The sequence below is a fragment of the Ictidomys tridecemlineatus genome, chromosome 12 (assembly GCF_052094955.1).
Source record: "Ictidomys tridecemlineatus isolate mIctTri1 chromosome 12, mIctTri1.hap1, whole genome shotgun sequence".
Classification (NCBI taxonomy): Eukaryota; Metazoa; Chordata; class Mammalia; order Rodentia; family Sciuridae; genus Ictidomys; species Ictidomys tridecemlineatus.
In genome coordinates this window covers 61099622-61240693 of record NC_135488.1, presented here as the reverse complement: position 1 = coordinate 61240693, position 141072 = coordinate 61099622, and the positions used below count along the sequence as shown (strand labels likewise).

Below are 141072 nucleotides of genomic sequence, written 5' to 3'. Positions count from 1 at the left end.
GCCAGAGTCACAGCTCAAGCAGCTGGGAAAAGGTGACAGTCCTCGGAACATCAGCACTGACTCATGTCCCAACTCTCCCATCTACAGGAGGGAATCATTCCTGAGGCTCAAACCTGGAGTTTGTGAACACCTGGGGACAGAGTCTGGGACCAGGCTGAGTGCTAATCCAGGATAATTTTGGGACACTCACCTGTCCATGTCCTTCTCCAGGACCCACAAGAGGGCTCCACCCACAACCTCCCCTTAGTGAGCCTAGCCCATGAGATTGGGCCCTGGAAGCACCAGGAGGACTGCACCATACCCAGATCTCCCTATCGAACATCCCCCTCCATCCACAGCCACCTTCCCACCCCTCTTCAGGGACAGGGCACTACATTGAGTGCATTGCTGCCCAATTCTTCCCATAAAGCCACTTCGTGCCCCTTTGCCCTGGACTCTGAAGCTCCTCCATTTCTGAGCCAGCTCCATTTCTCCCCGGAGTCTAGATGTTTCCACAACCAATACCTGTGTGGAAATGGAGAAAAGTCTTTGTTCCTGTCCCATTTTTCATTTGCTGCTCTTCAGTGACTTTGAACCCTGCCTGAACTGGCCTGCTGGGACAAGATGACATACATGTCGTGGGCACTGCAGTCAATTCAGGATATCTCCACAGGTATCCTGAGACCCAGAGAGCTGCTCAGCACAGACCAGGAACAACGACTGGCCAACAGACTTATAAGCAATGTGTGTGGGCAGTATTGTTTGGCTTTTTATTAATACAGCATTACTATGGTGCTAGACACCTGAATCACGGTCACCTAGAAGCACTGAATGGAATAGAAGCTACAGAATTGTCAATCAGATCCTGACTGGTACACAAGGCAATAGCTCACAGGCTTCCCTCCTGTGCAGATGGGAAGAAGTAAGTTAAATGAATCATATAAATGCCCAGTAGTCTAAAGACCTTGTCAAAGAAGTACTCTCCTGTCTTCTGGAAGCCTATGCGCAGGTAGAGGGTCAGAGCAGCCTCCTGTACAGTGGTAGTATCAAGGACAACCTCACTGTAGCCCTGAGTCCTTGCAAACTGGAGGACTGTCGTGACCAGGGCTTTCCCTAGTCCTTCACCTCGGTGCTCCAAGGCCACAGAGAGGTGAAACAGCTGCAGTTGCTTCCTCCCTGGGGGGACATCCTCCACTGGCAAAGCACCCACTATGCCTGCTACCTGGCCCCCAGATTCAGCCACCCAGAAGCAGGAATCACGGGCCCTCAGGTAGGATTTGGTGATGTCAGCAAGGTCTGTCTGCAAACACATGACCACGTACTGCCTCCAAGGCTGTCTGGCCAGCAGCCAGAGGAAAACAAGGAGGGTGACATCGGATCCAAGAGCCAGGAGCCAAGAGCCAGAGGCCAGGAGTAGGGTGACAGGCACCCCAAGTAAGAACAGGAATGTTTGTGGCAACTTCAGTATGTGGCGAAAGGTGGCAGGGACATGCTCAATCATCCCTTTGGAAAACAAGTCCAGGACCCTTTTGCAGTCAGTCTCCTGGTATTTGCGGATGTGATGAGGTGCCATGGGGAGACTTCTTGTGTCTGCAGTTTCCACAAGTAACAGATAAACCTTCACACACGCCTTCCCTTCAGCCCTGGAAGCAAGAGCAGAATCCATGTGGGTATCTCTGGCCTCCATAGACCTTAGGAGACAGCTCAAGTGTGTGTCTTTACCTTGGCCCAAAAAGAAGCAGGCCACCACCACTGGGAGGAGTTGTAGGATCAGAAACACCTGCTTGGAACCCAGCCTTCTATGGTTGTTTTGAAATTTAATAGAATGACTTATGATAGAGAGCTGGGGTTGTGGCTCAGCGATTCAGAACTGGTCTAGCACATGTAAGACCCTGGGTTCAATCCTCAGCATCACAAAAATAAATGAATACCATAAAATTGGGTCCAGCTATAACTAAAAAATATATTTTTTAAAAAAGCCTTGATATATACAGTCCTCACCACCCCTCTGTGTGAGTCAGTTTTTCATTTTGTAACAAAAATACCTGACAACAACTAGATAAGAAAAGATTTATTTTGGCTTACGGTTTTAAGGTTCAGTCCTTTGTCAGCTGCCTCCAGGGAGAAACAACAAGGTAGAAGTTTGTGGCAGAGGAATGCTGATGAATTCAAAGCAGTCGGTAAACTGAAAGAGGGTCAGGAAGAGAGACTGGGACCGAAGATTGGCCTGGGCGATTAAAACCCCTTCCCACCACGCCCCCAGTGACCTACTTCCTCCATCTAGGATCCACCTCCCAGTAGTCCATTCAGCTATCAATGGAGCCTTTGGGGGTGAGGGTGTTGGCGGATAGTGAAATTTAAATCTGAAATGTTCCCCAAAAGCTCATGTGTGGAAAGCATACTCCCCAGTACAGCAAGGTTTAGAGTAGGACTTTAGGTTCATGAGGTCTCTGGACTTATCAGTGGACTAAACCATTAATAGCTGAACGAACTTCTGGGAGGTGGGACCTAGTAATAGGAAGTAGGTCACTGAGGGCGTGCCCTAGGGGGGTTTGCCTTTATTCCACCCTTTGGAGTTTAGCATCCAGCTGCCTGGAGCTTAGCACCTTACCTCTGTCATGACCTTTCACCATCTTATTGATAACTTAGAACCAGATGACCACTCTCTGGACCATCTGAAAACATGAGCCAAAATAACTCTTATCTACTCTAAATTGTTCTTGTCAGATATTTTAGTCATAGCAAAAAATTCTGACTTCACAGCCTCCAACCTCATTACAATATTATGGGCTCTCTGAATTTATGGGTACTCGTACATGACACCTCATGAAATCAGAACTCTTCTCCCCAGCACTTTGAGCCCCCATCAAGGTCCAGCTTCATTGAAGGCTACTTTCTCTAGTGCTAAGTATTAATTGGCAGGAAGGCAAAAGGCCAAGCGCACAGGAAAGTGTGCTTTCAGATCCCTAAAATATTGTGGGACTCCATTCAACACTGAGTTCTTCAACCATGCACCTGTCTACTCTCTGGTTTTCCCAAAGCTGAGAGTGTTCAGGGAAGTGTCAGCCCTCAGCTAGCATTCAAGAGAGACTGCCCAGGATCTGCCCACTTTTGGGTAGCCAATATGGGTGGCCACCTCATTGGCAGATTCGTGAGTTTCATAATCAAAAATCCCAAGGGCAAGGTGCTGGACCGTGACCAAGCAGGGAGCCCAAGTCCATGCACCTTCACGAAGACTGGGAAACGAACTTGTGGGGTGGGTGTCAGCAGGATCTGGACCAGCCTCTGGCTCCTACCCTAGGATACTTGGCACCTCAGGTCACAGCATCTCTCACAAGCCCACCCAGGGCTCTCTGGGGTCCACCCCAGTGCTCTCCCACACCTAGGAGTCTGAGCACTGTGCCACTAACCTCGGGCTCTCATCACAGGCAACAGATGAGGTTCCCTGGCCCAGCAACAAGGTGCTTTCCAGCTGGGCTTCTCTCTGCCCAGCTTTACTGGTCTGGATAAGATTCATTCTCGCAGTCCCCACACTCACCTCCTCTGCAGCCTTTCCTCTCCTTCATTCACTCACTGAGCAATGCTCTTGAAACTGCTGTGGGGCTGCAGGGGTCCTTTTCAGCCACCAGCAATGCTGACATCCAGCTGACGGGCACCCAACAGTAGACAGCTGCCTTGTGCAAAAGAGGAGGCCTGGGGACTGCAACACCACAGGGCACAATTTCTGTGTCAAAAGTGTGGGACTGACTGAGGCCTGGAGTTCTCTGAGGAGGCCTGGTGTAGGTATAGTGAATGTGAAGCTGTAGGCAGGACATGGATGCCTCACGGTACCATATGGGGATGGGATGGAGTAGAATGTAGGGGTCCAGGAAGCCATGGCCTGAGGGAGGAGGCCAGCAAAGTGCCTCAAAGCCTTGGGGCAGCTTATGAAATCTAAGTTGTAGTGAAAAAAATACATTTGCTGGGAAGCTACAAAACCTTAGCTTCCATGTCCCTCCCTCCCTTACAGGGCCCCTTCCAAGAATTCATATTTGGATTTGCAACATTGTATTCTGCAGCTAGTCCCCAAAATGGTTATGCTCAGGCTCCCCACTACCAGGTTCGCCCTGAGGGCAGGCCTACCTTTTGGAGGAAATATGAATTTAGGAGTCAAACAGATTTAGGTTCAAATCCTAGTTCTACGTCCAATATGTCTTCTCCTCTGTGACCCTTGTCCGTAACTAGGGATGCTGGAGTAAAAGTGGCAGTGCCCACTGGCTCTATGCATAATGGTTACCTCTTTGAAAACTTCAACATCACTGCTCTCTCTAATCCTTGTTCCTCCTTGTGGATTTAGAGACATTTAAACACTTCTCTCTGCTTCAAATTTTTTAGATGATAACAATATAACATGAAATTAGCTGACTTAAAGTGTAAAACCTGTGGCAATGGTATATTCACCATGTTGTGCCACCACCACTCACATCAAATCTCAAAACATCCTCTTCAGCTGAATAGAGGCCTTGGACTACAGTGGCCTATTGTCCTCATTAATCCCTCTCTGAGATTCTAGCAACACCCCACGTTGTCTGCCTAAGCACCTTTGGATATGCACAGTTTCTACCAGAATTTTTGGCAAATTCCTTGTTGATCTTGTAGAGTTCTGCAGTCTGAGAGTCTACTTCATCTCCCTTCTCCTCTTAGCTCACCCCTTGACCCAGCCATGCCCTCCCCACTGCACAAACACAGGTGTTGGGTACATAATTGTCTGTGTCCACCCTTGTTTTCAACAGACATTCAGGGAATGCAGCAGCAGTTTTGGGAACCCCACTATGAGGAACAACAGAGTAAATACCAGGGAGAACACAAGGCAAGCAAGTTGAGGGCTTCCTCCCTGGTCAGAAGTGAACTTTACAACAGAGTCATCCCTCACCTGAAAGCAGTGGTACCTGGTGAACCAAGGTATGGATGGTGAGAAAAACAGCAAATGTTCCAGGCCAAGGGAATATGGTACCCAAAGGCCTCCAGCAGAATGGGAGCTTCCTTACTGAGTGATCTAGAGCAGTTGACTAGGTTTGGGGAGTGAGGATAGAAGTTAGAGCTCATGGCCAAGCTGAAGTCCTTTCTCTGTGTTTCCAGAGGCAGAGGATCTGGTTCCTGCAGGAAGCCCTCAACCAGTGTTGGGGTTGGCATCTTTGGATGGCCTTCCTCAGAGCCCAGGACTCCCTCATCACTTTACCATGACAACATTTCCATCCTGGGCCTTCCTTGGCCTCCTTGTAGCTCTTGCCTTTGACTATGTCCATCTGGCAGTAGTGAAACTCATTCCCTTCTATTGAATGAACCTCTCAAGTCACTGAAGACTTTCTTCATGTGTGTGCCAGCTCTGTGCCCACTGGGAGTTGTCCAAGAGACACTAGTCTTACTGGGCCAGGAGAGTTTCTGTCAGCAGAGAAGGAGAGAACCTGCATGGCAGCCTCCGCTCCAACTCAAAGGGACTGTCCTGATGGACCCAACATTAAGTATAAGACTAAATTAAAAGTCAGACACATGATGTGAATAGCAGGGGAAGGTTGGAGGAAGGGAACAACCATGTGGATTGTTGAGGTTTTAGAGAAGCAGGAGACAGACCTGAAGGTGTGGTTAGGCTGTCACAGAGTGTTGCAGCTGGCCATCAATGCCAGCAACACTTTCAATGGCATTTAGGGGTCAGAGTTTAGCTTCGGGGTTCTGGATAACGAGTTTCTTATGTTTGGCATGATCCCATGGCTTGGTGAAGGGTCTCCACCTAAGTGAAATAAGCCTGTGATACAGGTCTCTTGGCAGGAAGGGGGAGGGTAAATCCTGCCTGATGTCTCAGTGGAGGTGAGCTATGAATAGGAGTCACTGCCAAGGGGGAAATGACCTCCAAACTTCTAGTCACCAGAACCTGACTAAGGGGTACCTGAACTCCCTGGAACAACAGGAGCTCTGCCTCTGGGTTCAGAGAAACCAGTGAGAGTTTCAGAGGGACAGCCTTGCTTACCTAATGAGCACTGACCCACCACCCAACTCACCCTTGTGTCAGAAGCTTCTAGGATGACATAATCAGGCCTGAGGCATCTATGGAATTCTAAACTCCCTGGGCATTTGAGAGAGAGGCTGGTCCTGACTGATTCCCAGGGATAGCAGATCTGGTGTACTTGCTAGTCCCATGGCATCTTCTGGACAAACAGGAATATTCATGCCTGACCTACTTCCCCTCAGTCGCATGGGTCCCTGTGACTGGGTTCAGCCAGAGCCTCAATCGAGGGTTGTACCATATCCATGTCCTCCCATGAACACGTGCCTCCCTCCATCCTCACCCAACTTCTTGCCATGAGCCAGGGACCAAGAAGGAGAGAAGGTAGAGCAAGTCACTGTCCCAATTCTTTCCACAGGGCTGCATCCTGCCCTATTCTCTGTGTCTCTGCAATCCCCTACTATGGGACCAAATACATTTTTCCTTCTCAGCCTCGATGTTTCCACAGGCACTCAGAAAAGCTATTGTTCCTTTCTGCTATTGCCTTTGCTGTTCTCCAATGACCTTGAGCCCTGCTTAAAGTCAAAATGGATGAAGTCCAGTGTCCCTGGTACTTCATTCAACCTAGGACATTAGAAAAGGCAACTTGATACCCTATGCACTGCCCAGCCAAGCCCAGCAGAAACTGCTGGTTCATAGACTCTAAAGTGAAAAAAAAAAAAATATATATATATATATATATATATGATTGTTTTCTGTTGGTTTTATGCAACATTATTGTGTGACTAGATAAGCAAAAAGGGGACAATCCAAAATGACTGAAGCAGAAACTCTGGTGCCCACACCCACCATCCAACCTATTGGAATCATCTGTGAAAGAGCAATGCACTTTTATTTTTTATACCACTGAAATGTTCGGGGTTTCTTTGAAGAGTAGATCAAATCCTGATTTATAGACAGGGACATAGATCACAGTCCCTTTTCCTAAGAGGAAGGGAGATGGTATGTTATGAAAGCAAATGAAAGAGAGTATAGAAAGGAAAAAAAAATGTAGGCAGACCTCAGCAATCAGTGGTACTTTATTAAGCAGCAGGGGGCACATTTTCAATAGGGAAAATGGCAACTTGCTAGTAAAAGGGTTTGAGTTTTGTAGGGTGTAGACAGGCTGAGTCTAAACAGAAAATGTGTTAATTACAGCAGGAGGAAGTCCTTGGACATTCAGGGGAACAGTTGTAGATAAGGAAAATGGCAACAAGTTCTGAGCCAATTATACTTCTTTTCTCATTGAGAGTTATTTTCCATATCCTTCATATAGACTCTGAATAGGGGAATCAATGTCACATATGGCTGCTTCCTGCTGAAAAGGGATAAGGGAACCTATCCATCTTCAAAAATCCAGGATAGGATATGGTGCTTTGGAGTGTCCTGAACCCTTGTAGGATCTGGTGGTTGAGGCTGAAGATGAGTACATGTGGAAGAAGGCTTGAGGTCATCATGGGTATCTTTTCCTTTTTGTGTGGTTTCAGAATCTCATACTGTGAATGCAGGAGAGGAATGTCTTTGATATATTCCTGTGATGCAGTATGAGCTAAATGGGTCACCTTACTAAGATGCTATCTCTGTACAAAATTAAGAATACAGGGAAGAAATTTATTGTGTAAAAGATGAATATTAAGAGGGATGTGAGGGAGAGTACACAGGAAGTCCATCATTTTAGATCCTCCAATGAGGATAACTAGGAAGCAGATCGTTCTCATCTTCACTGTTCCAGGCAGTCCTGGAGCTGTTTAAACTTGTCTCTTCCTAATCCTGATTGGTTTACATACAAACAGCATTCTTCCCTGAGGCAGGGGCAGAGGCTACCTTGTTTTATAGTAAGGATATCAGAAGCCAGAAAATCAATTGATTTTGTAAGGTCAGTATTGCATTGGCAACCTGTTGGATGTCTTCAATAACTTGTTCTGATAATTTTTTATGTAGTGAATAGAGGTTCCTAATCCTGTTGTTCCTGTGTCAATCTTGGCAGATTTCTCTATTCCTATGAGTAAGGGAATACATTGAAAGGCTCTCTATGTCTGGTGTGTGCCATTATCAGAATAGGCAAATTTTAGTTGTTAAGTAAATCATCAATTTGAGGAATAAGTAAGACCAAGGTACAGAGGTCAGTCCAATTTTTGGTAGGCAGGGGTAAATATGAGCCTCACAAAGAAAACATACCTCAGAATTTAGGGAACACCAGGGCTGTGGGGCTAACACAAGTGTACATCTTAAGTTCCATTAAAAGAATGATAGTCTTTTAAATGCTCAGGTATGACTGTACTTTGGTACAGTAACTGTTTTGCTAGGTGTTTAGGACCATGCTGGTTCATATGTATTGCTAAAATTCAGCTGAGTTCCCACAGGGGGTCACTCTTGGGCACTTGTGAGCAGCTTCTTACCCTCTTTAGTGTCATCTAAGATGGATCAGCATCTCCTTCACCATGTGTTTCCCCTGGAAGCATCAGGGATGTCTCCTTCTCCAATGACCTTCCTCATTGCAGCATATGCACTGGTTAGCTTTCTGTTCTCCAGGGTCTCATTGAGCTCCCTGAATGGGAGGTCATGTAGCCCAGAGTCACAAAGCCCTTCGAGAAATCCCCTTGTTCCCTGAGTTCAAGCTGACTCAAAGGGCAACAGCCAATTATTGGTTTTCTCTCTCTCTCTCTCTCTCTCTCTCTCTCTCTCTCTCTCTCTCTCTCTCTCTCTCTCTCTCTCTCTCTCTCTTCTCTTTTATTTCCTTAACATTAGTCTCTAAGCTTTGGTCTCAAATATACAGCAAGTCAGTTTCACCAGTCTTAAAGTAAGAGGACTGGGTTTTAACTTTAATGTCTATAACTTTATAATTATTTACTACTTCTATTTGATTGGGGTCAACATTAGTGCAAGAAGTTAGTCTTAGATCACTCCATCTATCCTTTACATGATGACCTGTTATCTCAAATTAACTTAGATTGTTCTATTAGAATTATACTTCTGTAAGGCACTAACAAATAACAGTTAAGGTTTACAAGGAAAATAAAAAATGAAATGAAGAAGAGTAAAAATATATTTAGTTTGTATAATAGGTATAAACTAAGAAAAAAATTTTTATGATCCCGACCCTTTAAATGTTAGTTTGAAGAACACCAGCTTGGTAAAATGTTCTTTTATATTTTATATTTTACAGACTTGTATACTTAGAAGATATAAATACATTTATTATACAAATAAGCCAGTAACAATAGCACAATGACACTGATATTTTATGTTAACCAAGTTTAGCTTTAAAAGAAAACTTTAGTTCCTGTAATGCAGTGTGCTACTCTAAAATAACAGTTGTTGTTTAACCAAAAGTGTTCAAATCCTAATTTCTTCAAGACTAGTTTCTCTAAATAAGAAAATTTAACAGACATAAGAAATTATCCTATCAAGATAATTTCTTATGTCTGTTAAATTTTCTTATCTATCAAATAAGAGCAAACTAATGTTTTAAGAAAACCTTGTTACTTCAATCCATAGATTATTAAACTTTGGTTCATATAAGTACATTAAATAACTTCAACTGATTGTGCTAATTATAGCCAATTTAATCATACACAAACTTTTTGAGATTCACCCTCCACAAATCTTGTGTAACTTAAATGTTCTACAACTTGTTTACATCCTTAATTTTCTCCTTTTTTAAACCTTGAATTTTAGCACAAGAATATTATTTTATCAGACAAAACAAAATGTTCTCTCATCAAGAACACTTCCTTTACCTTTTAAATTTCTGTACCAAATTTTTTTCTATGCCTATAACTTTCCTTTATCTCTATTAGTTTCAGATCTTCTCTTAAATTTATATTCTGAAACAATTTTTATGAATGTTATCTATGCATTTAATTTAAAAAGCAAATTTCATCCCAGGAGAGGGATCAGAAAATGTAGTATATACAAAAATTGTGCTGTAATTCTTTTCTCCCAGGTTGCAATCAAGGGGTTAGGGCACAAGATATTTTTTTAGCCTGACCTGTCCCCCTTATCTTTATGACAATGTCATCAATTTTAAGTTGAGTTCCCCAACATTAATTGTGCCTAGATTCTCCTTTTGGGCTTTTTTCTTATACTAGGCATATTAATATTTAATGAAGGAGTCCCCAGTGAGGTTATCTTCATTTGAGTGGAGCCAGGCTGAAACACAGTGCTAAAACTGCCAGCACTGGGTTGAAATGATTCTTTTGTAACACTTTCTTTTTTTAGTAGAATTATACAATTTATTGAGTAAATTTTAGCCAAACTTTTTATACACTAAGGATTCTAGGGAAGCAATAATAGCAAGAAAAGAAAATTCAAGATTTCATTTTAAATACTACTATGACAGTAGCACAAGTATATTTGCCAAACTTGATTAAACCCAAGCCTAATAATGAAGAGACACGTGGAGAAATCCAAAATATGGAACAATTGTTCAAAACTCTTTGGGAAAAATTGCATTTTTTTAGTTGTCAATTGACCTTTATTTATGTGGTGCTAAGAATCAAACCTAGGACCTCACACATGCTAGGCAAATGCTCTACCACAGAGCCACAACACCTAGATATATATTGTTAAGGCAGGGAAATTGTTCAAAATTAAGAACTTAAGGTAAATAATAACCAAATGCAAGGTACAAATCTTGATTGGAACCTGGCTTAGAAAAATAAAACCCAGCCATAAGACTTTTTTTTTCAAACAATTGAAGAAACTCAATATAAATTATGTATCAGATGATATTATACAACTAATATTAATTTTCTTAAGCAGGATAATTGGATTGCAATTGGTTATGTAAAATTTAGCCTCAGTCTTTGAAAATTCTTTCTCCCTGTATCCTCTCCTTAGGTGTGTATATGTATGACTGGCCAGCTGAATTCTTTTAGACAAAATACAGAGTAAAGAATTTAATCAACAAAACAAGTGAGGAATATTCCAGATATGTGCATATACATTATAAATATAATTGTATGCATGTATCTATGACTGTGTACATAGGTAGATAAAGAAAATGGAAAATATTTAAAAGTGGTGAATTTGAGTAAAAAATATTGTAACACTTTCTTTTGATGAGCAGCTTCTTAGCTTCTATCCTGGCATGTCAGAGGCAGTGCCTTTTGCTTCTTCAAACTTAGTTCCTGACTGTTCAGACTCCTTATCATATAACTGCATAAATATCTTCACATACAGAATCTTCTATATCTTTTACCACTCACAGACAAATTCTAACTATAAGATTATATAATTATCCAGAAAACCATTTAAAGGCCAGAGAGTGTTATAGTGAAATATTGTTCTCTTGGGCACTTGTGAGCAGCTTCTTAACTTCTTTAGTGCCATCATCCAAGATGGATCAGCATCTCCTTCACCATGTCTATAGGTGGCCCATTCAGCCAAGATTCTTTTAAGATCAATGTAACATGGCCCATGTCTTAAATGGCCAGTAACAGGTACAAAAAATCGTGAAGAGAATCACCAAAACCAGGGCTGATAGGCAGGAACCTTTAAAATTGACAAACTTGTACATACAAATTTTCCTCACCTTGGATAGTGAAGGATATGGGCAGATGATAGAGTGGGAACCACTGCAGCTTACTCAGAGTCTCCTTTCCCCTCCTTGTTGGTATTATTCCTAGAGTCAGAAGTCTGAGAGTGTTAGCCTTGAGGAGGCCTAAAATTTGGATCCAAATAAAACAACAGTGTTTTATCATTATTTGAGGGTTTTTTTCCTTTTTTAATTCCTGTAATCCATGAAAGTAGAATTTTATCCCTCAATCGTCTTCCTTTTAGTGAAGACCCAGAAAGAAAGCAATCTTAAACTCTTTTTCATAGAAGTTGATGTTTTAGCACTTTAACTTTGTAAATTAATCACATATCTCCTCTAACAAACACATTTATGATGAATCCCATTGAAATTGATGTTAAATCTAATGTATTCATAAACGGTAAAAATCAAGATATCAGCCGAGTACAGTTTACAGTAGTAGCTATCTCTTCCTTGTTGAAGAGAAACCCTAGAAACAATCCATATTACATTTTAGATATTTTAAGGAAACCAATACTCTGTTAATTGTCTGACCACCTAGAAAAACATGTGCATTAGTAATTTTAAGGACATCTTTACTCTCATCTGTTTACCTAATTTAAATTGATCTTCTTTTTTCAATCACATACACTAAAAGATATTTGGATCCATTTTTTATTTAAATTTAAATTTTTGAATGCTCATTTATCTATATGCCAATGTTGATACCATGTATATGACAGAGAGACACAAACACATATGTAGACACAACAATATTGTATACATACGTGCACACATACACAAAATAAACAAGAAACAAAGATTTTGTAACTTTTTTGTAAGTGGAGCTCCACAGGTAGGAGGCAATGTTGCAGGTGTTTATTAAAACCTCTATTAGATTTGACCTGTTAGAAATAAAAATAGAGCCTATCAGACTTTTCATTATGACTTAAATATATACCAGGCCTATACAGTTGGAAATGCCAAGTATAAAATCTAACATCCATGTGGGACACTGAAATCAAAGGTTCAGATATCTGGCTATTTGTCCTCAAAATAAGCCTTATGCCCAACATCACCATATCTATGTCCCTTTTAGGATTTAGTAAAGAGATTTTTTCAATGTAATTGAGAGTCAACTCTTGAAAAATTGGCCTCTGAACAAAGACAAAGTGTAAAAACTTCTATAGTTAGGTAAAGTAAAACGGATGAGAAAAATACATTAATTTAGGTGCACAAGATCAAATATGAATTTACCATAAAATTATGAGCTCAAAAATATAGGATTTTTAAAAAACAGGATTTCTAAAAAAATACACAGCTTTAATACATGAGTAAAGAGCATGTAGAACATCTTTATCAGAGTTTACTTTTAGATTTGATTAGTCAGTTCAGATACTGAAAGAATGAGAGAGCACTGAAATCCTTACTAAATATTCTCAAGTAAAAGAAAATTTGTATATATGAAATCATTCCATTTTTCTTCTTGTGCTGTACCATTAGGAGGGAACTTGTTAAGAAAGCAAGCTGGTAGAATGAAAGCAGATAAAATAGCCAGTCAAGCCATAAGTGGTTTGGATTTTTTCCCTTTTTTCTTACTTTTGGTGGGGGTTCATCTTCTATTTGGGGGGCAGTAACTGAAGAGGGCTGGAGATCAGGACCTGAGTCAGGGATTTATGAAGTGAGGAGATATTGAGAATTACTTGTAGAGCAGAGCAAGGTAGGCATAATGAGGTCCTTGAGTGAAGATAAAAGAAAGCTTGGAGGTAAGGAACCTCATGCCATTTGCCATTTCATTGGAATAAATTGTCTATTCCATTTGCCATTTCATTGGAATAAATCCTTGGAGGATTTTTAAAAATATATTTTTAAAGGTCGATGGACCTTTATTTTATTTGTTTGTATGCAGTGCTAAGAATCAAACGCAGGGCCTCACACATGCCAGGTAAGTGCTTCTACCACTGAGCCACATACCCAACTCCCTTGGAGGATTTTTGATCCCAAATTCCAAATTGAGGACATTAACTTAAGTTGTCTAATTTAGATTATGGCCAGATCTGAGTACTAAGCCTAATGAGGTGTTAGTTTGAGGTCAGTTTGGAAGTGGAGGGTCTTAAAATTATTTATAAGACAACCTAAGGGGGAGTCCCATAGAATAGACTGGGTTGCTCCCATGTTGTAGAGGATGGACTGGGGTGGGGAGTCAAGATCAAAGTGAACTTTAATGTCTCCTGTCACTTGAAAGAGTTTCATCAGAGAATGAGGAGGCATCCCCTTATACAACCTTAATATCGGGGGTACCCTGGGGTCCAGATGAGCCAAAAGGTGGAAGGTCTTGGGCAAGGCGCCTCTCTGGCGCCTGGAAGTGATATTACCTTTCTAAAGAATATCACCAGTGTTGCGTGTAGAAGAAAATGGTAGAAAGCAGCCTCCGATCTGGAAGTATTTGAGTAATACATGGAAAGAGGAAGAGAAAAAAAATGGGAAGGAAATATGAAAAAAAAACAGTAGAGGTTCAGTAGGACAAGGAGGAGTAAGGAGCCCTGAAACTCCATCCTGGTTTTGGCACCAAATGAAAAAGAATATAGAACTAAAAAGTAATGGAGGCAGATCTCACTGAAACAGCAATGCATTATTAAGCAGTGAAGGGGCAGATTTTCATGAGTGGCTACAATAATGGTTTGAGTTTTATAGTGTAGAGGACCTGAGTCCTAGCAGGAAATGTGTTTATTATGGTTGGAGGGAGACCTTGGGCAGCCAGGGGGCTGATTGTAGATAAGGAAAATTGCAACAAATTCAGAGCCAATTATACTCCCTTTCTCCTTGGGAGTTGTTATTTTCTATATGCTTCATAGTAAATGAAATTTAAATATAGCTCCTATCTTCTAAACCTTGCCAAAGAAAGACTGGCCTGTTTTCTGGAAGTGCATATTCTGGTAAGGGCCCACAGCACAATATTGAACCATGGCAGCCTCAAGATCAACTTCACTGTATCCCTGAACGAGACAAACTGGAGGAGGGTCCTGACAAGGGCTTTTGCGATCCCCTTACCTTAGTGTTCCATGACCACTGAAGGGCAAAGCAACTGCAATTGCTTCTTCCATAAGGGGTGGGAGTCTGCCACTGGGAGACTCTGGACTGCCACTGGGAGACTCTGGACTGCCACTAGAACTTGCTGTTCCAACCACCTGCCCCTCAGAGTCAGGAACCACACCCGCTGATTTAGGATTGGGTGATGTCAACCAGGTCTGTGCATAAACACATGGTCACATGTGACTTGCAGTGGTCTATAGCAAGGAGCTCCAGGAACGTGAGGAGGATGAAAGTAGACAAGATGGTTAAGAAATTCTGCCCACATCCTGCATGGGGAGGGAGTGGGTAACCATCAGAGGAAATAAAAGCTATGAATGTAATATTAAGAAATAAAGACAGGAGCTGGGACTGTAGCCCAGTGGGAGAGTGCTTGCTTAGCATGAGTAAGACACTGGGTTCGATCTTCAGCACCACATAAAAATGAAACAAATAAAATGAAGTCATGCTTTTTTAATTTAAAAAAATGTTAAAAAACATAAAGACATAAAACAAGAATTATATGTTCAAAAGCAGGGGCATAACGGGTTGGATAGACCTGATGGGTGTAATCCTAACAAAGAAAAAAATCCCACAAATGCTTTATTTGTAGTAGAACACATCAAAGGGTTTCAGTGTGGCAGGGTTCTTCAGGAAACCAGGATAAAAGTGGGGAAACAAGTTGTTTGGGGCTTGATAGGTTATGCCCATCTCTGGTGGCTGCATTTGAACCTAAGGCTCTGAGTTCTGGCTATCTGCCAGGATGATTTGGGCTTTCTCAAAAAACCAAGCAATTTCACCTGGGAGTTCCCAGAAAAGCAGCCTCCCTGCCTTATGATGGCTCAAACAAATCCAGTAGTTCACATAGCTTCTAGGAGAAAAAAAAAAAAAAAAAGCTGCTGACTAGGATTAGGGTGAAGGACAACCCGAATAAGACCAGGAGGATTTGGGGACACACATGTTGTAGCAGAAGGTGGCAGTGAGTGCTCAATCATCCCTCTGGAGAACAGGGTCAGGACACTTTCATTATCATTCTCCTGGTGTTGTGGATGTGATTAGGAGCCATGGGGAGACTTCTGTATCTGCAATCTCAAGGTCCAGGAGACACAGCTAGACCTATCTCAAACCTTCCTGGCAACTCTGGAAACAGACAGGAAGCCACATGAGTGGCCCCCAGGCAACAGGCCTCCCAGGAACCAGGAGACCCTGCTGAAGGGTGTGCCTTGTGACACCCTGGGTTCTCTCTCTCTAGAAGAGAGGCATCGGGTATATCCCTAAAGCTCTCTGAGCCTGTGTGTCTTCCTCAGTAAAACATTGCAAATTAATACCTGCCTTCTAGTGTTGTTCTCAGGATTCAGTAGAATAACATAAATAAAGCCATGATGTATCCAGTCACTTGCTTGCCACCCTCATTGTCCCATTATGGGCTCTCTGAGCGCTTGGTACTTGAGGATGGCTCCCTGTGGCAGTGACACTGCATTTTCCCAGTCTTTTGGATGCTCTTCAGGATCCATAGTGAAGAATCCTGTGTTCCTAAGCACAAGTTTCAGCAAAGCCTCTTGTCTGATTGTAAAGGTTTAGGCTGCTGAGAAGGCAAAGGACTGGCCTTTACATCTTGTCCTAGGGTTGGGACTAGGCCCATGCTGAGAATTCTGACCTTGCACCCATGTTCTCAGAACCACAGGGTCCAGGGGGGCCTCAGCCCTCAGACTGTGACTGGCTTCCAGGGGACACTGTTTAACACCCTTCCTATTTCTGGGGATAGTCCTAGTTAATCATTGTATGGCTTCTGGACACTTGTTGATCATAAACTCCAGGATGTTGGATCTGGCTTGTGATGGAGAAAGTATTCCAATTCTTCTCTCCTTTGTTAGCTCTGTCTAAGAGATCTGCAGGGAAAGAAAGATCTGTAATGGCTGAGTGCTCTGCTTTTGTGGGACACCTGCCACCCACTTCCTATTTGCTTAAAGCCACAGTATCTCTCATCCATCACACTTGATCCCTGCTCACACTTACTAGTAGCCTGACTTCTGTGCCTCTCACCCTGAGCTCCCTTGGGATAGGCAACAGTGAACGTCCGTGGCTAGCAACAAGGTGCTTCACAGCTGGGCTTCTCCATGCTCATGTTTTCCTTGTCCAGGTAAAATAGATCCTTTGCAGTCCCCACACTCACCTCCCTGGCCCCTTTTCTTCTTTCTTCCTTCATTCAGCAAATCTCCTGCTGCAGCTGCTGCTCTACAGGTGTCCCTGCAAAGCAGACAGCAGTACTGACCACATTCAGCTGATAGGCTCTTGGCCAAGGGCACATACTGTGGTGTTTGCTCAGGGCTGGAGTCAGCAGACTTCCTGCATATTTTAGCTCAGGATGTACCTAAGACATGCAAGTGCAAATCCAAAGCATAAACTCCTTTCTCCATGCAACTATCTCTCCTCTTTGGAAGTGAAACATCTGAACTAAGCACAAAAGTTGCCATGAGCCTTAACCTTGCAGACCACTCACATCCCAGGCATTCTCCTCCCAGGGCTTCCTGAGCAGGATGACATTAGAAGCCAGCCTTGGTTAGTGGTATTTCACTCATGTTTATTGTGGGCCAGGGGCCAAAGGGGACCTGGGATGAGCAGAGATGTGGCAACTGTGGGCTCTTATATTGAAGACATACCTCAAGACATGGGTTCTGGGAGACAGGTGTGGCCTCACAGCTGTGACAAGGACTGAGAGGTGGACGCAGATGGGTGGTCTGTGGGACAGAGGATAATGCAGGTTCTCAAGGAAGAATCTTGGATCATAGCTCAAAGCAAGTGGATCTACACAGACCAACACTGGAGGTTCTCAAACTGAGGATACAGAGGTGAGGTCCTGAGGAAAAACAAAGGCAAAGCTCTCAGGGAGACATGGAGACTTGCCTGCCCAGGAGAAAGTGGCTGAGGGCCACAGGGACCTGGGCATGCAGGCCTACAAACAGGTGATGCAGCCTGGACTCTACTTCAGAGGGATCCAGCCATATGTATACTTTTAGCTTGGGAGCAAAATGATCCATCCACATGTGCCATTCATTCTGCAAAGCTCCTGCTGCAGCTGCTGCTCTACAGGTGTCCCTGCAAAGCAGACAGCAGATCGAACCACATTGTTTGTGTGCTGGAGTGTGTTCACTTGGGTTGTATGTGGAGAATATATCCAGAGAGGTAGAAGTAGTAACATATTTTCCCCAAGAATCAAGTGCAGCCTCTGAATTAGAAACAGGCTCCCAGGTACAGGTGTGGAAGTTGCTCACAAAATCCCAAAGCCTTTGATTTTGACTAGTGTGAACTAAATCCAGCATGCCAATATTGCTATGTCCAGAGCCTAGATTTAGAACTGAGTCTGGCCAAGGAGAGGTGCTTGTTTCTAACTTGCTTGAAGGCCTTGCTTTGCCCACTACCCTCCATTGTGGCTTGAATGGGGAAGTTTAGGTGGTGTTAACTAAGGAGCCATCCGCACCCACAGAGGCCCAGGAGATATAGTGGTGGCTTAGACCACATTGATGTGAACAAGACAGTGAGACCTGGGCCACTTGGAGATACATTTGGGGGAGGAGGGAGCAGAAATGACAGGACATGGAATGATTCAAATTGGGATGAGCAGGGGGAAGGGGTGATAAATGACCACCAGGATTATAGCAAGAGGGTCTAAGAGGACACCAGGCAGTAGGCAGACATAGAAAATGATCAGTAGTTGCCTGTGGGAGTTGCCTGCCACATCCTCAAGGAAAAGTAGGTGCTGGGGCTGTCAGCTGGGACCATGGGCCCCCACTGGAAGCTGTTGATTTTCTAGATGTTTGACTTGTGGTCAAAATTTTAGAGCTTTGTAATATTTTGAACAACTAATAATAAAATTTTTTTAAAAAAATTTAGGTGAACAATTTCCATGGGGACAGTGAGTGCATGGCTCCTGGTTACATTCTTTTCAGTACCTTTTAAACACTAAGACTTTAAGTACTTATATGCTACGCCAAAGTTTAAGACTCAGAAGAGCAGAGCAGAAGATTCCAGGGTGCGCTGAATGCTTATAGTGAGAGTCTGTGATATCAACCAGTCAGAAACCTAAGTCAAAGTGAAAGACAAGAGGTTTAGAGACTGTCCATGTTCCCAGTCTCCCCATATGCATGGTCATTTACACTTGACAACACCATCCATAGTAAGATGTGGGGGTCATTAACCTCTGAGAATCAGTTCCTCTACTGATCAGTGTAGAGGGAGGGAGTGTTCAATTTGCCATTGTTAGCATTTTTAGTTTCCCAGTTCAGAGACATTAAGCATGTTTACAATACGGGGCAACGAGAATAGATTGCAGTGTTTGTCCTTCTTAGCTCCTTTCAGTCCAACCCTGAGCCTCAGTGCTCTGGGTGGGAGGTTAAAACCAAAGTCCAAGGGATCCTCCCCTGACTGAATTATAGGATTGGGAGCTTCCTAAGGCCCCCAAAGTGGCGCAAACAGCTTGGCTGACCTTGCTTCCCTGGTGCCATGTATATACATTCCTTTCTCAGCTAGTTGATGGAGACAGGGAGATGAAGACAGGCGCAGGTTTAGGGTGAAGGCGGGGCAGCTATTAGCAGTGTGGGCATTCCCAGTGGGCATTTGCTGCAGGTCATGTCTGCGTGAATCAATAAGGGATGTGTGTGTGTGGCCTACATGCAAACTATTATGATCAAGATCTTGCTTGTGGCAGTGAGTGGCTGTCAATGAAGCCTATGTAAGGGAACAGGGCAAGGGAGCAACCCAGCCCTGGGAGTTATCTAGATAACACTCACTTCCTCAGAATCTTTTTTAAAAAGTGTTTTTAGTGGATTATAGTTACACATAATAGTAGGGTTCATTTTTTAAAAATATTCTTATTTTTGGATGGATACATACTTTAATTTTATTTATTTTCTTTTTATGATACTGAGGATCCAACACAGAGACAAATTTAGAGAGAAACTACTAAGTTTATGTTCAAAATCTCTTCTTCCCTTGCAAAGGCCTTTCCAGGAATTCCTATTTGGAGTTGCAATGTTTTGTCCCACAGGGAGGCTGTAAATGTGTATTCTTTGGGTTCCCCACAACCAGATTGGCTGTAAAGCTAGGGCTGCCTATGGATGGAATTATGGATTTTGGAGTCAAACAGAAAAGGGTTCAAATCCTAGTTCCACATCTAGTCTGTCTTCACCTCTCTGACTCCTTTGCCTAATATGTGAATCTGGAGTCAAAGAGGCAGCACCCACTGACATTATGCACAATAGCCACTCTCTCCCTAAGAAAACCTCTTAACATCATTGCTCCCTCTAACTGTTATCTGCTCCTTGAGAGTCTTGACTCATCCAAACTCTTTTACTATTTTGGATGAAGTCTAATAAAATTAAACCATGTAAGAGTGTAAAAGTTTCCAAGATTTGTTAACATTCATGATTTCTACCACCACCATCTTTATCAAATCCCAAAACATTCCCATGAGTCCAAGAGGGTCCTTATGCTCCAGCAGCCATTGCGTCCCATTGTCCCTTCTCTGTAATGCTAGCCACACCCTAAGCTGACTGCATAACCTCTTTTGGATTTGCACATTTCTCTCAGACCTGTGGCAGTATTTCCTGCTTATCTTGTAGAGTGCCACAATCTTAGGCTCTGCTCTATCTCCCTATTCCCCTCAGCCCACTCCTGACCAGGAAAAGCCTCTCCAAGGCACAATCACAGGTTCTGGGGACATGAGGGACTTTTGTCCACTCTTGTTTTCAACAGGCATCCAGGGAACAGGGAAGCTGGTTTGGGGATACCACCTTTAGGAGCAAGGAGGGCCAGAATGCAAACAGGTAAAGGTCTTCCTTCCTGGTCAGAATTACCTTTCCAAGCCAGTCAACCCTGTCCATTGCCTGAAAGCAACGGTACTGAGCAAACCGAGGTATGGGTGTGTGAAGGGTTAAGAATGTTCCAGGCCAAGGGCACATTGTGCTCAAAGACCTCTAGCAGAATGAGAGCTTCCTTTTGGAGCTAATTAGAGCAGCTGGCTGTTTGGAAACTGAGGTCAGGGGCAGGGAAAGAGGAAGGCAAGCTGACTCTAGGCTCTGAGTCTCTCAGCCCCTAGGGAAGCCTCCATATTGTTGGGACGGCCTTCCCCAGGACTCTGGACTCCTCCATCTCCTTATCATCACAGTACTTCAATCCTGGCACCTTCCTTCAATCCTGGCACCTTCCTTAAAGGCCACCTGTCCCTCTGGCCTTTGAGACCTAGCAGGGTGTGACCATCTCTGCCTGGGATGAGTCCAGAGTTTCCCTGCTATTGAAAGAACTTTCAAAGCACAGGGACCACTGAGGACCTCTTCTTTTGTTTCCTAGTCCTCTTCCACTGGGAACTGCTCCTTTAGGCACTGACTTCGTTGGGCAAGGAGAGCTGATGGCACCAGAGCAGGGAGAGCCTGCAGGGCCTCCTCCCTGTCACACAGGGCCTGCCTTGAGGGACCACTTTAGTGAGAATGTGAGAACACAGCTCAGGAGACAAGAGACACCTGATGTGAATGGCAGAATGACAAAAGTGGGGAGGGTCAGAAGAACAGGTGCATACATTGTTGATTTCATCAAAGCACAAATGAGACAGCCTCAAGGAACGGGATGGGCCAGTCAAGGCTACTAGGTTTGGTCATCAAGGCCAAGGGCAGGATAAAAACCGTGACAGGAGGTTGAGGCCTTTGGTCTCTCAAGTTTGGATAAAGCCCATGAGTGTGGTTAAGGGTTTCTGTGTAGGTGAAATGGGCGAAGGCCAAGGCTGAATCCCAAAACTGGACAGACTATAGCCCAGGTGTCCCCTCAGTGCTGAAGTAGAAACTAAGGTGAGAAAGACCCCCTAACATTGCCTAAGGGGCTGAAATTTATGGATCAGTATCACGTGGACTCTCTGGTCAGGAGCTCTGCCTCTTGGTGAGGGAGACCAAGTATGTGACTCCAGGACCCCAGGAACATGCCAGAGTCACAGCTCAAGCAACTGGGAAAAAGCTAACAGTCCTGGGAACATCAGCACTGACTCATGTCCCAACTCTCCCTTCTATGGGAGGGATGTTTCCTGAGGCTCAAATCTGGAGTTTGTGAACACCTGGGGACAGAGTCTGGAGCCAGGCTGAGTGCTAATCCAGGATAATTTTGGGACACTCACCTGTCCATGTCCTTCTCCAAGACCTACAGGAGGGCTCTACACACGACGTCTCCTCAGTGAGCCTGACCCATGGGATTGAGCCCTGGCAGCACCAGGAGAGAAACATCCCCCTCCATCCACAGCCACCTTCCCACCCCTCTTCAGGGACAGGGCACCACAGTGAGTGCATTGCTGCCCAGTTCTTCCTTAGAGCCACATCATGCCCTTCTGCACTGGACTCAGCAGCTCCTCCACTTCTGAGCCAGCTCCATTTCTCCCTGGAGTCTGGGGGATGTGTCCACAAGTGACCCTTGTGAGGACATGGAGAAGTCTTTGTTCCTTTCTCCTTTACACTGAAGCTGCTCTTCAGTGACTTTGAACCCTGCCTGAGCTGGCCCGCTGGGACAAAATTACATACATGTTAGGGGCACTTCAGTCAACCAGAACATCTCCAAAGGTATCATGAGACCCAGAGAGCTGCCCAGCAGAGACCAGGAACAATGACTGGCCCACAGACTTATAAGTAATGTGTGTATGTATTATTGTTTGGCCTTTTATTAATGCAACATTACTATAGTGAATCTATAGGAACTACATGAATCACTGTCACCTAGAAGCACTGAATGGAAGAAAAGCTCCCATATTCACACCTCGACATCAAACATATTGGACTCAGATGTGCACCAGCAATGAGATTTCATCATTTGTTCCACCAAAATGCCAGGGTTTGCTTGTGCTACAGGATTGTCAATCAGATCCTGACTGATACACAAGACAATAGCTCACCGGCCTGCTTCCTGAGCAGATGGGAAGGAATACATTAAACGAATTGTAGGAACGTCCAGTAGTCTAGAGATTTTATCAGGAAAGTACTCTCTTATCTTCTGGAAGCCCATGCTCTGGTAGAGGGTCAGAGCAGCTGGGTGTAATATGCTAGTATTAAGGACAACCTCACTGTAGCCCTGAGCCCTCGCAAACTGGAGGACAGTCATGACCAGGGCTTTCCCTAGTCCTTCACCTCGGTGCTCCAAGGCCACAGAGAGGTGAAACAGCTGCAGTTGCTTCCTCCCTGGGGGGGCATTCTCCACTGGCAGAGCACCCACTATGCCTGCTACCTGGCCCCAAGACTCAGCCACCCAGAAGCAGGAGCCATGGGCACTCAGGTAGGATTTGGTGATGTCAGCAAGGTCTGTCTGCAAACATATGACCACGTACTTCTTCCAAGGATATCTGGCCAGCAGCCAGAGGAAAACAAGGAGGGTGACATTAGATACAAGAGCCAGGAGCCAAGAGCCAGAGACCAGGAGTAGGGCGATAGGCACCCCAAGTAAGACCAGGATTGTTTGTGGCAACTTCAGTATGTGGCGGAAAGTGGCGGGGATGTGCTCGACCATTCCTTGAGAGTACAAGTCCTGGACTCTTTTGTGGTCAGTCTCCTGGTATTTGCGGATGTGATGAGGTGCCATGGGGAGACTTCTATGTCTGCAGTTTTCGCAAGTGACAGCTAAATCTTCATGTACACTTTCTCTGCAGCCCTGAAGGAAAGAGAGGAAGCCATGTGAGTGTCCCCGGCCTCCACAAAACATAGGAGAGAGCTCAAGACTTTACTGTGGCCATAAGAGAAGCAAGCCACCACCAGTGGGAGGAGGTTGAGGATCAAAAACACCTGACTGGAGCCCTGTTTCCTTCCATTTCTAGCTATACATCTTGGGTATGTCTTTAATTGCTCTTAGTCTGTGTCTTCACCTACATGTTATGGTTTAATAACATTGCCCCTCTAGGGTTGTTTTGAAAGTTAACAGCCTGGTGAATATAATGTACTGATATATATACAGTTCCTTCCTCTTCAGCCTCATTTCCCTTTTAGGGCTCTTTAAACTGATTGGTAAATGCAGATGACACCCTTTAACAATCATTATTTTTGTTCCCAGGCCTTTGGGCCCTCTCAAAGTTCCAAATCTTGCAGGACTCCTGTTTCCAAAGCAGAAGTTTCAGTGAAGCCTCCTTTCCCCAAGCTAAGGATTAGACTGCTAAGAGATAAAGGGCCAAGTGAAGCCTTCAGACCCTTAAAAGTTGTAAGACTCCATTTTCACACAGAGACCCCCAACTTCATACCCGAGTCCACTCACCTGCTTCCCCAGAGCTGGGAGTGTTCAGGGCAGCCTCAGCCCTCAGCTTCCAATGGACGTCCAGGAGAGACTGTCTGGGGCCTGCCCACCTGTGGGTAGCACATCTGGGTGGCCACCTCATTTGCTGAGTCATGAAAGTTGCACAATGAGAAATCCCAAGGGCAAAGTACTGAGGTATAACAAGCAGGGGACCCAAGTTCATTCACCTTCCTGAACACTGAAAAACAAACCTGTGGGGGTCAGCAGGATCTCAACCAGCACAGGCTCCTCACCTTAGGAGGCCTGGCACCCCTCTCCTGTTCCTTCAGGCTACAGCATCTCCCACCCAGCACATCTGGACCTCTCTGAGGTCCACCCAGGTCCTATTCCACACCTGCTAGGAGTCTGGGGACTGTGCTATTCAGCCTGGGCTCTCTCATCACAGGCCATAGCTGAGGTCTCTGGCTCAGCAACAAGGTACTCTAGAGCTGGGCTTCTCCCTCCTCAGCTTTACTGGGCCAGGTAAACTCCATCCTCCTTGGCCCCTCCTTCCTTCCCTTTATTTACTCTGCAAAGCTTTTGCTGCAGCTTCTTCTCTGTAGCTGTGCCTTTCCAGTAGTCAACAGTGCTTCACATCCAGGTGACAGGCTCCCAACCAGGGGGTTTCTGGGTGCTCTGGTGGTTGCTTGGGGTTGAAGCCAGCAGACTCCCTGCATATTTCAGCTGTGATGTGCCAAACTAAGACAGATAGGTGCAAGTCAGAAAAACAAGATCCTCTCCATGGAGCATTATGACCTCTCTCTCGAAGAGATTTTTCCTCCTAAATGATATGGGGCTCCACTGCATGGGAGCTCAATCTCTGCTGTGTGTCTTTACCTCGCAGACCAGTCAAGTTCCTGTCTTTCTATGTCCTCTCATGGATTCTTCAGCAGCGTTAAGCTAGAATCAAGCATTGGCGAGTAGCATTTCATGCATTTCGTTATCAATATGTATATATTTCAGTTATTGGTAGACGTTTATTTTCTTTATTTATATTCAGTGCTGAGAATCAAACCCAGTGCCTCACACATGCTAGACAGTATGCCACCAACTGAGCCAGAGGCCCAGCCCCTATTTTACTCATTTTAAAAAATATATTTTTAGTTATAGATGGACACAATACCTTTATTTATTTTCATGCGGTGCTGAGGATCAAACCTGGTTTCTCACAATTGCCATGTGAACCTTCTACCATTGAGCCACAGCCCAAGCCCCTGTTTCACTCATTTTTATTTTGGGTCCAGGACTAATGGATATTCAGGATGAGCAAGGATGTGGCTGAGGAGGGGTCTTAGATCCCAGGAGTTCCCCAGGAGCATTAGGTGTCTGGGAGACGGCTAGATGCCTTCACAGGGGTGACTGGCTAGGAGGAGGAGGCAGACTCTTGGACTCCTGGGAGAGAAGATTTCATCCCAGGCACACACTTGGTCAGAGACCTAAAGAGATGTTGGCCTCCCCAGGGAGAAAAAGGAGCATCTCAAGCTGAATTGACAGAGGCTTGTCAACACTAACACAAAACAAAGGCACAGCTTTAGGACAAAGAAGACACGATTGCCCAGGGAGGGAGTGGCTGAGGGCAGCATGGGCTTAGCCATGCAGGGTCCACAGCCTTGTTATGTGCATGGATAGTACTGCAGGAGGAAGGGAGACCAGAGATTGGATTGCAGCTTGGGAATGAGATGTGTGTGTGTGGAGAGAGAGAGAGAGAGAGAGAGAGAGAGAGAGAGAGAGAGAGAGAGAGAGAGAGAGAGAGAAGGAGAGAGAGAGAGAGAGAGAAAGAGAGAGAGATTGTGTGTTATTCTCTGCGGCATCCACAGTAAGATGTAGGGGTCATTACCTGGGAGAGTGGTTTGGTTGTGGGGATAGTATATGGAGAGCATGAAATTCACCCTTGTGACTCTCTTTAATTACCCAGGTAGGTAACATAAAGGACTTTCACAATGCTGTACATCAAGAACTGATTTTAGTGTCTGTCCTTTTGTCTCTTAGGTCCAGGCCTGAGCCTCAGGGCCCCAGAGTGGGAGGCTGCAGTCACAATCCAAGGGCAACCCCAGGTCTCAGTCCTATAGTACAAACCTCCCAGGGCCCAAGACCTGCCACAAAGTCATGGCTGAGAAGATGCTGGCTAACCAGGCTGCCCTGCCTCTGGGGAGGAGACAAGTCCTTTCTGGCCTGGGTTGCTGGTGACATGGAGAAGAAGACAGGTGCTGGGGGGCAGGGGCAGGGCGATCATTGCAAGGGAGAGGATTCCTACGGAGGCAGAGGAGGGGCAGAAGGCCTCCACTTGAGCCTGAGGGCAGCCTCACTGTCCTGCCCTCCTGAAGCCTGAAGTTCAGGGTTGATAGTTTCAGGAAGCTGTGTTCAGCCTCCTTCTGTCAAGGTTTTCTTTACTGGTGAAGATGCTGCTGTGGCTGAGCCAAACTTGGGGTGCATTTTCAAATCCTAAAATGATACCAAAATGTTTAGACCTTTGAAACTGGGTCATTTCTGAAATGTCTTCATTTGAAGAGTCAGTGCTTCTAGTTCATAGTTGAATACTAAATGATGGGAGTGATCTCAGAGTCCCTTTGGTACTAGACAACTTGTCTCTTCAATTTGGACAAAACCCATGAGCATGGTTAAGGGTTTCCGTGTAGGTGAAATGAGCATAGCCAAGGTTGAATCCCAAAACTGCACAGGCTGTGGCCCAGGTGTCCCCACAATGCTGAGAAGTAGAAACTAAGGTGAGAAAGACCCCCCAACACTTCCTAAGGGACAGAAGTTTATGGATCAGTATCACGTGGACTCTCTGGTCAGGAGCTCTGCCTCTTGGTGAGGGAGACCAAGTATGTGGCTGCCGGCCCCCAGGAACATGCCAGAGACACAGCTCAAGCAGCTCGGAAAGGGTGACAGTCCTGGGAACATCAGCACTGACTCATGTCCCAACTCTCCCTTCTATGGGAGGGATGTTTCCTGAGGCTCAAATCTGGAGTTTGTGAACACCTGGGGACAGAGTCTGGAGCCAGGCTGAGTGCTAATCCAGGATAATTTTGGGACACTCACCTGTCCATGTCCTTCTCCAAGACCTACAGGAGGGCTCTACACACGACGTCTCCTCAGTGAGCCTGACCCATGGGATTGAGCCCTGGCAGCACCAGGAGAGAAACATCCCCCTCCATCCACAGCCACCTTCCCACCCCTCTTCAGGGACAGGGCACCACAGTGAGTGCATTGCTGCCCAGTTCTTCCTTAGAGCCACATCATGCCCTTCTGCACTGGACTCAGCAGCTCCTCCACTTCTGAGCCAGCTCCATTTCTCCCTGGAGTCTGGGGGATGTGTCCACAAGTGACCCTTGTGAGGACATGGAGAAGTCTTTGTTCCTTTCTCCTTTACACTGAAGCTGCTCTTCAGTGACTTTGAACCCTGCCTGAGCTGGCCCGCTGGGACAAAATTACATACATGTTAGGGGCACTTCAGTCAACCAGAACATCTCCAAAGGTATCATGAGACCCAGAGAGCTGCCCAGCAGAGACCAGGAACAATGACTGGCCCACAGACTTATAAGTAATGTGTGTATGTATTATTGTTTGGCCTTTTATTAATGCAACATTACTATAGTGAATCTATAGGAACTACATGAATCACTGTCACCTAGAAGCACTGAATGGAAGAAAAGCTCCCATATCCACACCTCGACATCAAACATATTGGACTCAGATGTGCACCAGCAATGAGATTTCATCATTTGTTCCACCAAAATGCCAGGGTTTGCTTGTGCTACAGGATTGTCAATCAGATCCTGACTGATACACAAGACAATAGCTCACCGGCCTGCTTCCTGAGCAGATGGGAAGGAATACATTAAACGAATTGTAGGAACGTCCAGTAGTCTAGAGATTTTATCAGGAAAGTACTCTCCTGTCTTCTGGAAGCCCATGCGCAGGTAGAGGGTCAGAGCAGCCTGCTGTACTATGCTAGTATCAAGGACAACCTCACTGTAGCCCTGAGCCCTCGCAAACTGGAGGACAGTCATGACCAGGGCTTTCCCTAGTCCTTCACCTCGGTGCTCCAAGGCCACAGAGAGGTGAAACAGCTGCAGTTGCTTCCTCCCTGGGGGGGCATTCTCCACTGGCAGAGCACCCACTATGCCTGCTACCTGGCCCCCAGACTCAGCCACCCAGAAGCAGGAGCCATGGGCACTCAGGTAGGATTTGGTGATGTCAACAAGATCTGCCTGCAAATACATGATCACGTACTGCCTCCAAAGCTCTCTGGCCAGCAACCATAGGATAACAAGGAGGGTGACATTGGATCCAAGAGCCAGGAGCCAAGAGCCAGAGACCAGGAGTAGGGTGATGGGCACCCCAAGTAAGACCAGGAGTGTTTGTGGTAACTTCAGTCCATGGCAGAAGGTGGCAGGGACATGCTCGACCATTCCTTGGGAGAACAAGTCCAGGACCCTTTTGCAGTCAGTCTCCTGGTATTTGCCGATGTGATGAGGTGCCGTGGGGAGACTATGTGTCTGCAGTTTTCACAAGTGACAGCTAAACCTTCATACACACCTTCCCTGCAGCTCTGGAGGAGAAAAAAATCATGTGAGTGTCCGTGGCTTCCCCAGAACTTAGGAGACAGCTCAAGTGTGTGTCTATATTTGTAATTAAATTTAGTTATTCTAATTATGTATATATGACATCAGAATGCATTTTGATTCATTCTACACAAATGTAGCACAATTTCTTCTTCTTCTGGTTGTACACGATGTAGCTTTGCACCATATGTACCGTCATACATATCCCTAGGTTCATGATGTCCATCGCATTCCACCTTCTTTCTTTTCCCCATATCACCTCTCCCATCTCACTCCTCTTCACCATATCATATTTCCTCCATTGTTCCCATGCACCCCCCTCTATTATGGATCAGCATCCACTTATCATAAAGAACATTCAGGCTTTGGTTTTGAGGGATTGGCTTACGTTGCTTAGCATGATATTCTCCAACTCCATCCATTTACATGCAAAGGCCATAATTTCATTCTCTTTTAATGCTGAGTAATATTCCATCATATATATATATATATATCACAGTTTCTTTATCCATTAATCTATTGAAGGGCATTTAGGTTGGTACCACAGTATAACTATTGTGAATTGAGCTGCTATAAACATTGATGTGGCTGAGTCACTAAAGTAGGCTGATTTTAAGTCCTTTGCATGTAGATCCAGGAGTGGAATACTTGGGTCAAATGGTGGTTCCATTCCAAGTTTTCTAAGGAATCTCCATACTGTTTTGAGATTGGTTCCATCAATTTGCAGTCCCTTCAGCAACATATGAGTGTGCCTTTTCCCCCACATCCTTTCCAAATCAAGTGTGTGTCTTTACTCTGGTCAAAAAAGAAGCAGGCCATCAGCACTGGGAAAAGTGTAGAAGCAGAAACACATGATTAGAACCCTGATTTCCCCCATTTCTAACTGTGTGTCTTGGGTATGTCACATAACTGCTCTTAGTCTGTGTCTTCACCTACATATTAGGGTTTAATAACATTGTCCTCTAGGGTTGTTTTGAAAGTTAACAGCCTGGTGAATATAATGTACTGATATATACAGTTCCTTCCTCTTCAGCCTCATTTCCCTATTAAGACTCTTTAAAATGATTGGTAAATGCAAAGGACACCCTTTAACAATCATTACTCTTGTCACCAGGCCTTTGGGCCCTACCAAAGGTCCACATATTATAGGCTTCCTGTTTCCAAAGCAGAAGTTTCAGTGAAGCCTCCTTTCCCAATGCTAAGGATTAGGCTGCTAAGAAGACAAAGGGCCAAGTGAGGCCTTCAGACCCTTAAAAAGTTGTGAGACTCCATTTCCACACTGAGACAGACCCCCAACTTAACACCCCAGTCCACTCATCTACTTCCCAGGAACTGAGAGCATCCAGGGCAGCCTCAACCCTCAGCCTCCAACGGACGTCCAGGAGAGACTGTCTGGGGCCTGCCCACCTGTGGGTAGCACATCTGGGTGGCCAGCTCATTTACTGAGTCATAAACGTTGCACAATCAGAAATCTCAAGGGCAAAGTACTGAGGTGTAACAAGCAGGGGACCCAAGTTCATTCACCGTCCTGAAGACTGGGAAACAAGCCTGTGGGGGTCAGCAGGATCTCGACCAGCTCAGGCTCCTCACCTTAGGAGGCCTGGCACCCATCTCCTGTTCCCTCCAGGCTATAGCATCTCTCACCAGCACACCTGGACCTCTCTGAGGTCCACCCAGGTCCTATTCCACACCTGCTAGGAGTCTGGGGACTGTGCCATTCAGCCTGGGCTCTCTCATCACAGGCCATAGCTGAGGTCTCTGGCTCAGCAACAAGGTACTTTAGAGCTGGGCTTCTCCCTCCTCAGCTTTACTGGGCCAGGTAAACTCCATCCTCCCTGGCCCCTCCTCCCTTCCCTTCATTCACTCAGCAAAGCTTTTGCTGCAGCTTCTGCTCTGTAGCTGTGCCTTTCCAGTAGTCAACAGTGCTTCACATCCAGGTGACAGGCTCCCAACTAGGGGGATGCTGGGTGCTCTGGTGGTTGCTCGGGGTTGAAGCCAACAGACTTCCTGCATATTTCAGCTGTGATGTGCCAAACTAAGACAGATAGGTGCAAGTCAGAAAAACAAGATCCTTTTCCATGGAACATTAGGACCTCTTTCGAAGAGGTTTCGAAGACATTTCCTTCTAAATGATATGGAGCTCCACTGCACGGGAACTCAATCTCTGCCATGTGTCTTTACCTCGCAGACAAGTCAAGTCCCTGGCTTTCTTCCTCTCTCATCGATTCCTTAGCAGTGTGAGGGTAGAAGCTGGCATTGACTAGTAGTATTTCACTCATTTTATATATATCAAACCCAGTGCCTCACACATGCTAGGCCAGTATGCTACCACTGAGCCACAGGTCCAGGCCCTATTTCAATTTTTATTTTGGGTCCAGGACTAATGGATATTCAGGATGAGCAGGGATGTGGCTGAGGAGGGTCTTAGATCCCAGGAGTTCCCCAGGAGCATTAGGTGTCTGGGAGAAGGCTAGATGCCCTCACAGGGGTGACTGGCTAGGAGGAGGAGGCAGACTCATGGACTGCTGGGAGACAGGATTTCATACCAGGAACACACTTGGTCAGAGACCCAAAGAGATGTTGGCCTCCCCAGGGAGAAAAAGGAGCATCTCAAGCTGAATTGACAGAGGCTTGTCAACACTAACACAAAACAAAGAAGACATGAATGCCCAGGGAGGGAGTGGCATGGGCTTAGCCATACAGGGCCCACAGCCTTGTTATGTAGCATGAACTGTACTATAGGAGGAAGGGAGACCAGAGATAGGATTGTAGCTTGGGAATGAGATGATCCATGTGAGTGTGTGTGTGAGAGAGTGGGGGGTGGGAGAGGGAGGGAGGGAGGGAGGGAGAGAGAGAGAGAGAGAGAGATTGTATGTTATTCTCTGTAGAGGTATGTGGAGAACACATCAGCGGAGACAGATATGATAGCAGATACAGCCAGATCACATGCATTCTCTGACCTAGAGAAGGTTTCCAGATAGAGGTGTGTAGGTTGCTCACAAGACCACCTGGCTAAGGAGGGCTCACGAGAACTAAACCAAGCCTACAGGCATTGCCAAGTCCAGAGCCCTGGCTCAGAACTGGGTCTGGCCAAGGAGAGGCATTCATTTCTCACTGCTCAAAGGCACTGTTTTCCCTGCTTTCCATTATCTGGATGGCTTGAAGAGGGAACCGTGATTCGTGTATATTAAGGAGCCTTCTGGGCCCCAGAGGCCCAGGAAATGTACTGGTGGCTTGAGTTCCATGATGTGAACAAGACAGTGAGACCTGGACCCTAGAGGGCAGATATGGAGGAAAATAGATTGACTCAAATAGGAGTGAACAGGGAGAAGGGGTGAAATATGATGGGCAGGATTGTGGTGAAAAGATCTAGGAGGATGCTAGGGAGAGGCCAGATATGGAAAGATCAGAAAATCCCTGTAGGTGCTGCCTGCAGTGTCCTCATGGAGATGCAGGTTGTGGGGGACCAGCAGCTGTAGTTCAGGGCCCTCATTGGAGGCTGCTGAGATTCCAGATGTCTGACACACAGTCAGAACTCAAGATGAACATTCACCTTTGATTCTGAGAAGTTATGGCTGTTGACCACACGCTTCTCAGCACAGTTACAGACAATAACCTGATCCATCAACACTTGAATGTCAGCAAAACGTGAACTGGGATTCTGAAGGGGGAAGAGAGGTGAATGTTCCTATTGAGAGACAGTAAATATCAACCAAGTCAAGGTGAGGAGGCTTAGGCACTGTCCCTGTCCTCTGTCTACCCATATGCATGGTGTTTTCTGTGTCTTCAATAAAACTATGTGGCCTCAGTGTCTCAGGTGACCTGAAGACGAACCGACTTCTTGATTTATCTGCTACTGTGTGTGAAGCATTAGCTCCTCCTAAGCTTGACCTCATCCATGGCAGATCTCCCCCAGCTAAGTTGGAAGCTGTAGGTATCCTTGCTCACCACCAGAGGAAAGAGGATGGCTTAGGGCCCAGCTCTGCCAATGCGTTTTCAGCTTCCATCACTAAAACAGAACACCTGAGACATTAATTTACATAGAGAAAATGCATATTAAAGCTCAGTTCTAGAGGTTCCATTCCATCCTTGGAATTACTTTTAGGTCTCTCATATAGGAGCTGAAGAACAATGGCAGGGAGGTGATGATGGAGAACATTGCTCCCCAGATGGAGAGAAAGAAGGAGACTAAGAAGAAATAGGCTGGCATTCCACATCAACATCCAAGGGCACCATCCCAGACCCTGAGGTCTCCACTAGGCCTCTCCTCTTAAGGGTCCCACCTCCTCACAGTAGCACCACCATAAACTTCAACGTTATGCGTCCCTGATAGAATGGGAGGACCCCATGAGCCCAAGGAATCAGCACATCAATACAGATTCAGGGACACTGTGAACCCAGGGCCTGAGGGTCACTTCACTGTGACCACTACCTAGAAACACAGGCACCAAGAAGCAGGAGTGGAAGGTCCACCTGGAACTCTGTGCATATGCAACCTGTGAAGAAGAGAAATCCCGTATACAGATTGCTGTGTCACATCAGTTACCCTTCCATTGATTGACATATTGCCTTTCTAGTGTCTGATGTATACGGGGTAAAGTTGGGAGTTCATAACCCGCTTGAATCAAACTGTGAAATATGATGTATTAAGAACTGTGTAAGGTTTTGAACGACCAACAATAAAAAAAAAAAAGAGAAATCCCAATATTCTGATCTGAGCCCACTCTGCACTATCTCTGTTCATGCTGGGTATGGGATAGGCAGGAAGGAGAGGTGGAGAGTGGTGATGAGGGCTAATGGGGAAAGAATGAGGAAGAACTCAAAGAGCATGTCATAAGTTGGAGACCTGTGAACTCTCCATGAATTGCTCATTGATTTCTGAAAAAAGTGACATGATTTGTGTCATGTAGTTTCATTGGTTTTCAGAAGCAAATATATATTCTGAGTTAATGAGCCAAAGTGGCCCTTGATCTCCATACAGTTGACCTGACTTCATGGAGGCCACAGCTCAGTGACAGATCTGGACATGGTGGCCTCTGTCACCTCTTTCCTCTTTCCCCCCCGAGTTGCCACACATTCAGTCCATAAGCACCAACTTCACTTTCTCAGGTCCTTTTTCTTCACAGGCACCGACCCTTTTCAGGGCTTGAACTATTCCAACAGCATCCACCATAAGATGTAGGGGTCATTACCTGGGAGAGTGGTTTGATTGTGGGGATAGTATCTGGAGAGCATGAAATTCACCCTTGTGACTCTCTTTAATCACACAGGTCAGTGACATAAAGGACTTTCACAATGCTGTACATCAAGAACAGATTTTAGGGTCTGTCCTTTTGTCTCTTAGGTCCAGCCCTGAGCCTCAGTGCCCCAGAGTGGGAGGCTGCAGTCACAATCCAAGGGCAACCCCAGGTCTCAGTCCTACAGTACAAATCCTCCCAGGGCCCAAGACCTGCCACAAAGTCATGGCTGGGAAGATGCTGGCTAACCAGGCTGCCCTGCCTCTGGGGATGAGACAAGTCCTTTCTGGCCTGGGTTGCTGGTGACAATGAGAAGAAGACAGGTGTTGGGGGGCAGGGGCAGGGCGATCATTGCAAGGGAGAGGATACATCCTACACTGAGCAGAGGAGGGGCAGAAGGCCTCCACTTGAGCCTGGGGGTAGCCTCAATTTCGTGCCCTCCTGAAGGCTGAAGTTCAGGATGATGTTTTCAGGAAGCTGTGTCCAGCCTCCTTCTGACAAGGTTTTTCTTTCCTGGTAAAGGTGCTGCTTTGGCTGAGACAAACTTAGGGGTGCATATTCAAATCCTCAAGTGATACCAAAAGGTTGAGACCTTTGAAACTGTGTTATTTTTGAAATGTCTTCATTTGAAGAGTCAGTGCTTCTAGTTCATTGTTGATTACTAAATGATGGGAGGGGTCTATAGCATTGTAGGTCCTAGACAACTTGTCTCTCTAGTTTGGACAAAGGCAATAATGGCTAAGCGTTTCCATGTAGGTGAAATGAGCGAAGGCCAAGGCTGAATCCCAAAATTGCACAGGCTGTGGCCCAGGTGTCCCCACAATGCTGAGAAGTAGAAAGTAAGGTGAGAAAGACCCCTCAACACTGCCTAAGGGTCAGAAGTTTATGGATCAGTATCACCTAGAATCTCTGGTCAGGAGCTCTGCCTCTTGGTGAGGGAGATCAAGTATGTGGCTGCAGGCTCCCAAGAACATGCCAGAGACACAGCTCAAGCAGCTGGGAAAGGGTGACAGTCCTGGGAATATCAGCACTGACTCATGTCCCAACCCTCCCTTCTATGGGAGGAATCTGTCCTGAAGTTCATATCTGGACTTTGTGAAAACCTGGGGACAGAGTCTGGGACTGAGTCCTCATCCAGGTTAATTTTGGGACACTCACCTGTCCTTCTCCTCCTCTAGGACCCAAAGGAGGGCTCCACCCCCAACATCCCCAAGTGAGCCTCGCCCATATGTATGGGTCCTGGCAGCACCAGGAGGGTGCACCGCACCCAGATCCCCATGGAACATCCCCCTCCATCCACAGCCACCTTCCCACCCCTCTGCAGGGACAGGTCACTACAGTGAATGCATTTCTGCACAATTCTTCCCATAGAGCCACATCGTGCCCCTCAACTCTGGACTCTGTAGCTGCTCCACTTCTGAGCCTGCTCCATTTCTCCTCGGACTCTGGGATGTGTCCACAAGTGATACCTGTGAGGGCATGGAGAAGTCTTTGTTCCTCTCTCATTTTGCATTGGCTGCTCTTCAGTGACTTTGAAATCTGCCTGAGCTGGCCTGCTGGGACATGATGATGTACAGGGTCACTGGAACTGCAGTCTATCTAGGACATATCCATAGGTATGCTGAGACTCAGAGAGCTGCCCAGCACAGACCAGGAGAAACTACTGGCTCACAAACCCATGCAACCTGTGTGCACATTATCCTCTTGACCTTCTACCTACAAATGGTTCTACACCAATGAAACAATGAATGGAATAGAAGCCCCCATATCCACATCTCGCCATCAAACATTCTGCACTCAGATGTGCACCAGCAATGAAATTTCATCATTTGTTCTACCAAAATGTCAGGGTTTGCTTGTACTACAGGATTGTCAATCAGATCCTGATTGATACATGAGACAATAGGTCATGGGCCTCCTTCCTGAGCAGATGGGAGGCAGTATTTTAATTGAATTGTAGAATTGCCCAAGAGTCGAAAGATCTTGCTAAAGAAGTACTCTCCTGTCTTCTGGAAGCCCATGTGCAGGTAGAGGGTCAGAGCAGCCTGCTGTACCATGCTAGTTTCAAGGACAACCTCACTGTAGCCCTTGCAAACTGGAGGACAGCCATGACCAGGGCTTTCCCTAGTCCTTCACCTCGGTGCTCCAAGGCCACAGAGAGGTGAAACAGCTGCAGTTGCTTCCTCCTTGGGGGGGCGTCCTTCACTTGCAGAGCACCCACTATGCCTGCCACCTGGCCCCCAGACACAGCCACCCAGAAGCAGGAACCACGGGCACTCAGGTAGGATTTGGTGATGTCAGCAAGGTCTGTCTGCAAACACATGACCACGTACTGCCTCCAAGGCTGTATGGCCAGCAGCCAGAGGAAAACAAGGAGGGTGACATTAGATCCAAGAACCAGGAGCCAAGAGCCAGAGACCAGGAGTAGGGCGACGGGCACCCCAAGTAAGACCAGGAATGTTGGTGGCATCTTCAGCCCAAGGTGGAATGTGGCGGGGACATGCTTGAACATCCCTTCAGAGAACAAGTCCAGGACCCTCTTGCGGTCAGTCTCTCCTGGTATTTGTGGATGTGATGAGGTGCCATTGGGAGACTATGTGTCTGCAGTTTTCCCAAGTGACAGGTAAACTTTCATACAAGCCTTCCCTACAGCTCTGGAAGAGAGGAAAATATCAGGTGAGTGTCCCTGATATCCCCAGAACAAGGAGGCAGCTCAAGTGTGTGTCTCTTTTTGTAATTAAATTTAGTTATTCTAATTAGGTATATATGACATCACAAGGCATTTTGATTCATTATACACAAATGTAGCACAATTTTTTATTCTTCTGGTTGTACATGATGTAGCTTCATACCATATGTGCAGTCATACATGTCCCTAGGGTCATGATGTCCTTCACATTCCACCTTCTCTCTTGCTCCCATACCACCTTTCCATCCTCATCCCTTTTTGCCTTATCAGATTGCCTCCATTCTTCCCATCATCCCCATTATGGAGCAACATTCACTTATCATGAACATTCAGGCTTTGGTGTTGAGGGATTGGCTTACTTTGCTTAGCATGATATTCTCCAACTCCATCCATTTACACGCAAAGGCCATAATTTCATTCTCTTTTAATGCTGACTAGTATTCCATCATATATATCCACCAAAGTTTCTTTATCCATTGATCTATTGAAAGGCATATAGGTTGGATCCACAGTTTAGCTAATGTGAATTGAGCTGCTATAAACATTGATGTGGCTGAGTCTCTATAGTAGGCTGATTTTAAGTCCTTTGGGTATAAGTCCAGGACTGGGATACTTGGGTCAAATGGTAGTTCAATTCCAGGTTTTCTAAGGAACTTCCATACTTAAAAGCAGTATAGAAATTCTTTAGAAAACCTGGAATTGAACTACTAACTTGGTTCCACCAATTTGCAGTCCCTCCAGCAATGTAGGACTATCTCTTTTCCTCGTATTCCTCACCAACTCAATTTTTTTTTTGTGTGTGTGTGTGTGTCTTAACTGTGGCCAAAATAGCAGCAGGCCATCAGAACTGGGAACAGGTGTAGGATCAGACACACTTGACTAGAACCCTAATTTCCCCCATTTCTAACTGTGTGTCTTGGGTATGTCACATAACTGCTCTTAGTCTGTGTCTTCACCTACATTTTAGGGTTTAATAACATTGTCCTTTAGGGTTGTTTTGAATGTTAACAGCCTGGTGAATATAATGTACTGATATATACAGTTCCTTCCTCTTCAGCCTATTTCCTTTTTAGGGCTCGTTAAACTGAGTGGTAAATGCAGATAACACCCTTTAACAATCATTATTATGTGCCCAGGCCTTTGGGCCCTACCAAAGTTCTAAATCTTACAGGATTCCTGTTTCCAAAGCAGAACTTACAGTGAAGCCTACTTTCCCAATGCTAAGGATTAGATTGCTAAGAAGACAAAGGGCCAGGTGAAGCCTTCAGACCCTTAAAAAGTTGTGGGACTCCATTGCCACACTGAGACCCCCAACCTTACACCCCAGTCCACTCACCTGCTTCTCCAGAGCCAAGAGTGTCCAGGGAAGCCTCAGCCTCCAACGGACATCCAGGAGAGACTGTCTGAGACCTGCCCACCTGTGGGTAGCACATATGGATTGTCACTTATTTGCAGAGTCATGAAAGTTGCACAATGAGAAATCCCCAAGGGCAAAGTACTGAGGTGTAATAGACAGCCCAAGTCCTTTCACCTTCTTGAAGACTGGGAAACAAACCTGTGAGGGTCATCAGGATCTCAACCAGCACAGGCTCCTCACCTTAGGAGGCCTGCACCCCTCTCCTGTTCCCTTCAGGCTACAGCATCTCTCACCAGCACATCTGGACCTCTCTGAGGTCCACCCAGGTCCTATTCTACACCTGCTAGGAGTCTAGGGACTGTGCCATTCAGCCTGGGCTCTCTCATCACAGGCAATAGCTCAGGTCTCTGGCTCAGCAACAAGGTACTTTAGAGCTTGGCTTCTCCCTCCTCAGCTTTACTGGGCCAGGTAAACTCCATCCTCCCTGGCCCCTCCTCCCTTCCCTTCATTCACTCTGCAAAGCTTTTGCTGCAGCTTCTGCTCTGTAGCTGTGCCTTTCCAGTAGTCAACAGTGCTTCACATCCAGGTGACAGGCTCCCAGCTAGGGGGATGCTGGGTGCTCTGGTGGTTGCTCGGGGTTGGAGCCAGTAGACTCTCTGCATATTTCAGCTGTGATGTGCCAAACTAAGACAGATAGGTGCAAGTCAGAAAAAACCAAATCCTTATCCATGGACCAATATGAACTCTTTGGAAGAGATTTTCCTTCTAAAAGATGTGGAGCTCCACTGCCCAGGAGCTCAATCTCTGTCATGTGACTTTACCTTGCAGACCAGCCATGTCCCTGGCTTTCTTCCTCTCTCACTGATTTCTCAGCAGTGATACACTAGAAGCGAGCATTGGCTAGTAGTATTTCACTCATTTTATTCAGTATGTACATATATATATATATGAATCAAACCCAGTGCCTCACACATGATAAGCCACTATGCCACCACTGATCCACAGGCCCAGCCTCTATTTCACTCATTTTTATTTTGGGTCTAGGACTAATGGATATTCAGGATGAGCAGGGATGTGGCTGATGAGGGGTCTTAGATCCCAGGAGTTCCCCAGGAGCATTAGGTGTCTGGGAGATGGCTAGATGCCCTCAGAGGGGTGAAAATGGCTAGGAGGAGGAGGCAGACTCTTGGACTGCTGGGAGACAGGATTTCATCCCAGGCACACACTTGGTCAGAGACCCAAAGAGATGTTGGCCTCCCCAGGGAGAAAAAGAAGCATCTCAAGCTGAATTGACAGAGGCTTGTCAACACTAACACTAACACAAAGGCACAGCTTTAGGACAAAGAAGACATGATTGCCCAGGGAGGGAGTGGCTGAGGGCAGCGTGGGCTTAGCCATGCAGGGTCCACAGCCTTGTTATGTGCATGGATAGTACTGCAGGAGGAAGGGAGACCAGAGATAGGATTGTAGGTTGGAATGAGATGTGTGTGTGTGCGTGTGTGTGTGTGTGTGTGTGTGTGTGTGTTGAGAGAGAGAGAGAGAGAGAGAGAGAGAGAGAGAGAGAGAGAGAGAGATATTGTGTGTCATTCTCTGTGGTTGTATGTGGAGAAGATATCAGGAGAGACAGAAATAATAGCAGATACCCCCAGAATCAAATGCATCCTCTGACCTAGAGAAGGTTTCCAGATAGAGGTGTGCAGTTTGCTCACAAGAGCACCTGGCCAAGGAGGGCTCACAAGAACTAAACCAAGCCTACAGGCATTGCCAAGTCCAGGGCCCTGGCTCAGAACTGGGTCTGGCCAAGGAGAGGCATTCATTTCTCACTGCTCAAAGGCACTGTTTTCCCTGCTTCCCATTATCTGCATGGCTTGAAGAGGGAACCGTGATTGGTGTATATTAAGAAGCCTTTGGGGCCCACAGAGGCCCAGGAAATGTACTGGTGGCTTGAGTTCCATGATGTGAACAAGACAGTGAGACCTGGACCCTAGAGGGCAGATATGGAGGAAAATAGATTGACTCAAATAGGAGTGAACAGGGAGAAGGGGTGAAATATGATGGGCAGGATTGTGGTGAAAAGATCTAGGAGGATGCTAGGGAGAGGCCAGATATGGAAAGATCAGATAATCCCTGTAGGTGCTGCCTGTAGTGTCCTCATGGAGATGCAGGTTGTGGGGGACCAGCAGCTGTAGTTCAGGGCCCCTACTGGAGGCTGCTCAGATTCCAGATGTCTGACACACAGTCAGAACTCATGATGAACATTATTCACCTTTGATTCTGAGAAGTATATGGCTGTTGACCACACGCTTCTCAGTACAGTTACAGAAAATAACCTGATCCATCAACACTTGAATGTCAGCAAAATGTGAACTGGGATTCTGAAGAGGGAAAGAGAGGGGGATGGTCCTATTGAGAGTCAGTAAATATCAACCAGCTAGAAAACCAAGTCAAGGTGAGGAGGCTTAGGCACTGTCCCTGTCCTCTATCTACCCATATCCATGGTGGTTTCTGTGTCTTCAATAATACTATGTGGCTTCAGTGTCTCAGGTGACCTGAAGATGCATCTGCCAACGTGTTTTCAGCTTCTATCACTGAAAGAGAACACCTGAGACATTAATTTACATAGAGAAAAGGCATATGTGGGTTTAATTCCAGAGGTTGCATTCCATGCTTGGTTGGACTCATTGCTTTTACGTCTCTGTTAGTGGAGCTGGAGGGCAATGACAGGGAGGTGATGGTGGAGAACACTGCTCCCAGATGGAGAGAAAGAAGGAGATTAAGAAGAAAGAGGCTAGTGTTCCACATCAACCACTGAGGGTACCATCCCAGACCCTGAGTTCTCCTCTAGGCCTCCCTATTTAGGGTCCCTCCTCCTCACAGTAGCATCACCACAAAAGTCAACGATATGGATCTCTGATAGAATGGGAGGACCCCATGAACCCAAGGATCAATGCAGATGCAGTGACACTGTGAGCCCAAGCCTGAGGGGTCACATCACTGTGACCACTACCTAAAAACACAGGCACCAACCTGGGAGCCCTGCAAGAAGCAGGAGTTGAAGGTCCACCTGGAACACTGTGCATATGCAACCTGTGAAGAAGAGAAATCCCAATATTCTGATCTGAGCCCACTCTGCACTATCTCTGTTCGTGCTGGGTATGGGATAGGCAGGAGGGAGAGGTGGAGAGTGGTGATGAGGACTGATGGGGAAGGAATGAGGAAGAACTCAAAGAGCAGGTCAAAAGTTGGAGATCTGTGGACTCTCCATGAATTGCTCATTGATTTCTGAAAAAAGTGACATGATTTGTGTCATGTAGTTTCATTGGTTTTCCGAAGCAAATATATATTTCGAGTTAATGAGCCAAATTTGCCCTTGATCTCCATATAGTTGCCCTGACTTCATGGAGGCCACATCTCAGTGTGAGACCAGGACATTGTGGCCTCTGTCACCTCTTTCCCCTGCGGTGCCACACATTGGGTCCATAAGCACCGACTTCGCTTTTCAGTCACTTTCTCTTTCTTCACAGGCACTGATCCTTTTCAGGGCTTGAACTATACCAATAGCATCCACTGTAAGATGCAGGGGTCATTAACCTGGGAGAGTGGTTTGGTTGTGGGGATAGTATCTAGAGCATGAAATTCACCCTTGTGACTTTCTTTAAGTTCACAGGACAGTGACATAAAGGACTTTCACAATGCCATACATCAGAACAGATTTTAGTGTCTGTCCTTTTGTCTCTTAGGTCCAGCCCTGTCCCATAGTGGGAGGCTGCAGTCACAATCCAAGGGCAACCTCAGGTCTCAGTCCTAAAGTACAAATCCTCCCAGGACCCAAACCTGCCACAAAGTCATGGCTGGGAAGATGCTGGCTAACCAGGCTGCCCTGCCTCTGGGGATGAGACAAGTCCTTTCTGGCCTGGGTTGCTGGTGACCTGGAGAAGATGACAAGTGCTGGGGGGCAGGGCAGGGCGATCATTGCAAGGGAGAGGATACATCCTACACTGAGCAGAGGAGGGGCAGAAGGCCTCCACTTGAGCCTGAGGGCAGCCTCACTGTCTTGCCCTCCTGCTGCTGAAATTCAGGGTTGATGTTTTTAGGAAGCTGTTTCTAGCCTCCTTCTGACAAGTTTTATTTTTTCCTGCTGAAGGTGCTGCTGTGGCTGAACCAAACTTGCGGTGCATTTTTAAATTCTCAAATGATAACAAAAGGTTGAGACCTTTGAAGCTGAGTCATTTCTGAAATGTCTTCATTTGAAAAGTCAGTGCTTCTAGTTCATAGATGATTACTAAATGATGGGAAGGGTCTCAGAGCCCCTTTGGTCCTAGACAACTTGTCTCCTCTATTTGGACAAAACCCAGGAGCATGGTTAAGGGTTTCCACGTAGTTGAAATGGTCATAGCCAAGGTTGAATCCCAAAACTGCACAGGCTGTGGCCCAGGTGTCCCCACAATGCTTAGAAGTAGAAACTAAGGCGAGAAAGACCCCCCAACACTGCCTAAGGGGCAGAAGTTTATGGATCAGTATCATGTGAACTCTCTGGTCAGGAGCTCTGACTCTTGGTGAGGGAGACCAAGTATGTGGCTGCAGGCTCCCAGGAACAAGCCACAGACACAGTCTAGCAGCTAGTAATATCAGCACTGACTCAAGTCCCACTCTCCCTTCTATGGGAGGGATCTGTCCTGAGGCTCAAATCTGGAGTTTGTGAAAATCTGGGGACAGGGTCTAGGACTGAGTCCTAATCCAGGTTAATTTGGGACACTCACCTGTCCATGTCCTCCTCCAGGACCCAAAGGAGGGTTCCACCCACAACTTCCCCCAGTGAGCCTCGCCCATGGGTATGGGTCCTGGCAGCACCAGGAGGGTGCACTGTACCCAGATCTCCCCATGGAACATCCCCCTCCATCCACAGTTACCTTCCCACCCCTCTGCAGGGACAGGGCAATACAGTGAGTGCATTGCTCTCCAATTCTTCCCATAGAGCCACATCGTGCCCCTCAACTCTGGACTCTGCAGCTCCTCCACTTCTGAGCCAGCTCCATTTCTCCTCGGAGTCTGGGATGTGTCCACAAGTGACCCCTGTGAGGGCATGGAGAAGTCTTTGTTCCTTTCTAATTTTGCATTGGCTGCTCTTCAGTGACTTTGAGCCCTTCCTGAGCTGCCCTCTGGAACAAGATTACATACAGTGTCACTGGTATTGCAGTCTATCTAGGACATTTCCATAGGTAACCTGAGACCCAGAGAGCTGCCCCGCACAGACTAGGAGAAACTACTGGCTCACAAACCCAAGCAACCTGTGTGCACATTATCCTCTCGACATTTTGCCTATACAAATAGTCTACACCAATGAACCAATGAATGGAATAGAAGCCCCCATATCCACAACTCGCCATAAAACATGCTGGACTCAGATGTGCACTAAGCAATGATATTGCATCATTTGTTACACCAAAATGCCAGGTTTTGCTTGTGCTACAGGATTGTGAATCAGATCCTGACTGATACACAAAACAATAGCTCACAGGCCTCCATCCTGAGCAGATGGGAAACAGTATTTAAATTGAATTGTAGAAATGTCCAGTAGTCTAGAGATTTTGTCAACAAAGTACTCTCCTGTCTTCTGGAAGCCCATGCGCTGGTAGAGGGTCAGAGCAGCCTGCTGTACCATGCTAGTATCAAGGACAACCTCACTGTAGCCCTGAGCCCTCGCAAACTGGAGGACAGTCATGACCAGGGCTTTCCCTAGTCCTTCACCTCGGTGCTCCAAGGCCACAGAGAGGTGAAACAGCTGCAGTTTTTTCCTCCCTGGGGGGGCGTCTTCCACTGGCAGAGCACCCACTATGCCTGCTACCTGGCCCCCAGACTCAGCCACCCAGAAGCAGGAGCCATGGGCACTCAGGTAGGATTTGGTGATGTCAGCAAGGTCTGTCTGCAAATATATGACCACGTACTTCTTCCAAGGGTGTCTGGCCAGCAGCCAGAGGAAAACAAGGAGGGTGACATTAGATCCAAGAGCCAGGAGCCAAGAGCCAGAGACCAGGAGTAGGGCGATGGGCACCCCAAGTAAGACCAGGATTGTTTGTGGCAACTTCAGTATGTGGCGGAAAGTGGCGGGGATGTGCTCGACCATTCCTTGAGAGTACAAGTCCTGGACCCTTTTGTGGTCAGTCTCCTGGTATTTGCGGATATGATGAGGCGCCATGGAGAGACTTTTGTGTCTGCAGTTTTCGCAGGTGAGAGCTAAACCTTCATGCACACCTTCTCTGCAGCCCTGAAGGAAAGAGAGGAAGCCAAGTGAGTGTCCCCGGCCTCCACAAAACATAGGAGGGAGCTCAAGTCTTTCCTGTGGCCATAAGAGAAGCAAGCCACCACCAGTGGGAGGAGGTTGAGGATCAAAAACACCTGATTGGAGCCCTGTTTCCTTCCATTTCTAGGTCTACATCTTGGGAATATCTTTAATTGCTCTTAGTCTGTGTCTTCACCTACATTTTAGGGTTTAATAACATTGCCCCTCTAGGGTTGTTTTGAAAGTTAACAGCCTGGTGAATATAATGTACTGATATATATACAGTTCCTTCTTCTTCAGCCTCATTTCCCTTTTAGGGCTCTTTAAACTGATTGGTAAATGCAGATGACACCCTTTAACAATCATTATTTTTGTCCCCAGGCCTTTGGGCCCTCTCAAAGTTTAAAATCTTGCAGGACTCCTGTTTCCAAAGCAGAAGTTTCAGTGAAGCCTCCTTTCTCTAATGCTAAGGATTAGGCTGCTAAGAGATAAAGGGCCAAGTGAAGCCTTCAGACCCTTAAAAGTTGTAAGACTCCATTTCCACACAGAGACCCCCAACTTTATACCCGAGTCCACTCACCTGCTTCCCCAGAGCTGAGAGTGTTCAGGGCAGCCTCAGCCCTCAGCTTCCAATGGACGTCCAGGAGAGACTGGGGCCTGCCCAGCTGTGGGTATCACATCTGGGTGGCCACCTCATTTGCTGAGTCATGAAAGTTGCACAATGAGAAATCCCAAGGGCAAAGTACTGAGGTATAGCAAGCAGGGGGCCCAAGTTCATTCACCTTCCTGAACACTGAAAAACAAACCTGTGGGGGTCAGCAGGATCTCAACCAGCACAGGCTCCTCACCTTAGGAGGCCTGGCACCCCTGTCCCGTTCCCTTCAGGCTACAGCATCTCCCACCCAGCACATCTGGCCCTCTCTGAGGTCCACCCAGGTCCTATTCCACACCTGCTAGGAGTCTGGGGACTGTGCCATTCAGCCTGGGCTCTCTCATCACAGGCAATAGCTCAGGTCTCTGGCTCAGCAACAAGGTACTTATAGCTGGGCTTCTCCCTCCTCAGCTTTACTGGGCCAGGTAAACTCCATCCTCCTTGGCCCCTCCTCCCTTCCCTTCATTTACTCTGCAAAGCTTTTGCTGCAGCTTCTGCTCTGTACCTGTCCCTTCCCAGTAGTCAACAGTGCTTCACATCCAAGTGACAGGATCTCAACTAGGGGGTTTCTGGGTGCTCTGGTGGTTGCTTGGGGTTGGAGCCAGCAGACTTCCTGCATATTTCAGCTGTGATGTGCCAAACTAAGACAGATAGGTGCAAGTCAGAAAAACAAGATCCACTCCATGGAGCATTATGACCTCTCTCTCGAAGAGATGTTTCCTCCTAAATGATATGGAGCTCCACTGCACGGGAGTTCAATCTCTGCTGTGTGTCTTTACCTCGCAGACCAGTCAAGTCCCTGTCTTTCTCTGTCCTCTCATGGATTCTTCAGCAGCGTTAAGCTAGAATTGAGCATTGGCGAGTAGCATTTCATGCATTTCGTTATCAATATGTATATATTTCAGTTATTGATAGATGTTTATTTTCTTTATTTATATGCAGTGCTGAGAATCAAACCCAGTGCCTCACACATGCTAGGCAGTGTGCCACCCACTGAGCCAGAGGCCCAGCCTATTTCACTCATTTTAAAAAATATATTTTTAGTTATAGATGGACACAATACCTTTATTTATTTTTCATGCGGTGCTGAGGATCGAACCTGGTTCCTCACAATTGCCATGTGAACATTCTACCACTGAGCCACGGCCCAAGCCCCTGTTTCATTCATTTTTATTTTGGGTCTAGGACTAATGGATATTCAGGATGAGCAAGGATGTGGCTGAGGAGGGGTCTTAGATCCCAGGAGTTCCCCAGGAGCATTAGGTGACTGGGAGATGGCTAGATGCCCTCAGAGGGGTGAAAATGGCTAGGAGGAGGAGGCAGACTCATGGACTGCTGGGAGACAGGATTTCATCCCAGGAACACACTTGGTCAGAGAGCCAAAGAGATGTTGGCCTCCCCAGGGAGAAAAAGGAGCATCTCAAGCTGAATTGACAGAGGCTTGTCAACACTAACACAAAACAAAGGCACAGCTTTAGGACAAAGAAGACATGATTGCCCAGGGAGGGAGTGGCTGAGGGCAGCATGGGCTTAGCCATGCAGGGTCCACAGCCTTGTTATGTGCATGGATAGTACTGCAGGAGGAAGGGAGACCAGAGATAGGATTGTAGCTTTGATGGAGGTGTGTGTGTGTGTGTGTTCAGAGAGAGAGAGAGAGAGAGAGAGAGAGAGAGAGAGAGAGAGAGAGAGAGAGAGAGATTGTGTGTTATTCTCTGCGGCATCCACAGTAAGATGTAGGGGTCATTACCTGGGAGAGTGGTTTGGTTGTGGGGATAGTATCTGGAGAGCATGAAATTCACCCTTGTGACTCTCTTTAATTACACAGGTCAGTGACATGAAGAACCTTCACAATGCTGTACATCAAGAACTGATTTTAGTGTCTATCTTTCGTCTCTTAAGTCTAGCCCTGAGCCTCAGTGCCCCAGAGTGGGAGGCTGCAGTCACAATCCAAGGGCAACTCCAGGTCTCAGTCCTACAGTACAAATCCTCCCAGGGCCCAAGACCTGCCACAAAGTCATGGCTGGGAAGTTGCTGGCTAACCAGGCTGCCCTGCCTCTGGGGAGGAGACAAGTCCTTTCTGGCCTGGGTTGCTGGTGACATGGAGAAGAAGGCAGGTGCTGGGGGGCAGGGGCCGGGCGATGCTTACAAGGGAGAGGATTCCTATGCAGAGCAGAGGAGGGGCAGAAGGCCTCCACTTGAGCCTGAGGGCAGCCTCACTGTCCTGCCCTCCTGAAGCCTGAAGTTCAGGGTTGATGGTTTCAGAAAGCTGTGTCCCAGCCTCCTTCTGATAAGGTTTTTCTTTTCTAGTGAAGGTGCTGCTGTGGCTGAACCAAACTTGGGGTGCATTTTCAAATCCTCAAATGATACCAAAAGGTTTAGACCTTTGAAACTGGGTCATTTCTGAAATGTCTTCATTTGAAGAGTCAGTGCTTCTAGTTCATAGTTGATTACTAAATGATAGGAGGGGTCTCAGAGTCCCTTTGGTCCTAGACAACTTGTCTCTTCAATTTGGACAAAACCCATGAGCATGGTTAAGGGTTTCCATGTAGGTGAAATGGGCATAGCCAAGGTTGAATCCCCAAACTGCACAGGCTGTGGCCCAGGTGTCCCCACAATGCTGAGAAGTAGAAACTAAGGTGAGAAAGACCCCTCAACACTGCCTAAGGGACATAAATTTTTGGATCAGTATCACGTGGAATCTCTGGTCAGGAGCTCTGACTCTTGGTGATGGAGACCAAGTATGTGGCTGCCGGCCCCCAGGAACAAGCCACAGACACAGCTCAAGCAGCTGGGAAAGGGTGACAGTCCTGGGAACATCAGCACTGACTCATGTCCCAACTCTCCCTTCTATGGGAGGGATCTTTCCTGAGTCTCAAATCTGGAGTTTGTGAACACCTGGGGACAGAGACTGGAACTGAGTTCTACTCCAGGAAAACTTTGGGACACGCACCTGTCCATGTCCTCCTCCAGGACCCAAAGGAGGGCTCCATCCCTGACCTCCCCAAGTGAACCTTGCCCATGGGTATGGGTCCTGGCAGCACCATAACCAGGTCACCTTCCCACCCCTCTGCAGGGACAGGGCACTACAGTGAGTGCATTGCTGCCCAATTCTTCCCATAGAGCCACATCGTGCCCCTCTGCTCTGGACTCTGCAGCTCCTCCACTTCTGAGCCAGCTCCATTTCTCCCCGGAGTTTGGGATGTGTCCAGAAGTGACCCCTGTGAGGACATTGAGAAGTCTTTGTTCCTCTCTCATTTTGCATTGGCTGCTCTTCAGTGACATTGAACCTTGCCTGAGCTGGCCTGCTGGGACAGGATTACATACAGTGTCACTGGTACTGCAGTCTATCTAGGACATTTCCATAGGTATCCTGAGACCCAGAGAGCTGCCCAGCACAGACCAGGAGAATCTACTGGCTCACAAACTCAAGCAACTTCTGTGCACATTATCCTCTTGACCTTTTACCTACAAATGGTTCTACACCAATGAACCAATGAATGGAATAGAAGCCCCCATATCCAAACTTGGCCGTAAAACATGGTGGACTCAGATATGCACCAGCAATGAGATTTCATCATTTGTTCTACCAAAATGCCAGAGTTTGCTTGTACTACAGGATTGTCAATCAGATCCTGATTGATACACGAGACAATAGGTCACGTGCCTCCTGCCTGAGCAGATGGGAGGCAGTATTTAAATTGAATTGTAGAATTGCCCAGTGGTCTAGAGATCTTGCTAAACAAGTACTCTCCTGTCTTCTGGAAGCCCATGCGCAGGTAGAGGGTCAGAGCAGCCTGCTGTACCATGCTACTTTCAAGGACAACCTCACTGTAGCCCTGAGCCCTTGCAAACTGGAGGACAGTCATGACCAGGGCTTTCCCTAGTCCTTCACCTTGGTGCTCCAAGGCCACAAAAAGGTGAAACAGCTGCAGTTTTTTCCTCCCTGGGGGGGCGTCCTACACTGGCAGAGCACCTCCTATGCCTGCCACGTGCCCCCCAGACTCAGCCACCCAGAAGCAGGAACCACGGTCCCTCAGGGAGGATTTGGTGATGTCAGCAAGGTCTGTCTGCAAACACATGACCACGTACTGCCTCCAAGGATGTCTGGCCAGCAGCCAGAGGAAAACAAGGAGGGTGACATCGGATCCAAGAGCCAGGAGCCAAGAGCCAGAGACCAGGAGTAGGGTGATGGGCACCCCAAGTAAGACCAGGAATGTTGGTGGCATGTTCAGCACAGGTGGAATGTGGCGGGGACATGCTCGATCATTCCTTGGGAGAACAAGTCCAGGACCCTCTTGCGGTCAGTCTCTCCTGGTATTTGCCGATGTGATGAGGTGCCATTGGGAGACTATGTGTCTGCAGTTTTCCCAAGTGACAGGTAAACCTTCATACAAGCCTTCCCTACAGCTCTGGAAGAGAAGAAAATATCATGTGAGTGTCCCTGATATCCCCAGAACATAGGATACAGCTCAAGTGTGTATCAATTTTTGTAATTAAATTTAGTTATTCTAATTAGGTATATATGACATCACAAGGCATTTTGATTCATTCTACATAAATGTAGCACAATTTTTTATTCTTCTGGTTGTACATGATGTAGCTTCGCACCATATGTGCTGTCATACATATCCCTGGGGTCATGATGTCCTTCACATTCCACCTTCTCTCTTGCCCCCATACGACCTTTCCATCCTCATCCCTTTTTGCCCTATCAGATTGCCTCCATTTTTCCCATCATCCCCATTATGGAGCAACATTCACTTATCATGAAGAACATTCAGGCTTTGGTGTTGAGGGATTGGCTTACTTTGCTTAGCATGATATTCTCCAACTCCATCCATTTACATGCAAAGGCCATAATTTCATTCTCTTTTAATGCTGACTAGTATTCCATCATGTATATCCACCACAGTTTCTTTATCCATTGATCTATTGAAGGGTATATAGGTTGGATCCACAGTTTAGCTAATGTGAATTGAGCTGCTATAAACATTGATGTGGCTGAGTCTCTATAGTAGGCTGATTTTAAGTCCTTTGGGTATAAGTCCAGGACTGGGATACTTGGGTCAAATGGTAGTTCAATTCCAGGTTTTCTAAGGGAATTTCATACTTAAAAGCAGTATGGAAATTCCTTAGAAAACCTGGAATTGAACTACCAAATTGGTTCCACCAATTTGCAGTCCCTCCAGGATTGTGTGACTGTCTCTTTTCCTCGACATCCTCACCAACTCAATTTTTTTTTTGTGTGTGTCTTTACTGTGGCCAAAATAGCAGCAGGCCATCAGAACTGGGAACAGGTGTAGGATCAGACACACTTGACTAGAACCCCAATTTCCCCCATTTCTAACTGTGTGTCTTGGGTATGTCACATAACTGCTCTTAGTCTGTGTCTTCACCTACATTTTAGGGTCTAATAACATTGCCCTCTAGGGTTGTTTTGAATGTTAACAGCCTGGTGAATATAATGTACTGATATATACAGTTCCTTCCTCTTCAGCCTATTATTTTTTAGGGCTCTTTAAACTGAGTGGTAAATGCAGATGACGCCCTTTAACAATCATTATTATGTTCCCAGGCCTTTGGGCCCTACCAAAGTTCTAAATCTTGCAGGATTCCTCTTTCCAAAGCAGAAGTTTCAGTGAAGTCTCCTTTCCCAATGGTAAGGATTCAGCTGCTAAGAAGACAAAGGGCCAAGTGAAGCCTTCAGACCCTTAAAAAGTTGTGAGACTCCATTGCCACACTGAGACCCCCACCTTATACCCCAGTTCACCCACCTGCTTCTCCAGAGCCAAGAGTGTCCAGGGCAGCCTCAGACCTCAGCCTCCAACAGACATCCAGGAGAAACTGAGACCTGCCCACCTGTAGGTAGCACATATGGATTGTCACTTATTTGCGGAGTCATGAAAGTTGCACAATCAGAAATCCCTAAGGGCAAAGTACTGAGGTGTATCATGGAGCCTAAGTCCTTTCACCTTCTTGAAGACTGGGAAACAAACCTGTGGGGGTCAGCAGGATCTCGACCAGCACAGGCTCCTCGTCTTAGGAGGCCTGGCACCCCTCTCCTGTTCCCTTCAGGCTACAGCATCTCAAACCCAGCACATCTAGACCTCTCTGAGGTCCACCCAGGTCCTATTCCACACCTGCTAGGAGTCTGGGGACTGTGCCATTCAGCCTGGGCTCTCTCATCACAGGCAATAGCTGAGGTCTCTGGCTCAGCAACAAGGTACTTTAGAGCTGGGCTTCTCCCTCCTCAGCTTTACTGGGCCAGGTAAACTCCATCCTCCCTGGCCCCTCCTCTCTTCTCATAATTCACTCAGCAAAGTTTTGGTGCAGCTTCTGCTCTGTAGCTGTGCCTTTCCAGTAGTCAACAGTGCTTCACATCCAGGTGACAGGCTCCCAGCTAGGGGGATGCTGGATGCTCTGGTGGTTGCTCGGGGTTGGAGCCAGCAGACTCCCTGCATATTTCAGCTGTGATGTGCCAAACTAAGACAGATAGGTGCAAGTCAGAAAAAACCAAATCCTTATCCATGGACCATTATGAACTCTTTGGAAGAGATTTTCCTTCTAAAAGATGTGGAGCTCCACTGCCCAGGAGCTCAATCTCTGTCATGTGACTTTACCTGGCAGACCAGCCATGTCCCTGGCTTTCTTCCTCTCTCATTGATTCCTCAGCAGTGATATGCTAGAAGCGAGCATTGGCTAGTAGTATTTCACTCATTTCATTCAATATATATATATATATATATATCTGAGAATCAAACCCAGTGCCTCACACATGCTAAGCCAGAGTGCCACCACTGATCCACAGGCCCAGCCTCTATTTCATTCATTTTTATTTTTGATCCAGGACTAATGGATATTCCGGATGAGCAGGGCTGTAGCTGAGGAGGGGTCTTAGATTCCAGGAGCATTAGGTGTCTGGGAGATGGCTAGATGCCCTCAGAGGGGTGAAAATGGCTAGGAGGAGGAGGCAGACGCATGGACTGCTGGGAGACAGGATTTCATACCAGGCACACACTTGGTCAGAGACCCAAAGAGATGTTGGCCTCCCCAGGGAGAAAAAGAAGCATCTCAAGCTGAATTGACAGAGGCTTGTCAACACTAACACAAAACAAAGGCACAGCTTTAAGGCAAAGAAGACACGATTGCCCAGGGAGGGAGTGGCTGAGGGCAGCGTGGGCTTAGCCATGCAGGGTCCACAGCCTTGTTATGTGCATGGATAGTACTGCAGGAGGAAGGGAGACCAGAGATTGGATTGTAGGTTGGGAATGAGATGTGTGTGCATGTGAGAGTGTGTGTGTGTGTGTGTGTGTGTGTGTGTGTGGAGAGAGAGAGAGAGAGAGAGAGAGAGAGAGAGAGAGAGAGATTGATTGTGTGTCATTCTCTGTGGTTGTATGTGGAGAACATATCAGGAGAGACAGAAATAATAGCAGATACCCCCAGAATCAAATGCATCCTCTGACCTAGAGAAGGTTTCCAGATAGAGGTGTGCAGTTTGCTCACAAGAGCACCTGGCCAAGGAGGGCTCACGAGAACTAAACCAAGCCTACAGGCATTGCCAAGTCCAGGGCCCTGGCTCAGAACTGGGTCTGGCCAAGGAGAGGCATTCATTTCTCACTGCTCAAAGGCACTGTTTTCCCTGCTTCCCATTATCTGCATGGCTTGAAAAGGGAACCTTGATTGGTGTATATTAAGGAGCCTTCTGGGCCCACAGAGGCCCAAGAAATGTACTGGTGGCTTGAGTTCCATGATGTGAACAAGACAGTGAGACCTGGACCCTAGAGGGCAGATATGGAGGAAAATAGATTGACTCAAATAGGAGTGAACAGGGAGAAGGGGTGAAATATGATGGGCAGGATTGTGGTGAAAAGATCTAGGAGGATGCTAGGGAGAGGCCAGATATGGAAAGATCAGAAAATCCCTGTAGGTGCTGCCTGCAGTGTCCTCATGGAGATGCAGGTTGTGGGGGACCAGCAGCTGTAGTTCAGGGCCCCTACTGGAGGCTGCTCAGATTCCAGATGTCTGACACACAGTCAGAACTCATGATGAACATTATTCACCTTTGATTCTGAGAAGTGTATGGCTGTTGAGCACAGGCTTCTCAGTACAGTTACAGACAATAACCTGATCCATGAACACTTGAATGTCAGCAAAATGTGAACTAGGTTTCTGAAGAGGGAAAGAGAGGAGAATGGTCCTATTGAGAGTCAGTAAGTATCAACCAGCCAGAAAACCAAGTCAAGGTGAGGAGGCTTAGGTACTGTCCCTGTCCTCTATCCCGATGTCCATGGTGATTTCTGTGTCTTCAATAAGCCACTTCTATGTGGCTTCAGTGTCTCAGGTGACCTGAAGATGCATCTGCCAACGTGTTTTCAGCTTCCATCACTGAAAGAGAACATCTGAGACATTAATTTACATAGAGAAAAGGCATATGTGGGTTCAGTTCCAGAGGTTGCATTCCATGCTTGGTTGGACTCATTGCTTTTAGGTCTCTGTTAGAGGAGCAGGAGGGCAATGGCAGGGAGGTGATGGTGGAGAACACTGCTCCCAGATGGTGAGAAAGAAGGAGATTAAGAAGAAAGAGGCTGGTGTTCCACATCAACCAATGAGGGTACCATCCCAGACCCTGAGTTCTCCTCTAGGCCTCCCTCTTAAGGGTCCCTCCTCCTCACAGTAGCATCACCACAAAAGTCAACGATATGGGTCTCTGATAGAATGGGAGGACCCCATGAACCCAAGGAACCTGCACATCAATGCAGATGCAGGGACACTGTGAGCCCAGGGCCTGAGGGGTCACTTCACTGTGACCACTACCTAGAAACACAGGCACCAACCTGGGAGCCCTGCAAGAAGCAGGAGTTGAAGGTCTACCTGGAACACTGTGCATATGCAACCTGTGAAGAAGAGAAATCCCAATATTCTGATCTGAGCCCACTCTGCACTATCTCTGTTCGTGCTGGGTATGGGATAGGCAGGAAGGAGAGGTGGAGAGTGGCAATGAGGACTGATGGGGAAGGAATGAGGAAGAACTCAAAGAGCAGGTCAAAATTGGAGATCTGTGGACTCTCCATGAATTGCTCATTGATTTCTGAAAAAGTGACATGATTTGTGTCATGTAGTTTCATTGGTTTTCCGAAGCAAATATATATTTCGAGTTAATGAGCCAAATTTGCCCTTGATTTCCATATAGTTGCCCTGACTTCACAGAGGCCACATCTCAGTGTGAGACCTGGACATTGTGGCCTCTGTCACCTCTTTCCCCTGAGGTGCCACACATTGGGTCCATAAGCACCGACTTCGCTTTTCAGTCACTTTCTCTTTCTTCACAGGCACTGATCCTTTTCAGGGCTTGAACTATACCAATAGCATCCACTGTAAGATGCAGGGGTCATTAACCTGGGAGAGTGGTTTGGTTGTGGGGATAGTATCTAGAGCATGAAATTCACCCTTGTGACTTTCTTTAAGTTCACAGGACAGTGACATAAAGGACTTTCACAATGCCATACATGGAGAACAGATTTTAGTGTCTGTCCTTTTGTCTCTTAGGTCCAGCCCTGAGCCTTAATGCCCCATAGTGGGAGGCTGCAGTCACAATCCAAGGGCAACCCCAGGTCTCAGTCCTACAGTACAAATCCTCCCAGGACCCAAGACCTGCCACAAAGTCATGGCTGGGAAGATGCTGGCTAACCAGGCTGCCCTGCCTCTGGGGAGGAGACAAGTCCTTTCTGGCCTGGGTTGCTGGTGACCTGGAGAAGATGACAAGTGCTGGGGGGCAGGGCAGGGCGATCATTGCAAGGGAGAGGATTCCTACTCAGGCAGAGGAGGGGCAGAAGGCCTCCACTTGAGCCTGAGGGCAGCCTCACTGTCTTGCCCTCCTGCTGCTGAAATTCAGGGTTGATGTTTTTAGGAAGCTGTTTCCAGCCTCCTTCTGACAAGTTTTATTTTTTCCTGCTGAAGCTGCTGCTGTGGCTGAGCCAAACTTCGGGGTGCATTTTTAAATCCTCAAATGATACCAAAAGGTTTAGACCTTTGAAGCTGGGTCATTTCTGAAATGTCTTCATTTGAAAAGTCAGTGCTTCTAGTTCATAGTTGATTACTAAATGATGGGAGGGGTCTCAGAGCCCCTTTGGTCCTAGACAACTTGTCTCTTCTATTTGGACAAAACCCATGAGCATGGTTAAGGGTTTCATGTTCTTGAAATGGGCATAGCCAAGGCTGAATCCCAAAGCTGCACAGGCTGTGGCCAGGTGTCCCCACAATGCTGAGAAGTAGAAACTAAGGTGAGAAAGACCCCCCAACACTGCCTAAGGGGCAGAAGTTAATGGATCAGTATCATGTGAACTCTCTGGTCAGGAGCTCTGCCTCTTGGTGAGGGAGACCACCAAGTATGTGGCTGCAGGAACCAAGAACAAGCAACAGACACAGTTCTAGCAGCTGGGAAAGGGTGACAGTCCTGGGAACATCAGCCCTGACTCAAGTCCCACTCTCCCTTCTATGGGAGGGATCTGTCCTGAGGCTCAAATCTGGAGTTTGTGAAAACCTGGGGACAGAGTCTAGGACTGAGTCCTAGACTCTGGGACATTGGGACACTCACCTGTCCATGTCCTCCTCCAGGACCCATTGGAGGGTTCCACCCACAACTTCCCCCAGTGAGCCTCGCCCATGGGAATGGGTCCTGGCAGCACCAGGAGGGTGCACTGTACCCAGATCTCCCCATGGAACATCCCCCTCCATCCACAGTTACCTTCCCACCCCTCTGCAGGGACAGGGCACTACAGTGAGTGCATTGCTGCCCAGTTCTTCCCATAGAGCCACATCGTGCCCCTCTGCTCTGGACTCTGTAGCTCCTCCACTTCTGAGCCAGCTCCATTTCTCCCAAGAGTCTGGGATGTGTCCACAAGTGACTTCATGGAGAAGTCTTTGTTCCTTTCTAATTTTGCATTGGCTGCTCTCCAGTGACTTTGAGCCCTGCCTGAGCTGGCCTGCTGGAACAAGATTACATACAGTGTCACTGGTATTGCAGTCTATCTAGGACATTTCTATAGGTATCCTGAGACCCAGAGAGCTGCCCCGCACAGACCAGGAGAAACTACTGGCTCACAAACCCAAGAAACCTGTGTGCACATTATCCTCTCGACATTTTGCCTATACAAATAGTCTACACCAATGAACCAATGAATGGAATAGAAGCCCCCATATCCACAACTCGCCATAAAACATGCTGGACTCAGATGTGCACTAAGCAATGATATTGCATCATTTGTTACACCAAAATGCCAGGATTTCCTTCTGCTACAGGATTGTGAATCAGATCCTGACTGATATACAAAACAATAGCTCACAGGCCTCCTTCCTGAGCAGATGGGAAACAGTATTTAAATTGAATTGTAGAAATGTCCAGTAGTCTAGAGATTTTGTCAACAAAGTACTCTCCTGTCTTCTGGAAGCCCAAGAGCAGGTAGAGGGTCAGAGCAGCCTCCTGTACAGTGGTAGTATCAAGGACAACCTCACTGTAGCCCTGAGCCCTCGCAAACTGGAGGACAGTCATGACCAGGGCTTTCCCTAGTCCTTCACCTCGGTGCTCCAAGGCCACAGAGAGGTGAAACAGCTGCAGTTGCTTCCTCCCTGGGGGGGCGTCCTTCACTGGCAGAGCACCCACTATTCCTGCCACGTGCCCCCCAGACTCAGCCACCCAGAAGCAGGAGCCATGGGCACTCAGGTAGGATTTGGTGATGTCAGCAAGGTCTGTCTGCAAATACATGACCACATACTGCCTCCAAGGGTGTCTGGCCAGCAACCAGAGGAAAACAAGGAGTGTGACATTAGATCCAAGAGCCAGGAGCCAAGAGCCAGAGACCAGGAGTAGGGTGATGGGCACCCCAAGTAAGACCAGGATTGTTTGTGGCAACTTCAGTATGTGGCGGAAAGTGGCGGGGATGTGCTCGACCATTCCTTGGGAGAACAAGTCCTGGACCCTTTTGTGGTCAGTCTCCTGGTATTTGCGGATGTGATGAGGCGCCATGGAGAGACTTTTGTGTCTGCAGTTTTCGCAGGTGAGAGCTAAACCTTCAAGCACACCTTCTCTGCAGCCCTGAAGGAAAGAGACGAAGCCAAGTGAGTGTCCCCAGCCTCCACAAAACATAGGAGGGAGCTCAAGTCTTTCCTGTGGCCATAAGAGAAGCAAGCCACCACCAGTGGGAGGAGGTTGAGGATCAAAAACACCTGACTGGAACCCTGTTTCCTTCCATTTCTAGCTATACATCTTGGGTATGTCTTTAATTGCTCTTAGTCTGTGTCTTCACCTACATTTTAGGGTTTAATAACATTGCCCCTCTAGGGTTGTTTTGAAAGTTAACCGCCTGGTGAATATAATGTACTGATATATATATACAGTTCCTTCTTCTTCAGCCTATTTCCCTTTTAGGGCTCTTTAAACTGATTGGTAAATGCAGATGACACCCTTTAACAATCATTATTATGTTCCCAGGCCTTTGGGCCCTCTCAAAGTTCCAAATCTTGCAGGATTCCTGTTTCCAAAGCAGAAGTTTCAGTGAAGCCTCCTTTCCCCAATGCTAAGGATTCGGCTGCTAAGAAAACAAAGGGCCAAGTGAGGCCTTCAGAACCTTAAAAGTTGTAAGACTCCATTTCCACACAGAGACCCCCAACTTTATACCTGAGTCCACTCACCTGCTTCCCCAGAGCTGAGAGTGTTCAGGGCAGCCTCAGCCCTCAGCTTCCAATGGACGTCCAGGAGAGACTGGGGCCTGCCCAGCTGTGGGTATCACATCTGGGTGGCCACCTCATTTGCTGAGTCATGAAAGTTGCACAATGAGAAATCCCAAGGGCAAAGTACTGAGGTATAGCAAGCAGGGGGCCCAAGTTCATTCACCTTCCTGAACACTGAAAAACAAACCTGTGGGGGTCAGCAGGATCTCAACCAGCACAGGCTCCTCACCTTAGGAGGCCTGGCACCCCTCTCCTGTTCCCTTCAGGCTACAGCATCTCCCACCCAGCACATCTGGCCCTCTCTGAGGTCCACCCAGGTCCTATTCCACACCTGCTAGGAGTCTGGGGACTGTGCCATTCAGCCTGGGCTCTCTCATCACAGGCCATAGCTGAGGTCTCTGGCTCAGCAACAAGGTACTCTAGAGCTGGGCTTCTCCCTCCTCAGCTTTACTGGGCCAGGTAAACTCCATCCTCCCTGGCCCCTCCTCCCTTCCCTTCATTCACTCTGCAAAGCTTTTGGTGCAGCTTCTGCTCTGTACCTGTCCCTTCCCAGTAGTCAACAGTGCTTCACATCCAGGTGACAGGCTCCCAACCAGGGGGTTTCTGGGTGCTCTGGTGGTTGCTTGGGGTTGAAGCCAGCAGACTTCCTGCATATTTTATCTGTGATGTGCCAAACTAAGACAGATAGGTGCAAGTCAGAAAAACAAGATCCACTCCATGGAGCATTATGACCTCTCTCGAAGAGATGTTTCCTCCTAAATGATATGGCGCTCCACTGCACGGAAGTTCAATCTCTGCTGTGTGTCTTTACCTCGCAGACCAGTCAAGTCCCTGTCTTTCTCTGTCCTCTCATGGATTCCTCAGCAGCGGTAAGCTAGAATCAAGCATTGGCGAGTAGCATTTCATGCATTTCGTTATCAATATGTATATATTTCAGTTATTGATAGACGTTTATTTTCTTTAATTATATGCAGTGCTGAGAATCAAACCCAAGGCCTCACACATGCTAGACAGTGTGCCACCCACTGATCCAAAGGCCCAGCCTATTTCACTCATTTTAAAAAATATATTTTTAGTTATAGATGGACACAATACCTTTATTTATTTTCATGTGGTGCTAAGGATCGAACCTGGTTCCTCACAATTGCCATGTGAACATTCTACCACTGAGCCACGGCCCAAGCCCCTGTTTCACTCATTTTTATTTTGGGTCTAGGACTAATGGATATTCAGGATGAGCAGGGATGTGGCTGAGGAGGGGTCTTAGATCCCAGGAGTTCCCCAGGAGCATTAGATGTCTGGGAGATGGCTAGATGCCCTCAGAGGGGTGAAAATGGCTAGGAGGAGGAGGCAGATTCTTGGACTGCTGGGAGACAGGATTTCATCCCAGGCACACACTTGGTCAGAGACCCAAAGAGATGTTGGCCTCCCCAGGGAGAAAAAGGAGCATCTCAAGCTGAATTGACAGAGGCTTGTCAACACTAACACAAAACAAAGGCACAGCTTTAGGACAAAGAAGACATGATTGCCCAGGGAGGGAGTGGCTGAGGGCAGCATGGGCTTAGCCATGCAGGGTCCACAGCCTTGTTATGTGCATGGATAGTACTGCAGGAGGAAGGGAGCCCAGAGATTGGATTGTAGCTTTGATCGAGGTGTGTGTGTGTGTGTGTTCAGAGAGAGAGAGAGAGAGAGAAAGAGAGAGAGAGAGAGAGAGAGAGAGAGAGAGAGAAAGAGAGAGAGAGAAAGAGAGAGAGAGAGAGAAAGAGAGAGAGAGAGAGAAAGAGAGAGAGAGAGAGAGAGAGAGAGAGAGAGAGAGACAGAGAGAGAGAGATTGTGTGTCATTCTCTGTGGTTGTATGTGGAGAACATATCAGGAGAGACAGAAATAATAGCAGATACCCCCAGAATCAAATGCATCCTCTGACCTAGAGAAGGTTTCCAGATACAGGTGTGCAGGTGGCTCACAAGAGCACCTGGCCAAGGAGGGCTCACAAGAACTAAACCAAGCCTATAGGCATTGCCAAGTCCAGGGCCCTGGCTCAGAACTGGGTCTGGCCAAGGAGAGGCATTCATTTCTCACTGCTCAAAGGCACTGTTTTCCCTGCTTCCCATTATCTGCATGGCTTGAAGAGGGAACCGTGATTGGTGTATATTAAGGAGCCTTCTGGGCCCACAGAGGCCCAGGAAATGTACTGGTGGCTTGAGTTCCATGATGTGAACAAGACAGTGAGACCTGGACCCTAGAGGGCAGATATGGAGGAAAATAGATTGACTCAAATAGGAATGAACAGGGAGAAGGGGTGAAATATGATGGGCAGGATTGTGGTGAAAAGATCTAGGAGGATGCTAGGGAGAGGCCAGATATGGAAAGATCAGAAAATCCCTGTAGGTGCTGCCTGCAGTGTCCTCATGGAGATGCAGGTTGTGGGGGACCAGCAGCTGTAGTTCAGGGCCCCTACTGGAGGCTGCTCAGATTTCAGATGTCTGACACAGGGTCAGAACTCAAGATGAACATTCATCTTTGATTCTGAGAAATGTATGGCTGTTGACCACACGCTTCTCAGTACAGTTACAGACAAAAACCTGATCCATGAACACTTGAATGTCAGCAAAACGTGAACTGGGATTCTGAACAGGGGAAGAGAGGGTAATGGTCCTATTGAGAGTCAGTAAATATCAACCAGCCCGAAAACCAAGTCAAGGTGAGGAGGCTTAGGCACTGTCCCTGTCCTCTATCTATCTACCCATATCCATGGTGGTTTCTGGATCTTCAATAAAACTATGTGGCCTCAGTGTCTCAGGTGACCTGCAGATGCATCTGCCAACGTGTTTTCAGCTTCTATCACTGAAAGAGAACACCTGAGATATTAATTTACATAGAGAAAAGGCATATGTGGGTTCAGTTCCAGAGGTTGCATTCCATGCTTGGTTGGACTCATTACTTTTAGGTCTCTGTTAGAGGAGCAGGAGGGCAATGGCAGGGAGGTTATGGTGGAGAACACTGCTCCCAGATGGAGAGAAAGAAGGAGATTAAGAAGAAAGAGGCTGGTGTTCCACATCAACCACTGAGGGTACCATCCCAGACCCTGAGGGTCTCCACTAGGCCTCACCTCTAAAGGGTCCCAACTCCTCACAGTATCACCACCACAAAAGTCAACGGTATGGGTCTCTGATAGAATGGGAGGACCCCACGAGCCCAAGGAACTGGCACGTCAATGCAGATGCAGGGACACTGTGAGCCCAGGGCCTGAGGGGTTACTTCACTGTGACCACTACCTAGAAACACAGGCACAAAACTGGGTGCCCTGCAAGAAGCAGGAGTTGAAGGTCCACCTGGAACTTTGTGCATATGCAACCTGTGAAGAAGAGAAATCCCAATATTCTGATCTGAGCCCACTCTGCACTATCTCTGGTTCTACTGGGTATGGGATAGGGAGGAGGGAGAAGTGGAGAGTGGTGATGAGGGCTGATGGGGAAGGAATGAGAAAGAACTCAAAGAGCAGGTCAAAAGTTGGAGATCTGTGGACTCTCCATGAATAACTCATTGATTTCTGAAGAAAAGTGACATGATTTGTGTCATGTAGTTTCATTGGTTTTCAGAAGCAAATATATATTCTGAGTTAATGAGCTATATTGGACCTTGTTATCCATACAGTTACCCTGACTTCATGGAGGCCACAGCTCAGTGACAGACCTGGACAAGGTGTCCTATGTCACCTCTTTCCTCTTTCCCCCACGTTGACACACATTCGATCCATAAGTACCGACTTCACTTTCTCAGGTACTTTCTTTCTTCACAGGCACCGACCCTTTTCAGGGCTTGAAATATTCCAACAGCATCCACAATAAGATGCAGGGGTCATTACCTGGGAGAGTGGTTTGGTTGTGGGGATAGTATCTGGAGAGCATGAAATTCACCCTTGTGACTCACTTTAAATACACAAGTCAGTGACATAAAGGATCTTCACAGTGCTGTACATCGAGAAAAGATTTTAGGGTCTGTCCTTTCGTCTCTTAGGTCCAGCCCTGAGCCTCAGTGCCCCAGAGTGGGAGGCTGCAGTCACAATCCAAGGGCAACCCCAGGTCTCAGTCCTACAGTACAAATCCTCCCAGGACCCAAGACCTGCCACAAAGTCATGGCTGGGAAGATGCTGGCTAACCAGGCTGCCCTGCCTCTGGGGATGAGACAAGTGTCCTTTCTGGCCTGGGTTGCTGGTGACATGGAGAAGAAGACAGGTGCTGGGGGCAGGGGCAGGGCGATCATTGCAAGAGAGAGGATTCCTACACTGAGCAGAGGAGGGGCAGAAGGCCTCCACTTGAGCCTGGGGGCAGCCTCAATGTCCTGCCTTCCTGAAGGCTAAATTTCAGGATGATGTTTTCAGGAAGCTGTGTCCAGCCTCTTTCTGACAAGGTTTTTCTTTCCTGGTAAAGGTGCTGCTTCGGATGAGACAAACTTAGGGGTGCATATTCAAAACCTCAATTGATACAAAAAGGTTGAGACCTTTGAAACTGTGTCATTTCTGAAATGTCTTCATTTGAAGAGTCAGTGCTTCTAATTCATTGTTGATTACTAAATGATGGGAGGGGTCTCAGAGCCCCTTTGGTCCTAGACAACTTGTCTCTCCAGTTTGGACTCCAAAGGCAATAATGATTAAGGGTTTCTGTGTAGGTGAAATGGGCGAAGGCCAAGGCTGAATCCCAAAACTGCACAGGCTGTGGCTTAGGTGTCCCCACAATGCTGAGAAGTAGAAACTAAGGTGAGAAAGACCCCCCAACACTGCCTAAGTGACAGAAGTTTATGGATCAGTATCGCGTGGAATCTCTGGTCAGTAGCTCTGCCTCTTGGTGAGGGAGATCAAGTATGTGGCTGCAGGCCCCCAGGAACAAGCCACAGACACAGTTCAAGCAGCTGGTAAAGGGTAACAGTCCTGGGAACATCAGCACTGACTCATGTCCCAACTCTCCCTTCTATGGGAGGGATCTGTCCTGAAGTTCAAATCTGGAGTTTGTGAAAACCTGGGGATAGAGTCTGGAACTGAGTCCTCATCCAGGTTAATTTGGGTCACTCACCTGTCCATGTCCTCCTCCAGGACCCAAAGGAGGGCTCCAGCCCCAACATCCCCAAGTGAGCCTCGCCCATGGGTATGGGCCCTGGCAGCACCAGGAGGATGCACTGTACCCAGATCTCCCCATGGAACATCCCCCTCCATCCACAGCCACCTTCCCACCCCTCTGCAGGGACAGGGCACTACAGTGAGTGCATTGCTGCCCAATTCTTCCCATAGAGCCACATCGTGCCCTCACCTCTGGACTCTGTAGCTCCTGCACTTCTGAGCCTGCTCCATTTCTCCCCAGAGTCTGGGATGTGTCCACAAGAGACACCTGTGAGGGCAGGGAGAAGTCTTTGTTCCTCTCTCATTTTGCATTGGCTGCTCTTCAGTGACATTGAACCCTGCCTGAGCTGGCCTGCTGGGACAAGATTACATACAGTGTCACTGGTATTGCAGTCTATCTAGGAAATTTCCATAGGTATCCTGAAACCCAGAGAGCTGCCCAGCACAGACCAGGAAAAACTACTCGCTCACAAACCCAAGCAACCTGTGTGCACATTATCCTCTTGACCTTTTACCTACAAATGGTTCTACACCAATGAACCAATGAATGGAATAGAAGCCCCCATATCCACACCTCAAGAGCAAACATGCTGGACTCAGATGTGCACCAGCAAGGAGATTTCATCATTTGTTCTACCAAAATGCCAGGTTTTGCTTGTACTACAGGATTGTCAATCAGATCCTGATTGATACATGAGACAATAGGTCACGGGCCTCCTTCCTGAGCAGATGGGAGGCAGTATTTTAATTGAATTGTAGAATTGCCCAAGAGTCTAAAGACCTTGCTAAAGAAGTACTCTCCTGTCTTCTGGAAGCCCATGCGCAGGTAGAGGGTCAGAGCATCCTGCTGTACCATGCTAGTTTCAAGGACAACCTCACTGTAGCCCTGAGCCCTCGCAAACTGGAGGACAGTCATGACCAGGGCTTTCCCTAGTCCTTCACCTCGGTGCTCCAAGGCCACAGAGAGGTGAAACAGCTGCAGTTGCTTCCTCCCTGGGGGGGCATCCTCCACTGGCAAAGCACCCACTATTCCTGCCACGTGCCCCCCAGACTCAGCCACCCAAAAGCAGGAACCACGGTCCCTCAGGTAGGATTTGTTGATGTCAGCAAGGTCTGTCTGCAAACACATGACCACGTACTGCCTCCAAGGATGTCTGGCCAACATCCAGAGGAAAACAAGGAGGATGACATTGGATCCAAGAGCCAGGAGCCAAGAGCCATAGACCAGGAGTAGGGCGACGGGCACCACAAGTAAGACCAGGAATGTTTGTGGCATCTTCAGCCCAAGGCAGAATGTGGCGGGGATATGCTCGACCATTCCTTGGGAGAACAAGTCCAGGACCCTCTTGCGGTCAGTCTCCTGGTATTTGCGGATGTGATGAGGTGCCATTGGGAGACTATGTATCTGCAGTTTTTACAGTGACAGGTAAACTTTCATACACGCCTTCCCTACAGCTCTGGAAGAGAGGAAAATATCACGTGAGTGTCCCTGGCTTCTCCAGATCGTAGGATACAGCTCAAGTGTGTATCAATTTTTGTAATTACATTTAGTTATTCTAATTAGGTATATATGACATCACAAGGCATTTTGATTCATTCTACACAAATGTAGCACAATTTTTTATTCTTCTGGTTGTACATGATGTAGCTTCGCACCATATGTGCAGTCATACATATCCCTGGGGTCATGATGTCCTTCACATTCCACCTTCTTTCTTGCCCCCATACGACCTTTCCATCCTCATCCTTTTTTGCCCTATCAGATTCCCTCCATTCTTCCCATCACCCCCATTATGGAGCAACATTCACTTATCATGAAGAACATTCAGGCATTGGTGTTGAGGGATTGGCTTAGTTTGCTTAGTATAATATTCTCCAACTCCATCTATTTACATGCAAAGGCCATAATTTCATTCTCTTTTAATGCTGCGTAGTATTCCATCATGTATATCCACCACAGTTTCTTTATCCATTGATCTATTGAAGAGCATATAGGTTGGATCCACAGTTTAACTAATGTGAATTGAGCTGCTATAAACATTGATGTGGCTGAGTCTGTATAGTAGGCTGATTTTAAGTCCTTTGGTATCAGTCCAGGACTGGGATACTTGGGTCAAATGGTAGTTCAATTCCAGGTTTTCTAAGGAATTTCCATACTGCTTTTAAGTATGGAAATTCCTTAGAAAACCTGGAATTGAACTACCAAATTGGTTCCACCAATTTGCAGTCCCTTCAGGAATGTATGACTGTCTCTTTTTCCCGACATCCTCACCAACTCAATTTTTTGTTTTTGTGTCTTTACTGTGGCCAAAAAGCAGCAGGCCATCAGAACTGGGAACAGGTGTAGGATCAGACACACTTGACTAGAACCCTAATTTCCCCCATTTCTAACTGTGTGTCTTGGGTATATCACATAACTGCTCTTAGTCTGTGTCTTCACCTACATCTTAGGGTTTAATAACATTGTCCACTAGGGTTGTTTTGAATGTTAACAGCCTGGTGAATATAATGTACTGATATATACAGTTCCTTCCTCTTCAGCCTATTTCCCTTTTAGGGCTCTTTAAACTGATTGGTAAATGCAGATAACACCCTTTAACAATCATTATTATGTTCCCAGGCCTTTGGGACCTACCAAAGTTCTAAATCTTACAGGATTCCTGTTTCCAAAGCAGAAGTTTCAGTGAAGCCTCCTTTTCCAATGCTAAGGATTAGGCTGCTAAGAAGACAAAGGGCCAAGTGAAGCCTTCAGACCCTTAAAAAGTTGTGAGACTCCATTGCCACACTGAGACCCCCAACCTTACACCCCAGTCCACTCACCTGCTTCTCCAGAGCCAAGAGTGTCCAGAGCAGCCTCAGACCTCAGCCTCCAACGGACATCCAGGAGAGACTGAGACCTGCCCACCTGTGGGTAGCACATATGGATTGTTACTTATTTGCAGAGTCATGAAAGTTGCACAATCAGAAATCCCCAAGGTCAAAGTACTGAGGTGTAACAGGGAGCCCAAGTCCTTTCACCTTCTTGAAGACTGGGAAACAAACCTGTGGGGTCAGCAGGATCTCTACCAGCACAGGCTCCTCCTCTTAGGAACCTGGCACCCCTCTCCTGTTCCCTTCAGGCTACAGCATCTCCCACCCAGCACATCTGGACCTCTCTGAGGTCCACCCAGGTCCTATTCCACACCTGCTAGGAGTCTAGGGACTATGCCATTCAGCCTGGGCTCTCTCATCTCAGGCAATAGCTCAGGTCTCTGGATCACTCAGCAATAAGGTACTTTAGAGCTGGGCTTCTCCCTCCTCAGCTTTACTGGGCCAGGTAAACTCCATCCTCCTTGGCCCCTCCTCCCTTCCCTTCATTCACTCAGCAAAGCTTTTGCTGCAGCTTCTGCTCTGTAGCTGTGCCTTTCCAGTAGTCAACAGTGCTTCACATCCAGGTGACAGGCTCCCAGCTAGGGGGATGCTTTGTGCTCTGGTGGTTGCTTGGGGTTGGAGCCAGCAGACTTCCTGCATATTTCAGCTGTGATGTGCCAAACTAAGACTGATAGGTGCAAGTTAGAAAAAAAATCATTCTCCATGGACTATTATGAACTCTTTGGAAGAGATTTTCCTTCTAAAAGATGTGGAGCTCCACTGCCCAGGAGCTCAATCTCTGTCGTGTGACTTTACCTGGCAGACCAGCCATGTCCCTGGCTTTCTTCCTCTCTCATTGATTCCTCAGCAGTGATATGCTAGAAGCGAGCATTGGCTAGTAGCATTTCACTCATTTTATTCAATATATATATATCTGAGAATCAAACCCAGTGCCTCACACATGCTAAGCCCGAGTGCCACCACTGATCCACAGGCCCAGCACCTATTTCACTCATTTTTACTTTGGGTCAAGGACTAATGGATATTCAGGATGAGCAGAGATGTGGCTGAGGAGGTGTCTTAGATCCCAGGAGTTCCCCAGGAGCAGTAGTTTTCTGGGAGATGGCTAGATGCCCTCACAGAGGTCACTGGGCTAGGAGGAGGAGGCAGACTCATGGACTGCTGGGAGACAGGATTTCGTCTCAGGAGCACACTTGGTCAGAGACCCAAAGAGATGTTGGCGTCCCTAGAGATAAAAAGCAGCATCTCAAGCTGAATTGACAGAGGCTTGTCAACACTAACACAAAGGCACAGCTTTAGGACAAAGAAGACATGATTGCCCAGGGAGGGAGTGGCTGAGGGCAGCATGGGCTTAGCCATGCAGGGTCCACAGCCTTGTTATGTGCATGGATAGTACTGCAGGAGGAAGGGAGACCAGAGACTGGATTGTAGCTTGGGAATGAGATGTGTGTGCATGTGTGTGTGTGTGTGTGTGTGTGTGTGTGTGTGTGTGTGTGAGAGAGAGAGAGAGAGAGAGAGAGAGAGAGAGAGAGAGAGAGAGAGATTGATTGTGTGTCATTCTCTGTGGTTGTATGTGGAGAACATATCAGGAGAGACAGAAATAATAGCAGATACCCCCAGAATCAAATGCATCCTCTGACCTAGAGAAGGTTTCCAGATAGAGGTGTGCAGGTGGCTCACAAGAGCACAGGGCCAAGGAGGGCTCACGAGAACTAAACCAAGCCTACAGGCATTGTCAAGTCCAGGGCCCTGGCTCAGAACTGGGTCTGGCCAAGGAGAGGCATTCATTTCTCACTGCTCAAAGGCACTGTTTTCCCTGCTTCCCATTATCTGCATGGCTTGAAGAGGGAACCTTGATTGGTGTATATTAAGGAGCCTTCTGGGCCCACAGAGGCCCAGGAAATGTACTGGTGGCTTGAGTTCCATGATGTGAACAAGACAGTGAGACCTGGACCCTAGAGGGCAGATATGGAGGAAAATAGATTGACTCAAATAGGAGTGAACAGGGAGAAGGGGTGAAATATGATGGGCAGGATTGTGGTGAAAAGATCTAGGAGGATGCTAGGGAGAGGCCAGATATGGAAAGATCAGAAAATCCCTGTAGGTGCTGCCTGCAGTGTCCTCATGGAGATGCAGGTTGTGGGGGACCAGCAACTGTAGTTCAGGGCCCCTACTGGAGATTGCTGAGATTGCAGATGTCTGACACAAGTTCAGAACTCAAGATGAACACTCACCTTTGATTCTGAGAAATGTATGGCTGTTGACCACAGGCTTCTCAGTACAGTTACAGACAAAAACCTGATCCATCAACACTTGAATGTCAGCAAAACGTGAACTGGTATCTGAAGAGGGGAAGAGAGGGGAATGGTCCTATTGAGAGTCAGTAAATATCAACCAGCCAGAAAAGAAAGTCAAGGTGAGGAGGCTTAGGCACTGTCCCTGTCCTCTATCTACCCATATCCATGGTGGTTTCTGTGTCTTCAATAATATTATGTGGCTTCAGTGTCTCAGGTGACCTGAAGTTGCATCTGCCAACGTGCTTTCAGCTTCCATCACTGAAACAGAACACCTGAGACATTAATTTACATAGAGAATAGGCATATGTGGGTTCAGTTTCAGAGGTTCCATTCCATGCTTGGTTGGACTCATTGCTTTTAGGTCTCTGTTAGAGGAGCAGGAGGGCAATGGCAGGGAGGTGATGGTGGAGAACACTGCTTCCAGATGGTTAGAAAGAAGGAGATTAAGAAGAAAGAGGCTGGCGTTCCACATCAACCACTGAGGGTACCATCCCAGACCCTGAGGTCTCCTCTAGGCCTCCCTATTAAGGGTCCCTCCTCCTCACAGTAGCATTACCACAAAAGTCAATGATATGGGTCTCTGATGGAATGGGAGGACCCCATGAATCCAAGGAACCGGCACATCAATGCAGATGTAGGGACACTGTGAGCCCAAGCCTGAGGGGTCACTTCACCGTGACCACTACCTAGAAACACAGGCACCAAACTGCGTGCCCTGCAAGAAGCAGGAGTTGAAGGTCCACCTGGAACACTGTGCATATGCAACCTGTGAAGAAGAGAAATCCCAATATTCTGATCTGAGCCCACTCTGCACTATCTCTGTTCATGCTGGGTATGGGATAGCCAGGAGGGAGAGGTGGAGAGTAGCAATGAGGACTGATGGGGAAGGAATGAGGAAGAACTCAAAGAGCAGGTCAAAAGTTGGAGACCTGTGAACTCTCCATGAATTGCTCATTGATTTCTGAAAAAAGTGACATGATTTCTGTCATATAGTTTCATTGGTTTTCAGAAACAAACATATATATACTAAGTTAATATGCCAAATTGGCCCTTAATTCCATACAGTTACCCCGACTTCATGGAGGCCACAGCTCAGTGACAGACCAGGACATGGTGGCCTCTGTCACCTCTTTCCTCTTTCCCCCACTGTTGAGAGCCACAGCCAAAGGGGCCCCAGCAAACTTCCGGCTGCCGGCTGATGATTGGCTCACAGCAGCCCCAGCAACATCTAGCTGATTGGCTCCTCCACGGAGCTGCTCATTGGGGGACATCTTTGGCTCCTCCCACACAACCCAGCCAATTGGCCTCAAGAGCCGGAGGACTGTGGGAGGTGGAGAGGCTGGTTTGGGGGTGAGGGCCTTGTGGAAGCCGGTGGTGGCAGTTGGGCTCTGAGGGTTTTTTCCTGAGGAGCTGTTTTGTTTGGCGTTTGTAGTTCTAAAAATAAAGTTAGTTTCTTTTGACAAGTGGCTCCTGAATTGTGCCCAGACAGACTGCGGCACCCCTCGTTGCCACACATTCGGTCCATAAGCACGGACTTCACTTTCTCAGGTACTTTCTCTTTCTTCACAGACACCCATTTTTTTCAGGCTTGAACTATTCCAACAGCATCCACAATAAGATGTAGGGGTCATTATCTGGGAGAGTGGTTTGGTTGTGGGGATACTATCTGGAGAGCATGAAATTCACCCTTGTGACTCTCTTTAATTACACAGGTCAGTGACATAAAGGATCTTCACGATGCTGTACATCGAGAAAAGATTTTAGGGTCTGTCCTTTCGTCTCTTAGGTCCAGCCCTGAGCCTCAGTGCCCCAGAGTGGGAGGCTGCAGTCACAATCCAAGGGCAACTCCAGGTCTCAGTCCTACAGTACAAATCCTCCCAGGACCCAAGACCTGCCACAAAGTCATGGCTGGGAAGATGCTGGCTAACCAGGCTGCCCTGCCTCTGGGGATGAGACAAGTCCTTTCTGGCCTGGGTTGCTGGTGACATGGAGAAGAAGACAGGTGCTGGGGGCAGGGGCAGGGTGATCATTGCAAGGGAGAGGATTCCTACTCAGGCAGAGGAGGGGCAGAAGGCCTCCACCTGAGCCTAGGGGCAGCCTCAATTTCCTGCTCTCCTGAAGGCTGAAGTTCACGATGATGTTTTCAGGAAGCTGTGTCCAGCCTCCTTCTGACCAGGTTTTTCTTTCCTGGTAAAGGTGCTGTTTTGGCTGAGACAAACTTAGGGGTGCATATTCAAATCCTCAAGTGATACCAAAAGTTTGAGACCATTGAAGCTGTCATTTCTGAAATGTCTTCATTTGAAGAGTCAGTGCTTCTAGTTCATTGTTGATTACTAAATGATGGGAGGGGTCTCAGAGCCCCTTTGGTCCTAGACAACTTCTCTCTCCAGTTTGGACAAAGGCAATAATGGTTAAGGGTTTCTGTGTAGGTGAAATGGGCGAAGGCCAAGGCTGAATCCCAAAACTGCACAGGCTGTGGCCCAGGTGTCCCCACAATGCTGAGAAGTAGAAACTAAGGTGAGAAAGACCCCCCAACACTGCCTAAGGGGCAGAAGTTTATGGATCAGTATCATGTGAACTCTCTGGTCAGGAGCTCTGCCTCTTGGTGAGAAAGACCAAGTATGTGGCTGCAGGCCCCCAAGAACATGACAGAGACACAGTTCAAGCAGCTGATAAAGGGTGACAGTCCTGGGAACATCAGCACTGACTCATGTCCCAACTCTCCCTTCTATGGGAGGGATCTGTCCTGAAGTTCAAATCTGGAGTTTGTGAAAATCTGGGGATAGAGTCTGGAACTGAGTCCTAATCCAGGTTAATTTGGGACACTCACCTGTCCATGTCCTCCTCCAGGACCCAAAGGAGGGCTCCACCCCCAAAATTCCCAAGTGAGCCTCGCCCATGGGTATGGGCCCTGGCAGCACCAGGAGGGTGCACTGTATCCAGATCTCCCCTTGGAACATCCCCCTCCATCCACAGCCACCTTCCCACCCCTCTGCAAGGACAGGGCACTACAGTGAGTGTATTGCTCTCCAATTCTTCTCATAGAGCCACATCGTGCCCCTCAACTCTGGACTCTGTAGCTCCTCCACTTCTGAGCCAGCTCCATTTCTCCCTGGAGTCTGAGATGTGTCCACAAGTGACACCTGTGAGGGCATGGAGAAGTCTTTGTTCCTCTCTCATTTTGCATTGGCTGCTCTTCAGTCACTTTGAACCCTGCCTGAGCTAGGCTGCTGGGACATGATGATGTATAGTGTCACTGGTACTGCAGTCTATCCAGGACATTTCCATAGGTATACTGAGACCCAGAGAGCTGCCCAGCAAAGACCAGGAGAAATAGTGGCTCACAAACCCAAGCAACCTCTGTGCACATTATCCTCTTGACATTTTACCTACAAATGGTTCTACACCAATGAACCAATGAATGGAATAGAAGCCCCCAATCCACAACTCACCAGCAAACATGCTGGACTCAGATATGCACCAGCAATGAGATTTCATCATTTGTTCTACCAAAATGCCAGGGTTTGCTTGTGCTACAAGATTGTCAATCAGATCCTGACTGATACACAAGACAATAGCTCACAGGCTTCCCTCCTGAGCAGATGGGAGGCAGTATTTTAATTGAATCATATAAATGCCCAGTAGTCTAAAGACCTTGTCAAAGAAGTACTCTCCTGTCTTCTGGAAGCCCATGCGCAGGTAGAGGGTCAGAGCAGCCTCCTGTACAGTGGTAGTATCAAGGACAACCTCACTATAGCCCTGAGCCCTCGCAAACTGGAGGACAGTCATGACCAGGGCTTTCCCTAGTCCTTCACCTCGGTGCTCCAAGGCCACAGAGAGGTGAAACAGCTGCAGTTGCTTCCTCCCTGGGGGGGCGTCCTTCACTTGCAGAGCACCCACTATGCCTGCCACGTGCCCCCCAGACTCAGCCACCCAAAAGCAGGAACCATGGTCCCTCAGGTAGGATTTGTTGATGTCAGCAAGGTCTGTCTGCAAACACATGACCACATACTTTCTCCAAGGGTGTCTGGCCAGCAGCCAAAGAAAAACAAGGAGGGTGACATTAGATCCAAGAGCCAGGAGCCAAGAGCCAGAGACCAGGAGTAGGGCGACGGGCACCCCAAGTAAGACCAGGAATGTTTGTGGCATCTTCAACCCAAGGCGGATTGTGGCGGGGACATGCTCGAACATCCCTTGGGAGAACAAGTCCAGGACCCTCTTGCGGTCAGTCTCCTGGTATTTGCGGATGTGATGAGGTGCCATTGGGAGACTATGTGTCCGCAGTTTTCCCAAGTGACAGGTAAACCTTCATACAAGCCTTCCCTACAGTTCTGGAAGAGAGCAAAATATCATGTGAGTGTCCCTGATATCCCCAGAACAAGGAGGCAGCTCAAGTGTGTATCAATTTTTATAATTAAATTTAGCAATTCCAATTAGGTATATATGACATCAGAAAGCATTTTGATTCATTGTACACAAATGTAGCACAATTTTTTTATTCTTCTGGTAGTACGTGATGTAGCTTCGCATCATATGTGCAGTCATACATGTCCCTAGGGTCATGATGTCCTTCACATTCCACTTTCTTTCTTGCCCCCATACCACCTTTCCATCCTCATCCCTTTTTGCCCTATCAGATTGCCTCCATTCTTCCCATTATGGAACAACATTCACTTATCATGAAGAACATTTAGGGTTTGGTGTTGAGGGATTGGCTTACTTTGCTTAGCATGATATTCTCCAACTCCATCTATTTACATGCAAAGGCCATAATTTCATTCTCTTTTAATGCTGCGTAGTATTCCATCATGTATATCCACCACAGTTTCTTTATCCATTGATCTATTGAAGGGCATATAGGTTGGATCCACAGTTTAGCTAATGTGAATAGAGCTGCTATAAACATTGATGTGGCTGAGTCTGTATAGTAGGCTGATTTTAAGTCCTTTGGGTATAAGTCCAGGACTGGGATACTTGGGTCAAATGGTAGTTCAATTCCAGGTTTTCTAAGAAATCTCCATACTGCTTTTAAGTATGGAAATTCCTTAGAAAACCTGGAATTGAACTACCAAATTGGTTCCACCAATTTGCAGTCCCTCCAGGATTGTATGACTGTCTCTTTTCCTTGACATCCTCACCAGCTCAATTTTTTGTTTGTGTGTCTTTACTGTGGCCAAAAAAGCAACAGGCCATCAGAACTGGGAACAGGTGTAGGATCAGACACACTTGACTAGAACCCCAATTTCCCCCATTTCTAACTGTGTGTCTTGGGTATGTCACATAACTGCTCTTAGTCTGTGTCTTCACCTACATTTTAGGGTTTAATAACATTGCCATTCTAGGGTTGTTTTGAATGTTAACAGCCTGGTGAATATAATGTACTGATATATACAGTTCCTTCCTCTTCAGCCTATTTCCCTTTTAGGGCTCTTTAAACTGATTGGTAAATGCAGATGACACCCTTTAACAATCATGATTATGTTCCCAGGCCTTTGGGCCCTACCAAAGTTCTAAATCTTGCAGGATTTCTGTTTACAAAGCAGAAATTTCCGTGAAGCCTCCTTTTCCAATGCTAAGGATTAGGCTGCTAAGAAGACAAAGGGCCAAGTGAAACCTTCAGACCCTTAAAAAGTTGTGAGACTCCATTTCCACACTGAGACCCCCAACCTTACACCCCAGTTCACTCACCTGCTTCTCCAGAGCCAAGAGTGTCCAGGGCAGCCTCAGCCTCCAATGGACATCCAGGAGAGACTGTTTGAGACCTGCCCACCTGTGGGTAGCACATATGGATTGTTATATTAGCAGAGTCATGAAAGTTGCACAATGAGAAATCCCCAAGGGCAAAGTACTGAGGTGTAACATGGAGCCGAAGTCCATTCACTTTTCTGAAGACTGACTAACAAACCTGTGGAGTCAGCAGGATCTCTACCAGAACAGGCTCCTCACCTTAGGAGGCCTGGCACCCCTCTCCTGTTCCCTTCAGGCTACAGCATCTCAAACCCAGCACATCTGGACCTCTCTGAGGTCCACCCAGGTCCTATTCCACACCTGCTAGGAGTCTGGGGACTGTGCCATTCAGCCTGGGCTCTCTCATCACAGGCAATAGCTCAAGTCTCTGGATCACTCAGCAACAAGGTACTTTAGAGCTGGGCTTCTCCCTCCTCAGCTTTACTGGGCCAGGTAAACTCCATCCTCCCTGGCTCCTCCTCCCTTTCCTTCATTCACTCAGCAAAGCTTTTTCTGCAGCTTCTGCTCTGTACCTGTGCCTTTCCAGTAGTCAACAGTGCTTCACATCCAGGTGACAGGCTCCCAGCTAGGGGGATGCTGGGTGCTCTGGTGGTTGCTCGGGGTTGGAGCCAGCAGACTCCCTGCATATTTCAGCTGTGATGTGCCAAACTAAGACAGATAGGTGCAAGTCAGAAAAAACAAAATCCTTATCCATGGACCATTATGAACTCTTTGGAAGAGATTTTCCTTCTAAAAGATGTGGAGCTCCACTGCCCAGGAGCTCAATCTCTGTCATGTGACTTTACCTTGCAGACCAGCCATGTCCCTGGCTTTCTTCCTCTCTCACTGATTCCTCAGCAGTGATATGCTAGAAGCGAGCATTGGCTAGTACTATTTCACTCATTTTATTCAGTATATATATATATATATCTGAGAATCAAACCCAGTGCCTCACACATGCTAAGCCAGAGTGCCACCACTGAGCCACAGGCCCAGCCTCTATTTCACTCATTATTTTTTGGGTCCAGGACTAATGGATATTCAGGATGAGCAGGGATGTGGCTGAGGAGGGAGTCTTAGATTCCAGGAGTTCCCCAGGAGCGTTAGTTTTCTGGAAGATGGCTAGATGCCCTCATAGGCGTCACTGGGCCAGGAGGAGGAGGAAGACTCATGGACTGCTGGGAGACAGGATTTCATCCTAGGCACACACTTGGTCAGAGGCCTAAAGAGATGTTGGCCTACACAGAGAGAAAAAGCAGCATCTCAAGCTGAATTGACGGAGGCTTGTCAACACTAACACAAAGGCACAGCTTTAGGACAAAGAAGACATGATTGCCCAGGGAGGGAGTGGCTGAGGGCAGCATGGGCTTAGCCATGCAGGGTCCACAGCCTTGTTATGTGCATGGATAGTACTGCAGGAGGAAGGGAGACCAGAGATTGGATTGTAGCTTGGGAATGAGATGTGTGTGCAAGAGAGAGAGAGAGAGAGAGAGAGAGAGAGAGAGAGAGAGAGATATTGATTGTGTGTCATTCTCTGTGGTTGTATGTGGAGAACATATCAGGAGAGACAGAAATAATAGCAGATACCCCCAGAATCAAATGCATCCTCTGACCTAGAGAAGGTTTCCAGATAGAGGTGTGCAGGTGGCTCACAAGACCACCTGGCCAAGGAGGGCTCACGAGAACTAAACCAAGCCTACAGGCATTGCCAAGTCCAGGGCCCTGGCTCAGAACTGGGTCTGGCCAAGGAGAGGCATTCATTTCTCACTGCTCAAAGGCACTGTTTTCCCTGCTTCCCATTATCTGCATGGCTTGAAGAGGGAACCGTGATTGGTGTATATTAAGGAGCCTTCTGGGCCCACAGAGGCCCAGGAAATGTACTGGTGGCTTGAGTTCCATGATGTGAACAAGACAGTGAGACCTGGACCCTAGAGGGCAGATATGGAGGAAAATAGATTGACTCAAATAGGAGTGAACAGGGAGAAGGGGTGAAATATGATGGGCAGGATTGTGGTGAAAAGATCTAGGAGGATGCCAGGGAGAGGCCAGATATGGAAAGATCAGAAAATCCCTGTAGGTGCTGCCTGCAGTGTCCTCATGGAGATACAAGTTGTGGGGGACCAGCAGCTGTAGTTCAGGGCCCCTACCGGAGGCTGCTAAGATTCCAGATGTCTGACACCCAGTCAGAACTCAAGATGAACATTCACCTTTGATTCTGAGAAGTGTATGCCTGTTGACCAGGCACTTCTCAGTACAGTTACAGAAAATAACCTGATCCATGAATACTTGAATGTCAGCAAAACGTGAACTGGTATCTGAAGAGGGGAAGAGAGGGGAATGGTCCTATTGAGAGTCAGTAAATATCAACCAGCCAGAAAACCAAGTCAAGGAGAGGAGGCTTAGGCACTGTCCCTGTCCTCTATCTACCCATATCCATGGTGGTTTCTGTGTCTTCAATAATATTATGTGGCTTCAGTGTCTCAGGTGACCTGAAGTTGCATCTGCCAACGTGCTTTCAGCTTCCATCACTGAAACAGAACACCTGAGACATTAATTTACATAGAGAATAGGCATATGTGGGTTCAGTTTCAGAGGTTCCATTCCATGCTTGGTTGGACTCATTGCTTTTAGGTCTCTGTTAGAGGAGCAGGAGGGCAATGGCAGGGAGGTGATGGTGGAGAACACTGCTTCCAGATGGTTAGAAAGAAGGAGATTAAGAAGAAAGAGGCTGGCGTTCCACATCAACCACTGAGGGTACCATCCCAGACCCTGAGGTCTCCTCTAGGCCTCCCTATTAAGGGTCCCTCCTCCTCACAGTAGCATTACCACAAAAGTCAATGATATGGGTCTCTGATGGAATGGGAGGACCCCATGAATCCAAGGAACCGGCACATCAATGCAGATGTAGGGACACTGTGAGCCCAAGCCTGAGGGGTCACTTCACCGTGACCACTACCTAGAAACACAGGCACCAAGAAGCAGGAGTTGAAGGTCCACCTGGAACTCTGTGCATATGCAACCTGTGAAGAAGAGATGTCCCAATATTCTGATCTGAGCCCACTCTGCACTATCTCTGTTCATGCTGGGTATGGGATAGACAGGAGGGAGAGGTGGAGAGTAGTGTTGAGGGCTGATGGGGAAGGAATGAGGAAGAACTCAAAGAGCAGGTCAAAAGTTGGAGATCTGTGGACTCTCCATGAATTGCTCATTGATTTCTGAAAAAAGTGACATGATTTGTGTCATGTAGTTTCATTGGTTTTCAGAAGCAAATATATATTTCGAGTTAATGAGCCAAATTTGCCCTTGATCTCCATATAGTTGCCCTGACTTCACAGAGGCCACATCTCAGTGTGAGACCTGGACATTGTGGCCTCTGTCACCTCTTTCCCCTGCGGTGCCACACATTGGATCCATAAGCACCGACTTAGCTTTTCAGGTACTTTCTCTTTTTTCACAGGCACCCATTCTTTTCAGGGCTTGAACTATACCAATAGCATTCACAGTAAGATGCAGGGGTCATTAACCTGGGAGAGTGGTTTGGTTGTGGGGATAGGACCCCAAGACCTGCCACAAAGTCATGGCTGGGAAGATGCTGGCTAACCAGGCTGCCCTGCCTCTGGGGATGAGACAAGTCCTTTCTGGCCTGGGTTGCTGGTGACATGGAGAAGATGACAGGTGCCGGGGGGCAGGGGCAGGGCGATCATTGCAAGGGAGAGGATTACTACACAGAGCAGAAGGGGGGAAGAAGGCCTCCAGTTGAGCCTGAGGGCAGCCTCACTGTCTTGCCCTCCTGCTGCTGAAATTCAGGGTTGATGTTTTTAGGAAGCTGTTTCCAGCCTCCTTCTGACAAGGTTTTTCTTTCCTGCTGAAGGTGCTGCTGTGGCTGAGCCAAACTTGGGGTTGCATTTTTAAATCCTCAAATGATAACAAAAGGTTGAGACCTTTGAAGCTGGGTCATTTCTGAAATGTCTTCATTTGAAGAGTCAGTGCTTCTAGTTCATAGATGATTACAAAATGATGGGAGGGGTCTCAGAGCCCCTTTGGTCCTAGACAACTTGTCTCCTCTATTTGGACAAAACCCATGAGCATGGTTAAGGGTTTCCATGTTGTTGAAATGGGCGTAGCCAAGGCTGAATCCCAAAGCTGCACAGGCTGTGGCCCAGGTGTCCCCACAATGCTGAGAAGTAGAAACTAAGGTGAGAAAGACCCTCCAACACTGCCTAAGGGGCAGAAGTTTATGGATCAGTATCATGTGAACTCTCTGGTCAGGAGCTCTGCCTCTTGGTGAGAAAGACCAAGTATGTGGCTGCAGGCCCCCAAGAACATGACAGAGACACAGTTCAAGCAGCTGGTAAAGGGTGACAGTCCTGGGAACATCAGCACTGACTCATGTCCCAACTCTCCCTTCTATGGGAGGGATCTGTCCTGAAGTTCAAATCTGGAGTTTGTGAAAATCTGGGGATAGAGTTTGGAACTGAGTCCTCATCCAGGTTAATTTGGGTCACTCACCTGTCCATGTCCTCCTCCAGGACCCAAAGGAGGGCTCCACCCCCAACATCCCCAAGTGAGCCTCGCCCATGGGTATGGGCCCTGGCAGCACCAGGAGGGTGCACTGTATCCAGATCTCCCCATGGAACATCCCCCTCCATCCACAGCCACCTTCCCACCCCTCTGCAGGGACAGGGCACTACAGTGAGTGCATTGCTGCCCAATTCTTCCCATAGAGCCACATCGTGCCCCTCAACTCTGAACTCTATAACTCCTCCACTTCTGAGCCTGCTCCATTTCTCCCCATAGTCTGGGATGTGTCCACAAGTGACCCCTGTGAGGACATGGAGAAGTCTTTGTTCCTTTCTCATTTTGCATTGGCTGCTCTTCAGTGACTTTGAGCCCTTCCTGAGCTGGCCTGCTGGAACAAGATTACATACAGTGTCACTGGTATTGCAGTCTATCTAGGACATTTCTATAGGTATCCTGAGACCCAGAGAGCTGCCCAGCACAGACCAGGAGAAACTACTGGCTCACAAACCCAAGAAACCTGTGTACACATTATCCTCTTGACATTTTACCTACAAATGGTCTACACCAATGAAGCACTGAGTGGAATAGAAGTCCTCATATCGACAACTTGCCTTCAAACATGCTGGACTCAGATGTGCCCCAGCAATGAGTTTTCATCATTTGTTCCAGTAATATGCCAGGGTTTGCTTGTGCTACAGGATTGTCAATCAGAACCTGATTGATACAGGAGACAATAGGTCACGGGCCTCCTTCCTGAGCAGATGGGAGGCAGTATTTTAATTGAATCATATAAATGCCCAGTAGTCTAAAGATCTTAGAAAGGAAGTACTCTCCTGTCTTCTGGAAGCCCATGCGCAGGTAAAGAGTCAGAGCATCCTGCTGTACCATGCTAGTTTCAAGGACAACCTCACTGTAGCCCTGAGTCCTTGCAAACTGGAGGACAGTCATGACCAGGGCTTTCCCTAGTCCTTCACCTCGGTGCTCCAAGGCCACAGAGAGGTGAAACAGCTGCAGTTGCTTCCTCCCTGGGGGGGCGTCCTTCACTTGCAGAGCACCCACTATGCCTGCCACGTGCCCCCCAGACTCAGCCACCCAAAAGCAGGAACCACGGTCCCTCAGGTAGGATTTGGTGATGTCAGCAAGGTCTGTCTGCAAACACATGACCACGTACTGCCTCCAAGGATGTCTGGCCAGTTGCCAAAGGAAAACAAGGAGGGTGACATTAGATCCAAGAGCCAGGAGCCAAGAGCCAGAGATCAGGAGTAGGGTGATGGGCACCCCAAGTAAGACCAGGAATGTTTGTGGCATCTTCAGCACAAGGCGGATTGTGGCGGGGACATGCTCGAACATCCCTTGGGAGAACAAGTCCAGGACCCTCTTGCGGTCAGTCTCCTGGTATTTGCGGATGTGATGAGGTGCCATTGGGAGACTATGTGTCTGCAGTTTTCCCAAGTGACAGGTAAACTTTCATATAAGCCTTTCCTATAGCTCTGGAAGAGAGGAAAAATCATGTGAGTGTCCCTGGCTTCCCCAGAACTAAGGAGGCAGCTCAAGTGTGTGTCTATTTTTGTAATTAAATTTTGCAATTCTAATTGGGTATATATGACATCTGAATGCATTTTGATTCATTGTACACAAATGTAGCACAATTTTTTTATTTCTCTGGTAGTACGTGATGTAGCTTCGCACCATATATGCAGTCATACATGTCCCTAGGGTCATGATGTCCTTCACATTCCACTTTCTTTCTTGCCCCCATACCACCTCTCAATTCTAATCCCCCTTTGCCCTTATAGATTCCCTCCATTCTTCCTATCATTCCCCATTATGGAGCAACTTTCACTTATCAGAAAGAATATTCAGGCTTTGGATTGGCTAACATTGCTTAGCATGATATTCTCCAACTCCATCCATTTACATGCAAAGGCCATAATTTCATTCTCTTTTAATGCGGAGTAATATTCCATCATGCATATCCACCACAGTTTCCTTATCCATTAATCTATCGAAGGGCAAATAGGTTGGTTCCATAGCTATTATGAATTGAGTAGCTATAAACATTGATGCGGCTGAGTCTGTATAGTAGGCTGATTTTAAGTCCTTTTGGGTATAAATCAAGGACTGGGATACCTAGGTCAAATGATAGTTCAATTCTATGTTTTCTAAGGAATTTCCATACTGAAAAGCAGTATGGAAATTCCTTAGAAAACCTGGAATTGAAGTACTAAATTGGTTCCACCAATTTGTAGTCCCTCCAGCAATGTATGAATGTCTCTTTTCCCCAACATGTTTTCCCCACCGACATCCTCCCCAGCTCAAGTGTGTGTCTTTACTGTGGCCAAAAGCAGCAGACGATCACTACTGGGAACAGGTGTAGGATCAGAAACATCTGATTAGAACCCCAATTTCCCCCATTTCTAACTGTGTGTCTTGGGTATGTCACATAACTGCTCTTAGTCTGTGTCTTCACCTACATTTTAGGGTTTAATAATATTGCCCCTCTAGGGTTGTTTTGAATGTTAACAGCCTGGTGAATATAATGTACTGATATATACAGTTCCTTCCTCTTCAGCCTATTTCCCTTTTAGGGCTCTTTAAACTGATTGGTAAATACAGATGACACCCTTTAACAATCATTATTATGTACCCAGGACTTTGGGCCCTACCAAAGTTCTAAATCTTGCAGGATTCCTGTTTCCAAAGCAGAAGTTTCAGTGAAGCCTCCTTTCCCAATGCTAAGGATTAGGCTGCTAAGAAAACAAAGGGCCAAGTGAGGCCTTCAGACCCTTAAAAAGTTGTGAGACTCCATTTCCACACTGAGACCCCCAGCCTGACACCCACCTGCTTCCCCAGAGCCGAGAGTGTTCAGGGTAGCCTCAGACCTCAGCTTCCAATGGACATCCAGGAGAGACTGCCTGGGGCCTGTCCACCTGAGGGTAGCACATATGGGTGGTCACTTATTTGCAGAGTCATGAAAGTTGCACAATCAGAAATCCCAGGGGCAAAGTACTGAGGTGTAACAAACAGAGGGACCAAGTCCATTCACTTTCCTGAAGACTGGCAAACAAACCTGTGGGGGTCAGCAGGATCTCAACCAGCACAGGCTCCTCACCTTAGGAGGCCTGGCACCCCTCTCCTGTTCCCTTCAGGCTACAGCATCTCCCACCCAGCAAATCTGGATCTCTCTGAGATCCACCCAGGTCCTATTCCACACCTGCTAGGAGTCTAGGGACTGTGCCATTCAGCCTGGGCTCTCTCATCTCAGGCAATAGCTCAGGTCTCTGGCTCAGCAACAAGGTACTTTAGAGCTGGGCTTCTCCCTCCTCAGCTTTACTGGGCCAGGTAAACTCCATCCTCCTTGGCCCCTTCTCCCTTCCCTTCATTCACTCAGCAAAGCTTTTGCTGCAGCTTCTGCTCTGTAGCTGTGCCTTTCCAGTAGTCAAGAGTGCTTCACATCCAGGTGACAGGCTCTCAACTAGGGGGATGCTGGGTGCTCTGGTGGTTGCTCGGGGTTGGAGCCAGCAGACTTCCTGCATATTTCAGCTGTGATGTGCCAAACTAAGACAGATAGGTGCAAGTCAGAAAAAACAAAATCCTTATCCATGGACCATTATGAACTCTTTGGAAGAGATTTTCCTTCTAAAAGATGTGGAGCTCCACTGCCCAGGAGCTCAATCTCTGTCATGTGACTTTACCTTGCAGACCAGCCATGTCCCTGGCTTTCTTCCTCTCTCACTGATTTCTCAGCAGTGATACACTAGAAGCGAGCATTGGCTAGAAGTATTTGACTCATTTTATTCATATATATATATGAATCAAACCCAGTGCCTCACACATGCTAGGCCAGTGTGCTATCACTGGGCCACAGGCCCGGCCTCTATTTCACTCATTTTTATTTTGGGTCCAGGACTAATGGATATTCAGGATGAGCATGGATGTGGCTGAGGAGGGGTCTTAGATTCCAGGAGTTCTCCAGGAGCATTAGGTGTCTGGGAGATGGCTAGATGCCCTCAGAGGGGTGAAAATGGCTAGGAGGAGGAGGCAGACTCTTGGACTGCTGGGAGACAGGATTTCATCCCAGGCACACACTTGGTCAGAGACCCAAAGAGATGTTGGCCTCCCCAGGGAGAAAAAGAAGCATCTCAAGCTGAATTGACAGAGGCTTGTCAACACTAACACAAAACCAAGGCACAGCTTTAGGACAAAGAAGACATGATTGCCCAGGGAGGGAGTGGCTGAGGGCAGCATGGGCTTAGCCATGCAGGGTCCACAGCCTTGTTATGTGCATGGATAGTACTGCAGGAGGAAGGGAGACCAGAGATAGGATTGTAGCTTGGGAATGAGATGATCCATGTGAGTGTGTGTGTGTGTGTGTATGTGTGTGAGACAGAGAGAGTGGGAGGAGGGAGGGAGGGAGGGAGGGAGGGAGGGAGAGAGAGGGAGGGAGAGAGAGAGAGAGAGAGAGAGAGAGAGAGAGAGAGAGAGAGAGAGGGAGGGAGAGAAATGATAGCGGAAACTCCCAGATCAAATGCTGACTCTGAGCTAAAGAGGGTCTCCCAGATAGAGGTGTGCAGGTTGCTCACAAGAGCACCTGGCCAAGGAGGGCTCACGAGAACTAAACCAAGCCTTCAGGCATTGCCAAGTCCAGAGCCCTGGCTCAGAACTGGGTCTGGCCAAGGAGAGGCATTCATTTCTCACTTGCTCAAAGGCATTGTTTTCCCTGCTTCCCATTATCTGGATGGCTTGAAGAGTTAACGGTGATTGGTGTATATTAAGAAGCCTTTGGGGCCCACAGAGGCCCAGGAAATGTACTGGTGGCTTGAGTTCCATGATGTGAACAAGACAGTGAGACCTGGACCCTAGAGGGCAGATATGGAGGAAAATAGACTGACTCAAATAGGAATTAACAGAGAGAAGTGGTGAAATATGATGGGCAGGATTGTGGTGAAAAGATCTAGGAGGATGCTAGGGAGAGGCCAGACATGGAAAGTCAGAAAATCCCTGTAGGTGCTGCCTGCAGTGTCCTCATGGAGATGCAGTTTGTGGGGGACCAGCAGCTGTAGTTCAGGGCCCCTACTGAAGCCTGCTGAGTTTCCAGATGTCTGACACAAGGTCAGAACTCAAGATGAACATTCACCTTTGATTCTGAGAAGTTATGGCTGTTGACCACACGCTTCTCAGTACAGTTACAGACAAAAACCTGATCCATCAACACTTGAATGTCAGCAAAACGTGAACTGGGATTCTGAAGGGGTAAGAGAGGCAAATGGTCCTATTTAGAGAGAGTAAATATCAACCAAGTCAAGGTGAGGAGGCTTAGGCACTGTCTCTGTCCTCTGTCTACCCATATGCATGGTGGTTTCTGTGTCTTCAATAAAACTATGTGTTCTCAGAGTCTCAGGGTGATCTGAAGTTGCATTGACCTCATGATTTATCTGCTACTGTGTGTGAAGCATTAGCTCCTCCTAAGCTTGACCTCATCCATGGCAGATCTCCCCCAGCTAAGTTGGAAGCTGTAGGTATCCTTGCTCACCACCAGAGGAAAGAGGATGGCTTAGGGCCCAGCTCTGCCAATGCGTTTTCAGCTTGCATCACTGAAACAGAACACCTGAGACATTAATTTACATAGAGAAAAGGCATATTTGGGCTCAGTTCTAGAAGTTCCATTTCATGCTTGGTTGGATTCATTACTTTTAGGTCTCTGCCAGAGGAGCTGGAGGGCAATGGCAGGGAGGTGATGGAGAATACTGCTCCCTGGATGGAGAGAAAGAAGGACATTAAGAAGAAAGAGGCTGACGTTCCACATCAACCACCGAGGGCAACATCCCAGACCCTGAGGGTCTCCACTAGGCCTCACCTCTTAAGGGTCCCTCCTCCATACAGTAGCACCACCACAAACTTCAATGATATGGGTCCCTGATAGAATGGGAGGACCCTATGAGCCTAAGGAACCAGCACATCAATGCAGATGCAAGGACACTGTGAGCCCAGGGCCTGAGGGGTCACATCACTGTGACCACTACCTAGAAACACAGGCACCAAACCTAGTGCCCTGCAAGAAGCAGGAGTTGAAGGTCCACCTGGAACACTGTGCATATGCAACCTGTGAAGAAGAGAAATCCCAATATTCTGATCTGAGCCCACTCTGCACTATCTCTGTTCATGCTGGGTATGTGATAGGCAGGAGGGAGAGGTGGAGAGTGGTGATGAGGGCTAATGGGGAAAGAATGAGGAAGAACTCAAAGAGCATGTCATAAGTTGGAGACCTGTGAACTCTCCATGAATTGCTCATTGATTTCTGAAAAAAGTGACATGATTTGTGTCATGTAGTTTCATTGGTTTTCAGAAGCAAATATACATTCTTGGACTTCATGGAGGCCACATCTCAGTGAGAGACCTGGACCTGGTGGCTTCTGTCACCTTTTCCCCCCTGCAGTGCCACACATTCGGTCCATAAGCACGGACTTCACTTTCTCAGGTACTTTCTCTTTCTTCACAGGCAGCCATCCTTTTCAGGCTTAAACTATTCCAACTGCATCCACAGTAAGATGCAGGGGTCATTACCTGGGAGAGTGGTTTGGTTGTGGGGATAGTATCTGGAGAACATGAAATTCACCCTTGTGACTCTCTTTCATTACAAGGTCAGTGACATAAAGGACCTTTACAATGCTGTACCTTGAGAACAGATTTTAGGATCTGTCCTTTTGTCTCTTAGGTCCAGCCCTGAGCTTCAGTGCCCCAGATTGGAAGGCTGCAGTCACAATCCAAGGGCAACCCCAGGTCTCAGTCCTACAGTACAAATCCTCCCAGGGCCCAAGACCTGCCACAAAGTCATGGCTGGGAAGATGCTGGCTAACCAGGCTGCCCTGCCTCTGGGGATGAGACAAGTCCTTTCTGGCCTGGGTTGCTGGTGACATGGAGTAGAAGACAGGTGTTGGGGGGCAGGGGCAGGGCGATCATTGCAAGAGAGAGGATTCCTACACAGAGCAGAGGAGGGGCAGAAGGCCTCCACTTGAGCCTGAGGGCAGCCTCACTGTCCTGCCCTCTTGAAGGCTGAAGTTCAGGGTGATGGTTTCAGAAAGCTGTGTCCCAGCCTCCTTCTGACAAGGTTTTTCTTTCCCGTTGAATGTTCTGTTTTTGCTGTGCTTGGGGGTGTATTTTCAAGTCCTCAACTGTTACCAAAAGGTTGAGACTTTTGAAGCTGGGTCATTTCTGAAATGTCTTCATTTGAAGAGTCAGTGCTTCTAGTTCATTGTTGATTACTAAATGATGGGAGGGGTCTCAGAGTCCCATGGGAAGCTGTTCTGGAATTGGGCATTTGCTGCAGATAATGCCAGAGGAAATAAATAAGGGGCATGCATGTGGCCTTGATGCAAAAGCTTTGGGATCCAGATCTTGTTTATGATGGTGTGTGGTGGGCAATGAAGCCTATGAAAGGAAATTGGGTAATGCATAGCCCAGCACCTTGAGCTATATTAGCTAAATGCATTACACTTCCTCAGAGCTAAGATTCTGCAGAATGAATCATGTAGTTTAAAATGCTAAGCAACTCATTTTTCCACCAGTAGTTAAGTAATATTCCCTCTACAGTCTGTGTTGGCATGGGGGGATGTCCTCGTGACCTCACCAACTTTTGGAGCACAGGTCTCAGAAGTAGGGTAAAGAAAGATATCTACTAAGGGGCTAACTTCTCCTTATTAGACAAAATGTAAGAGCTGTCCTTTCCCCATTTTCATAGAGCATTTAGAAAATGGCCTTGTAAAGCTCCCACTGTCCCTCTGAGACATGTGCAAACCTTAACAGCTAATAAGCCTTTGGCCAACTTTACACCCACGTCATCCTCTCAGGGACCTTGGCACCCTCTTCAAAGTGGAATCTTCAGAGGATACAGGACCCTGGCTTCCAGACTCTGGAGGAGGGAGGAGCCTAACTTGGCTCTCAGTGGCAAATCATGAAGATTGGGATCCTTTTCTCTTTGCCTGAAGTCACTTGGCAGAGAGGCAGGTGCCCTAGATGAACATAGATGATTGCTGAGTGACCAATGGTGCTGGCGAGTCCTCTGCTGGAGGACTGGTTAGTGTTTATGGGCACAGCTGGGCGTGGGGGTATCTGCTGGCTGTGTTACAGGACAACTCATTCTCTCCTGTGATTAGCATCACAGGGGTCTAAGGCTTCTCCATGAGGAAAATGTTTTCTTTCTCTGCTGCCCCTGCAGAGAGGCTCTGTGTGCTGGGAGATTTGATTTTCAATTCTATTTCTTCACAGCCAGAGGACTTGCTCTGGGGACTCCCCCAGCAGGGAACAGTGTTAGAACATCCAATCCTGTCCTTCTGGCATCTAGTTCAGCCATGGCAGAAGCTCCCAGAGGTTTCCTGGGATTAAACAATATTTGGGAAGAGGGATTTGGAGCACTCTCATTTTGGACACTTTTGGGCTAGCGTGGCCCTTTTGTCAGAGTCACCTGTACCCATGTGCACTGCTGGTGTCCTCAGGTAGCCTTCAGTCTAACCTGGAGCACTTCTCAAGAAGGGATCACGGGGGTTTGATGTGCCGAGTGAGGCCTGAGCACTGCTTTGCAGGCAGGTGATGTTGCTCTGCAGACAGACTGTGGGGCAGATAAAAGCCCATGGTCTTGCTGGAGCCAGGACACAGGCAGGGTAAATATGAATCGGGATGAAAAAGATTGAACCCTCCCCTGGAAACCCAATCTGCATGGGGAAGGAATGGGCTGGGCTGGGGGCTCAGGAAGCCATGAGCTCCTGCCTTGGGTCTATGACCTCCCTGGGGACTCTGGGCCGACCTATGATGTCACATTTCTGACTCTTCATCCTTGGAGGCAGTTCACCTGGGAGCTCAGTTCAAGCAAGACTAGGGCACAGCCTGAGCAAGGGCCAATGTTAGGGTTCTGGAGGTACCACAGCACCCCCGTGGAGCAGGGGTGCAGAAGGGACCATCCTGTTGGTCCTGAACTTCTGTCCTCTGGTGCTTCATCAGGATTCCCTGAATTGATCATTCCTTCCTGTTATGGTTTGGACGTGAAGTGTTCCACAAAACTCTCATGTGAGACAATGCAAGAGGCTTCAGAGAAGAAATGATTCGGTTACAAAAGCCTTAACTCAATCAGTGAATTAATAACCCGATGGGATTAACTGAGTGGCAACTGAAGGCAGGTGGTGTGTGGCTGGAAAAGGCGGGGCGCTGGGGGAATGGCTTAGGGGTATATATTTGTATCTGGCAAGTGGTCTCCCTCTTCCCCTCCCCTCCCCCTCCCCAGAGCAATCACTAATCTGCTGCCGGTCTTTATGTATTTGCCTATTCTGGGTACTTAATATAAATGGAATCATAAAATATGTGACCTTTTATGTACACCTTCTTTTACTTAATGTTTTCAATGTCATTCATATCATGTAATTTTCATTCCTTTTCATGACCAAATAATATTTCTCTTATGTAAGCATAACATCTATTTACTCATTTATCAACTGTTTTATGCATTGAGTTGTTTCTACCTTTTGGATAATATAAATGGCGCTGCTATGAACACTGGTGCAGAAGTAGTTGGGTGAATACCCGTATTCAATTCTTGTGTCTTACACCTAGGGGAGAAATTCTAAGTCATATGTTAATTCTATACTTAATATTTTGAGGAAATGCTAAACTGTTTTTCAAGTGACTGCACTGTTTTACCTTCCTGCCAGCAATGAGGTTTATATTACTTTATTATCAGCCTCAACTGTGAGAAAAACATGTTCCTCTTCTGGGAAAATGAGGTTCAGAAAGCCAAATTATCCTATTTGGTGCTGATGTGGGAAGTGGGAACTCAAGCCTGCTCTGTTTTGCTTCCTCAATACAGCAGGCTCTGAGCCAGGGATGTAGCTCAGTGGTATAGCACTTGCCTACCACATGTGAGGCTTTGGATTTGATTCCTAAATGCAAAACGCAATGACAACAAACAACCAACCAAACCCTCCAATACAGCAGACTGGCCCCACCGGCAGGTATTTGACAACCGTTTGTTGCATTATGAATTAGCCTGAAGTCCCATATTCGAGAACCAGCTCTGTCTGGTGGGATGAATGCAACATTCACTTCCAAGCCCCATCATGCCCCCCCACCCCAACCTGTTGCCATGGTTGTCCAAATTCCAAAATGCTGCTAAGGCCACATTCAAGACCCAGCTAAATGCTACCTGATCTAACAAGACTCAGGATCACTCCCAATCAGATGAATCTGGTACACACTCCCTAGTCTGGGGACTTTTCAAGCACTTGTGTCATTGAAAACATTGTTACTTATTTACCATGTCATTTAACTTGTTAGTTATAAATATCCTGATAAGCTATTTTATTGATTTTTCTAATAAGCTATTCATTTTGGAATAAGCAATAAAAATAATGCCTTGTAAAATGTTAATTTTATATTTCAGAAGTACACTGTTACTTTGTGGCATTTGAGAGAAGCCTGTCAATGACATCTCCCACTCATATCTATAAAGAACACTCTTCTACTGGACCAACCCAGCCCAAAAATGAGTTTGTGAGATGAAAAGTAGTCAATAAAGTGTCATTACACTTTAGAAGTCTGGAGAAGAAGAAAAAAATCAATTCAGGCTCATTTACCTTTGGTCCCCCAAAGACTATCAGCCCCTTTGGTTTCTTATCAGAGATTTTAATAACCCAACCTCTGATGAGTGTCCTGACTTCTACCAAGAACTCATAATTTGTAGGACACAAGTGAAACAAAATAACAGTAAATCAAGTCAGCCTTTGTACGATGTTCAGAATTCAATGACAATGGTTCCAGTGCTAGAAAGAAGAGATGATCTCTAACTTAACCTTTTGACAAATTCTTAAGGAAGCGGTATCAGTTCCCAACGCTCAAATTAGGATAACTTGAGCAGATTTTGCAGATGTAGACAACCACAGGAGGAATTACGACTCTGGGTGGAGAGAGGGGAACCACCATGGTACAGGAACTACCCATAGGTCTGAGCAGGAAGGAGGAGGTACTAGGAATCTGGCGGAGTTGAATAGAGCAGCCATCCAAGAGGAGGTCCAGGGACAAAGTTACCAAACGCATTCTTCCTCCCTCCCACCCTAGTCCCAACAAGCCAAACCCATGTGGAAGTCAGAGGGCCCTGGGCCTGTTGCTTTGTTAGTACACATAGATAGGTCAGTCTCCCAGACAGGAGTGGGGGAAAGGAAGTGATCTGGAAGAGGAAAGGAAGGTGCATGAGGTTATGAAAAGGTCAAGATTAGGCCCTTAATAAACACAAACTTTGCTCATTCTGAGGGCGGCCAGCCTAGGTTAGGTGTCACTCCACATTGTGACCATGATTGTGGAGTAACTCTACAAGCAGCAAAATAAAGTCAAGGGCAGAGGAGCAGCTGCAAGGCCAACATGTGGCCCAGCTGCAGAGGAGGGATGGAATTAAGTCAGAAACAGGTTAGCAGCAGGAGGCCTTACAGCCTGTGAGCCAGTGGGCTCTTCATTTGTTTTGTTTTGTTTTATAGTTGTAGATGGATAGCATGCTTTTTTGTTTATTTTTTAATGAACCCAGTGCCTCACATGTGCTAGGCAAGTGCTCTGCCACTGAGCTACAGCCCCAGCCCTGGGCTCTTCTTCAAAAGATGACTCTGGGGGGCTGGGGATGTGGCTCAAGTGGTAGCGCGCTCGCCTGGCATGCGTGCGGCCCGGGTTCGATCCTCAGCACCACATACAAAGATGTTGTGTCTGCCGATAAAAATAAATATTAAAAAATCTCTCTCTCTCACTCTCTTAAAAAAAAAAAAAAAGAAAAAAAAAGATGACTCTGGGCTTATAACAGTTCTTACAGTTTCGAATGGGAAGGGCACTAAAGACATTTCTACAGGAGTTTTATCTTGACTGTTCCCAAGCCTGGGGAGACAGGGAAAAACAATGATCCCCTGCATCACAGAGCCACCTGTCCACCTTTTCCCAGAGTACGTGGGAGGATGCCCACTTTGCTTTAATGTATAACCCTTGGTTAAGGAGCTACAAACATGTAACCTATAAAACTACATTTTTTTTTCTTTCAGCCTCTAATAACAGACTGTTTTTTTGCTGAGGGAACATTTAGACTTTGGACCTACCAGGTTAATATAAAGAATGTGGTTCTTAACTTGGCTCAATATTGAAAAGACTGTTTAGAACAGTGCATAGATTACATCCCCCAGCCCCAGAAGATGGGAAACTGCCTCAGATTACACATCCCCCACCTCAGATGACATCTCCATGCTCCACTAAGTCTCAATCCAACTGGGTTAGCTTTGGCAAGGGGATGGGACCAGATCAGGAGCCACTGCTGCCCTATCAAGAACAAGTTCCAGATCTATCCTATCATTCAACACCTAGCCAGACTTAGCAACTCAGCTGACTAAAGAGGAACAAATTAGCATAGCTCATAGAATTGGCCTTACACAACATCTGCCTAAATTGATTGAATACTATTCTAAGAAATTTGGGGAGGTTAACTTCTTTCCCAGGAAACATTACTCTTTGGTTTTCCTTGATCCAAAGATTCACAAGGAGTTGAAAACATTATCTATAGTTACAGATATAAAACCTTTACAAACCATCTTCATAATATGCAAATTAATAAACACATGAGTTCAACTTTACCAGTAGTACAACACTCCAAATGAAAAACATGTTTAGAAGTTAAAAGACATCCCTTGCAAGACTGCTGAGACAGGCATGCTTGGACACTGCTATTTGAGGTGCAAAATGACACTGTTCTGGTATTAAATTAATAGTCATTAAGAGGTTTATACCCTCTTCCCCAATACTTCCACTTCGGGAAACATGGACAAAGATTTGTTTGCAAAAGTAAGTAAAAATTTAAATGATATAAATTTGTACTGGGAGAATGACTGCACATGCAGAATGTTACCCATCAAATTAAAAGAATGGGAGTATCAGCGTGGGAAGAGGCAGTGAGATAGATTCAGAACTCAGGATGTGAGGTCACCTAGATTCAAGTTTTAATCCTGACCCTTATAGTACTTTGAGATTTGGGGCAGCTTCAGCTCTCTAAGCTTCAGGGGAAAAGATGCCCTAAAAATGGAGAGATCACCTTAACCAAGTGATCAAACTTAGCCTCACTCAAAGAGGGACCAACTGACTTTATGTGCCTCTGATGAGATGCAAATGGAAGGACACAATCATCATTTATATACTATTAATTCCTAAAATATTTCAACTGACTCTAATCATGAATAAATCAATTGCATGGAATCCTGAAAGACATCTAGTACATGTGTCACTTCTTTTTTTTTCGGGTACCAGGATTGAACTCAGGGGCAGTCAACCATAGAGCCACATCCCCAGCCCTATTTTGTATTTTATTTAGAGACAGGGTCTCACTGAGATGCTTAGTACCTCGCTGTTGCTGAGGCTGGCTTTGAACTTGCAACCCTCCTGCCTCAACCTCCTGAGATGCTGGGATTACAGGCGTGCGCCACCACACCTGGCAAGACATCTAGTATAGTTTTCAAATGCCTACTCTGTTTTAAAAAAAAGATTGTTCCAGATTAAAGAAAACATTAAAGAGACATGACAATTAGACAGTAAAGAGTGAAGTTCCATGATGTCAGCAACTTACTTTCAAATAGCTTAGCAAAACAAAGTGTGAGTGTGTGTGTACGTAGGAAGATAGACAGGAGCAAGAACAAGCAAATGTAGCAAATATTAATGGTGAATCCATGTGAATGGTACACAGATGTTCACTGTCCTATTTTCAATTATTCTATAGGTTGGAAAAATTTTGTTTTTTTTTTTTAATTACATACCAGGCTTTATTTATTTAATCTAATTTTTTTAGTTGTAGATGGTCACCATGCCTTTATTTATTTATTTTTATATGATGGTGAGGATTGAACCCAGTGCTTCACACATGTGAGGCAAGAGCTCTACCCCTGAGCTACAATCCCAGCCCCAGAAAATTTGTTTTGAAATAAACAACTGAGAGACATAAGTCTATTTCCTCCCTTATAAAAATCTTAATGCTGTGGATTAGACTGAATGAAATAGTGCACAGAAAGTGCAGAATCTGGAGTACAGTAGGCATGAAGGAAATGCTACCTATGCACATAATTTGATTTCTACCTTGCTGGCTGTAGTGGCGCACACCTGTAATACCAGCAACTTGGGAGGCTGAGGCAGGAAGATCACAAATTCAAAGCCAGTCTCAGCAACATAGCAAGATGCTGCCTCAAAATAAAAAGGGCTAGGTACCAAAAAAAAAAAACAAAAAACAAAAAACAAAAACAATCAAAAGAACCCAGAAATAAAATACTAAGGTAAGAACCTAGTACACAGTAGACATTCAATAAGTGTTGGCAATTTTTATTTCCATTATATAAAAAATAAAATGTTTGAATACAAATAGAAGACTAGAAGACAACAAGAATAGTAACAGTATTAGTAAAAATGATAGGATTATGAGGGTTTTTTTAAAATCTCATTCTGTAATTTAAAAAAAAAAATTATAGGGCTAGAAGGAAGCTCAGTGGTGGAGCACTTACCTAGCATGCACAAGGTCCTAGGTTCAAAAAAAATTTTTTTCTATTATGAACATATTTTAATTTTATAATCAGAAAAAAAAATCAATGTTTTATTTAAAGGTGAAAATTTCTGTTAATATTTCTAACATTTTATAAAACATCTTTTGTGGACATTCTACTAATGATACCACCCAATAATGTCCCAATCTTTTCTTCTTGCGAAGACACTTTATATATCTGTAAAAATCAAAGACAAATTATGACTCACTGATCTATTTATACATGGATTGTTATGCAAATATTTATAAGTGAAATTATCAATTATTGGGTTAATGGTCTGAATTGCAAAACAAATATGATTAAAATATTCAAAGTAGATCATAATTCATATCAAATAGTCCCTTTAAAGTACAATTATGAACATTAAAAACCAAATTCTCTGCACATAAACTAAATTTATCATTTTTAAAAGCACACATCGAGATATTAACTTTATTATGTTTATTTTATTCTAAATGTATTATATAAACTTGATACTTAAAGATATCTACTTACTTATTTGAAGTTGTAAATGATTTCATTAACTACATTTCAATTTTACATACACCTATACCTCCCAGTCCTTTTTATCTTTAATTATTTTTCAAGCAACTTTAAAAAACACCATTTCCTCTCCTTTTCTTTTTGTGGCGCTGGGGGTTGAACTAAGGGCTACACATGCACTAGGCAAGTGCTACACCTCGGGCCTAAATCCCAAGTGCGGCATTTCTCTAATTAAAAAAAAAAACAAAACAAAACTGGTGCACTAGTGATTAATAAACCACATCAGCATTATTCCTCACTTACCACACTCTAAAAATATGGATTTACAAACCTTTTTGACTTCAGAAATATTCGTTATTTCAGGAAGATTTTTCAGAGAAATCTGGTCACCTTCTACTTGAGATATTAGGTATTTTTGATTTACTTGTTTTTCTCCCTCTTCAACGTAAACAATTAAAATTGAAGTATTATCTGCTGAGATACCAAATTTTTTCAAAGCCTCTGAAATCTAAGGAACAAAAAAAAAAAAACAGGAATGGAATCAGTCTTTCCTATACCTGAAACATCTGACCTGCCTTTTTCTCAGTGAGCTTCTACCTGTTTTTCATATCCTAGTTTTCCCTTCAATAATCCTTTTCTAGCATCTGCAGCTACTACCTGTCAGCTTTCTGCTGAAAGTTGCACCTTGTTCTCATGGAATCAGCCCAGACTGTGTTATGCAAACACCATTCCTCCAGCCTTAAGTGACCCTGCAGCCACACATTCCTGTCTTCTGGCCACCCTGGAGCTGTTTGTGTTTCACACTGTTTTGCTGATGCACATGCTTTGTCCCTTGTCCAATCACCTTTCTCTCTATGGCTTGTCTGATCAATACATGCTTCAGGGTCCAGCTCCAAGGCCCCCCCCCACCACCACCTATGACATCTTAACTTCTGTCTCACCTGCCTCTCCTCAGGAACATATTTGCTTCTTTTGCCCCTAGAACTATAATTGGAACAGGAATATTATCTTGAACTGTTTCAAATACTCTCTAAGAAACAATGATTACCTGGCAAAAAAATTTCCAGGTATTAGAATGAGACAACTGCATTTTATAAAGTTTGAAATTATCTATTTTAAACCATGTCATAGCCTTCCCAATTATTCTCTTGATGATACTAGTACCTAATTGTGTTGTTAACAATAGTAGTAATATTAAAATTTCATCAGCAAAATTCCAGTCATTTTTTTCATGGGCTATGTACATGTATTAAGGGCTGTTCTAGGTACCAGCAATGCCCTGGTGCTATATATAAAAAAGATATGCATTTATCCTCAAGGAGTTTACAAAGTGAAAGATGTATATGACACACAAAATATTTATGCCTAATTTTTTATCATGTGTATTTCTGTCAGTTTATTAAGCAAACTACTTAAGAGATTTTCCTGACCCTACATGGTTAAGAAGGAAAGATAAAACTAGCCTCACTTAATTTAGCTAATTTTTTTTTTTTAACTCATAAAGAAATTGACTTCAGAGTTTATTTGTCTAGTAAGAGGCAGTGCTAAATCTCAACTCTCCAGAACTCTCTTCATGATTACTTTTGTTTACTGGTAGCAAACTGGTTTGTAGGAATTTTGCCTCTGACCCAACATGTGTCAACAGGAAGTCAGTAAATTCCACGTACATTGTTGTTTGGGGAAAGGTTGAAAATAATTTCAGTAGATAGAGTTCTCGTCTTCATTTTTCCCAGTTTGTAGAGGTGAACTGCTTTATTTGCTGCCACAAGTATCTGAAAAGGATCAACAATCTACCAAAAGAATATCAAGAATTACATGGGAGAATCTAGAACATTATGAAAACAGGTGCTTTTTCTTATTTTTACTTCATAAGATAAATTCTTAAGACAATTCCTACGGATTATATGGATTATATTTTCAAAATTATTATCTCAAGGTCAAGGCAGTCAAAAAAATCTTATAATTTTAAAGTCGTAAGAAATTTAGACAAAGAGTAAACATTTTTAAAGTAACATGTATTACAGGCTACTATGAGAAAGGCTGTATTCTAAACATTTTAGCTCTATTATTTTCTTTAATCCTCAAAATACTCAATGAAATCATTATATAATAGATGAGGTAATGAGGGCAAAAAATGCCTGGGTTGAATCCCAGCTCTGTCACTTACCATTTGGGGAACTTAGTTAGGCAAGTTCTTTAGTGTTTTATCTGTCAGAAGCAGAAAATAACAACACTCACTTCATAAGGTTGTTGAAGATTAAGTGAGTCAGAAAGCATTTAGAATTATGCTAGGAAAAGAGTAAGCACTATGTAAGGTTTGGCTATGACTTGCTCAAAGTCACAGTAAGTGGCAGAGCTCATATTAAGTCTTGGTAATGTGATTTCCCAGTGCATACTCTTAACTACTGTGCTATTCCTCTTCCACAGATACTGCCTTCTTCAGAACCCTCATCTCATAGATGAGAAGCTGGGGACCAATATTTGCCAGACCACAAATGTGATCAGAGCTGGACCACAACCTTTCCTATTTCCTAGGGCAGGGCCCAGTGTTTCTGTCTTCATTCACTGTTCAATTCAAGGTGGTCAAGTCTTACGTGGACAAGAACTTTGTACATAAAGATGAAAGAATTTTAGCTTTAACCTATAATATGTCAAAAAATTAATATATTCTTAAATGTTGGGTATGCCTTCACTCATTCTCACACTTTGTACTTACCACTGAAGGATTTATCAATGCACCATCAATGGTGCCTTCCATGGCCTTTTTTCTCAAGTCTCCAGCATTTTTTACATCTTTAAATAAGAGAAGAGTCACTGTGCATTCAGGAAATAAGTCCAGCTGATATGTTAACTGCATTTCATAGACAAACAGGATTGTATGCACAAAACCTAAAGGACCAATAGATTTCTTTTATTTAAAAGTTAACATTAAAACTCATTTCTTAACAAATATCCTTGCTAATAAATGAACTTAATTTTAAAAGATGATAGAGCTGAGTGCAGTGGTGCCTATAATCCCAGTGACTCTGGAAGCTGAGGCAGGAGGATCACAAGTTCAAGGCTAGCCTCAGTGATTTAGCAAGCTCCTGTCTCAAAATAAAAAATAAAAAGGACTAAGGATGTTGCTTAGTGGTAAAGTACCCCTGGGTTCAATACCAATACCAAAAATAAAAATAATAAGATGATAAAACTGTTAAATCTGTCTCCAAAGCACATTTGGCATCCTTGTGAGATGGCTTCCTAACCCTGCTGAGCTGTTTCTAGTCTTTTTTCCACTCCTGGGAAAAAGCCAAGGGAGCTAGTTGGTTCTCTGCCTGTACGGATGAAAGGCTTGCACATGTGATTAAGAGGCTGTTTCCCAGCAGACTAGGGGCAGAATACCAGGAACTTCTGAACCTCAGGATACTAATGGTACTACTTCCACTTTTTTAACTTTCTGATCTATTTTATTTGTATTTTAGCAGGACCTGGACACAAATATTAATAACTTTAAGGAATAAAGTATCACATTTGACCCAAGCTATGAATTTCCATACATGGAAATTAGCAGAGAGGGTATGATTAATAATCAATAATATTCGTCCCTTTTTTAGACATAAGGTTAACAGGAAAGGACAGGGTATATATAAAGACATAAAAGTACAGGAGCTAGGGATGTGCTCAGGGGTAGAACACTTGCCTAACATGCACAGGCTCAGGGTTTGAGCTCCAGTACCATGAAATAAATAAATGAATAAGAAGCATAAAAGACAACTTGAGTAACTAGAAAAATGTTTTTAATTATATCCTTGAAGGGAAAATTTTAATGACAGTCTGGTGAAGCAATTTACTAGGCTTATTTCATCCTTTTGCTCAGGAGACTCCATTTCTAGGGCTCTTTCTCGATAAATTAATTGGACATTTGAGGATTATATAGTAAGATATCCCTCTTATTTTAACAGTGGAAAGTTGAAAACAATCTATTTAGCAAATAGCAGGATTGACTGTAAGTAAATGACAATTAAAAACTACAATCTTGGACTGGGGAGATAGCTCAGTTGGTAGAGTGCTTGTCTTGCATGTACAATGCCTTGGGTTTGATCCCCAGCACCACAAAACAAAACAACAAAAAAACCCACTATAATCTTGATGATGTATGCAAACAACAATAAAAACACCTTAATGGAAAAACAAAACACCTTTAAAAATCTACACATAAAGAAAACACACCAAAAAGTTTTAAAAGTTTTCTCTGAGTTGCTGAATTACATCTGATTTTTGTTCTTGTTTCAAAGAAAAAAAAGAATATTTGTAAATAATGTCCTGGCATACAGAATTTCAATTTAGTCATGCTAATGTCTACTGAAAAAAAATGGATAACAGAAAAATAATTGGTATGATCCCAATTATATAAGAAGATGCACAATACCCCCCCACCAAATAAGAAAAGATATGAAGGAGACATACCAAAGACAGTCTTTTTTTACCCCTGCAGTCCTGGGGATTGAACCTTGAACCTAGGGACTTGAGACAGGGTCTGGCTAAGTTGCTGAGGCTGCTCTCAAATTTGTGATCCTCCCACCTCAGCCTCCAGCAAAGCTGGGATCCCAGGCATGCACCAATGAGTCAGGAAAATACAACCATCTTAGGTACTGAGATTATTAGGTGATTTTTCTGTTCTCTGGAAAACAAAATTGGTTGTGTACGTTCTGAATTTTCTACAGTAAGCACACGAGTACTTATAATCAAGGAGAAAATACATATATTTTTAAATATTTTTAATACTAGGGGTAAAAGAACCCATGGAAACCCTCAAAATAATGGGGTGGTGGCACCTGCCTATTTCCGAGGCTGAGGCAGGAGGATCACAAATTCAAGTTCAGCATCAGCAACTTAGTGAGACTGTCTCAAAACAAAACAAACAAAAAAGGACTGGGGGATGTAGCTCTGTGGAAAGAGCCCTTAGGATCAATCTTTACTACTGGGGGAAAAAGAAAACCCCAAAATAGTTTGTTCTTGTTTACTTACTTAATCCAGAAACTTAATTATACTTGGAAACTAGAATGGTTTGTTCCCTCTGAAACTCATGTTGAAATTTAATTTCCATTATTAAAGGGGCGGGACCAGGTGGGACCTTGAGTAGGTGATTAGAACTTTATCCTCATAAATGGATTATCCCACTCAGGTGTTTTATCTCAAAGCCAATTAGGTTAAGTCTCCTCAAGTGCTCTCTCCCTTGCCATGTGACACTTTTATCAGCAAGACCATCATCAAATGCAGACCCTGGACCTTGGACCAGAATCGTTAACCAAAATAAACCACTTCTCTTTATAACTTACTCCATCTGATGCACTGTGTTACTAGCAACAGAATACAGACTGGGGTAAATACCTCTCACTCAAATTCCGCACCCAATCCTTAAATTTTACCTCCTAAACGTAATTTTGACCCGTCTATTTCTCTTGCATTCCCATTGCCACCACCTCTTTTCTACACCAGTAGCCCCTAAGGGTGGTCTCATCAAAATCCCTGCACTTCCATAATTCAAACTTCACCCCCACTCCCAGTCATAGTGATCCTTTCAAAATATCCCGTCGTTATGGTGCCCAGGTGATATGTTAATGCCCAAACTTTATGTCACGGTTTCCTTCCCACCTTCTGCTACCGCCACAAAGGCCTCTTCTCAGCTTCCGGCAAGTCACCAAGCATTTAAATAGTTTCCCTCTCTTCCTTCACCATTTTTTTCCCCTCAATCCTTTTCCTTTCCTCCGTCCATCTGCTTGAGGGCCAAGAGCTCCGGGTCTAGGTCTCTACCATACGCGCTCCTTCTTATTACCAAGTGCAAGTGCGCCCGGCAGTGGAGGCGTTTTTGAGACGGGGTCCTGCCTCGGCCTTCGAACTAGCTGGTTGTTTAACACTTTACGACTCCCCTATCAGTTTATTTCTTGAGGGAAAGGCTCTTATTTTCCTGCTGCATTCCCAGGGGCTGACTTTGGTAGTTTCGCACTAAATATCGGCTGAGGGAACCACAAGTATCGTCCCAAGACAACTGTGAACAGATACCCCGGGATCGAGCCCCAACAACTCGGCGTCCTCGCTACCGAGCAAAACTCACCAACTGTTCCTGGTCCGACGGGAAAGATCTCCCCCTCGGAAACAAAGCCCTCAACTTCCGGAAGTGCTCCCAATCCCGGCCCTCGCCGAGCCCGTTTCCTGGTAGGTCAGCCTGGGGTCGCCACGTCTTTCCGGATCCCCACGGTCATCGCCTTGTTAGTTCCGCCACTGACTCCTCCTCCCAAGTCTGAATCCTTTTAGCCGACACCAGCGAGGACGGGTGGTACTCCGTCTTTTTGGGCGGAGGCAGAAGCTTAGATCTGGTGTTGAGTATCGGTTTTGTCTTAAATGTGTGTGCTGTTTTCGTTTTAAATTCATTCTGACAAGATTGGCATCCAAATTATGTAAAAAACAATAAGAAAAATAACTTAATAGACAAAATGCCAAAAAACATGAAAAGCTTCCCAGCATCATTTGTCCTTGGAGAAATACAAATTAAAAACTACTGCCATGTGTAACTAATTAGAACAAATTAAAAGAAAAAAAAAATAGGAAGGAGACCAGTAGAATACAAGAGGAGATCAGGAGCGGGAGGCGAGGGAAAGGATAGGTAGTGGGGGGATTAAATTGATCAAGCTATACTGTTTTATTGTGCGCGTGTATGAATATATTGTAACAAATCCCACTGTTATGTATAATTATAATGCACCAATAAAAAGGAAAACAAAAAGATACTACCACTCAGACACACGGTGAATATTACCAAGTGTTGTCATAGATGTAGAACTAGAATATGTTGCTGTTCTGAATGTAAAATGATGTAACTGTTTTGAGAAAATTTCAATTTCTTTAAAAAAGTTAAATATAACTTAGCATAACCAACTTTTCTATTCTGTGGTGTTTACCTAAGAGAAATGAAAATACATCCATGCAAAGGCTGGTTTTGAAAGCAGTTTCACTGTGATACGGTCTATTGGAGATGGATCCAGAATGGGTTCTTGTTCCCCTGTGTTGAAGAATAAATACCCAAGAAATACCAAGGCAAACATAGCAAGCAATTTTTATTTAAGAAAGTGATAGAAGATAGATTCCCTGCCAAGAGGGGGTGACCTTGCCTGTGGGAGGGGATACAACTTGCTTTCTTTCTTTTTTCTTTTTTTTTTACAATTTGCTTTCTTATAGACCCCAGACCCCCCCCCCCCCTTTAATCATTGTCTTCTTCCTTCCCCTTGTGACTGGGAGCAGGAGTGCAGAGGCAGAAGTTGATTGCTCTTTGATAACCAGTTGTCATTCTTTGGACCCTCATCATTCATTACCTACACTGACTGCCTGGCCTTTGTTCAGTTTGCTAAGGAATGTGACAATATCCTGTCCACTTAGGCCAGGCAGCGCTGCAGGTGAATTGCTTTTTGGCAAAGAGAGCCCATGGGGGGTCAGTATAGTGGATGCATTTTATAGAATTATTTTATAAAATTATTCATGTTTTCACAATGCACATCTATCTGTCCCCTATCAAGTCTACATTGGTTACCAAAAAGTCCAGTGGGACAGAACGCCCCCATACAAAATAACTAGGCAGGCAGCACAGAAGCCTGGATTCATCCTGAGCTGGTCTCCCAAGACTCAGAAAGCTGCCAGGGCAAATAGAATCTTGTCTGCACATGCCTTACTTCCACCGTAGCTGAGAGACTCCCTCAAAGCAGCCTGCCCTGGGTCTTGTACCCCGACTCCTGGCACCAGGGAAGGGGCAACATGACACACTGGTCTAAAGCATTGAAGGACATTTTGTAATCAGGGGGACTGGAACAAATCCTGGGCAGTTCTGGCTAATCATTCTAATCTGGCTAGTCACAGGATGCTGCATTCCCAGCATACTCTAGTCTGTCTCTCTTTCTTTTCTTATTTCCAGTACTGGGGATTGACTCCAGGGGTCCTTTACTACTAAGCCACATCCCCAGTTCTTGTAATTTTATATTTTGAGACAGTCTCACTAAGTTGCTGTGTCTGACCTCAAACTTGCAATCTTCCTGCCTCAGCTTCTAGAGTCACTGGGATTCTAGTTATTGAGAAACAGAAATGAGAAAGGGTAGAAAACTACCTTGGTTCCAGACCATCTAGAGGACTGTCCTGTTAGTTGTACATGAATGTTCATATCAACATTGCTGTAATAGCCATAAACTGGAAACAATAAGTGCCCCACAACACATTGGTGGACAAATTGTGAAAAATCTATACAATAAAATACTGGTAATAAAAAAGGAATAAACTACAGATACTTCCAATATGGATGAATGTTAAAAAAAAACATGCTCAGCAAAAATGGTGAGAAACTAAAATTAGTATAGAATCCCATTTCTATAAAACTCTAGGAATTACAAATTTATCCTAGTTACTGAAAGCAAGTTAATGGTTTTTGGGATGAGGGAATGGGAGATTCTCCCTTTAGAGGAATCTTTAGGCTGAAGCCAATGTGCTGTGTCTTGATTTGGTGTTATAAGGGTATATGAGTTTTATAAAAATTCATCAAATTATGCAAAGAGTACATTTAAGGGGCTGAGGTTGTGGCTCAGTGGTAGAGCACTTGCCTAACATGTGTGAGGCACTGGGTTCAATTCTCAGCACCACATATACATAAATGAGTAAAATAAAGGTCCATCTAAAAATATATTTTTAAAAAGAGTATATTTTATAGGCTAGAAATTGTAAAATAAAATTGATTTAAAATGTATTTTAAAAGTCTCAGTTTAGGAATAAGAAAGACAGTAGAATGAATCAGACATAACTTTCCTGTGTTCATATATGAATACACAACCAGTGTAACTCCACATCATATAAACCACAAGAATGATTTTATACATACATATACTCCATGTATGTATAGTATGTCAAAATATATTCTGTCATGTATATCTAAAAAGAATTTAAAAAATAAAAAAATTAAATGCTGGAATTTCATAGTTCATAGCAGCTAGTTTATAGCCATCAATGGCTGGAAATAATTCACATGTTCATTAAGTGAATGGATAAACAAGTTGTCATATAACCATACAATGGAATACAAGTTAGCAATAAAAGGAATCAACTATTAAAAATGTACAGCATATTGTATTAATTTTATCTCTAAAGCTGTTTTTTTTAAAGGAGCCTATACTAAATCTTTTTATTGGAATAGCACTAAAGACTGATGAGGATGTGAGAAATTTTAACTCTCAAACCTTGTTGATGGGGATACAAAATAATGCAGCCACTTAGGAAAAGTTTGGTAGTTTCTTATAAATATTCCCTTATTCCACAATAGCTGTCTCACTCCAAGAGAAACAAATATATTCATATAAAAACATATGCAAAAATGTTAATGGAACCTTTGTTCAAAATTCAAAAACTGTAAACAATCCAAATATCCTTCAACTGGCAAATGGATAAAAAAATTGTGGCATATTGGGCTGGGGTTGTGACTCAGTAGTAGAGTGCTAGCCTGGCACGCATGAGGCACTGGGTTCGATCCCCAGCACCACACCAAAATAAATAAAGGCATTGTGTCCATCTACAAATAATTTTTTTTAATAAATTGTGGCACATCTGTACAATGGATGTACACGTCCACCAAAGGGAGTGAACATACAATGTCCATACAATGATATGGATGAATCTCAAAAGCAGTAATGCTAAGTAAAAGAAGCCCTATTCTAAAGGCTACTTACTCTATATTCCATCTAGATGACATTCTAGAAAAGGTAAAACTATAGGAACAGTAAACAGATCAGCAATTGCCAACTGCTGCAAAGTGGTGTGAAGGAATTTTGAGGGAGTAGTGGAATTGTTCTAATTTTGATTGTAGTGGTGGTTACAAACTGGTATGTAGTTTTCAAAATTCATAGAATTATATGGGGCTGAGGTCATGGCTCAGTGGTAGAGCGCTCACCTACCATGTGTGAGATGCTAGGTTTGATCCTAAGCACCACAAAAAAATAAAAACAAATAAAAATAAAGGAATTGTGTCCAACTACAACTAAAAAACATTTTTTAAAAATTCATAGAACTATATACTGAAAAGGGATGAATCTTACTGTGTTTTTTTTTTGTTTTGTTTTTTAGTCATTTCATGATCCCTTTGCCTAAAGCTACAGGAAAGAGATATTATTATGCATCATTTGCAAGTTGGTTCAAAAGATCTAATTTATTAAATGAGAACTTCCATAAGAATATCAGCCTTGTTCTCTAATATTTACATAAGTACTTGCATAAATATTTGTAACTTTTACCATGAATCTAAGCCAGTGTCTGTGGGCCACCACTCCTGCTCAGCACCCAGGCCCAGCAAGCTCTGGATCCTGAATGATATGCCACATGGATCCAGGCATCAAGGAAGGCACTGAGACCTAACAGGTTAGGGGTTGCATCCACAGTGGCCACTGCTGTCTAGCACTGTGCTGGGCCTCTCCACTTGCCTTAGCTCAAGTGATTCTCTACAAAGCACCCAGCTGTCCCCATTTTCTAGAAGAGGAAATTGATACCCCAGAGAGGACTAACTTGCTAAGGGGCCAAACTAAAATCAGAACCTGGCTCTTCCTTTCCTGGCTCCTCATCTGGACTACTTCCCACCTCTGGTTTTACCTATTGAACCTGGTTTGTGGGTGAGAGCTGACCTTTTTATGACTTGCTTTCTCTGACCCAGGAAGAAAACTTGCCAAAAGATCCCAGTTTCCCCAGAGTGTCAGTGCTAGAATTTCTTTACAAGGGTTCTCAACCAATTTTGGGGATGGGTACACACTAGGAGTTTTCTCTTGAACTGTTCAAGGCATAAACTGTGTATTTGGAATGGCTGAAAGGATGTGTGGGGGGCTGATGTAGACTATGGAAGGGGCTAAATTCCCACCCAAACCAACCTTGGGTGCCTTGGAGTCACCAGGAAGTTTGAACACAGCCCGGCAAAGGACTGACTGGGGGTCATTCATTCCTTCGGGAAAGGCAGACAGGCCAGGAATCAATGCCTCCTTCACTTCCAGATCTGGTAAGATTAAAGAACCCATCGCTTTCCTCACTTCTCTATCCGTGCCCCCAGTCCAACTTCAGGGGAAATCTTCCAGCTCCCTGCCTATAGTATGTGGCCTCACTGCAGACCATCTTACCCCCAGAACACAATTGAGATTCATTTGTCTACGCACTCTCTCCTGTGTGCACTCATATTTTTCTTATGTCGAACTCTTCATAAGCTTGAATACTTGCTATTGTCCTTTTTAATATGACACCATGCTAGTAGGAGTGGAGTGCTATTTTGTGATTGTTTCCCTAATGACTAATAATGCTCAGTATTTCTTCATTTTTTTTTTTAGCTATCTGTACATTTTCTTTATAGAGAAGCATCTATTCTTTTATTCATTTTTATATTGTCTTTTTAATATTGGGTTGTAGAAATTCTTTATGTTCTAGATATAAGCCCCTTATCAGATATGATTTACAAAATGTTTTTCCCATGATGTGGTCTTTTTACTTTTTTTGGCACCAGGATTGAACCCAGGGGCACTTAAACACTGAGCCACATCCTCAGCCCTTTTTATTTTCTATTTTGAGACAGGATCTCACTGAGTTGCTTAGGCTGGCCTTGAACTTGTGATCTTCCTGCCTTAGCCTCTTGTATCACTAGAAATTACAGGTGTGTGCCACTGTGCCTAGCTTTTTACTTCCTTAGTCATGTCATTTGTGGCATCAAAATTTTAAATTTTGATGTAATCTATATCTATTTTTAGTTACCTGCAGATTTACATCAATTTTCCCTATTTTTTTTAATTGTGGTAAAACACAAAATTTTCAATCTTAACTATTTTTTAAGTGTAGAGTTCAGTGGTATTAAATAAATTCATAATGTTGTACAAACATTACCATAATCTCTCTTCATACTTTTTCTTGTATAACTGAAACTGTATCTATTAAACAATTAACTCCCCTTTCTCTCCTCCAACCCATGCAACCACAAAAAACTAAGCTGGGGCTGGGGTATGTACCTATAATTCTAGATACTTAAGATATTTAGGCAGAATTGAGAGTTTGAGGCCAATCTGGATAACTTACTGAGATCTTATCTCAAAAAGCAAGCAAGCAAACAAAAAGCATCTAAATGTTGAAGTGTTCTCTGAACAAATGGGTCACATGAAATACCCAAATTCCAAAAACTAATCCTGTATCATGTGACTAAAACCCCCAAATGAATTTAATTCCTGTTTACTGTTACTTAGATGTAACTGGCATCTCTCTATGTTCTTAAAAAAGTTGTAAGTATTTGTAGAATTCAATGTTAAATTACTGGGAGCTATCAGGCACTTCCCACTGTTATATGCGTGTGGTTGATATTTAAACAACTATCTGAGATCCTCTAGAAAGCAGAGTCTGAGGCAAGGATTAAATCACTGGTATTTTATTTGCAGTATTTAAAAACTGAGGCAAGGATTAAATCACTGGTATTTTATTTGCAGTATTTAAAAACAGAGAAGTAAGGGTGAAGAAAGGGTAAGCGAAGCAAGAAGCAATGCTAAGCAATGTGATGCAACGTTGCTTTACAATGAGCCAGAAAGACGTGCAGGATGTCTGGCATGTGTATTCACTCAGTAAGCCGGACCTTCTCTGGAAGGCTCAGAAACATGGTTGAGAGTAGTGTTCAGCAGGGAAAAGAAGGGGCAGACTCCCTCTGGTCCTCAACACTTCATTCATCAAGAACCCCTAGAGGGAGCAGACTCCTCCACACTTCTGGATCATTACCTCACCCTTCAGTGGCAGCCCAGAAAGCTATTGTATAGCATTTCCTCTAAAGTAGGGCCATATCTGTGAAGAGAGTATACAAGGTGCAGGGCTGGAAGGACCTTGCAGGCCCAGAGCTAACTTGGATTCTAGTTAACTTGGGGATCTCAATAAGATTTGGTATCAGAGGTTTTTTAAAAAGGGGAATGTGGACCCAGAGGCAGACGGTGCTTTCAGAGAAGGAAGGGGTTGAGGAAGCCTGAGATGGTGCCCTAGAACCTGTATTTCATATAGCACAAGACATAAATAAAATGACAAGGTTAGTTGTTGAAAAAGGCATCTTTACCTTAGTGGGCAGGGATGGGAGAAAAGACTTTATAGAGATGTAGCTTATACAATGAGAGGGACTGGCTCACAGCAACCACAGGGCAGAGACTACAGCCAAGGGAACAACCTGGAAGAATAAGCACATGGTGGCATAAATGTGTATGGCGCAATGTACCATGAAATGGCTGGCACACAGACATGGAGTGGAACATAGTAAAAGGCTTTGAGAAGTCAGCTTGCAGTCAGATAAAGAAAGCCTTGACAAGGAGCTAAAAATGGAATCTGAAGCCCATAAGCCATTCAAGATTTCCAAGAGGAGAATAACATGACTGAACTATTTTCAGGACATAATTCTGGGACAGTTATTGCAATTTCACTGGAAAGAAGGTTTAGATAGGATCCTAGATGGGGCCTCCTTCCATAGTAGGAATGTTTGTGGCTCCAAATCATAACTCAATGGCCTGCACTCCTGGGACACAATGTACTAAATTTTTTTTTTTTAAAAACTCAAGCTTACCAAACTGAGGATAAACCCTTACAGCAATTTATTTGGTAATTAAATTCTCATTATGCTGGGTCTCATAGCTATCTCTAGCCCCTACTCAAACCCCACCAAATAACAGTAAAGGTATATTTAAAGATAAAAATTCCCCCAAAAATGGGATAGATGATGAATATAGATGACAGATGGCAATAAGATTTTCAAAGATGATACTATCAAAATGGAAAAAAATAAAACCTAAATGTGTGCAGCAGTGGGAAAGTAAACAGAAAACAAAGTGACCAATCGCCTTATTACTATGAGAAAACAGAGCTTCCATCAGTTTCAATGCCCCAATCTTATAAATACAGACAGGGCCAATAAATAGGGTTACCAGGTATTTCAAGAACACCTCTAACATGAGAAACAGAGGCACAAACAAGGGAAAAAAAGAAAGTTGATGGGGAGATCAAAAGGAACTTTAAAAACAGGTATCATTAAAGAGATAAAAGATAATACATTCATTAAAAAAAAAGAGCTAGTTCTTAGAAATAAGTATTAGAGGTGGTAGTAGAATAAGCCCAAAGTCTTGGCTACTCAGGAGGCTGAGGCAAAGGATTGCTTGAGCCTGGTAATTCAGGGCCAGCCTGGGCAACATAGACCCCATCTCTTTAAAATTATACACATATAAAAAAATACCCTAAAAAATATATAATTACATACACACAAGTGTGTGTTTAGAAAACAGCAGATTTTTTAAAAAAGCAAAGGGCTTAAAAATAGAAAATAGGAGAAAAAAATATACAATTAACTTAGAGGTACATTTCAGAAAATCCAACATTCAACTAGATGTTCCCCCAGAAGAGCGTAAAAATGAAAATTTCTCATAACTTGCCAGATTGAAAGGCTCACTAAATATAGTATTATGTATTTTAAAATACCTGAAATAAAGACCTTAAAGCTTCAAGAAAAAAAAATAAAAGCTCCAGAATCAGAATAGTTACAGGATTCAACAGTAACAATGACATGCAGAACAATGTATACATGCATTTAAAAGTGTCCACCTGCAATTTTATAGCAAATTCAATTATTAATGAAGAAAAAAATAAATCAATTTGTCACTAAAGAATTTCAAAAAATTTACATCCTGGGGGCCAGGGTTGGGGCTCAGTGGTCGAGTGCTTGCCTAGCATGCGTGAGGCACTGGGTTATACCCCTGGCACTACATAAAAATAAACAAATAAAAGTATTGTGTCCATCTACAACTAAAAAAAAATATTTAAAAAAAATTACATCCCATTGACTACTGAAGGATATAATCCACCAAATAGGGAAGGAAGCCATGAAAGCAGCGGCTACAGGATCCAGGAGACCCAAGAGAGGCCTAAGAAATAAACAGGGTAAAGATGAAGTGGAATTCCGGGGACGGAGCTATGCCTAGGTCAAGAGACAGAGTTGTCACGGACAGAGTTGTGTTCCCCCCAAATTCCTATGTTGAAGTTCTAACTATCAACATCTGGAGATGTGACTGTAGTTGGGAGACAGAGCTTTTAACCAGGTAAGTAAATTCAAGTGAGGTGCTAGGATGGGACCTCATCCAACATGACTGATATCCTTTTAAGAGGAAAGGGCTGATGATGTAGCTCAGAGGTACAGCATCTCCCTAGTAAGTGAGGACCTGGATTCAATCCCTATAACCACCCAAAAACCAAACCAAACCAATAAAAAACCACTGGAGAGAGAGAGATTAGGGCACTGACAAACACAAAAGAAAGGCCATGCAAAGACACAGGTAGAACCAGTCATCCACAAAATGATAAGAAAAGCCTCAAAGAAATCAACCCTGCTGACATCTTTATCTTTTCTAGTTTCCAGAACTATTAGCAAATACATTTCTATAATTTAAGCTACCCAGTCTGTAGTATTTTGTTATGGTAGCTCTAGAAAACAAACACAGAACCTAACCTGAAACAGACCAAGAGGACTCCAGGGAAGATTTCAAACGAAAAAGAATCTGATGAATTTACCCATGTTGAGATATTTTATAATGCTATTAGAAATTTGCAGTACGAACTAGTGATAGGTCCAGAGGAAAAGAGGCAAAAAATGAAGCAAAAATGACAGGAAAAAGGGGATTATAAGAAACGTAACTATGGTACCTTATGGCTCATGGAATAATATTTACCTAGTAACATGAATTTAGAACAGATTTAACCACAAGTTTTATGCGTGGAATGGGTAGAAGGTCTGCAAAAGCATTCTCCTCATCTACCATAGTATCACAAATTGAAAAATCAAGAAGTGGCTATAGTCATATTATTTAAATAATAGAGCCAAATACCAGATGATAACATGTAAATACTTAAGGTGGTTGCTTCTGAGAAAAGAATATTGGGGCAGGGCAGAGGACTGTTCTTTTTCATGGTAATCTCAGTAGAACTATCTGAGTTTTAAAATGTGCTTTTTAAATAAAAACATAAATTTTAAAAGCCTGAACAGACTACGAAAGCCCTTTTTAAAAGGGGGCTGCTGGTCCTTTTAGCCAGAAGCCTTTCAATGGTATGAGCAGAAACAAGAACCAATGTGTTACAGAATAAATGAAACAGGAGATAATCAAATCCTAATTAGTTTTTTTTTTTTTTTTTTTTTTAAAAACAAGCCATGCTGATAGTTAAAATAAGGGAGAATACAAAAGGGATGATAAATAAACATTTTTGAAGGAGGCAAAGCTTATATGATGGCCCTTTCTACTGGGAGTGTTTTCCTTTGAAGCTGCTTGCCAAGGCCTTTTTCACAACTATGAGACTAGCTGGATTCCCATACCTACCCCTGCTGATTCTGCTTTGCCTTACAGTTGTCTTGCTCCAATTTCTTCCAATGTGAGCCTTCAGGATGTATCCTGGGGAACAATTCTATAAGAGTAGGCTTGTAGCAAGAAGGACTTTTTGTATCTCTGTTAAATGTGGAGAGCAGAGAAAAACTTTATGAGCCATTACTTAGATCAAATAGAGTACCCTGATTGAGCCAATCAGATACAGGCAAGAACAGCTGAAGTAGAATACTCCCTTAAAGTCAGATTGTTCACACACAAGAGAGAACAGAGAAAATACCCCTCATATGCAGTATCAGAAATCCTCAAAACCAGAGGCTTTAAAAAAGGAAGCCAAGTTGCCCAAGTATTCATCAAATATCGATTGAGAGGATGATGAGACACTTGGCTTGGGTAAGCAAAGTTTTCTGGCTCCCTCTGCACTAAAAATAATTAACATTCTCCCAAATGATCTACCTTCATGTTCCTGAGGTAAAGCACCACTCCAGTGATAGGCAACTGGAGAAAACATCCCAGAGGGTTATGTTCAGCAGAGGAGCAATAACATCAACATGCCAGATATCCCAGGCAATTTATAGTCACACCCCATTTGTTCATCAGTCAACCTTTATAATCGATAAAGTTTCTAAGTTTTCTGGATAGTTCTACCCTATTCATGACATTTACCCTATCAGGTAAATAATGATTTGATTTAATTAACCAGCATTCTGGTTTATCAAATCAGTTTCTCTCACCCAACTGCTAACCAATCTCTCAAATTTTATCCATCTCTGGGTTAGATGGCATATCTGGTAATTCAGTGAAAGGAAGTTGGTCAAATACCACAAAAAAACTGCCAAAGAAAGAAATGTATAATCACAAAAACACCACAATTAATTACAGATAGTGACTAGCTTCTAAAGAAATTTTCTCCTAGGTAAATTTTAATCGAAATTTTGAAGAATTATGGAAAAAAGATACTCTTATGACTGGGTCAATAGAACATGACAAAAACACTAAAAATTTCTGTATATACACAAACTTATGTTACAAGTCTAGTCAGAAGAAAATACATAGAAAAAAGATACTATTTTTAAAAATAACTTGCAAGAGAAATTCTTAATACTTAAGTTCTAAAATATCATCTTCCTTTAGAAAATTTTAAGACTGGAATGACAGGTTTTGTTCTGTTTTTTGTTTGTTTTGTTTTGGTATTGCTATAATTACTGTAAATTTATCAGCAAAAAGGTAAATATTAATGTAATTCCTTTAAAAGCTTGAACACATATAAAGGAAACAATAAAAAATATATATATATATAAAATAAAAAATAAAAAAACAAGCAAAAACCTCATTTGACCTGAAAAACCTCATTTGACCTGATTTTATTAAGTCACTCCAGTTATCTTCAGCGCAGCTCTGGTCTCCAGGGAGATATCCAGGACAGGTTTTGTATCACTCGGTCCATCCCCAGTAGGTCGGATAGGACAGTCTCTGATAACTGCCAGGATACCACCTCTTATCCTGGACTGCTTGACTGCCATTTGGCTTCACATTCCAAAAGTATCTCCTTTGTGAATAGTCCTCTCCAGCAGGGCCAGGAGGAGGGATATGGCTTCTCTGGTAAACATTCTGATTTTGTGAAAATTTTCTTAAACAAAAAGCAATAATCCATTATTAGTATTAATGAAACATATAATAAGCTTTAGGAAATAATATATAGATGCTCTGATTCTTCTGTTTGCTACCTATTTCACCTTAGCAGATAAATTACTTAAATCATTCTGTCTCCTAATTCTCTATAAAACAGAGCTAATAGTATCTTCCCAGGTTATTATGAAGGTAAAACAAGACAATATATTTAAATTTCCTACAATGCCCTGGAACACAGACAGGTTCCCAGGAGTCTTTCTACCGTTCTCTCCAAAAGCCTGGCAGGGTTAATATAAAACAATAAGCTATTTAGTATGGAAACGGAGGTGCTTTTGCTTTATAAGTATAAATTAATTAGAAAGTATAAAAAATTACTCTAGCCATGGTACATGCAAATTTGGTTAATTAGGATTTAATCATTTCAAAAGCAAGATCAGTGAATACATATAATTACAAAAATTTGGAAATTTGATAAAAGAAAAATGAAACCTACAAACCCCCCTTAATCCCACTTCATCTAATTCAACTGGTTCATATTTCCTTTTGGTCTTTTTCCATTTGCATCTTTTTTTTGACTGTTGAATTATAACCTATTGTTTTTACTTATCATAAGTGAGCTATCATTTTCAATGGTTTTACAAAATGTCATAGTATGAATATAACTATTCTGCTATATTCTCCACTATTAGAAATTCAGACCACCAGTCTTTATATTATAGTATTTCTTGTATTAACATCCCCAATACTATACTACTGTAGCTTGAGCACCAAGTCCAGTGTCTGAGACATAGTAGGGAGTTTGGAAATGTGTTGAATCACAGAATATAGCCTTTTCCATATTTTGAAGTATTTCCTTAGTCTCAACATGGAATCACCATGAGTATTGTTATAGACATTAAAATTGTGTTTCAAAAGGGTTGTCACTAGCAAGATCTTTTAAAAACATTTACATCTTTAAAAAAAAAATGCCAACATCTTTTTTCAAAGTGTTTACAGTGTGCTACATTGTTTTAACTCAAGTAGTCATCACTGACAATGCCTATGGGGGCATGTATTATTCAAATCTCACTTGGCTGATAAATAAAGAGAACTCTAGAGAGGTTAAGTATCTCACCCAAGATCATACACTGGGTGAATGGCAGAGCCAGCATGCAAATCCAAGACCAGCCTGACAACCATGGGGTTGCTCATCAAAAACTCTTGCTAAAATAGTGAAAGAATAATACTCTTTTGCTCTTTTTGGATGGTCAATTTCAGGTATCAACTTGATTAAGGAATACTTAGACAGCTGGTAAAGCATTATTTCTAGATATGTCTATGAAGGTGTTTTTGGAAAAGGCTGGTATGTGAGTTGGAAGACTGAGTGAGGAGATCCTCCCTCAATGTAGGTAAACCCCAATCAAAGAGAAGAAAGGGTGAATTTGCCCTCATTCCTAGAAATGGGATACTCTTCTTCTCCTGTTCTTGATATCAGAACTCCAAGAGTCCCAGCCCTTGGACTCTAGGACTTGCATGAGTAGTTACCCCTTTCCCCTACCTTCCCATGTCCAAACCCCATGGATTCTCAGGCCTTTGGTGTCAAGACTAAGTCTGAGAATTACCAGGTTCCCTGGTTCAGATGTTTTTTTCACTTGGCATCCTTAGGTCTCTAGCTTTCAGAAGCCTGTTGTAGGATCTTGAAGCCTCCATAATAACATGAACCAATTTCCCTAATAAAGCCTCTCTTTAAGTATGTATGTATATATGTATGTATGTATGTATCTATCTATTTATCTATCTCCTATTGGTTCTCTCTTTTTGGAGAGTCAATAGACTATTTTAATCAAACTGAAATTTTTCCCATTTCCAGAGTGAAATATTTTTGTGATTTATGTGTTCAAATCCTTTGCAAATATTTCTATTGCTATTTTATTATTTTCACTTAATTTATATTTACTCTTTTTCCTTATTCTGAAAACTACACCACAATTCATGTAGTCTAAGAATGCAAGATTCTTTCTGGTAGACATATCACACTGAAGTTTACAAATCCATGAAAATGTCTAAATTCCCTTCCAACTGCTTCTGAAGTTTCCTATTTCTCTACTTAGTATCTGATTTTCCAAAATACAGAACAAGATGACACCTTCTGGTTTACAATGATCAGTAAGAAAACATCAACTGCTCATCATTATTAAAACATATTTTCAATGATTTATAGTATAATTTCTATTTTAGGTTCAGAAAAAGGAAAAGCAGAGGTACCTGAATGGCTGCTGCAAGTGTGGGGACTGGGTGTGAAAACGCCGGGAAGGCACTGGATAACCATAGGTCCGATGTAAGTTATACCTAGATCCTTGGTTACCAGACTTGTTAGAGGTGTGCCCTGGTTCCATGAGATGTGCTGAGTCTTCAAAATCGCTTGACCTGGATACACCAGAATTCCAATTCCTCAAAGAGAGCATTTCCATACAATATTATTGGTTTCCAAACTTGGTAGTAAATTAAGTGACTAAATATTTTGGCTTATAAAAATGAAAATTCTTTCCTCTGACCATCCCTATTTATAAGGCTCCCCCCAGCAAGTGAATAAGCTACCAGAAGATGGATATATACAGTTTGAATTACACAAAAGAGAGCTCCCTAACCACAAATCTCACATATAAGACTTACTTTCTGACAGGACCATTCTGAAGGTCTTCAATGTAGTTTTGTCTTTCTATGCAATGTCCCCGGCACCTATTGAATACTGAGGAGTGGATGAACTGTTAGAAATAATTGTAGAGACAACAAAACTTTCCAAGAGAAAGTAAACCAAAGCTGAAATTCATTGACTAATTATTTAGGCTGTTGTATCTCACTACTTCCAATATATTCCTTTATAAATTTCGGAAAAAGATTATCTTGTTTGGGTTTTGTTTTTCTTTCCTTTTTTCTTTTGGTGCTGGAGATCAAACCCAGGGCCTCAAGCATGCTAAGCAGGTACTCTACCACTGAGCTACACCCCCAGCCCCAAAAGTTAGTTTTCTTTTTCTTTTTTGAATTTGTTATATTGGAACAAATGAATTACGAACTATTTTTCCCAAAATTTGAGAAATTCATCTACATTTTTACCTTTAACTTTTATGAAAAGGAAAAAATAGTGACAACCCTCATACTTACATTCAATTGCATCATCTGGCCTCATGCCTTCTACATCAATCAAATATCTAACAATAAACAACATAATTTGGGTCATTTATATATACGAAAAGAAAAAAAGTTTTTTTTTTAAAAAGGTCCAATTTCACTTACAAATGGAGACATAAAAATCATAAAGAAAATATCAGCACATCTAATCCAACAATAATTATTAAAGAATGATATGCCATGACCACAAAAGACCTTATTCCAAGAATGCAAGATGACCCAACTTTAGAAGATCTATTAATAAAAATACTTACATTGATATAATAATAATTTAAGTAATAAAGGAAAGGAAATATGGGACCAAACTGACAGATGTTTTATAATGTATTTGAAAAATTAAATAGTTGTTTTTGATCAAAATTCTTTGTACACTAAAAACAGAAGACTTCCTTAGATTGACATAGAATTTATCAGGAACCAACAAGCAAAAAACAAATAGGGAAAAATATTAACCTCATATCCAAAAAATATTTTGTAAGAAATGTCTGGGCCAGAATGGAGATGCCATCATCTCAGCAATTTCTTCCTTACTCTCATCTTCATCCCACCACCAAGTACTGACAATGATGAACCTAAATATCTCTAGAATATGACCACACCTTTCCACCAAATGACTATCACACTTCAGTCCAAGCTACTACTATGCCTTAATTCCTATAAAAGCCTCCTAACATGACTCCTTTCTTCTGAAGTTTATTCTTTACTCAGTAGTAAAATGAAAAGTTGAAAATACAAATTTGAATATATTCTACACACTCACCCCCAACAAAAAAGTTAAATAGGTTTCTTGTGTTCTTAAAATAAAACAAAGCCTTAAACACAGCTCTGCATGATCTAGCTCCTACCCATACTTCCAGATCCATTTTAATACTATACTTACCCCATGGTCTGATTCCTCCAACACAGTTAATGTCATCTTGTTACAGGGTCTTTGCTGCTTCTTATGTCCACTATTCTCTCCACAGTGTCCCTAACTGGTCAGTACCAATTCAACTTCTGATATTTGCTCAAAGTTCTCCATGGAAACCTATTCCCTATCAGTTATAATTGAGTGCCTATCAGTTATCTCTGGGACAATGACAAACATATTCAAAGATGCTCATACATGAATGTTTGCTATTTTAATGCTTTATAATATCAAAAACTTATGACTTTCATGTTCATCAGTACACAAACAGTGCAGCCTTTAAAAAGAATATGGTCATAAAGCACTTTCTACAACATATTAAACTATAAAACAGAACATCTATTATACCATGAACTAACTAAAAAAAAATGCACATATTATATATATGCATGCTTGTATCTGCATTTTTGAAGTTTAAAAAGATGTACACTAAATTATTAATAATGGTAATCTCTGGGTGGGGAACTATATTTCTCTCTACTTTACACATTTTTATACTGATTGCATTTCTTGCAACAAACTTACACTACCATTGTTATCAGACAAAAACAACTTAAAAACAGTTTGCCTCTGGAGTTGGCAACTCACCTGCAGATGAGGTAACCAGTCCGGTTTAAGCCATGTGTACAGTGGACACCAATAAGTTTGTCTATAAAACAAGAAATACAGTTAAGTAACTAAAATAGATTCAAGTTATACAATTATTGAAGAGTAACATTTAAAGATATCACAATATTACCACTACCCTGAAAAGGAATTTTTAAAATATATATATATATAGTATAAAAAATTGTCTACTAGAAAATCAACATTCACTGTTTGGAGGAAATTTCAAATAACCCCACGATGTAAACTGTAGAAGATCTGATCAGGTATTAAAAGCTACACTTGTACTGAGACAAATTCATTGGTCCAAATAGAGCACATATCAGTAACCGATTTAGTTATAGAAAAAGGAAGTGAAAAAAAAAATCCCAACAGACTAGAAGAGTAAAATTTGTTTTTGAATAAAACAAATGGAATGCCTTCAACTTTAAAAAAATATTTTTGGGGCTGGGGATGTGGCTCAAGTGGTAACACACTCGCCTGGCATGCGCGGAGTACTGGGTTCGATACTCAGCACCACATAAAAATAAAATAAAGATGTGTGTCCACCGAAAACTGAAAAATAAATATTAAAAAATTCTCTCTTTCTTAAAAAAAAAAATTTTTTTTTGCTGTGCTGGGGATGAAACTTGGGGCCTCACACATGCTAGGCAAATGTTTCACCACTGAGCTACTTATGAGTCCAGCCTCCACTTTTGATATTGGATACAAGTACAACAATTCTCAAAGTGGAAAAACATCAGAAATAGCTTAAACATATAAAGCAAAGATACAATTTCATTTGCCTGCTCTGTTTTGTTTCACTGCTAACTTTGCCTTTTGTTGTCTTTTTTAGGTAACTCTCAGATATCTCTTAACCAATATAGAAGACAAAAGAACCATTATAGAAGACAAAAGGACTTAAAACCCTTAATCTATTATCTCCATCTGACATTTTCACCTTAACACCATAAAAGACAATGGGCCTATTATCAGAACTATTAAAAATATCAAAAACTTCCAACTCCATTAAAAATGCATATCAGATACCCCCCCACACACACAAACTCACCATTGTCTTTATTTTCTTTCAAAAATCCACTAACAGCACATTTGAATTTAAAAATAGTGTTGTTATCAGGCACTTGATGCCCAACTGTAAAAATTTTTAAGTAAGGAATAGTTTCTGGCAAATCCTATAAGAAAAAAACAAGAAAAAAATATACATATATTATTTTATTTGTAGGGAAACAATTAAAGATTAATAAGAGGAGCTGGAATATAAACCAAGAGATTATAATAATCTTATTATACATCAATAATTCTGATAAAAGAGCCAGTTTTTCTCCAAGCTGCTCCATTCACAAATTTTTACTTTGTAATTATATTACATTACAACATAGGAGGTGTATAACCAATTAGAACAACAACAACAAAAAACTACAGGAGAGACAGTCAATAGGATGTATACACACAGCAAATTCCATGTGAACAAATGCACATATAGATAACTAAGTATGAACAGTCCTACCCAATATTATACAGTATAACGGCCATGCCTTCATAAAGCAGCTGTGATTTAAGCAGAAGTATTCTTGGGGTGGGAAAAAGTAGACATACTAAAAGACAGAAGAGGGTAAGTGAAAAGCCTACAGCTCAGAATTGAAATGGAAAGTATCAGCATGAGCCCATGCTTTTACATTATAAACACACACACACACACACACACACACACACACACACACACACACACACAAATAATTTGACCAAAGAAAGCCTATGAACAATGTTAGCCTGGTACCTCTAGCAGATTGTCCCCCCACTTTTAAAAATATTTTTTTAGTTATACATGGATGCAATATCTTTATTTTGTTTATTTATTTTTATGTGGTGCTGAGGATTGAACCCAAGACCTCACATGAGTGAGGCAAGCGCTCTGCCACTGAGCCACAACCCCAGCCCAGATTGTAGTCTCTTAACTAAAAGAAATCTAAGTACCTTGTTAAAATGGCTCATTCAGGTTGGGGAACAAAATATACAAGACGTGCCTAGAATTAAGAGTGAATAAAAATTATTAAAGATGTTTCAAAATGTCTCAAGAGCCAAATGGAGAAGCTCCAACCATCTTGTGCCTCAGTAAGAAAAACAACAGTATGGAGTTCATAATGATATAAAAAATAAATAAATTAAGATCCTACTAGTTCAACCCATTACTGTGAAAACTTAAATAAAATGAAAGAATCATGCCTGCACAACTGGGCAGTAAATAAGGAGAAACTTCTCTTTATAAAAAAAAAAAAATACAGCTAATAAATTTAGAAAGAATTATTGATTTCTCTATTTTTTGAAGTCTCATTTCCTGATGGAAGAACAAATACATCATCACTTCTGAAACTGTCTTGCCAAAAAGAAAAATCCAGCCTGAATCAGATCAAGCCATATCCAACTACCAACCTGCAAAGAAAAGGACTAGAAAAAAACTTTAACAACTCATAGGGATGCAATTATCAAAATCTACATATTAAACACTACCTAATTACTTTAATATATAAATTTTAAGGCAGGGAGGGGACAGTAAAACTTAACAACCAATTGCAGCGTAACAATATTTTATGGAATTTAGGAGCTAATCCAAGTTTGAGCACTGATTGGATATCTTTAATAAGAATTGATATCAACAATTAAAAGTATTTATTTTTTAAATATACATACCAAAGAAGTAGAGATAAAATTATATGACATCAGAGAATGGGGTGAAACAGGTAGGGATACAGACCAAACAAGATAGCCATTAGTTGATAAATATTAAAGCTGAATGCATTAATTGGTATACAACAGACACCTATAAGTATTACATCTTTCTGTTTCTGACATTTAGGATAAAAGCTTAAAAACAAGAAAATGACAATGGAAAAGTTCAGCAATTTCTCATAAGGTTAACACAGAACTACCATGTGACCCAGCAATTCTACTCCTAGTTACACATCTAAAAGAACTGAAAGCAAGGAAGGATTCAAACAAATATTTTACACTATCCCAGCACAGTGGCGCACGCCTATACTCCCAGCAACTCAGGAGGCTGAGGCAGGAGGATCACAAGTTTGACGCCACCCTTGGCAATCCAGCAAGGCCTTAAGCACTTTAGTGAAACCCTGTCTCAAATTTAAAATTTAAAAGGGCTGGAGAGGGGCTGGGATTGTGGCTCAGTGACAGAGCACGTGGCACAGTGGCAGAGTATGTGCCTCACCTGTATGAGGCACTGGGTTTGATCCTCATCACCACACAAAAATAAATAAATAAAATAAAAGTATTGTTATCCATCTACAACTAAAAAAAATATAATAAAAAAAATGGGCTGGGGAGAAAGTTCAATGGTAAAGTCCCTCTAGATTCAATCCACAGTACCAAAAAACAAAACAAAACAAAAAACCCCAAAAACCCCAAACCAAACATTTCTATACCAATGTTAATAGCAGCGATATTCACTATAGCTAAAGGAATAACCCACGTACCTATAGATAGATGAAGGATAAACATAATATAGCATATAAACACAATGAAATATTTAGCCATGAAAAGGAATAAGATTCTGATACATGCTACAAATCCATCAATCTGGAAAACATAATTAGTAAAATGAGCTAGACACAGAAGGACAAATATTATTATTCCATTTGTATGAGGTGCCAAGAATAGGCAAAGTTATATAGACAAAAAGTAGATCAGAGGTTACCAGGGGCTGAAAGAGTGGGAGAAAAGGGAATTACTCTTTAATGGTTATAGAGTTTTTGTTGAAGATGATGAAAAGGATTTGAATATAAACAGTAAATGGTGACCAAATCGTTTAATTCATGTCTCCAATCTCATTTTGAGACAGTATTAAAAACATGTAAAGAAAGATTTGAATTCCTTTTAAAATTATTATTACTCATGAAAAAAAGTTACACTTCACACAAGCACAAGATAAAAACTATTATTACTGAATTACTATAAATTATTTTAATATCATTATGAAGAATGTTGCTTTCAGTTAAAGGTTCAATTTACCTCTGACTTATAATAGCGCTGAGTATATGTTAAATCAATAATCAGTCCAAGCTCTTCATTTTGTTCTCGGATTTTGTTAAAAAGATCCAGAGGAGAAAAGCGTTCTTCTGGAGCAAGTTTCGCTTCAAAACTCTTGTCAGAGAAAATGAAAGAGAGTAAATTTGTGTCAAAATCCTCTATTATGCATTTATTCAAATCATATCATGGTAGCAAACTATGAGATACAATGAGAGTTTCCACTCTTCTGGAAGCTAAATTACAAATTTAAATTACAAATTTAAATTACAAACCTCTCTTCCAGTGACCCAAAGGAAGAAAAAAGATTACTCAATATGTAAATATGTGTTTATGTTCCACATCCTAATGACTTGTAAATATCCTAGTCAATATTAACATTACTTTTTTAAAAAAAGACTGATCCTATTTACCTAAGCTTTAGAACCTAACTGATTCACAAATAACGTATTTTTTGCACAATTTTAATGTCCATTGAATTTCTCAGGACACCTTATCAACAAAGTGAAGACTGTATTTTGTGTTGTTTGGAAATCTACTGAGTTGTTCACTGCCATGGAAATATAACCCACCTCGGTCACAGTCTATATTTGTGGATCTTGCATTCTTAATGTAAGCACCTCTTTCTTTATATATTCTACTGTGATAATGCTCATTAATTTAGATATTGAAATATATATTGCCTAATTATAAATTCAGTATTATTTATAGTTATTGCATTATAATGATTTCTTTAAAAGTATGTTTTGAAGTAAATTATATTCATCTGCAAATTTATTTATGGGTACCAAAGAAGCATTTGCTACAAAAAGGAAAGCAGAGTGTGATATGGTTGAAAACCAACGTTTTAATAATTTTTTTTACATACAGCCTCTATTAAAAAATAACAGCCCAAATTAAAAAATTGGTATGAAACACTTTTCATTAGATAGCCACAATACTATTGGTTGATAGTTAATTAGAACATATATACTTCTCAATAGATAGCAGTGATAATTTATCACATAGAACCTCATGGAGAACCCTTAATTCTATAGATTCAGTTAGGGATTCCCTTGTTTAGTGCAGAGCAGGGAAAATTAAAACAAGATCACTCAACTCACAAGAGGTAGGCTGGCTCCTGGAGGAGGGTAGCAAAGATGATCACCAAGACACTGTAGAAAACAGTGGAAGCTACTTCTTAATAATATTTTGGAAAATAAATATTTGGCTGAATTACACAGACACATTCAAAGGAAAGAGATTGCTGAAGAACTTTCTCCATATTTCCAGTTTTGCTATAGCTGGACATGTTTCTAAATACAATGTTGTATGAAGCACTGTCACACAGCCTCACAGGTGTAAACAGACAAGCCACCAAGCACCTCTGGCTCTAAGTAGGAGGTTGCAAAAATTGTGCATGCTGGCAGCATGTGGGAATTCTTCAAATTCAACATGAATCACTGTAATTTCATAAATTATAGCAATGTATAGAATAATCTTTCCATAGCATGGGTCTGAAGGTAAGAAGAAAATTTACTTTGAAAATTTTCAAGCATGCAAATCTAAGATGTCACTAAAGAGTTGACACAGGTTCCTTTTAGTACAGTAATAGCACTGTGGCCTCAATAAATGTATTCTGAGTAAAGGTCACTAGGATCAAGACAAACACAGAAAGCTCACCAATCCCAACAAACAACAAGATATAGAGCAAGATTAATTATTAAATTTATGAATAAATGAAACTAGTTTTCCAATTTAAAAAAATAAAAAAGAATGTTTGGCATCACAATTTGATTGTGGTGTGCCAGGAATCTGGCAAAGATTAAGACACCAATGTCAGGCTTTTTGTTTTTTTTTTTTTTTTAATTTTCCTAATTAAGGAAGGTGGTCTATTATAGTGACTAGTTACAGGAACAATGAAGTCAGGGCTGCCTGAATAGGAACGCTCTACTCCGAAACCCCGAGCCCTGGTTGGGTGACATTGTGGACCATATGGATGCATGAGTTATGACTCATAAGTCCCAGAGATAGTCACAAATAAGGGTTTCATTATTTTCAAATGTATAAAACTCACAAAAATATGGGTGGAGATGGCAGAGCCAAATGTAGCATGGTTGTAAGTAGCTACATTCCTAAAAGACTATTTCTCAGTAAGGAAGCTCCTCACCACAGAATGTTACAGTTTGGTGACATCAAACATGATGCAGAGTACATGATGCTCCTATGCTGGCCATAAACACCTGATTTCCTGCAGGCGATGTGGCCTAGGAAGCCATCAGAGAGAAAAAGAGCACACCTTGCCTGCAGAGGAGAGGATACTAGGGCTTTTAACGCCCCACCCCAAAGAGAAACCTAGGTTTATGATGTGTACATTACTAGGAAAGTATTTTTAATAACTTTATGATGAACAATTTTTATTGAATAAATTTTCATCTAGTCTTTACACACACACACACACACACACACACACACATAGCTACGTATATTAATTTGAAAAAAGAAAAAAAAAAAACAGGATTCCATGTGGTGAATTTAGATTTCTGAAAGAATACTGAATTAACTTTTGCTTACCTTTTGCAAAGGAACTTTGAAAGCAATGAATCGAGTCCCAGGCATCCTCTGTCCAACTGGGAGATAGTCTTTCCACCTAGTAGATATGTTTTTTGTTAGCCAAACTGTATGTTAGCCTTGTCTCCTTGTACAGAATTAAGGCTTCTAGAAAACCACTCACAGTGCACAGAGCATGTCCCTTCTCTCTGCTTTGCATCCTGCCACTTATTCATCCCTGCCTGGTAATAATCCATACATTCCTTCTGCTCATTTCCCCATCATGAAAACAGATCCAAGGCAATAGAACAAAGACCTCCACAAATAAGGATTATCTAAAATCAGATGACAGAGTTTCTGTATCCCTGACAAACCTAATCCCAGTACCAAATGTTAAGGTGTTATCAATATAAACACAGGGTAATGATTTAAATTCAATTCTTCACTAAACATGATTTTTTAGTTTTCATACAACTGATAGCATCAAATTCAATTGGTAAAGAATTTAAGGTCTATGTTTGACGAGAAAACTCATCACATAGAAAGGGACTGTGAACTTCACTTAAAAATACTAGAAGTCAACCCTCAAAAGTAATATTTGAGCTCACCTATGTAGGACAAATTAGAATTAACTATGGTTAATTCAATGTAGTTGAAGCATAGAAAGTCAAGAGTGGCAAAAAATGGGGCTGGAGAAGCAGAGAGGATCCCAGACTATACAGGGCCTTATAGAGCATGTAAGAAGATTGTTTTTATTCTTAAAATAATGCTTTACACTGATGTCTATGAGCTACCTTCCCATTCCATTTCAATTTCAAGATGGTTTGGGTGCTCAGACTAAACCCAGGAGTACTTGACCACTAAGCTATACACCCACATTTTTTTTAAGAGACAAGGTGTCACTAAATTGCTGAGCCTGTCTTGGAACTTAAGACTTTGCCTTCCTGCCTTAGTCTCCCAAGAAGCTGGGATTACAGCCATGCACCACTGTGCCTGGCTCAATTTCAAGTTTTCAATGACCTATTTAAAAGATCTGTGGGAAGAATAGGCTGGAAGAAATTAAAGAATAGATATATGGACACTATTGGACTCAACAGCAAAAGGTCAGGTAAAACCTGCATTAGGATGCTGAAGGAGAAAAATTGAGATTCAAAGGATATTAGGAGAAAAAATGAAAGGGACTCAATGAAGTTTGGAACGAAGGAGAGGAAGATTTCAAGGACTAAACAGTTTCACTACATAGCCGAACAAAGTCCCCAAAACTAACCATTTAGATGTATACAGGAAGATCTCTGAGGTGACACCTGTTAGAAAGCACCAGTTTGCCTTCGGTGATTCCTGGAAATAATGCAAACCACCTTTTCATGAAAGGTCTCATGCAGGTACAGAGGAATTCATTCATATTTAAATCTTATTAATCATTTTTTTTTCTGTGCCAACAAATAACACAACTTGAGGAACTGAGGGAGGCGTTCCATTTGGATGATTAAGGAGCATCCCCAACACCAAGTCCCGCCTCAAAGCACTAGTTGACCCGAGGAGCAAAGGACAGAGCCTCCCTTTTAAAAGGGTGGGCGAATTCACTGACCACTACAGCTTCTTTCAGCTTCTGCGGGTGGCGCAGCCAGAGTCAAAGTCTCTAAACCCAGCTTGGCACACGGGCCAAGCTCGCAAAAGCGACAGTAAGAGGCTTAGACCACAAGACACGGACCCCACGCCCAGAAGCTAAGAGCCGGAAGGGCCATCCCCAGCACCCGGGGCGTATTACCTTTCCGGGATGCGGTTTCCGCCCTTCCTCTTTGCTGAGGGACGACCAGAAAAGTCGCGTCCCCTACCCCAGCCACTGCGGGCATGATGCCATTGGCTCATTTGGGGGCCGAGATGCCGTCCACCCAATGCCAAGCGGGTCAAAGCCGTCAGTCTGGCGTCCTCGGTGCCGGAACAAGAAGCTGGATCGGAGGCGCGCCCGGGAGGTACTCACAGAATGCCCGGTGCGTCGCCACTGCGCCTGCGCCACCGCCTGTCGTGATGGCGTCACACGCCGGTTTGCTAAATCGCTAGATTGACAAAACAGGACTTTGGCAGCAACTGCGCCATCCGTGGCCGGAGGCCTGTAGCACAGGTCTGTGAGTTTCTGTGAGCACTTCAGAGTTCAAATTGTACAGGACCTGCAATAAAAAGTTAGGTCCCTCTGCACCCAGTTCCTGATGTGTTCTTCGAGATGTGTCCCAGTGTTTACATGTACATTTTGTGTACCTTATATAAATACTTTCACATATCTATGTATCCTCTACTTACATAAAAGCAGCATAGGATACGTTCTCTATGATGTGTCTAGAATACGGATTTTTCTTCATTTGTACATATATCCATCTAATTTTTTTGATGACTGTAGAGAATTTCATGGATTATAAGTAACATAAATGAAAGTACCATCATTTATTTAGCCAGTACCATATTGATGGACCTCTGGTTGTTTTCAGGTATTTGGTTTTGGTTTTGGTGTTCTGCTGCACACAATAGTGTGTGTGTGTGTGTGTGTATACACACACACACATATATACATACACATACATACATACATACACACATACACACACACAACTATATCTAAATTTCTAGAAATGTAAACTCTGGAATGGAGGATACACAAACTTAAAAGTTATGAAAGAATCTGCCTAACTGTCCTCCAAAAATCACATCAACATACACTCCCATTCATAGATAGACTTTTACTGGGTTCCTATCACACGACAGATATCATGCTAAAAGTAGAAAACATTTGTTTATATTTTACCAAATACCACAAACAAAACAAAATTGAGAGACATAAGAGTGGAGCTCAAGTGCAATATCTGCACATCCTTATCAGGCATTGGGACTGTATCTATTAGGAAAACTGTGAATTCAGCTACCAGTAGAAGAGCAAAGAGCAGTGTGTCTGAAGACAGAACAAAGCACTGAATTCAAGATTAAAATGTAGATAATTATGTTAGCAATAGTTTTTTTGCCAGGGTGGAGATACCACAGATTGAACTCAGGGGCACTTGACCACTGAGCTAAATCTCCAGCCCTATTTTGTATTTTATTTAGAGACAGGGTCTCACTGAGTTGCTTAGCGTCTCACAGTTGCTGAGGCTGGCTTTGAACTGGAGATCCTCCTGCCTTAGCCTCCCCAGCCACTAGGATTAAAGGCGTGTGCCACTGTGCTCTGCAATGCTAGCAAAAGTTTTTAAAAATAATTTTTACTTTTTTGTTTCTAACTTTTTAAATCACCTTATATGCACTATTATTAATCTTCACAACTATTTTAGAGTTGAGTAAACTGGTGGTCAGAAAAGTCAGTTATTAAATGAATGAATGAATGAATGGGTGAAAAGACCAGATTAGCTTTAACATTTTGGCAACTATCATATTCCAACCAATTTTCAACTCATAAGCATTTACAATTCTGAAATTTCCCCCAAATTAAAACTAGGTCAATATCAATAAGTAGCTAATTGGAAAAAGAAAAGACAACATCGCATGATTTGCAAAAGTACAATTAGGCACATTAGAACTTGACATGAAATTATAAAATACTCTTTTGGAACATAGGAAAACAAATCTCATGAGTATACAATGGCTAGAATGCATGAATGGTACAATAGTTTATAAAGATTACAAAATATAAAACATGACATAAATTTCTCAGAAACTAGAATAGTTATGTTGGTCTTGCACTTGAAGTTTTCAAAAAGACATAAGTAGGGGGAGAACAAATTCAGTTATAGTTGACATGAGGAAATTCAGACCTGGGCAGGAGGTATAGGAAGTACAGGAACTGGCAAAGAGTAGGTCTTTGGAGAAGAGTGGTTCCAACAAGGGGTAAAACAATGTTTTCATAAATACCTAGTACACTGAAGTGGAAAATAGAGACAGGAGTAAGGGATATTTGGAGCAATAGTTAAGTAGTTGACACAAACGAAATGTGAGAGTATCTGGTAGGGCCTTAGGTACCATATAGAAGCTTGAGGGTTTCTAGTCTTTAATAAAATTAAGGAGAGAACATAGAAGGACCTCAGGGGTAGATGGTATACAAACGTTGCACCAAGAGGAGCCCTAGTTATTCCAATTGTTACAAAATACAGAGATTGGGTTGTCCCAATGCCCTCAATATAAAAACCGAGGTTTTAGGTCAGGGGAGGACTTAATACTAAGTTCCAGAGTGTTGGACCAAATCTCTTTAAGTTGTTCCTTCTGTTTTTAAAATTTGCTTTAGAGGCTAAAACGATGCTGAGACTACAAGCTAGAATTAAATGGATGGTATTATGAAGAGAAAATAGTTATCAAGCCTGGGAACAGGAGAGGCAAACAGCATTTGCCTAATTATAACTGAATATTGGAACTGAATATTTTAGTATGTAAAAATTATATTGTTATAAAAAATGATTTTACCACACACTCTGAATTTGATCTGGAATGTCACTACAGGCCCACGTGTTCAAGGCTTAGTCTCTAGCTTGATACTAGTGGGAAATGGTGGAACCTTTAAGAGGTGGGGCCTAAACCAGGCACAATGTTGTATGTCTATAATCCCAGCTACCTAGGAGGCTGAGGCAGAATGGTCTCAAGTTCCAAGCCCCCTGAGCACATGAATGACAACCTGTCTCAAAATAAGACTTTAAAAGAGGGGCTGGTGATAGCTCAGAGTGCTCCTGTGTGCAATCCCCAGTCTGGAAAAGGTGGGGGTGCCAAATAGGAGATCTTCTGGACATTGAGGACATGGGCTTGAAGAGGATAATAGGACCCAATACCTCCTCTTCTCCTCCCTTCTTTCTGCCTTTCATCTAGGTCATGACATAAGCAACTTTTTCCATCATGTACTCCCTTTCATTATTTGTTGCCTTGCCACAAGCCCAAAAGCAACAGGGACAACTGACTATGGACTGAAACATCTAAAACTGTGAACCAAATAAACCTTTTCTCTTTTTAAGTTGATTATCTCAGGTTTTGGTTACAGTAAGAGAAAGCTAACTAATACATCACATTCCTCCTGGCCTTACACATACCACCTTCATCTTTAGCAGCTATGGAATCTCTTGATATCTATGAGAACATAGGGAATGATCTGGCTTACAATTACTTAGTATATAATCTTAGTCTCCTATTACATACCAATATTATAGAAGTAAGTTATGTGAGGTATGAAACTGATCTAAAAAGAAAAAAAACTTGAAAACATTTACATAGTCCAAACCATATCTTTACTGCCAAACCTTCTATAATTCTTTCTGAGTTAAGCATTATTCCACACAAAACCACCAAAAATCATATTTCATAAAAAGCACTGGAGGAGATGGGGAAACTATGTCTATAAATGCAATATTAATGTTTATATATGATATTTTTTTCTTCATAAGAGGTTTTCTTCTTACAGGCTTTTGACATCATGAATCACATAGTCTCTACTCACTGTCTCTAGGGAAGTCCCCAAATAGATCAATCCAGGCATCCTTATAGGCTTACCACTGGGCTGAGATTGTAGCTCAGTGGTAGAGCCCTTGCTTAGCATGTGTGAGGCACTGAGTTCAATTCTCAGTACTGCATATAAATAAATAAGTTAAATAAAGGTCCATTGACAACTAAAAAATATATTTTTTAAAAAATCTAATGACCGTGGAAAATTATTAAATCAATTGATTTATTCCCCCAATCCAGCTCAGTCCTCATATACATATCATTACTACTCAGTCCTGAGTTACTTTATCACAGTTAAAACATAAGTTAGTGAAACATGCACTTTCCAGGGGATCAAAAGCAAAAGCAATCTAGATCAAGTTTGGCTGAACACAGACACACCTCGTTCTTGGGTACACAGTATAACTTACCACAATGCTTTTTCCACATGCCTTTCTTTCTCTACAAATCCATCAAGTCAAGTTAATTCATGATGCTTCACCACAAACAATCATCAGTAGAAAAACATGGAATATGTCTTACAGTGTTGGATTCCTTTAAAATATGACAAAGAATAAGTTGAGTTGAAAATCCAGAGCCTTTAAGAGCCCTCTACAGTCTCCAAATACACTAATGAATGACAAAAATAAGATGATATGACATAAAACAAAATAAGAAAACTATATTTAAGATTTTTATCTTCATTGTATAGAATTCATGGTAGTTTGTGCACTTTCTGGCTAGCTCCATTAATATACATAAATTACAGGCTTGGTGGCATAACACCTGTAATCTCAGCAACTCAGGAGGCTGAGGCAGAAGGATCTGAAGTTCAAGAGTAGCTTGTACAATTTAGCAAGGCCCTAAGCAATTTAGTGAGACATTGTCTTAAAATAAAAAATAAAAAGGGCTAGACACAATGGCAAAGTGTTCCTGGTTTGAATTCCCAGGACCACCCCCACCCCCATCCAAATTGTCTATTTTAATAACACAAAATAAGATCAAAGTGTGTTGACTTCTTTTTGACACACAAAAAATCCATATTAATCCTCTTTTTCTTTATCCTCGCTTTCCCTATATTCTACTAATGTTCTCTTCTAACCATTCTCCTCTCCATTTTTCCTGGCCTTACATGCAAGTATGGCAGATAAATAATGTGAGAGGCCCAAGATTCTACAATGGATGTTTGCAAGGGGGGAGAAAGTTATAGTAACTGCCACACTGGATTCACTTACATAAGAAGAGAGAAATAATCCTCAGTGCCTCTCACATATGAAAGAGGTTGATGGAAGGATGTCTATGTGACACAAGGAGCTATTTGCAGAAAATTGTGGGTGAAAGAATTGTGATCAAAGTCCAGAAGAGGGAAATTTTACAGTCAGCTGGGGCTTCCACTTCTCTAGTATTTAATTCTATTGTTCAGAGTCCATTTTTCAAAGAATCAGTTCACAGAAAAGAAGACCCCTGCTTCTGAAGTCAAAAGAAAGTAATATCAATGAGTTTAAGAATGCAGAATCAAGGCTTGTCCATGAAACAATGTCTACAATGAAGAGGGGTGGGGGAAGGAGAGCAGGAGAGTTACCAGTCCAACCTGACCCAGCTTAGTCCAAAGAAAATAGTATTTAAGAAGAAACTAAAGAGAAACTTGGATCACATTATTCCTTAGAGGGTACTCTCAAGGAATTTCTCCCTACCCTTAAGTTATGAAAGAACTCTTTAGGGTTGGGGTTGTGGCTCAGTTGTACAGCATTCACCTAGCATGTGTGAGGCACAGGGTTTGATCTTCAGCACCACATAAATGAATACAATAAAGGTATTGCATCCATCTATATCTCAAAAAAAGAAAAAAGAGTGTTTTAACCCCCTTCTTTCGTCCTTCAAAGCTGCAGTAAGTTCACTCACTAATCAGATCAACTTCTATGGTTCCAGAACCACTATACTTGCTCAACCTACATGTCTCTTCCTTCCATCTCCAGGGATATTAACTGCATATGTAAATATAATTATGTACTACATATTACCTATTATAATGTGTAACATAATAAATAACATATTCATAATATTTTAATGAAGATTAAGAAGGAACACTGCGATGATAACCCTAACACAAGCACCTGGGGAAGGTGGGCATATCATGTCCCTCTTGCAGCCTCCCCAGAGTTGGGCCATTTAGTTCTATTATAACTCTCTTGTTACTTTCTCTACCCAACCAACTCTTGTCATTTTCTCTACCCAATCCCACCTTCTCGTTGGGAATCTGACCTCCCTATTGGCTACCTCATACCTTTAAACTATCAGTTTTGTGACATCATCCTCCCCCCAAACCTATTGCCACCTAGTAGAATCTTAGGGTTTCCATGCAGTTGTAAACAAATTTGGATCATTTCAAGAGACCAGTGACCAGTAAGCAACATCAGTGTGGCAGGAGGATCTGGGAAACATGCATTCTCTAGCCTTAGCCACCCACACATCCTCTGGGATGGTCTCCTCATCCTTTGTATCTGCGATTGATGTGACCTCTTAACCATGTCAGGTAAGGTTTTAAAGTTTTTCATTGACTTTTACCTGCTTAAATTTACTAATGGAATCACAAGAGCTTGGAATAATAGGGGAGAGGATGGAACTAGAAATCTGGACATCGAATTTCATTTTGACTTTGACAGGTACTAGGTAGGGACTGGACCATCTTTTACTCTCTCACAAAATCTGTTTCCTCATCTGCTACAGGAGGATAAACACACTGCCCATGCTCTGGTCCTTTTATTTTCTAATATTGAATCTTAAGGGGCGTGTGTAGGGAGAATGACATAAGATTTTGGGGGTATGTTTGTTTGAACAGAAAGAGAAATCCTAGGTGGGGTAAAAAACTAGCATCAAGTACCAAGAGTTTTCCTCTATAACAGTCTCCCTCCACTAAGATTTCCACTTCAGTATTTCAAATTTAGTCCTGTTCATAAAAGGGGCATTCACATATTTCAGAGTTTTCTGTTTAAACTAGGCGAAAAGAGAAATAGGGAGAGGGGAGCAGGAGGACAGGGCTGTAAGAAGGCAGATGTTCTCGGGGAAGCAAGTTTGTGGCTGTTGAAGCACAGGGCAACAGGTACTTGGTGTGTGTGTGGCGGGGGGTGGGGCGGGGAATATAACAATATGGAAAAGAAATGTGAATATAAAAGAGATGAAGAGCATAGAGATGGTATCAAGAAAAAAGAGGTTGGTTGGAATGGAAGGAGGAGGAGAACCAAAGATTTTAAATCAATGCAGAGAGCATAGAGTGAAATCTTCCCAGTGCTGGAAAAAATTAGGCTGGTTTGGAAAATGTTTAAATTAGTGGACTAGCAAGGAAACTAAGGCTAGAATTAGGGTATCACTGGGGAAAGCAGTTTATCAGAAAATTCTTTTGTTTGTTTGGGCTTTTTTAAATGGCCTTATTGAACACAGATGACCTTGACAGTTTGAATATGAACATTTTAGAAGTAAGTTTTAGAAATGATTCTTCCTATAAACATGCTAATTAAAGTGCTTATTGATAGGGCTGGGGAAACAGCAACTTTCATGTCCTATTTTATTCTGATTTTTTTAACTACATGGATTTTGAAAAAATGATGTGCCCTAATCTGCATCAGAAGGACACATTCCTTTGTATGATAGGTAGTCTTTAAGCAGAAGACTGGTTTTTTTTGTCTTTATAATAGTTTCATTCTAAAACAGAGTTTATACAAATAGTCATTAATGGTTTTTAAACCTAAGAACCAAAAGAAAGACCTATGTAAGAATAGAAAGTCTTCCATGTTCATCAAAGATAATTTTTTGAAGGCTTTGGGGTTTTTCTACATTTCAAAGAATTGTTTTGGGCTGGGAGTGTAGCTCAATGGCAGAGTGCATGCTTCACATGTGGGAAGCCTTGGGTTCAATCCCCAGCAACAATAAACATGAAAAAAATTGTTTTAATTGTATTATTGTACTCTAGTGGTAATAGTTTTATCAGACTTTGACAAAAAAGATGATTACAAACTAGGTTTGCAGAATAAATAAATATAACTTTTATGATTTTTAAATTTTTTTTTTCTGTTTTTTTGATAACTGACATTTTTATCAAAAGATGTTTTTATATAAATTGAAATATGTACCTAATGGGATTAATATCCTTTACTTGATCTGGTTAAGAAGCACAGTGATGAAATTATTTTATATTTCTTCTTTTGTTCTCTAATTTGTAAAAATTTCCTTCCTTCCTTCCTTCCTTTTTTTTTTCCAGTGCTAGGATTGGATTGAAAACAGGGTCTCATACATGCTAGGCAAACATGCTACCACAAGTTATATCCCCAGCACATTATTTTGTTTGTTTCTGAGATAGGATCTTGCTACATTGTCCACAGTGGCTTTAAATTCCTGGGCTCCAGCAAATCCACTGCCTCAATCTCCTCAGGGATGGGACCAGAGGCCCACTCCATGATGCCTAACTTCATAGTGGATTTTTTGCTTTTGAACATGGCAGGATTGATTCTGGCTTTGTTTTTTGAAGTACCAGAGATTGAACATAGAGGCGCTTTACCAGTGAGTTACATATCCCAGTCCTTTTAATATTTTATTTTGATAGTCTCCTAAATTGCCACAGCTATCCTCAAACTTAAGATCCTACTGCCTCAGCCTCCTGAGTAGTGGAGATTTCAGGTGTGTGCCACTGCATCTGCCTTTATAACCCTTTTTTAATATTTATTTTTTAGTTCAAGGTGGACCCAATATCTTTATTTTTATATGGTGCTGAGGATCAAACTCACTGCCTCATGAATGTTAGGCAAGTGCTCTATCACTGAGCCACAAAACCAGCCCTTTATATTCTTTTTATTGAAATATTTATCTACATAAATTGTGGCTACCTATATGTTCACTTTTATTGAATTTTGCTGCTTATTACACACTTTTTGATGAGATAGTTTATTTGTGAGTATGTACTGGTTAGAAATTCATTTAAAATCACCTTTAATTGTGGGCAGTATTTTGGTCAACAGTATTCACTAAAATAAAGTAAAAATACTCATTTTCATACTATTGCAATGCATGATAACAGAACTTCATTTGTTAGTAAATTTGCTATGCTTTGATGTTTGCTATATATCTAAATGTTCATTAGAATCTAGTTATTCTTTTTAGTTCTATGTTGATTTTCATTTCTATCTCTCCAGAACTTACTATATCTTCCTCTGTGTGAATCTTATGTAGTGTCACTCTTATTCACAGAAGAATTATCACTGTTAATATTTTTGTAGTCATCTTACAGATGAGTAACCTGAAGCTCAGAAAGCACAAATAACTTTTGTTGTTGTTGTTGTTGTTGAGAAACTTAAACTCAGAAGCCAGGCTTGAAAAGGATAAAGAATGACACTTTAAATTTACCATTTGGATGTTAACAGTGAACTCTAGGAAATTTAATGTGACCTGCACAAGCAAAATGAGACTCTGAAGATAACAGTGGTGAGACAAGTGTTGTTTTCTATAAACAGGAAAAATAAAATTCTATTTCACATGACTTCTGTTTTTTTGTTTGGAGCACAGAGTCCTGGCAAAGGAGTAAGTTTCTGAAACATGGTGTTGATTTTGAGCAAGTCAATCTTCTCTGACCCTCGGTTTAATCACTAGCAAACTGATAATGTTAGATGTTCTCTAAATTCTAAAATGCTTCAGTTCTAAGGAAAAATACATGAGTCTATACTAGTGCAGGATCAAAGGAAAGATAGGACAGGGAGAAGGATGCTTTTAGGGACCAATGTGTGAGGCAGACCACTTGGGATTTCTGAGCCCAATATGAGAGAAAAGGTAATTGATCACAAGAGTACCAAACTGCTCCAACACTTGCAGCCATCCAAAATGGTTTGATTTGGGGTACATCTATGATTATTAGTATTAGAGGCTTCTTGACTGATGCAACATTCAGATAATACTGTTCCTTAAATATTGTAAGTATCTGACTGTCTCATCAATTTTTTAATTATCCTCTTGCAGAAAATTTCCAAAATTCTTCTTTACATGGAAATGCTGATTCTCTGCAGCTCTCTCTTCCTGTGGTGATCAATGCAGCTTCCCTGATAGGAAGTGTCTGCAACTTCTCCAGAGCCTCTGCTCCAGCTGCCACTTCAGCATGGTTATTGCCCTCAACCTGTGGCACCTCCTTCCAGCCACTCATGGGCAGTGCCTACCTTTATCAACATTCTAGCACAGCCATGGTGTCTGGGGTTACTGGCCAGAACCAGATCCCCATGGCATCTGCCTCCTATCCAAGTATTTTTGAGTGGGATATCACAGGAAATGCTGAAAAGAGCTCATCTACACTCGGGGACTTTACTCTGACTGTCATTGACCAAAACACTGCAGGTTGTTCCAGGTCAATGACAGCCCAATATGACAAAACTTCTGATGCCAATGTCATGGTCCCTGTGTATCCAACACTGTCAGCCAGGCTTGTCCAGGCAGCACCATCTCAGAATCCAAATAAGGATCATAGCCTGTCACTTCCCTACCAAGAAGGAAGCCAGGTCTACTACTATGATCAAAACTCTCTGGGGACTCTGCTCTCTGGAGATCATGGCCCCTGCCTGCAATCCTATGGCTCTGTGCCATATGCAGGAAGTAGTGCTGCTGCCTCTCAACCAGAAATGGTGACAGTGCTGAAGGAGGTTCAGCCCACAAATGTCCTACCATCAGTCTCTACCCATGGGATCTACTACTCTTTGCCTACTCAACCTATCACAGAAACAAATTTTCAAGGTGAGTACAAACAGCAAAAAGTGGGAGTCATAAGAACAGCATTCAAAAGGAGGGTCAAATCTACAGCTGGTAGCTGTGGGTTCACAGATCCTTAGAATTTAAGTCCTGAGATTTTAACTACTATCCTTGTTCAATACTCCCAATCTCAGTGTCCATAAGATGAAAATGCTTGCATTTAGGAGACCTCCAGGAGCATACTTATGGAGGCTACTTTTCACTGCATTGGCAGATTGGTCCCCCTACACCACAACATTATAAATTTATTTCCCTCATTTTACTTTGGTCTCCTAGGAAGATACTTCAAAACTTACCATGGTACTGAGAGATTAACTGTTCCCTAATTTACTCCAGGACTTAAACTTTGTATTCTGAGAAGCTGCCCAAAGAAGGGGGTCTAAAACCCTATCTTTTCACATATATTTCATGAGCAACAGCTCCACTCTCTCCTAGTTCATGGTGTTAAGTGTTCTTACACTCCGCAGAGAGTGGAGAGAATTGAGAGGCCCCTATATGAGCAAGAGAGACTTCATAAAACAGTTTTTGTGCATCTCCCACAGAGTAGTCAAGTGCTCTACCAGTGAGCCATGTTGCCATGAAGATGTGCCAGCCCAAAACTATGACATCAAGTGATAACCTGTAACTAACAGGCACCTCCTGTTCATGGTCCTTAAAAAGTGATAATAGAAATGCCTTATCCACAGTTGCCAGATTCCCTGATTAGTGTGTTGCTGGGATGGGGGAGCATCCAACTTACCATCTTCCTTGATTCCTTCCTTTGCAGTGATGGAAACTTCCCTAGGGATGGAGGCTTCCTTGGGATTGCAACCTCCAAGTCAGACATTTTGTCTGCCACAATCTCCAGAATTCCCCAACTCCTGCAGTAGCAGAAATATCCAAATACTTGAGAGGAATCCACCAACTGCACTTGGGGACATTTCCATAATAACTCCAGTCCAGAGTTCTTCTGATTTCTTGGCATTGCCTCCAAATCAAAGCCAGGAACAAACAGAGATTAAGAATTTGTGTGAGATTAAAACCATGCTCTCAGAGCCACTGGATGCCTACCAGATTGCCATGGAGAACCAGGATCCTCCACTACTCCCTTTAGACATCCCAGAAATTCACCAGCTTCTGGCCTCCATTGGTCCTCTGGACCAAGAGGAGAAGCCACATTCTGAAAATATCCATCTGGGAAACAACATCCTGAGTCTTGAGGACCAAGGCCCACTTGAAAATGGGATTGAATTTAGCAGTGGTTTTGCAGACCTCACTGCACTGGTGGAGGATATTCTCCTTCCTGAGCTTTTCAGTTCCTTAAAAGACTTTGACCAACCTGAATGTCCCACAACATCAAAATCCAATGACACCAGAGCCATCATGGTGAATCAGGGGCAGGAAACCACAAGTGCCATTAAGAGTCCTAGTGATCCAGTGAAGAACAACAAAAATAAAGCTTCAGAGTCTCCTGATGGAACTCCTCAGGCCAAAATGCAGCCAAGGGACCTAGAGTGCACATTGGAAGGAGAAGGTGCTCACGGGGATGCAGACAGTATTGGGGCCCCTGAGCACACATCCAAGCACTCTAACAGCAAACCTCAGAAAGCTGCATCCAGCAGAAACAGCAAGGCTAAGTGCCATGGGCAGGAAAAGACCAAGAGGACCAGAGAAAACAACTCCAGGAAAGCCGAGGAGAAGCAGCAGCCAGGCAATAAAGTCAAGATGGAAGAGAAGCCAACTGTGCCCAAACTAAAGCGGAAGAGGAACCAACCTGAGCTTTGCCAAGAGACCTTTAAAAAGCCTCGGAGCTGTCCTGGCATGCACATGCTGGAGTCAGTGCAGGTTTCCCATGCACTGGGGAAGAAGAATGATAAGAAAACTGGGCTCTCTTCCTCCCGGGCCCCGGGAAACTCAGGCAGTACCCAAGGCCCCCGTCCATGCCCAGCTATGAAACCATGGCTTGCAGTTAAGGGTCCTGAGAAATCACAAGTCAAAGCCCAGAGCCCAGATATCAGTGCTGAAAGGGAGGGTCCCTCTCCACCTATTTATGAGCCTCCACAACCTGGGAAGGTTAAATTGGTACCTTTGCCTTTTCTGACCCTGGAGAAACCTCCACCTCGACCAGTAATCAATCAGAGGCCACAGTCTCTGGCCTCAAGGAGACCCACTGCGGCTTACCCTGCCCAGCCTGGCCCTGCTAGCTCAACTCAACCCATGGCAGTCAACCAATCCCAACCAGCTACTGCCAACCCATCTTGGATGCATCCTGCCAAGCCAGCTCAGCCAATTTTAACTAGTGCAACCCAGTCTGGTTTGACCTCTTCTACCCAGCCTAGTGCCCCTCGGTCTGCTGCTTCTAGGCCTGCACCCTACAAAACATCATCTTGCACCTCTCTCCAGTGGCACCCTATTTCCACTATTTTGACCAAGCCCCAGTCACAACTGCCCAAGCCTCAAAACCAATATCTACTCCAAGACTTTGCCTTACAACCAATTCCATGGAGGAAACCCAATGTTCCTGGGCAAGTAGTATCAACTCCCATCACCAAACACCAGAGGCCAGAGCGGGAAGCCATGAAGAAGAAGGCTCAACAAGAGCGTGAGAATGCTGCCAAGTACACTGCTTTGGGGAGAGTGCAGTTTTTCATCGAGAGGGAAAGAGAGATGGAAATTGCTCGTTACTATGGTTACACAATGTAAGAGCTGCTAAGATTGATGGTGCCACTTAGGGACCAAAGAGCAGATAGATAGATACAAATTTATTTATGCTCATATGCTTTCAAATTTTAATGGAATTAAACAAATGTAATAAATTGACTAATATGTAAGTAATAAAGAAGACTTCTGGTACCACTGAGAATTGATGGATAATAAAGAGGCCTTGTGGTACCCACTTGTGTACCAAATAGTGTTTCATATATGGACATATATAGATAGAAACCAATATTTCATTCTGGTATAGTTTCAAAATATAATAAAATCGAATAAAAATTTGTATAATTGATTGATACGTAATATAGAGTCTTTCTGCTGGTACCATTTGAATGCCAAATAATTTTCCATATATGTATACACATAGATACAAATTTATTCATTGATATATTTTTAAAATAACAAAATTGAATAATGATATATAATGGAACTGATTATAGATAAATAATAGATAAATAATAAAGAGGACTTATTTATTATAGATAAATAATAAAGAGGACTTTTGAGGTTTGAATTGCTGTTAAATGGAGTTTTCTTTGGTAGAGGTGGGGATCAAAGCCTGCATGAGAAGAAAGGAACTCAAAGTTGGACAGGATATAACAGGCATGAAACACAGGAAGTGAAGAAAGAGGAAAGAGTATGATCCAGTACTAGGAAGGGCCAAAAGAACAAATTTATAAGAAGAATCAGGAATGAGTCAAATGGCAGAAGATACAAAGTTTGAGTTTAGGGTTAGAAGCATACAATCTGAAATAAGTTGAAAATGGCAGAAGATGGGTTCAGGTTGACCAGAAGAAATGCAAAAATCAAACAAAAAACTCTCATGGAGAATGGCCTAGGTCTTATGACCTACCTGAAAGGAATCTTACAAAATAAAATTCAGGGCATATCTCCAGCAAGTTTATGTCACTTAAGATCCTAGCTGGGAAAGGTGAATACAAAACATGAAGGAATCTATCAGGGGTGTCACAAGGGTTCACAATTTCCTTGAGGGTGGCCAATAACCTGGGACTTGGTCAAGTGAACTGCAGCAGCATGAGGCCCACCCAGAACATGGCCTGGAATAAATCACCATTTACTCAACACCCATGCACCAGGGCAGCAGAGATGCACTACTTCAATTAGCATTCACACACAAGGCCAGCATCACTCTGCCACTTTACTAATGATCTATTGCTCAGGAATCAAACTGTATGCAGAGAAGCAAGGCCTCAATCTGAGGCCTGTGGCCTCAAGTCCTCAATGTTTGCAAGTGCCCACAGGCAGCCAACCTGGCTTTCAGAGCACAGCATCCTGTAGATGAGACAGATCACACTTTAAAAGGGAGATAAATACCAAACTGAAGGGCTTGTGGCCTTCTCCATTGATTCAGGTTCGTGCCGCCTCAGGGGCCATTGCCACCAACTGAAACTCATGAGAAAAATCAGTTTTTGGAGTCCATCCCATCCAACGCGAGCTGAGAGTGCGCGTGCACAGGGGACGGCCCCGGCCCCCTAACAGCCTCAGAACTCAGCAGCCCAACAGTGCAGCGAGGTGCGTAGTCTCTGTGAGGTGAGAGTTCTAGGGCACAGCTGCCCCGGGAGAGCGTCAGGACAGTGGGGGAGGATAGAAAGGGAATGGAGCGAGGTAAGATGATTGAGGCAGCGGATCAATGCCATGGAGATTTGTTCTTTACATTTTAAGATTATTTCTTGAGATAGAAATATATCATTTAAAAGTGTGCAATTCTGCAGCAATTAGTACTTTCATGAGGTGGTGAAATCTCGCCACTTTCTAATTCGTAACATTTTTATAATTCCCCCCCACCCAAAACCTCTGTTAGAGGTCATTCCCATTGCCTCTGCCCCTTAGCCCCAGGCAACCACTGATCTCTGTTTTTGCCTTTTCTGGACATTTCATATGAAAGGAATCATACAATATGTAACTTTTTATATTTGGCTTCTTTTACTTGGAAGACTGTTCTCAAGACTGTTCTCAATGTTGTAAGTGTGAGTCCTCCATCCCTTTTTAAGATTGCCTATTATTACATTGTATGGATATACCACATTTGTTTATCCATATATTGCTGGTGGACATTGGCTTATTTTCAGTAGTAATTTACATTTAAGTTTTTGCCTCAAAATTATTCCTCCCTTCACACTTAAAGAGATAATATCAGTAATTCACTCAAGATCAAGAGCTAGCAATTAATTGGGAATCTGGGATTTGAATTCTGGCATTTGGAAGTATTATATTCACATGATAGAACAATTAAAAAGATCCAAAGAGTACTCAATGGAAATTCACCCATTCTCTCAAATTTCCCACCATCATTTCCCACTCTTCCTACACGACATCTGCTTTTCCCACTTTTTGGATCCTTCCAGAGAAATTATTTGCCTAACCCCAAAATGTATGTATCAAATTTATTGGATGATCTGCCTACTAATTTGAAATGTCACCTTTGTGGCATACTAAATTCCTATGTGTATTTGCATCATTATTTTTAGAATTTGCCTTGCTTTTTGCCTTTTATATTTACAATTTCTCTGGAATAATTTTTATCATCTTATTGATTTTTAAAAACTTCTTTCTTTATAGGCATTATCATCTATTATGTTCGTTCACTCTGTGTTCCCCTTTAGTCTCCATTTGATTTCTACCATCTCATCTAATTTTCATTTATGTTGTTCTTTTTTATTGTGGTACAACATATATAATATGAATGGTTGAAACTCACAATTTAAACCATTTTTAAGTGGATAACTCCATGGCATTAAATAGATTCACAACATTGTTCAAGCATTATCTTCCGCAGTCTGGCTGGGCACAATTCAGGAGCCACTTGTCAAAAGAAACGAACTTCATTTTTAGAACCACACAGGCCAAACAAAACAGCTCCTCAAGAAAAACCCTCAGATCCCAACTGCCACCACCGGCTTCCCACAAGCCTCTCACCCCAACACCAGCCTCTCCACCTCCCACAATCCTCCTGCTCTTGAGGCCGATTGACTGGGTTGCGTGGGTGGAGCCAAAGAAGCCCCCCAATGAGCAGCTCCGTGGTCTGAAAGGGCAGGGAAACAGCCCAATGAGCATCACTGCAGAGGAGCCAATCAGCTAGATATTGCTGGGGCTGCTGTGAGCCAATCATCAGCTGGCAGTCTGAAGGGCAGGGAAACAGCCCAATGAACATCACCGCAGAGGAGCCAATCAGCTAGATGTTGCTGGGGCTGCTGTGAGCCAATCATCAGCTGGCAGCTGGAAGTTTGCTGGCAGCTGGAAGTTTGCTGGGGCCCCTTTGGCTGTGGCTCTCAACAATTATCCACTATCCACCTCCAAAACTTTTCACCATCCCAAACAAAAGTCTGTATCCATGACATAATTCCCCATTCTCCACTCATGTTCCGTCACATTTTGCATTGTTTTTTCTTATGTCTTTCAGCTAGTTTTGAAAAAGTGGGTTACCATCTGATCTGCTTGCTGGGTTCTTTTCTGATCTGTTTCATTGTCTGACAGGATGCTATTCTCCTTTTTCTTAGAATACCTTTATGTGGGATTTGGTTTCCATCTTTTCTTGCCATGCATTTTTATGTGAATTTCATTTTCTTTGTAAAAGTATAATTGAAGATAAAGTCCTAGTGTAATGGAACAATAACGTCTTCCTCTTCTCCCTCTGCCTTTTTCTCTCCTTCTCCCACCCCCTCCATTATTCTTCTGGTTTCCTTCTTCTTGTTCTTCCTCCTCTTCTTATAGTATTCCAAAACATGGTGGCTTGCTTTCTAAGATTTTCTGGCTATTTCCCACCTGTAGGTTTATCCTTTGTGTTTATTGTTCCTCCCAGAAATTTCTCCTTAGTGTGGGGCCATGGGCTGAAAAGGAGCTCTGGATTTTCATTTTTCAAGAGAGTAGAGGGGCTGGACATCT

The 141072-nt window shown here is 43.7% G+C and overlaps 12 protein-coding genes, 1 long non-coding RNA gene and 1 pseudogene across 21 annotated transcripts; 2 read left to right on the top strand and 12 right to left on the bottom strand.

Annotated features, from left to right (window-relative positions):
* Window positions 1-749: 749 nt before the first annotated feature.
* Window positions 750-1616, bottom strand: LOC101955366 (N-acetyltransferase 8F1). Its single transcript, XM_005322165.4, has one exon. It carries the CDS (start codon window positions 1550-1552, stop codon window positions 869-871), a length of 684 nt encoding a protein of 227 aa, XP_005322222.4. The 5' UTR covers window positions 1553-1616; the 3' UTR covers window positions 750-868.
* A 20628-nt stretch (window positions 1617-22244) lies between these two features.
* LOC101970324 (N-acetyltransferase 8F1-like) lies at window positions 22245-44643 on the bottom strand. 2 transcript variants are annotated; one of them, XM_078029013.1, is made up of 2 exons: window positions 44579-44643; window positions 22245-23255 (listed from the first exon to the last, which is right to left on the bottom strand). In XM_078029013.1, the coding sequence occupies exon 2, from the start codon at window positions 23184-23186 to the stop codon at window positions 22503-22505; it is 684 nt and encodes a 227-aa protein (XP_077885139.1). In that variant the 5' UTR covers window positions 23187-23255; window positions 44579-44643; the 3' UTR covers window positions 22245-22502. The 2 variants fall into 2 exon arrangements, with proteins under 2 accessions (XP_077885139.1, XP_077885138.1); XM_078029012.1 differs by lacking the exon at window positions 44579-44643 and adding an exon at window positions 23850-24113.
* On the bottom strand, window positions 27413-28661 carry LOC101970622 (N-acetyltransferase 8F1-like). The gene is made up of 2 exons (XM_078027904.1): window positions 28629-28661; window positions 27413-28369 (listed from the first exon to the last, which is right to left on the bottom strand). The coding sequence occupies exons 1-2, from the start codon at window positions 28659-28661 to the stop codon at window positions 27671-27673; spliced, it is 732 nt and encodes a 243-aa protein (XP_077884030.1). The 3' UTR covers window positions 27413-27670.
* On the bottom strand, window positions 35574-36353 carry LOC101955659 (N-acetyltransferase 8F1). Its single transcript, XM_078029809.1, is given in 3 exon segments — window positions 35574-35761; window positions 35764-36226; window positions 36229-36353. Coding segments are annotated over 3 exon segments (675 nt in total). The 5' UTR covers window positions 36259-36353; the 3' UTR covers window positions 35574-35579.
* Window positions 43127-44712, bottom strand: LOC101971195 (N-acetyltransferase 8F1). The gene is made up of 2 exons (XM_078029011.1): window positions 44579-44712; window positions 43127-43983 (listed from the first exon to the last, which is right to left on the bottom strand). The coding sequence occupies exon 2, from the start codon at window positions 43912-43914 to the stop codon at window positions 43231-43233; it is 684 nt and encodes a 227-aa protein (XP_077885137.1). The 5' UTR covers window positions 43915-43983; window positions 44579-44712; the 3' UTR covers window positions 43127-43230.
* A 3189-nt stretch (window positions 44713-47901) lies between these two features.
* Window positions 47902-49056, bottom strand: LOC144369339 (N-acetyltransferase 8F1-like; annotated as a pseudogene).
* Window positions 49057-55884: 6828 nt separating this feature from the next.
* Window positions 55885-63117, bottom strand: LOC101971475 (N-acetyltransferase 8F1). The gene is made up of 3 exons (XM_078029008.1): window positions 62680-63117; window positions 57338-58051; window positions 55885-56741 (listed from the first exon to the last, which is right to left on the bottom strand). The coding sequence occupies exon 3, from the start codon at window positions 56670-56672 to the stop codon at window positions 55989-55991; it is 684 nt and encodes a 227-aa protein (XP_077885134.1). The 5' UTR covers window positions 56673-56741; window positions 57338-58051; window positions 62680-63117; the 3' UTR covers window positions 55885-55988.
* A 77-nt stretch (window positions 63118-63194) lies between these two features.
* Window positions 63195-65400, bottom strand: LOC101971774 (N-acetyltransferase 8F1). Its single transcript, XM_021724366.3, has 2 exons — window positions 65310-65400; window positions 63195-63946 (listed from the first exon to the last, which is right to left on the bottom strand). The coding sequence occupies exon 2, from the start codon at window positions 63877-63879 to the stop codon at window positions 63196-63198; it is 684 nt and encodes a 227-aa protein (XP_021580041.2). The 5' UTR covers window positions 63880-63946; window positions 65310-65400; the 3' UTR covers window position 63195.
* Window positions 65401-69338: 3938 nt separating this feature from the next.
* On the bottom strand, window positions 69339-73426 carry LOC144369338 (N-acetyltransferase 8F1-like). Its single transcript, XM_078029007.1, has 2 exons — window positions 73346-73426; window positions 69339-71988 (listed from the first exon to the last, which is right to left on the bottom strand). Exon 2 carries the CDS (start codon window positions 71918-71920, stop codon window positions 71237-71239), a length of 684 nt encoding a protein of 227 aa, XP_077885133.1. The 5' UTR covers window positions 71921-71988; window positions 73346-73426; the 3' UTR covers window positions 69339-71236.
* Window positions 72378-79327, bottom strand: LOC144369337 (N-acetyltransferase 8F1-like). Of its 2 annotated transcripts, XR_013428863.1 has the most exons (3): window positions 78517-79327; window positions 73346-74053; window positions 72378-72499 (listed from the first exon to the last, which is right to left on the bottom strand). XR_013428863.1 is itself a non-coding variant. In XM_078029005.1 (1 exon), exon 1 carries the CDS (start codon window positions 79325-79327, stop codon window positions 78644-78646), a length of 684 nt encoding a protein of 227 aa, XP_077885131.1. In that variant the 3' UTR covers window positions 78434-78643. The 2 variants fall into 2 exon arrangements, 1 of the variants encoding a protein (XP_077885131.1); XM_078029005.1 differs by lacking the exons at window positions 72378-72499; window positions 73346-74053 and having other exon boundaries at window positions 78434-79327.
* Window positions 73519-100052, top strand: LOC144369340 (uncharacterized). Of its 2 annotated transcripts, XR_013428864.1 has the most exons (5): window positions 73519-73792; window positions 83603-83723; window positions 84252-84383; window positions 88332-94818; window positions 95401-100052. It is a non-coding gene; the product is annotated as an uncharacterized LOC144369340 (long non-coding RNA). The 2 variants fall into 2 exon arrangements; XR_013428865.1 differs by lacking the exons at window positions 88332-94818; window positions 95401-100052 and adding an exon at window positions 84621-88055 and having other exon boundaries at window positions 73540-73792.
* On the bottom strand, window positions 79304-95830 carry Tprkb (TP53RK binding protein). Of its 2 annotated transcripts, XM_078029009.1 has the most exons (5): window positions 95690-95830; window positions 94641-94763; window positions 93305-93481; window positions 80747-80835; window positions 79304-79395 (listed from the first exon to the last, which is right to left on the bottom strand). In XM_078029009.1, exons 1-4 carry the CDS (start codon window positions 95828-95830, stop codon window positions 80782-80784), a joined length of 495 nt encoding a protein of 164 aa, XP_077885135.1. In that variant the 3' UTR covers window positions 79304-79395; window positions 80747-80781. The 2 variants fall into 2 exon arrangements, with proteins under 2 accessions (XP_077885135.1, XP_005322224.1); XM_005322167.5 differs by lacking the exons at window positions 79304-79395; window positions 80747-80835 and adding an exon at window positions 92257-92667.
* Window positions 100053-105402: 5350 nt separating the features above from the next.
* On the bottom strand, window positions 105403-124437 carry Dusp11 (dual specificity phosphatase 11). Of its 5 annotated transcripts, none has more exons than XR_013428862.1 (11): window positions 124028-124437; window positions 122284-122359; window positions 120834-120884; window positions 119716-119847; window positions 116741-116864; window positions 115672-115732; window positions 114150-114196; window positions 113661-113736; window positions 113253-113438; window positions 110735-111006; window positions 105403-109499 (listed from the first exon to the last, which is right to left on the bottom strand). XR_013428862.1 is itself a non-coding variant. In XM_078029003.1 (11 exons), the coding sequence occupies exons 3-11, from the start codon at window positions 122326-122328 to the stop codon at window positions 110811-110813; spliced, it is 918 nt and encodes a 305-aa protein (XP_077885129.1). In that variant the 5' UTR covers window positions 122329-122359; window positions 123527-123597; window positions 124028-124431; the 3' UTR covers window positions 110710-110810. The 5 variants fall into 5 exon arrangements, 4 of the variants coding, with proteins under 4 accessions (XP_077885129.1, XP_077885128.1, XP_077885130.1 ...); XM_078029003.1 differs by lacking the exon at window positions 105403-109499 and adding an exon at window positions 123527-123597 and having other exon boundaries at window positions 110710-111006; window positions 124028-124431; XM_078029002.1 differs by lacking the exon at window positions 105403-109499 and having other exon boundaries at window positions 110710-111006; window positions 124028-124436.
* A 5701-nt stretch (window positions 124438-130138) lies between these two features.
* Window positions 130139-137157, top strand: LOC101956542 (uncharacterized protein C2orf78). Its single transcript, XM_005322169.4, has 3 exons — window positions 130139-130218; window positions 133682-134460; window positions 135242-137157. The coding sequence occupies exons 1-3, from the start codon at window positions 130139-130141 to the stop codon at window positions 137155-137157; spliced, it is 2775 nt and encodes a 924-aa protein (XP_005322226.2).
* Window positions 137158-141072: the final 3915 nt, after the last annotated feature.

Coding starts and splice junctions, on each gene's coding strand:
- LOC144369337 (XM_078029005.1), bottom strand. CDS start 79,327: ATGGCACCTCATCACATCCGCAAATACCAGGAGACTGACCGCAAGAGG.
- LOC144369338 (XM_078029007.1), bottom strand. CDS start 71,920: ATGGCACCTCATCACATCCGCAAATACCAGGAGACTGACCGCAAGAGG.
- LOC101971195 (XM_078029011.1), bottom strand. CDS start 43,914: ATGGCGCCTCATCATATCCGCAAATACCAGGAGACTGACCACAAAAGG.
- LOC101971475 (XM_078029008.1), bottom strand. CDS start 56,672: ATGGCGCCTCATCACATCCGCAAATACCAGGAGACTGACCACAAAAGG.
- Dusp11 (XM_078029002.1), bottom strand. CDS start 124,128: ATGAGCCAATGGCATCATGCCCGCAGTGGCTGGGGTAGGGGACGCGAC. Junction 115,733..116,740: donor GAAAGAAAATAAAGACAATG/GTGAGTTTGTGT, acceptor CTTGTTTTATAG/ACAAACTTATTGGTGTCCAC. Junction 111,007..113,252: donor CACTTGCAGCAGCCATTCAG/GTACCTCTGCTT, acceptor TTTTTGTTTAAG/AAAATTTTCACAAAATCAGA.
- LOC101971774 (XM_021724366.3), bottom strand. CDS start 63,879: ATGGCACCTCATCACATCCGCAAATACCAGGAGACTGACCGCAAGAGG.
- LOC101970324 (XM_078029013.1), bottom strand. CDS start 23,186: ATGGCACCTCATCACATCCGCAAATACCAGGAGACTGACCACAAAAGA.
- LOC101970622 (XM_078027904.1), bottom strand. CDS start 28,661: ATGGACATCATGAACCTAGGGATATGTATGACG. Junction 28,370..28,628: donor ACCTAGGGATATGTATGACG/GTACATATGGTG, acceptor TGAAAACTGCAG/ACACATAGTCTCCCCACGGC.
- Tprkb (XM_005322167.5), bottom strand. CDS start 95,830: ATGCAGTTAACATATCAGCTGGACTTATTTCCTGAATGCACAGTGACT. Junction 94,764..95,689: donor CATTGATAAATCCTTCAGTG/GTAAGTACAAAG, acceptor TTCTTTTGGTAG/ATTGTTGATCCTTTTCAGAT. Junction 92,668..93,304: donor ATATTTCTGAAGTCAAAAAG/GTTTGTAAATCC, acceptor TGATTTTTACAG/ATATATAAAGTGTCTTCGCA.
- LOC101955366 (XM_005322165.4), bottom strand. CDS start 1,552: ATGGCACCTCATCACATCCGCAAATACCAGGAGACTGACTGCAAAAGG.
- LOC101956542 (XM_005322169.4), top strand. CDS start 130,139: ATGCATTCTCTAGCCTTAGCCACCCACACATCCTCTGGGATGGTCTCC. Junction 130,219..133,681: donor TCTGCGATTGATGTGACCTC/TTAACCATGTCA, acceptor TCATCAATTTTT/TAATTATCCTCTTGCAGAAA. Junction 134,461..135,241: donor CACAGAAACAAATTTTCAAG/GTGAGTACAAAC, acceptor CTTCCTTTGCAG/TGATGGAAACTTCCCTAGGG.